The sequence below is a fragment of the Esox lucius genome, chromosome 14 (genome assembly GCF_011004845.1).
Source record: "Esox lucius isolate fEsoLuc1 chromosome 14, fEsoLuc1.pri, whole genome shotgun sequence".
Classification (NCBI taxonomy): Eukaryota; Metazoa; Chordata; class Actinopteri; order Esociformes; family Esocidae; genus Esox; species Esox lucius.
In genome coordinates this window covers 5,683,600-5,827,778 of record NC_047582.1, presented here as the reverse complement: position 1 = coordinate 5,827,778, position 144,179 = coordinate 5,683,600, and the positions used below count along the sequence as shown (strand labels likewise).

At 42.8% G+C, this 144,179-nt stretch overlaps 4 protein-coding genes across 5 annotated transcripts; 3 read left to right on the top strand and 1 right to left on the bottom strand.

Annotated features, from left to right (window-relative positions):
• Positions 1 to 2,088: 2,088 nt before the first annotated feature.
• Positions 2,089 to 17,446, top strand: urm1 (ubiquitin related modifier 1). Its single transcript, XM_010877352.5, has 5 exons — positions 2,089 to 2,292; positions 8,101 to 8,171; positions 13,191 to 13,272; positions 14,675 to 14,723; positions 16,621 to 17,446. Exons 1-5 carry the CDS (start codon positions 2,201 to 2,203, stop codon positions 16,687 to 16,689), a joined length of 363 nt encoding a protein of 120 aa, XP_010875654.3. The 5' UTR covers positions 2,089 to 2,200; the 3' UTR covers positions 16,690 to 17,446.
• A 12,375-nt stretch (positions 17,447 to 29,821) lies between these two features.
• Positions 29,822 to 43,260, top strand: cercam (cerebral endothelial cell adhesion molecule). The gene is made up of 12 exons (XM_010877353.5): positions 29,822 to 30,204; positions 30,799 to 30,909; positions 31,365 to 31,482; positions 31,962 to 32,096; positions 32,329 to 32,533; positions 32,702 to 32,821; positions 33,824 to 33,900; positions 34,043 to 34,149; positions 34,277 to 34,409; positions 35,488 to 35,615; positions 35,924 to 36,127; positions 41,719 to 43,260. Exons 1-12 carry the CDS (start codon positions 30,002 to 30,004, stop codon positions 41,948 to 41,950), a joined length of 1,773 nt encoding a protein of 590 aa, XP_010875655.2. The 5' UTR covers positions 29,822 to 30,001; the 3' UTR covers positions 41,951 to 43,260.
• Positions 43,261 to 46,844: 3,584 nt separating this feature from the next.
• sardh (sarcosine dehydrogenase) lies at positions 46,845 to 116,658 on the top strand. Of its 2 annotated transcripts, none has more exons than XM_010877356.4 (22): positions 46,845 to 46,985; positions 49,327 to 49,487; positions 49,754 to 49,931; positions 50,363 to 50,541; positions 51,843 to 52,022; positions 58,060 to 58,183; positions 58,328 to 58,428; positions 62,603 to 62,707; positions 64,103 to 64,232; positions 75,392 to 75,478; positions 82,823 to 82,913; positions 84,053 to 84,194; positions 86,506 to 86,589; positions 87,425 to 87,538; positions 88,122 to 88,260; positions 90,113 to 90,226; positions 98,869 to 99,016; positions 106,765 to 106,858; positions 110,236 to 110,398; positions 110,536 to 110,704; positions 111,570 to 111,705; positions 115,474 to 116,658. In XM_010877356.4, exons 2-22 carry the CDS (start codon positions 49,332 to 49,334, stop codon positions 115,633 to 115,635), a joined length of 2,796 nt encoding a protein of 931 aa, XP_010875658.2. In that variant the 5' UTR covers positions 46,845 to 46,985; positions 49,327 to 49,331; the 3' UTR covers positions 115,636 to 116,658. The 2 variants fall into 2 exon arrangements, with proteins under 2 accessions (XP_010875658.2, XP_010875659.2); XM_010877357.5 differs by lacking the exon at positions 46,845 to 46,985 and adding an exon at positions 47,222 to 47,436.
• Positions 116,659 to 116,747: 89 nt separating this feature from the next.
• On the bottom strand, positions 116,748 to 138,980 carry dbh (dopamine beta-hydroxylase (dopamine beta-monooxygenase)). Its single transcript, XM_010877354.5, has 12 exons — positions 138,304 to 138,980; positions 130,096 to 130,242; positions 128,011 to 128,268; positions 127,487 to 127,663; positions 124,149 to 124,251; positions 122,459 to 122,625; positions 121,375 to 121,518; positions 120,706 to 120,744; positions 120,252 to 120,311; positions 119,655 to 119,782; positions 119,018 to 119,177; positions 116,748 to 117,369 (listed from the first exon to the last, which is right to left on the bottom strand). Exons 1-12 carry the CDS (start codon positions 138,664 to 138,666, stop codon positions 117,256 to 117,258), a joined length of 1,860 nt encoding a protein of 619 aa, XP_010875656.3. The 5' UTR covers positions 138,667 to 138,980; the 3' UTR covers positions 116,748 to 117,255.
• Between the last annotated feature and the right edge of the window lie 5,199 nt (positions 138,981 to 144,179).

The window sequence follows — 144,179 nt, the reverse complement described above, 5'->3', positions numbered from 1 at the left end:
CAATTAGTGCTGACATGGCTGCTAAAATCCTAATTAGAACTAAAAAATGTGAACACATTACTCCAGTACTAGCCTCTTTACACTGGCTGCATGTTACGGTTAGGGCTGATTTGAAGGTTTTATTGTTAAACTATAATGCAATACATAGACTTGCTCCTACTTACCACGCTGAAATGATCCAGTCATACATAACATACCTACATGAACCTTAGATCCCAAGATGCAGGCCTTTTAATTGTACATATAATTTCTATACATACAGCCAGAGGCAGGGCCTTCTCTCATAGAGCTCCACTACTGTGGAAGGATCTTTCAACTACGGTTCGATGTGTAGACTCGGTGCAAACTTTCAAGTGTCTACTAAAGACTCATCTTTTCAGCAGGGTCTATGGTTACGGGCAGTCTGGCCCAGGGGTGGGAAGGTGACCAGTAGGCTTGATACTGTCCACTCTTGCTGTCTTGCCAGGTGGGCTCTCATCGCCACTGGGATGCCCTCCATCGAAATGCCATTTGGGGGCAGAGTCACTGGCTTGTTGTTGTCTCTCTGTTGCACACATCGTGCAATTGGGTTGAACTCTGCTGGCAATACTCTGCCCTCGTTTCAGGGTGGTTGCGGGTGGTGGGTGTCCCTTAGTTGATGCTTGGCAATGTGGGTGGATTTACTTTCTGCCTGCTGGGCCCTGTGTGGGGCCTTCCCCGGATAGGGCCACAGTGTTACTGGACCCCCCTGTTTCAGACCCAAGGTCTTACGATGCTATATTATTGTGCCAGGGGGAGTAGGGTCAGTTGTCCTTCTCCACTGTAAATCGTTGTAGATCTACAGAATGCACTTTCTAAATGTTCCCTGTCTCCTGCCCTGTTTAAACTTAGGAGAACAAGAAGTCTTGGCCCACACCTACGGAGACTCATTCCTATCCCTGTGCAAAGGCCACCTGTTTGTGTTACAGATCAAGACGATACTTAACAATCCTAGCTGCCCCCCCCCCCCCCGAATTCTAATTTAGCACACCTGATTCCAAAAAAGAAGAGGGTTATTGTCGCCTACATTGACCGTTATTTTATCAATGTCATTGACAAACGAAAAATGTACGTTAATTTGTGGCATGAAATTAAATTGATTTGGCAATGTCAAGTTTGTCTTCAGTCTCGCTCGCAATTGCTCAATTCTTATGACTATTCCAAGTAGTAAGATAGTAGGCCTAATTACTTGCTAATAAGCCATTAAACTTAATAAGAATCGTTAGTCAGTGTAAAGATGCTAAATGGTGTGCTAAATATTAAAACTTGGGGTTATGTTAATGCGTGACAAAATGATCTAATGTTGGGACGCAATTGTATTACGAGGTTGTATGTACCAATCGGTCCCAATACTGGTATAGCTTACTATATACTAAACAGTACGTATTTCACCATCATCCGCAAAGTACGTACAAGTAGTATGCGATTTGAGATTCATCGTCTGGATCATGACTTCAGCGTTGTCCCCGAACCAACTTCACTAGACGTAATTTAATGAAAATCACTTTGCTATCGTATATGTATGTCGATAAATACATCTTAAATCCTTTATCCAACTTGCTAGCTGGAGCCTTGCAAATTATCTTGCAAATACGATTAAAATTGTTCATTTTAGGCAACTCTTGTATACACCTTGAATAAAATAGTACTATTATTTTAATAACGGAGTGGTACAACGAGAAATACAAGCGCAGACAATGCGGAAGCGGATGTGCATGGAGCTCATTCCAACCCCAAACCAACCATTACTGCATTTGTTTAGCATAAACTCCATGCTTTATCCTCCATGACAGAGTAACCAAATTGAACAAGATGTATAGAAAATTCGATAGTAGGCTAGAAATGTCCCTACACACACCTCCTTCAATCAGCCTTTTTTTTTTTTAATAACAATGAACGTGTTAAATCAATATGAATTAGTTTTTATATCAAATTACTTTTAATTTGGGAGACAACCCTGTAGTTGTAATTGGGTTTATGATGCCTTTCTCCTTGCCTCTTTGGTTACATTTGAACAGGTAGCTAGAGAATGAGGAGGGAAGAGGAGACGAAATTCGTTTGGGAAAACCGTTCCACATCAACGCTAAAGATCTCCCTGATCACCCACTGGTTTCTGGGTCATGTAGGACAGAGCTGAGCATGTAAGGAATGAGGAACACAGCCATGGCTCCGGGGGAAGATAATGACAGCATCACTTCCGGTGCTCGTGCGTGGCTCCGACTCCGACGTCAGCAACAAGATGGCGGCGCCCATAGCACTACACCTGGAGTTTGGGTTTGTACGAATACGTTGAAATTATTTTGATGAGTATGTTCAAACTTTTCCAACACATTTGACAAGAGTAATCTGTGCTTAGTCGTGCTATTACTATAAAAAGCAGAAAATATGTTTAACCTATTTTTCAATCGCTAATTTGGCTGTTTTGCCACATGGTTTTGCCACTGTTTTGAAACAAATATGTCTGTTTAAGAAGGGTTAGTTATCTAGGTGAATGCTTTTACTAGTATATGATAATTTATTTAGGTATTTGGGACCACTGTTTTTTCCACGGTCTAATTTTTCCACAATAACAAATAATCGTTTCGTACACAACCATCTAACTGTGATCAACGTCCTTGTATAGGATTTGATATCTGACACACATTATCCAGAGGTAGTCTGACTGTGTACCGTTGTCAAAAGCAAATCAGTGGAGACAGAAGATGTCCAGCACTCAGATCACAGCATAAGAGAGATGCGAAGGGAAGACCTCGAGGTGGCTGTCGCAACCTGGCGTACAGTTTCAAGACAGAACTGAGTGCATCACATTCGACTGAATGCAGCGTTTGTTAAATTCAGCCACAGAAATAAATTATAAGTTTATAAAATGGCGCTTTATACTTTGTCAATCACTGCATTAAAACATTGCATATAGAACCTCTTTCATATAGATGATATTCTCTGTCTTGTAGGGTAGGGCTGAGTAAGTGGAGCTAGTGTTGGTGACTAAGGGTCTATAGTGCAAAAACTGTAGGGAACACTAAAAGGGGAAAAAGGCATACTGAGTCTGGACTGTTCGATGCATTCAGGACAGTGATGAATGGTTTCAGATGTTATAGGAAACGAGAAGATATAGCCCATGTGACTAAATGACAACTCAGTCTCGGGTGAGTGCTCCAGTATGCATGTATGATGCAGGAGCTTTAAACCAACGAATAGGCTAAATGCATGTCTCTGTCATAGGCTATAGGACAGGGATGAATGCTTCGAGATGGTACTATGCAGGCGATGAGAGGACAGCATTTGTTATAAGTCACTGACCACTGAGAGAGTGGTTCAGTGCTAGGCACGCGTCTCTCGATCACCCCGCACTGATAGATAGATTCTGGGCTGGAGTCCAGCTCAGCACCAGGGCATCTGAATGACAACGCTGCATTCTCCTGGCGATGTGAGGTCTCTTTATATGAACTCGGTCAGCACCTGCAGCCACGCACACACACACACACACAATCTTTGTAGCTCTCTCATATCTGTCCCTGTCTATATTGCTCTCCACTCTTCTAATCTCTGGTGCTCACTCAGTCTTTACACTTGACTCACTTTATCTCGATTATATTGAGGTATGTTTAACTGGGCATTACTCTCACAGGAAATGTTTTCATTCCAATATTAGCGAAACATACTCACATCCAGGGGTTCTATGCAGGGGCTGAAGTTAAGGTTAATGAGGCACACATCTCTTAACCCCCAGCAGTGATTTTGCTAGGTTTGCTGTAGTTTTTCATACAGAAAGGCATTTCAAATGTGGCTCACCTACTAACTCTGGAATTCTCTTTGCAGTACTGGCATGCTATAGGCCAAAGCTGTTTAGTTGGATAGAATTTCATCAAATTCAGTACTACTTACTGAGGTCAGTGAAATGCAGTTAGTCTCTCTGGTCCCTGACGCCGGCAGGCTAGTCAACGCTGGTTTATTAACTATGTGTATGGCCGGATGCGTTTGGACGCTTGCTATGCAGGGTGTAAAGGTGGATCAGTGTCTCCTGTTGCTACCCTCCTGCCGCAGAGATCTGCTCAGACCTCGTCTCGCCAGGGCATCGCGGTCTCTTTCTCAGGCCGGTTTTGGGAACACATTGATCTTTGACACGCCGGGAGACATGGAGTTGTGCTTTAGGAATAGGTGTATTTTCCTTTCAATTACTGCCCCAGGAAGTTCCCCATATGGATTCTCCAGCGGTATAGCCAAGGTATTCACAGTCTTACCTGGCGGGGTCCTGAAAATGTCTGGTCCACCCCATAATGAGTTGCACCCAGCTGATGTACGCTTTGTGTTCTAAGAGGGAAACTCACCTCACCACCAATGATGAACGCCCACCTCAGTGATGCCCGGTGACCAATCTGTGCCAGACTCTCAGATAGCTGTTTGAGGAGTGATATAGAGTATGCCATTTAGGGATGAGAGGGGACCTACTGTAGGATCCTAACACTCCTATTTCTATTAAGTCTCTTAGGATCCCTCATAGCTTCTATTCCCAAACTAACCCAGGAATAGACCTTGAGCCTTATAATGCAGCATTAAAGCCCTAGCTGGAATCTCTTCACTTCTATTAACATTTAAAACACATAGTTGTCCAAAATTATAATAAAGTGCTGCAAAGAAAGCAAATGCAGTACAAATTGCAATACTAAATATGCTATTAAGGCAAATAGAGGAGGCCAGAAAATGTACAAGTATTAAGTATAGTGTATGTTACAAGTTGGATAATTAGTTGTATGTGTACAAATGGCAATTCTAAATGTGCAATCGAGGCAAATGGAAGGAGTAAGGTAGCATGTGCAGAGATGGCACCTATGAAGTCCGGAGGTAGACATGTATCTGTAACAACTGAAAAATGCAAGTACGATGGCTTGTGCATTCTAAGGCAAGGTGGCATGGGCAACTGAAATGCAGGGATAGGAGCAGTTAGGTTCCCAAGGTAGACACGAGGTAATGAGACCTGCCCCAGTTAGGGAATACCTACTAGTTCCCTAAAGTATGTAGTTTTTGGGGGAGTGGAAATGACGACCAGCCCCTGTAGATGTGTATATATTACCAGTCTTGACCAACTCCTTGTCTATCAGTGCTAAAACTGTGCCTCCTTTAGTGATTTGGTCAGGGGTAGATTCATTCCACCAAATAAAATGCTTACATTGCAAAAACTTTTATTTAAGGTGTTCATATTTGGTCCCACACGGTTTTGTTAGGTTAGTTAATTCATAGAAAATTTATATTATGACATTTTCTGGTGGATTTGGTGGAAGTACGCATCCATGCATGCTTTTTGGGGTGATATAGATTATAACTCCTTGCACTTTAAAAGAGGATGGGTTTTCACGAGACGAAAAAGTTATCATCACCTATACTGATAGTTAGTGTATCATTGTCATTCACAAATGAAAGAAAAACTAACGTTGTTGTGCTTTCAAATGAAATAGCTTTGGCTGTGTAAAGTTTATCTTCAGTCTCACTAGTAATTGTTCAATTCTTATGGCTATTCCAAGTAGTAAGTTAGTAGATACTAGTAAGCCCTAGATACTAGTAAGCCTATTACTGGCTAATAAGCTGTTAAAACGGCCAGTGGTAAAAGCCATACAGTTCATAGACGCTATTTGTGGTGGGAGTAAACTTAATAAGAAACGTTAGTCAGTTTAAATATTTAAATATTCAAACTTGGTGGGAAGTTAATGTGTGACAAAATGATCTAATGCCAGGACGCAATATTATGACGAGGTATCTCCCTGCAGTCATTTATTTCTAATTTAACATGTTGAATGTAGTGTATCAACCCTGTTATATCTGTTGTTGGTTTGCATGTTAGCTAATGTAGGTAACTGGTTTCGAGAACCATGGAGTGTCTACTAATTGCTTAAACAATGCAGAATAGCTTAGTGGCGTAGTGTTTAATGACACAGCCTGTCACATGCGAGACCCTAGTTCGAATCCAACGAGGGCAAAAACATTCATTCCTTCTAATCGCGAGCTGACCAAACTAGGCTTGCCTGGTTCCCTTTCTTGTTTTATTACTGGTATACATCTACGTCTCAGTTCCAAGGTGTTACGCTGCTATATTATTGTGCTGGGGGATAGGAATGGACTACTAACTTTTTTTCAGTCTCCTCCAGTTTTAAATTTTAGGAGGAGATGAGGTCCTGGTCCACACCTGCGGATTACCTGGTTTGGGGGGCCCGTTGCTGTCCCTGTCCTTGTCCACCTGGTCATGCTTCTGACCTAGTATAAAATCAAATAGACTCTGGATTTAGCCCAGATAAATGTATTTATTATTCCAAATGGACTCTTAAGCCTGGGTCCTCTCTAGGTTTCTTCCTAAAATTCGACCTTCTTAGGTAGTTTTTCCTAGCCACTCAAATTCAAAAAAAAAAGTGACACCCCTTAACATTTCTTTAACTACTCAACTACTCACATTATAATTATAGATCATATTTTATAGAAATCAGTGACTACACACTTTTGATTTGATTGTTTATTTCAATGTGTTAAATATACAGTCTAGTGTTTATGCAATTTACATTTTATTTTATTTTTTACCTCAGATATACATAGGGGACCTACCATGCCTACACATCACTGTTTAGACATGCCTTTTATATCACTTATGTTTAGGGTGACCAGATGTCACATTTGTCCCGGGACAGTCCTGTATTTCAGTTGTTTACAGATGTCCCGACTTACTTAGAACAAATCATGTTTTGTCCCATATTTTCCCTTGGTCCTGTTTTTTGATTGGTCCGACCTACTGCCCAATCAAATGTTACAGGTTGTCATGATTTGCCACCACTGTCTGTTTTAAAGTTGTTTATACTTTACAGACTAAGATACAATCACATTTTAGTTCTCACGAGCTGCCAAGCCCAAGCTCTTGTGCGCAAGTAATCTCACCTCGCTGTAACAACCATCCATGAAGGCAATTTTATTTGTTAGAGTAAATTTTGCATTAAAGTGTACAGCTTTTTATGACAAACTCATTAAAGACAAGCAGACTGTGAGAAACATTGGCTCATGCGAAAAGTACCACAGGTCACCGGACTCCACACCCCACAAATAAATTAGCACAAGTGAGCAGGCATAATGTGTTCATGTTATCTGGAGTGTTGTTTCAGTCCAACTCATTAATTTGTCACGTATGCAATATTATGTTATAGTATAGCTTTTACTGTTGCAACAGTTCATCTTTGCCAGAGAGACGCATAGGCCTAATGTCTTGTTCTGATTGAAACGCTCTTTTGTTGCTTCAATACAAATACTTCAGTACAAACACAATAATAGACTGTATTTGTGTATTTGATAATACAACTTGATGTACAGTAAAATAGTAGGCCCTACTTTGTTTTGCATCGTGTATAGGTGGTGGGGTTGTGCTTATGCATGCGAGTGGGGGTGTGAGGGCAGCGACACCCTGATTGTTCTGTATTTCACCCTATTGAATCTGGTCACTCTACTTATATTTCTATTTGTTCTTTTGTTCTTGTGTTGTAGTTCCAAGTGGAGACTGAACCTACCTTACTAGTACATGTACTGTCACCCCCCTAGAACCTATCACTATTTGTCAGGTTCCTTGCGGCACCTTGGGTGTCCTTTTATCAGAGAAGATCTCTCCATCCCTTAAATATGCCTCTGAACATTGAGGGACGCACTGGGATCTATTGTGGCCTTAAGGCCTGTGGAAGCTTGTTGGCTAGCCAGGAACTGATATGCTTCCACACTTGCTTTCATGGGCTGATCTCAGCTGGGTTCCTAACGCCACACACTAGTTCACGGTGGGGGGTGGCCCATCTCTATGTTCTTCAGCCTGTCCATCTTGTTCTATACCATGTCTGCTCGCATTGTTCCTCGGCCTGTCCCTTGTCCCCCAGCCTATCCTCTCCTATTGGGATTAGCTCACCACTTCCGTTCGCTGCTAATGCCAGATTATGGTAATCTGATGCCACCCTGGTTGTCACTCTCTAGGATGACACCACGTTGACTCTGTCCATGCCCAGCTTTTGTAGTGACTGTGGGATACTTTTGACCAGCGATGGAATTGAAATGTTCTTTTCCATCCTATAGGGGAGGGGCCGAGCTACTGTTTGACGGTGTGAAGGAGCATCATGTGATCCTGCCCGACCAATCGGAACCCTGTGAGTACAACTTGTTAATAGCGTAATGTCCTTTTAAATGATTGCTTTAAAACAAAAGAGTCTTTATAACAGCCATAGATGTAATCCCTGAACATGTGATTCAGAGAGTTCAACTCTAACTGTAAGTCTTCATTTTATATGGTTGAAGACGCACTACGCCCGTGGATTTAAGGGTAATGGGATATAGGAGATTTCTTCCTTTGTCTGATCCTGCGAACATTTCCTTTTTTCTTCATCTTCCATGTCAGGGAAAGAAACAAAGCTGTCACGTGCATAGATGACTTCATTAGCTCTGTGTATCTCCTCATTCCCTTGTCTCCCCTAGCGGCAGTTGGTTGGTGCGGGGCGGGGGGGGGGGGGGTGGCTGGTCACTCTTACTCTACCCAGCAGGGCTCAATATCCAGGGACAAAACCCCGGCACAAATCATACCAAACACCTCTTTCATACCTCGTTCTCTGGCTTCCATCTCCCTCTGCCCCTGTCCCCTCCCTCCGCCGCTCTCTCCCTGACCTCTCCCAGCCCTCGTTCACACGCTCCCCTGGACAGCTGTTGAGCTGGTCGCAGTTACCCTGTTTCGGCCCGGCTGTCTGGTTGCCTTGGCCTCTCGCTTCGACCAAAACGCCCCCCCCCCCCCCCCCCCCCCCCCAACTCCTCTCTGAACTCTGTTGCAAATCGGGTATAAAACAGCCCCCCCCCCCCCCCCCAAAATAAAATCTCCCCCCTCTTATTCAAGGACCCAGCGACAATGGCATCGGACACCCCCTCCCCCCTCTCCGGCACCACCAACATCTGTGAGCCTCTCAAGGCCCAGGCCCATTCTTCCCCTAAGCGCTCCATTACGACACCTCATTCACGTGTAAATGCAGCCAGCAAAACTGTTGCCGGGGCCCTTTTATGCACCGCGCGGAGTCACTGAGGAGAGGGAAAGGAGCGGTAGGAGAAGGAACCGGGTCCTCGGGTCAGGAGGAAAAGCAATCCCCACCAGGTCTTCTCCGCTCCAAATCCTTTCCCCGGGTCCGGCTGGGGGACAGACGAGCGGCCCGTCTTTCGCTCTCGTCTTGGGCCATTCTTCGGAAAGTGCTAGGTCATCCACAGAGGCCTTCCATGGCCTCCTGCAGTGACGCCGCTTCTCCATGCACTCCTTCGGTTTGATGTCTCTCCTCGTCTGCACAGCGCCTCGCCGGTTGAAATGCTTTTCCTATTTTGTAAAGCACCTCTGAGATCTTTTTCACTCCTTTCAGTGTTAGTACAGCGCCCCAGAGAGATGTCATTTTAAATAAGACCGTGGAAAGTTTCACTTCCAGCGTCCTAGACATCAGACGCGGTCTCGCCTCTCTTAGTCTAACGCATTGACTCGGGATAACGGCGTCTGTTCGTTGGCTAAATGGTACTGAAACAGGAGTCATTCCTTTCACTCCCTAAAGAACTCTTAAGTTGGCCAGGTCTCTCGAAAGTGAATAATCTGTGTAACATTTGGTACGAGTTACCAGCTAACACTACAATGGACTTGTAGTGTTGGGGTATTTTAGTGAAGGCCAGAGGGGTGTCATTTTTGTGTTTTCTTTTTGTCTTACCTCCTTTTTGGTGCGTATGGTGTGCGTCAGAACGTATTGTTGTTTATTCCTTTGTTTGTTCGTACGAGTGACGAATGTGTTTGTCAATATGTACGCCTTTTAATGACCGTGCGAGCCTGTGTGCGATATTGGTCAGGGTCGGCGAGCGAATGTCCACTCCCCCCGTTTGAGTGCACAGCAGAAGGAACATGCGAGAGGGCGATAGGGGTTGTTCAGCTTGTTCTCACCTCCCCAAACAATAGGCTTGGTCTCCGTGGCAGTGGGGTCTCCACGACAACGTGGGAACAAAAGTTGACCAAAGCAGAGAATGTGAGCCAGGGATGACCTTGGTGCTCTGTCGCTGGACGTCAGCAGCCGTTTGTGTGTGTGTGTTCGGTGTGTGACTGCGTTTGTATGTTTTGTGTGTGTGTGTGTGTGTGTGTGTGTGTTGGGGCTACTCCCTGCTTCTCAGGGTTTGGGCCGGGTTTTATGCTGGCTGCTGAAACAATCCCTTTCTGATTCCTCACTATTTCCCCTTAACCCCTGTTAGTGATTGATGACCCCAGCACTGAATCTCTCTACCAAAGACCCCCATCCCCCACCTCACGCACACACACGTGCGCACATTCACACACACACACACACACACACACACACACACACACACACACACACGACAGAAAACATCTCCTCACACGTCTCCGGAAAGACGGATGGTTTCATCCCCTCCCACCCACAGATAACGACCATAATGACGATATTAACCACGGTAGAAGATCGGAGGGAGCATTTTGAGCCCGCCATTCAGACTCCCTCTCTCCTCCCGCCCACGCAGTGCTTTCCCACAATGCACCTGCACCGAGCCTGTGACGCACATTCCTCCCTCTCTCCCCGCCGTCGTCGCCACCTTCCATCCTCCGCCCATCCGCCCCACCCGCACTGCGCCTCACCCCCGGTCCCGGACGGGGGCAGAAGCGGGAGACACGGTCGATTTCACAAGCGGCGTAGAACGGGGAGGGAGGGTCTAACCGAAAACGGGCCAACGTTAAAGTGTTTTTTTTTTCTCACTCGGCCCCCGCCGAACGCTTTCAAACCGTTTTCCCTCTGCGTGCCCTAATGAACGCGCCCCGGGACAATGAAAGCCGACCCAAGACACAAAGAGATCCAGAGTACCGGGGAACCTTCATCTTCGACCCCCATCCGCCACCCTGACCTCTAAGTCTCTCTGAAGGGAAATCGACAGTCGTGGCGGGAGGGGGGGGGGGGGGCGGGGGGTGCGATAGACTTCAGCGATTTTTCGCAAGAGGGTCGAGCGTGTGCCTTCGTTCCACAAAGGAGAAATTATGAGAGCGGAGTGATTGGCTTCTGTTTTTAGAACTGTGCTGAGGTACCAAGTCAATATTCATTGCCTTTGCTCTGCACTGAGGCAAGCATTATTCTTCTTTATAGGTGCCGGGGAAAGAAAGAAAGAGAGAGAGAGAGAGAGAGAGAGAGAGAGAGAGACACAGAAAGCGAGGGGGGGGGTGGTGATGGGGGTAGAGAAGGGATTCAGCAAGGTAGGAAGGCCTGTCATTATATTCTTGAAGTGGTCTGACAGCCATCCAATTAACCTGGTACTGCCTCTGTGGAGTGAAGGGCCCCGCCCCCCTGCACACCCCCGAACAAATTTCCAAAACTCCAGTCAGTTCCTTCTGGCACCAGGACTGTCCAGTAGCGGGCGGAGAGCCTATGATGTTTTACACAGGCAGATTCCCACAGCCCCGGTACATAGTTTCAGCTTTATACTGGTACTGGTTGGTCCTGCGCTAGTGTAGTTTTGTGAGGCGCTTTCTGTAATGGTCAGAGCTGTGTCCGTTGATCGGCCCCTACTCTTCTCTTTTGGGCAGGGGAACAGAGCCAATGCCGGACCAAGGCTGCCGACCTGACCACTTTTCTGGTTTTTAACAGACCCAGCTCCATCAGTGACCGTCACCGCCTCCACCGGTCTCAAACTTTCATTCATTTTAACTTCCTGATTATTTCCATCTGTCCACCAGTTCCCAGTCTTCTGATCTGCAGATTATTCTTCCTTTTTCTTTTCTTTTCCTTGCGTTTGTTGTGGGTTGCTGAATCGCTTTTAGCTGTGAATTATGGCCTAGATTTGTTACTAGTAATAATATTCATGATCGACCAGTACAGTTATATGTTGTGTTTAGAAGTTTGAATGCCACATCAGTTGACACGACACGACAGTACTGAAAGCACTCCGGAAGTGAGCGTTGACCGCCTCGCATTCTGTCAAACTCCCTGCCGTAGATCATTCTTTTGGCTGCAATTGCAACATACTTTCCTGTTTTATATAACCCTTTTTCACTACCTTCTCTCCATCTAAACCTCCTTTCCTCTCATCCATGTCAGCGCCGGGTGAACTGGTTGGATCCGGTGAGAGAGGCGAATGATGGGATGGGAGGGGGTGTATGTATGTATGTATGTATGTATGTATGTATGTATGTATGGGGGTATGTGTGGGTGTGTGTGTGTGTGGGGGGGGGGGGGTGCGCACGTTTGTTTCCCTGTGATATGGGTAGCTGCAGTCCCAGTTACGCTCTCCTCTGCCATCGCGAGGCCTTCTGCATCCGTAGAGACGGCCATGATCTTGTATTAAATATGTTGTCGGAAGGAAGCACGTACATTCAGATATATACACGCACACAGCAATGACCCCTTAGTTCTCTGTGTGTGTGGGGTGGGGGCTCTCGTAACCCTGCTTTTGGGTACGTGTAACTCTCTACAGCATTATTAATGCAAGGTCCAATTTCCAGAGTTCAGGTCCATATAATATAAAACATCAATGTGAATTCCATATTTTGTGCTTTGCTCACTGTTCCTAATGTATTCCCAATCGCCACTTCATATTTGGTACTATTTTTAGTTTTTTTATTAGGATCTCGATTTGCTGCAGACGAAGCAATGGCTACTCTTCCAGGGGTCCAAAGATAAATCATATTAAGGGCCGATGTCTGGGACCCCGATGAAGCAGTTATTTCTCTATTTCAGTAGCAAGAAAACAATTCAAATCGACTGGAAAAATACACATTGAGGAATATCTCAATCTGGGAAAGCGTTGCTGTACGTTGATGAGGGCAGTGCTGCATGTGCACTTCCACCAAGGGAAGGGTTATTTGAACTGTGATCTTATCCTTTAAAAGCTTCTTTCTCAGCACCTCATTGTTTACCAGGAGATCTCGAACCAAATGTCCCCAAGATGAACGAGGGTGGCCGGGCCATCGGCCCATCCCCCTCGCCATCACACCCGTGCTCGCACACACACACACACACACACACACATCGTGATCTCTGGTGATCCGTGGTCCCTCTGTCGCGTCACATCGACCGGCTGGGAAGGGGGGCTGGAACCATGCACCTTGAACTCCGACCTCTGACCCCTGCCTCTGTCTGTCTGTGTGTGTATTTGTGTGTGTGTAGGGGACATGAAGCAGCTGCTGGTGTGGATCAGAGCGAACTTGCTGAAGGAACGTCCCGAGCTCTTTGTCCAGGGAGACACTGTGTGAGAATAACACACACACACACACACACACACACAGAAATAATTATTCAGTGTGATCAACTGTTTATAAATAATTTTGGATGAAACTCATATGTATATGTGTGGGTATGTATGTATTTATGTGTGTGTGTGTGTGTGTGTGTGTGTATATATGTGTGTGTGTGTGTGTATATATATGTGTGTGTGTGTGTATATATGTGTGTGTGTGTGTGTGTGTGTATATGTGTGTGTGTGTGTGTGTGTATGTATGTATGTATGTATGTATGTATGTATGTATGTATGTATGTGTGTGTGTGTGTGTGTGTGTGTGTGTGTGTGTGTGTGTGTGTGTGTGTGTGTGTGTGTGTATATATGTGTATGTATATATATGTGTGTGTGTGTGTGTGTGTGTGTGTGTGTATGTATATGTGTGTGTGTGCATATATATATATACACACATATGTGTGTGTGTGTGTGTGTGTGTATATATATATATATATGGTGCAGAGATGCAGACCCGTATTTACATTGCCTGAGGTGGTGTGTCTGATGGACCAGGCAGTCCTTAAATGACATCCGGACACTGTATTGTGGACTGGGCTCGTTGTTTGTCCCCACCTCGCCGTACAGGCTCATCGGTATGGCCCTGACTTTTATTGGTAATTTTATAGGGCCGTATTTATAGGGGCCACATAGGTAATGAAGCCGGGATATAGGAGAGAGGGAGACCGGCTCCTGCACCACCTATAAACTCCATAAATTAAATCCACTGTAGAGTGTGTGTGCGATCTCCTCTCAAATTGTTTCCTGAACCACGTTTCTTTTAAAAAGAAAGGGAAAAAAAACGACATCTTGAACAGCCGCATCGAATGAAGTGGAGGCTGTTTTAATCGGTTTGTTTTGAGGCGTACACAAGACTGTGTCGGAGGAGATTTAGGTCACGTTGTGCCGTATGGAAAGAGGAAGTGCCCTCGACAGGAAAACAGCCTATCAGGTCCCGGTCTACAGCTCTCTGACTCGGCGACGTCAGAGCTTACCGACCGCGGTGGAGTTGGCGACTTCATAGAGCAAAGCCAAAGCCTGCAGTTGTGGTTCACCTCGCTGTGTTTAGATACCATAGGTTGAATGAAAGGGGCTACACGAACCCCAAGAACACAAGATCTCTACAACGCATGGTCTCACACACATGCACCTGACCTGTCCCTTTCACATTCTCTTGTGTTTGGTTAAACAGATGCTTGCATGGGAATTTGTTATTGTGTAGAATGGTCTTGAGAATATATTTTCTTCTTTTGTTTTACTGCCAACATTTTTTATTTATGCTACCTTATTTAATTGTGTGTGTGTGTGTGTCTGAGATTATACATAACCTTTTTTTTTACGATGCAATCTCAACAAAAAAACGCCTTTTTCCTTGCAATAGGAGGCCTGGTATCTTGGTACTTATCAATGACGCCGACTGGGAATTAATGGTGAGTGTTGCTACAAAGACAATGTGTGTTGGGTGGGGGAGATGGGGTGGGGGGCTGCTAAAAAGCTTGTACACATCAGATCACTTATGGAGGATGTATCAGATTCTGAAAAAAAACTACATTTTCACCATTACTTTTTATTTCTTTTTGTTGCCAGTGAGCAGCCTTTTCATTCCATTTTTGTATGCTTTACAGAAGCAATTCCAAGCTCTGATATTTAACCAATTGTTTGACATATGTTCCTACATTTCTTCTTTACTCTAAATGTGTGTATTTTTATATATATATATCATATCTCAATGGCTAATGTGTATAAATATCTGTGTGTATTAAAGTCTATATACACAATACCACTCAAAAGACACACTTACCCATTCACATATTTGTGTGTGTGTGCGGGTGTGTGCATGTGCATGTGTGTATTTTTTTCCCCACATTGTAGAACAATAGTGAAGACATTATTCTACAATGAAATAAAACTATGAAATAACACATGGAATCATGTAGCAACCAAAGAAGTGCTAAACACATTTATTTTGAGATTCTTCAAAGTAGCCACCATTTGCCTTGACTGCGGCTTTGCACACTCTAGGCATTCTTTCAATCAGCTTAATGAAGTAGTCACCTGGAATGCTTTCCCAAAGGTTGTGATGGAGTTCCCACATATGCTGAGCAGTTGTTGGTTGCTTTTCCTTCACTCTGCAGTCCAACCCATCTCATATGGGCTGAGGTCGTGTGATTGTGGAGGCCAGGTCATCTGATGCTGCACCACCACTCCTTTGTCAAATAGCCCTTACACAGCCTTCAGATTTTGGGTCATTGTCCTTTTGAAAAGCAAATGATAGTCCCACTAAGCACAAACCAGAGGGAATGGCATATTGCTACAGAATTCTTTGGTAGCCGTGCTGTTTGAGACAGCCTTGAACTGTAAATAAATTACAGACACTGTCAACAGCAAAGCACCATCACACCTCTTCTATGCTTCTTGGTGGGCACCACACATGCAGAGGTCATCTATTCACCCTCTCTCTGTCTCACAAAGAAATGGTGGTTGAAACAAAAATCTCAAATTTGTTCCCATCAGAACGAAGGACCACCAGTCTGATATCTGTTTCCGTATCCTCTGCAGCAGATGTAACTTCCTTTTCTGTGGTGGTCTTCATGAGAGCCAGTTTCATCATAGTGTTTGGTGGTTTTTAAGACTGGACTTTAAGATTCTTGAAATGTTCCGGATTGACTGACCTGCCTTAAAGTAATGATGGACTGTTGTTTTTCTTGCCATAATATGGACCAATACAGTACAGACATAATGTTGTTCTTCTGTACACCCACCCAATCACATTACCAAAATAAATTCCTCAATTTCATTTTTACAAGGCAAATCTGTTAATTGACATGCATTCCAGGTGACTGCCTCAAGAAGCTGGTTGAGAGAAAGCAAAGAGTGCAAAGCTGTAATTTAGGCAAACGGGGGATACTTTGAATAATCAACAATATGAAATGTATTTGGATCACTTTTTTGGTTGCTACATGATTCCATGTGTTTTATTTCACAGATTTGATGTCTTCACTATTCAGTAAAACGAAAGAAATACCCTTGAATGAGTAGGTGTCCAAACGTGTGTGTGTGTGTGTATATGTGTGTGTGTGTGTGTGTGTGTGTGTGTGTGTGTGTGTATATGTGTATATATGTGTGTGTGTGTGTGTATACACATACATATATACACACATACATACATGTACACACACATACATACATATGTATACACACATACATACATATGTATACATACATATGTATGTGTACACATACATAAGTGTACACACTTAGATGGCATGATTTAAGCTTTACAACACACATATACGCACATGTTTATATTTGTCTTCCTTCCTGAAGGGTGAGTTGCGGTACGAGCTGCAGGACCAGGACAACGTAGTGTTCATTTCTACTCTGCATGGAGGTTAGAATGTAGACTTGCTACCGAGGTCTGCACCTGAGCCAACAGACAGTCTCTATATGGTTTCCACACACACACTCTCTATGTCCTCCACTCCCATTGTTCCACACCAGAAGTCACTGGACCTCTTGTCGTTGTCAACCAAATGGACTGAAAGAACTCTGGGATGCTAGGACTTATGTTCTCCAGGACCTTAGCCTGTGTCGATCTTGGATCCGTTTCGCTGTTTAGAACATGAATCATGAATGCAATTATAATGACAGGGTGGACCTTATGCTACATGAGCACTAGTTTTATTTATTTTTATATCATGGTGATGGTCCTTCAAATTTTGCCGAGTGGGGAGGTGTCATCTTCAGAGAGGTAGATCTGTTTATGTATCTACGGTGATGGCATTAGTATTGTTCAGGGAGAGGCAAATTAATATTTTTCTGCAGTTCTTCTCTTTTCAATTGTATTCAGGAGACAGTAGGACTTGAGCTGATAGTCTTAAGAATATGGTGTGCCAGTTTTTTTCTTTGCCTTGAACTCTGCATGTGATTGGTCAATAATCCAAATCATTTAACCTGTTTTTTGCTTTTTTCGCCCAAAAATTGCTTCAACTTAATTCATTCAGTTTATATTTTAATGTTTTGAAATTAAGACAAATCAGTCAAAAACGATTAATTTAGCTTGCTGAAATGATTGATGCCATGATGTAAGGATATAACATTAAAGAATGTATGTCATTGAATTAATAGTTCTGAATAAAAAAAATATTGTGTACTTTAACTGATTTATTACCGAGACAATCTCTATCCATTCTCTTTCAACATCTTTCTCTTTGCTTCAGTAAAGAATACATGTATGTTGGAATGGGTCACAATTTACAATGTGTACACATTCTGTTTACGTTGTTCTTTATGTTGTCTGTACGATGTTAACGCTACCTTTCTTTACCAGGTTCACTTCTCCGGGGATTTTAGTTATTTTCTTGAATAAATCCAATTATATATATATATATATGGTATGGAATTTTATGGTGTATTGTAAATGTACATTGTATGCCTACAATTATCACCTAACAGTGTTCTATCGTGATCAAAGCTAATCGATGTAGATTGAATATGGGATTGGAGTTATAGTCTGATTAGGCCTACATCGGGGTTTAAGGAATAGTTCTCCTTAGAGCATTCACCTAGAATATTCATAAGATCCACCTACAAGACCGCGGCGGGAGGTCGACCCTCGTCCCGCCTCACCCCCACCCCCTTCCAAGCTCCTAGCGACCGCAAACCCTCTTTTCGGGTGTGGGCTCGATTTGCTATGGGAAACCATCTGATAATGGTAGCTATAATGCCAATGCAAATTAGCTTTACGAGAGGGAGAAACGTGGTGTGCCAGTGTTTGAGGGTTGAACTGCAACTGTGTGTATGTGTGTGTGTACACAATGTGTGTAGCCCGTGTGGCGCGAGGGGAAGCCTCTTAGAGAGTGAGAAAGGGCTGAGAAAAGAACACACGGTTCCCCCCGCGGCGTGACCTGTCGAGAGGCCATGAGTCGGCTGGGCTCCACAAAACACTGTGGATAATTATCAAAGACAATTCTTACTGCTACTCAAAGACAGCAAAAAAAATACTTGTTTTAGCAGTATTAGCGCAACGTTTTACTGCGTGTATTTGCAGGTGATGTGTAGAATAGCAGCACATTAAAAATGCGTTTTAATCCAAATCTTTGTAATGGAATTTCATTCAGTGGAGAAAATAGACTAAAGGGCCCTTAAATTACCAAATACATTTTTACATTGTTTTGGTTGTTCAAAAATTCTTAATTGTAGACAATTCAAAATGATAGTCAAAGTAATCTGATTGTAGCCCACACACTATTTGGTGGATTATTCTAAATGTAATATGGCGACAAGTGTCTTTTTATTTCAGTGAAATATTTTTCTTTCGTAGGCCTGAATGTAAGATTACGTTCACATGAATATTTACTACACCGTGTCAACCTGCTTTTCACACCTTTACATTTGTTTATTGTACATAGTGTACTCATTACAAATAGCTACCTATTTTATTGTAATCTTGTGAATTAGTAAAACCGTATGCAGTGTGCTTATATAGGCCTACGTTTGCATGATGCTAAACAAAAACGACAAAATCTGGTCCGTACGTTTGATTGGTAAATACAAAAATATTGCTTTCCTTCACTTGTTATAGTCTTTCAAATTAAACGTCACAACAAAATAATAAAAACAGGTGGATGCTGGGCCATGGTGTTCCACATCCATCACCATTGAGGCAGGTGGGTCGGTGGGACGTTAGAGGATGCTTGTACCCTGCATTTATTAAAAAAGAAGGGTGGGGGTACGTTTGACCAGCAAGCAGCTGTTTTTCCCTTACCTATATCTTAGATTGATAGATGAACAAAACTTGATTTTAACGGCTAGAAGACACCTTTCTGTTAGGCTACACGAGCAAGCGTAATAATGCCGCTATTTTAAAGTTACCATTCAAAAATTACTGGCATTATTTCTCTAATAAAATAGCTTCCTTAAGGCTTTTTATTGTATTAGGCTAATTAATGATTAAAAAACGAACCGACTTCTCAAATCTGTTAAATGTAATTTCGGCTGTAATATCATAGCGCAGAGAAATAGGCCTACCAAAATTCCTAAATCCACACAGCTTAAATTTTTATTCCAGAGGGTTGGAGCTGGAGAAATACTATCAAGTTCACATATTAACGTATGTTACAAGGTCTGACAAATACTTTAAAGCTTTAGGTTACGTTGTTGTCCTAAAGCTTTGTGTTATATCTTGTGTTTTTCACAGAGACCTCAAAAATATTGAGTTAACATATACCAAACATACATTGTGTGAAGAAATAGTAAGGGCATGCTAACACCATTTTATTTTACACCTTCACCCATTCTGGATTTTAATGAAAATTTTAATACCTTGAACAGAATGTTTAAATTAAAAACCAACTGACCACCATTATAGGCCAAGCAGTGTCTCACGTGATTCAGGTGTCATACCACTAAATTCAGGCCAAGTGTTTTGCCCCCTAACGTCATAAACTGTCCCTAATACTAGCATTCTACTGCTCCGTCTACCCAAACTCTTGGAACCTTGTGTAGGGCTACGGCATATCCTTGGTTTTACAGTTGCGTAATCTATTTTGATGTATAGATTAGCCTAAGTCAGAATTGTTAGGTTTTAGATCTATTGTTATATTTTATAAATTGAAAATGTGTTTTACCAGAATTTCAAAAGACAAAAGCCTGTCCAGAAATAAATGCAAATTTATTTTGAAATTAGATGTAGCATAAAAAGGTCGATCCTCTTTTAAAGAGATAATTTAGGTTTACAAAACATCAGTTAGACAGTTCTGGAAAATAGTTACACAAACAGACTGTTGGCCTTTAAATATAAATCATGTTGGATTTTGCCATGATCAAAGATATAACTATACTTAAGAATATCAGTAGGCTTTCTCAAATATAATGGTTAAGACGAGACAAACTTGCAAATTAAGCGGGAATAAGGGTTTCTTCATTTGACTTAAACAGTGGTGATGTTTTGCCCATGGTGCGTGTAGTAGCCTAGACGCATAACTTTTATATTAAAATGCTTTTTCTGTTGGCCTAGCCCCTAAACCTTAGATCCATAAGATTCAAGACCTTAGGATAATAGTACAGCCCTCTCAAGTCCCTGTTCATTTAGATTATAACGTTTTTCCTTCTTTGAATAGGCTAATTTTACATATGCCACGAATCACTCCGAAGGCCTGCGTGGCTAGTCAAGTAACTGCATTGTACAAATGGCCTAACACACTCGATATATCAATGGCTCCAATCGATAGTTGCCATTTAAAACAAACCGATTTAATTAGATTTTCGACTAAGTGTAAACACCAATTGGTGGATCCAGCAGGTCTATACAAAACATACACCAAGAAATATAGATGAGGCAGTCATATTGGTTTTCTTCCCTTTATTATCCCAAGATCATCTCAAATGTACGTTTTTTTTTTTTATCGAATCAAATACATTTCAATCTGTTGAGAAAATAGTTGGTCATTCTTACCTGCACTGTAACATTTTTTTAATTATATTTTGTTTCTTGAATTTTCTTGATTTTTCGTTTGGAAGAAGCCAAGATGAATTTGAGTTTTCAGCAACAGATGTCCATGCACAATTCTTGGGGTTTTGTTTGATTTTGCTCAAGAATTGCGTTTGGACAATCAGTCGCTAACACTCTAAAATGGCCTCGAAAAACACATCCAGGCATTAATTCCTTTCAATACAAATGCATAGATTAATAAAAGGTCAATGTAATGCACCTGCTTCGACGTTAACATGCTTTGCTAAATGAATACATTAATTTATTAATAGAAAATAAGCAATCGTTCTAGAAAGACAACGAGATTGAAGAAGCGAAAAAGAGGGAAAAAGTTGCACTTGTGCATCTTTTTTTCCCACTCCTAGTGCTTCGTTCTAAGCTACAGTCACATGGACTTTGGTCCTTACATTTTTAACAATCCGAGCCAGAGATGAGCTTAACAAGAAGTTATCGATGTTCATTTTTAAAGATCCAAGAATAAATGGGTTACTGAATAGCCAAATTAGCAAATGTCTCGTTTCGATAAAAAAAATGTAAATGAAAAATACTTAAATGCACTTGCTGTTAAATCTTTCCTATTCATTCATATCCAATGGAAAAGCAGGCTATACCATTTAATGTTAGGCATATGTGTTGTTAGGCCTAAAGCTGTAACTACTAATATGTATTCCATCTTGTCACACTTAAAAGAAAACCTAAAATAGCCTACTTGAAGGTTGTTTTTCTGTTCTCGCAAATCTGAAGGAGATTAGTAAGAGGCAAAGTTAAACGCACTTTTTTTTAGCAATAGCGTATGTGGCAACTGATAGCTTCAGCATCATAGGGTATACGAAATATGCTAGTCTTCTTAATTAATCATATATAAGTCGTGCAAGTCCAGACTGTCTCCATACACGAAGAAAACGTTTTCGCCATCTCTGCACCTGTTAAGGGCGCACGCACATCCTCTTAGTTTCCACACAGTCAGGAAAAACGCAGAATCTTCATGGTCATCTTAAAATCAGAACTGATGAAAACAAACCGATTCCAATCTTAACACTATCGGACGTTTTCTTTAAAAAGCATCAACAATATGGGGATTTGAAGACTAGTAGTCTTTCTGTCCTCTGGCGATGCAGAGAAAAGGTGATGAAATCGAGAATACCGCTCACTCCTGCGCGTACTCTTCTCTGTTCCCACGACGTGCGCTGCCTGTATCCTTGTTCCAAACCCACTCCGCAAAGATGGAAACGCGTGCAGAGGAAGAAAGATGCTTTAAAGCAGGTTGCTGGTTGCACTGATCTCCCGCCTAAGCTCGCAGAAGGCTACCTCCGCAGCATTTGACTTGCTGGGACGGTCGGTTCTTATGGAATGCCACTGGCCATATAGCCTTGCTCCTCTCCTGGCGCTTTTCTCTTGCTGGCGTAACAATACGGTGTCGCCGCGACGGACGGCGCGAGGGAGTGGGGATGCTCTTCGCTTGGTACAGAATTTGAATAACACCACAGGGTGGATGATAAATGTCCATTGTGCTGTAGAAGTAATGAATCTCCACTGTCTTCTATGGGCACACACACAAGCCAGCAGCTGCGAGCGAGGGGACCAGCAAGCTCTTAAAGACACAACAGCCCTATTTTCTCCCCAAAAGTGATTACAATTCGTACACTGTTTATTCAGCGCCAAAACGCTCTTAACAACACTGCATGACGTTTGTTTGCACTGTGCTCTCTTTTTGTGAGAACACCAGTGCAACGCAGTAACCAGCCACTTAGAGATAAAGAAGTCATTTGAAAACATTTTGTATAATGTAGAAGGCCAATATTAAGAATGATCTAAGAATGGATGAAAGGTTGTCAACTAGTTGGATAACATTTTCGACATTCAAATGTCAGATGAACATGATAAGGTGATAAAGTCAAAGGTGATAAATGTTTAATAATAACTGCAACAACAAAACAGCAATATCACCCACCAAACGTACAAACGAACTAAACTATTAAAACGAATGTATTATTGATAATTAACAATCGTATTTTTATTGCATTGCGAAGAGGTTATATATTTCGTTTATTTCATTCAAAAGGAATTACACTTGTAAGATTAGTCTGTGTGGTGAATTAATCGAATGAAAAAATGTAATACTACACTTTTCAGGTAGGATTATTTAAAAAATGTTTACAACGACGCTGTTTTACATTGAGAAAATTATGTCACGAAAGTAATTTGTAAAATGTAGATAAGGCTGTCTGTAAACTAAGATATTCATGACATTTTGCATAAAGGCTATCTTATATTAATTTAACTCAAGCGCTCACATATTATTGGAAACCAACACAGCCAACCCTGATAGATAGGCCGATGCTCTTCCACCTGATCTACCTGAGCCATACACAGTGTGAATGTATCGATTGCAGTCCATCCCCATGTTTTAAACATCCACATAAGCCAGGGGCGCGTTCAAATTAACGCAGCCGTAAGGTACTCATAAATAAATATGTAATGTAGAACAAACATGCCTCTCCATCATAGGCTCTAATCATCATGGCATTTCTATCTACAGCGTTTGACAAGGTTTGCCCGATGAAGCAGCCCTGTTGTTTTTGTGCAGTATGTATGCTCAGTATGTGCTAGCAAAGGAACTCCAGCCAGTCCTCTCCAGAAGATCAATCAGTGGGTAGAGCCCGCCCCCAAGGCATGGGGGGTCCTCCTCCTTAAGTAAAACCCTTTTCCTTTTTATCTGTCTCAAGGAGGAGAGTTAACCTCTCGGCTCGATGGGCTCTCCTCACACACACTGACACACAAACACACACACACAGACACACACACTCCCACTGTTCCATTCATTGCTCATTTATTACATCTTGGGAGACTAAATCCTCTCTAGCGCCTTTTCAGTGTTCTGACTAAAAGGAAGGGACCATGCGAGGAGGAAGTAGGCTAACATAGCCTGGTCCCATTGACAAGTCAACACACACCTCTTAGACCTGGATACCTCAGGCTTTATTTATTACAACCCACTGGTCAGTTTTAGAGATTAGTCAGTGAACACATTTTGAATGTACTTAATTTCTCTTTACTAAGACGTTGACACGGTGGGTATAGGTTGTTGGTCAACTTTTCTTAATCCCCAAAATAAATGACTATATGTGGAATAAATTACTACTATCTATGGAATAAATTACTACCATATGTGGAATAAATGACTATTATATGTGGAAGAAGAGGATTGGAATGTAGACTGTCAACTGTTTTACATTATCCTGTTTAAAACCTCAATGTTGACACTGCTTGTTAACCTGCTCCCCTCTGCTTGGTCTCCAACAACCGGATGTTCCAGTTTAAAGAAGAAATGGTAGAAGAGCTCCTCTTCTACATTTGCTGATTGAACAATGCAGAAGAGAACCTCCCCAGAGGTTTTCCCTATCTCATCAAGATCAGTATTTTGCAAATAAAAGACATTGCTTTCAGTTCTTTTACGTTGGGTTATCACTGTGAAGTAGTTCCCTTAAAGTCACCATGCTGTGCTTTACTTTAATTCTTTAAATGAATTCACCACTTCATATCAAATACGTCACTGTATGTGTTCAATGTAAATCCCAAACATGTTTGTAATCATTTTATTTATTTAAGCCTACTTTAGCCTTTGAAAAGTTCAGTCTGATTGTGTGGGCTAAGATACCAATTAGTATTTTATTAAACAGAAACCTGATTGGCTGATATGATGATCTAGAGTCTTTACCTAAAGAGTCCTTGGTCTATTATAATCAAATAATCCTAGTGACATTCTGCGCTTCAAGAATTATGGTCAAACAGCTCATTACTGTATTTCAACCTAATTGTGTGGTAATATTATCCCAAGAATAGTAACTGATGATTCTTACTGGACTGGGCCTTCAAACACAGCCCACTGACAATCCTTTTTCATGGTGATTAAAATGTTATTTTAGTCAGAAAAAGAAATAGTGTTTCCCGGACACAGATTGAATCTGGTATTGGACTATAAAAGTATATTCAATGGAGAATCTTCCTTGAAGAAGAAGTCTTTCTGGGAAACCTGCTTAGTAAATAAGCTTGATTTCCAGATGATGGAATATGTGTCATGCTGAAGCTGCACAGGACAACACAGCAGAACGTGTTCTCTTATGTTAGTTGGTGGTTGTACACAGACACACTTGGGGAACATTGTTTCCTCAGTGCCACTGGGCTCCCCTATATTCTTTCTCCATTCATAAATAAATGTTTAACTCGCCCGCTAAAAGGAGCAGTAGGGGGAGGAGCCTAAATCCACAGGGTGTCCAATGAACTTGTCCCTGGGAGAGATGGACAGGAGAAAGGTTAAGAATGGAGCAAAGGAAACAGAGGGGTCCTCCAATAAGCTTGCTCTGAGCACCTAGTCTGCTGCTAGTACACTGTGCAGGGTAAAACTGCTCTGCTTTTCTCCTGAGCTGGTGGTTAGGTACACCGAAAAAAATTATATATTGGCTAGTCCCTTGGGGGTTCTAAACATTGAAACTGTGGGGGAACCCCTATTCCCTTCAAAGCGTTCTTCAAGGAACCAATCTGATCAGGGACTTTAGACCTGGGACACCAGGGGAATGCAATTAATGATGAGTAGAACAGAAAACCAGCACACAATATGCCACTAGAGCAATGTGCCTCTAGAGCAGTAAGCCGCCAGAGCAAGGTGTCACTAGGATAATGTGTTGGTACTATGTGTCACTAGAGTATTGTGTTTTGCTATGTTTTTCCAGGGTAATGTCTTTGTGCTATGTGTCACTAGGGTTATTTCTTTCTGCTCTATGTCGACAGTAATGTGTTATTGCTATGTTCTGTTGGACAACGGTAATGTGTTAATGCTACGTGCCATAGAGTTGATGTCTTATTTCTACGTGCCACTAGGGTAAAGTCTTATTCCTATGTGCTGCTAGGGTAATGTGTTAGAGCCGTGTGCTGCTAGGGTAATGTGTAAGTGCTATGTACAGTTAGGGTAATGTTAAAGTGCTATGTGCTGCTCGGTTAATATGTTATTGCTAGGTGCAACTAGGATAATATATTAAGTGCTTGTATGGTTTTGGTGACCTGCTCTTCAGGCCTTTTGGTCTCCATCACTCCCCTAACCCCAGTGCCACCCAATATCCGCCGCCCCCAAATCACGGCACCATCTAAACGTCAGTGGAAATTCTTTGACAGTGGCTGAGTAGTTGCCTGGCAACGGGAGGGAGTCAGAGAGAAGCAGCAGTGGACGTGGTATATGACCATAACCCCCTGGATTCAAACACCAACAATTAGAACCATCTCCCACTAACCACCTCCTACTAACCACCATTAGAACCACCTACCACTAACCACGTCCTACTAACTACCACCATTAGGACCACCTCCCACTAACCATCTCCTAATAACCACCACCATTAGACCCACCTCCCACTAATCACCTCCTATTATCCACCACCATAAGAACCACCTCTCACTAACCACCTCCTACTAACTATCACCATTAGAACCACCTCTTACTAAACACCACCATTAGAACCACTTCCCACTGACCACCTCCTACTAACCACCATTAGAACCACCTCCCAATAACCACCTCCTACTAACCACCATTAGAACCACCTCCCACTAACCACCTCCTACTAACTACCACCATTAGAACCACCTCCCACTAACCACATCCTACTAACTACCACCATTAGAACCACCTTCCACTAACCACATCCTACTAACTACCACCATTAGAACCACCTACCACTAACCACCACCATTAGAACCACCTCACACTGACCACCTCCTACTAACCACCATTAGAACCACCTCCTACTAACCACCACCATTAGAACCACCTCCTACTAACCACCTCCTGCTAACCACCATTAGAACCACCTCCCACTAACCACCATTAGAACCACCTCCCACTAACCACATCCTACTAACTACCACCATTAGAACCACCTCCTACTAACCACCACCATTAGAACCACCTCCCACTAACCACCTCCTACAAACCACAACCATTAGAACCACCTCCCACTAATCACCTCCTACTAACCACCACCATTAGAACCACCTCCTTCTAACTACCTCCTGCTAACCACCACCATTAGAACCATCTCCCACTAACCACCTCCTACTAACCACCACCATTAGAACCACTTCCCACTAACCACCTCCTACTAACCATCTACATTAGAACCACCTCCCACTAATCACCTCCTACTAATTACCACCATTAGAACCACCTCCCGCTGTAATTAACCAGCTCCAACCTGTCACCCATTCTAGCCATCTTAATCATCACCCACATCAAGCCATGAGTTTCGTCACTATAACATGATCTACCTTTAACTTACCCAAATCCAGACTATTTATTGTAACTGTATTGATTATTTAAAATGTTAATGTTTTTTTCTCATGTTTTGTCATGATATTGTAAGACTTCTCCTGTTGGTTAATAAAGTTACATGTGTCTGTGACATGCGTCCTTAGTTTTATGTGGTAAGATTATCAAATCTCTAAACAGAAATGTTTGTGTCCTTGTAAACTTCTTGCACAAAGTTTATAAGGACACTGCAATCTTTTTTTTAGAAGAATTTAACCAGTTATGTCTGAAGAAAAATAATGAAAATTGACAAATCCTTAGTTTTTTAAAGTGCTAATGTGTTTTATCTGATAGCATGCTGACAAAGTAAAAAAAATTAAAAAATGTAATTCTCAAATGTTGTAAGGCAATCTCCAGTTGCTTCATCCTTTGAATTAATAAAATGTACCCAGTGTATTCTTGAATATAATATTGATGCTAATGATAGTGGATGAACTCATGAAATCCACAGCATTGTTTTTCAAATTGCTCCAACATGTAACTCTATAGCCATATAATGTGTTTTGGGGCTATTAATGTGAATGATTTAGACGAAGAGACGAAGGATCAAACTTCTCCCAAAACACGGTCCAGGTGATGCAACAGTGTAAGTGGAAAATGCCAAAAACTGACATTTCTCTTAAGAGCTATCATTTTGATATCAAGTCCTTACATCCATAGCTCTGTCTGTGATTTTGAGAGTGGTTAAATGCATCTAGCGCCAATGTTCAGCTTTCAACTGCTGATTTTTGCTTTCCCTGAAATGCCACAACCGGCATCTCGCTTTCTAGTAAAATGTTGTCATTTTAATAACTGTACTTCTGTGCATCTGTGCAAATGCCTAACTAGCAATGTGACTTTACAAGTGGAGTTTTGAATAACTTATTTTCAGTGTTATTTATGCCATCACAATAGTGTAGAATTGATACGCAGGGAACAGTACATCCTCAAGCTGACTGAGAAGCGGCACGGCTCCACGTCCTAGCTCAAGTCATTTTTTACAAAAAGCAATTCTGTTTAAGTGCTTTGGTCAAACAACAGTATTGGCCACTTGGGATAAAAAACGTCAAGCTACTGCTCACCAGTCAATTTATCTATACTGCCACCCAAACATTCTCTCTTGCTACTTCCTTTCTCTGTGTGTGGGTGTGTGTGTGCATGTGCATGCGAGCGCTTGTGAGTGTGTCTTGGTTCTTACTCCTGGGTGTGGTAAAGGGGTTCTCCATTAACTCTTTAGTGAACTCCACTGTAGTCATGTTAAGTCTGTCTGTCTGTCTCTCAATGGACGAGAATTAGACAAGCTGTTGTTATATTGAGAGAGAGAGAGAGAAAGGAATAAGTATGGTGTTTGTGTTGTCCTCCAATACAACTGTCTTCTTGATACAACAAGCAAGCTGAGGGGTGGGGGTAGGGCACTTTCCCCCTCTCCTCACACACACACTGGTCTGCTTAAAGGCTGCTGAGTAAGAATGTAGGTGCCAACCGTAGGAGTGTGAGTGACAGTTATTGACCCAGCAAGCCCTGAGACGTCGGTGTGGGAACGCAGTTATTGATTATTGCCACGGCAATAAAGATTACTGAGGGAGGACTCTCAGAGTGTCACGACTGACCCCCCCCTGACCCCTGGAGGGATTGTGACTCTGGGAGGAAAAGAGAAAAAAGGACATTGGTGGTGGCAGACGATGCCCATTTCGAGTAAAAGAAGGGGGGCCCCTGCCAAGCAGACCCCCCACTATGTGTCACGTGTGTGTGTGTGTGTGTGTTGTGTGTGTTGCTTGCTGTGTGCGAGTAAGTGCAGAGACGGAGGTCCCTCCTCATCCATTCACTGGATCATTTGTTTCTCCATCCTGCTCGGATGTGAACCTGTTGCCCTGGGCCTCCTGTGTCCTCTCCACACCCTGCCACTCCAACACACAACTGACCCTTGATCCCTGACCTCTAACCCAATGGTGAAAAGTTACTGAACTCTCCCAGACCTACTACTGCAGAGGGTGCTGGGAAAGTGGCCCACGGGGTCATAGGGGTCAGGGGGTGTGACAGAATGTCATGAATAGAGGTCCCTTTGACCTTCTTGGTCTCCTGTCCAGAGAGCTGCCCCCCCCCCCCCCCACCACACCAACCCCTGCCCCTCCAAACACCCCCAGTGCTGTGGCCAACTCATTGGTTTAATCAAGGCCCTCCAAAATTCAGTTCAGATCACTGTCATCCTTATTCTTCTCTTCTTCTTCTCTGAACTGTGCACTGGCATTCGTTCTGCATGGGTTTTGATCTCTGACTCTGTTTTCTTACCCGATTATACCCTCTTTCAGATTCTCGATCTCTCTTCCTGGCCTTTCGAATAACTTCTTCATTGAATTACTTAGGTTGGAATGTTAACTCGATGCTTCCCTCTACAGGCAGTAGTTATGAATTGATAAAAACAAATAGCCTATATATTTGTTTATGTGTAAATATAATTTCGCCCTCATAGATAAGTGTGTGTAGTTTGGTTACGGGCATATTTTTTATTTAAATAAGTTGTATTAATTGACATATTGGAGAGCTTAAATGCACGAATCCCTATCATGCAAAATGTCTAATGAATACCGGCAGTAGGCTAACAATATCTGTACAAACCCGTTTAACCCCAGCATAATAGTTGGACTGGTGTGAAGTAGCTTTGCGCAAAAGGTTATATTGTAATACGTCGTTACAAAATGTTCACAGAACTTTAGTGCGGAAGTTCTAACACACGTAATTTAAAACCCTCTGCCGACGTAGCTGGACACGGAAAGAGACTCATCTTGAGGGGGGTTACAAACTTTGGGTTTTTTCCCCTAGTGCTGACGCGGATTGGGAGTTTGAGCTACTTAGCTCTAACCTGGACCGTGATCTCCACCATGTTTCTTTGGGTTTTATTTTTAGGGGCCTTTGTTTCTAAAACAGAATGCTACTTTTCTGAGGAAAAATATCCAGAAGAATCTAAAATGCAGCAGCCAACCGTTGTTATTGCTATCATTGCTCGGAACGCGGCGCATTCTTTACCGTACTACCTCGGAGCGTTGGAGAGACTGAAATATCCCAAAGACCGCATCTCCGTATGGTATGTGGCTGCGCGGTTTCACATATTGGTTCAGAAGTCCTTTTCTCAAACTCACGGGATATCAAACGTCAATCGTATTTTGATTAGATTAGGAATACCACCCCTTCTCTCCTCTCCAGATTCCACAATCCCTTTGGAACCTAACTCTGAATAGAAAAGCGCTTCTGCAGCTAATGAGCTATAGCCTACTATGTTTTCCAAGATTGTCTTGAACGCGGGACGAGCTTATGAAAGTTACATTATAGGCGACTGTTGCACTACATTATGCAATTAAATGATTTTTCATTATAATATCATACACTTCAGAGTAGCGTTTGCATGTTACTTTAAATTGCATAGAGAATGTATCCAACCGATTCCACACTTAATAACTGAACAGATGTTTTCTTCATTACATTGGTTTATAGGAAATTCCTTCTTACTGTTCATGATCAAATTTGAATTAAGGTTAACTAAGTGCCTGACTTTTCTTCATTGCGTGTGTAACGTGTCCACATTGGTTGATCTGATTTGCAGTGCAAGTCACACCTAGCTGCGGTGCGCAGGTTACGGGCGGCTCAGACATGCAGTGAGACTATGTTCCAATGTCCGCAGGGCTGCGACAGATCACAACGCTGACAACACTACGGCCGTACTGAGAGAATGGTTGACTGTCATGCAGAAGTTCTATCACTATGTGGAATGGAGGCCTATGGACTATCCCACGTATGTTCTGTTTCTCGTCGGAATGATCTTGTATTTCCAAGAAGTATGTTTGGGCGGGTCCTTGTGCGGATGTGTACGCGAGTGCGGACCCATAGTGCATGCTACATGAGTTTAGTTCAGCACTATGTTAACATACAATATATCATCCTCGAACGTCAAGGCGCCAAAGTCCTACAAACATCTAGTTATCATCACCCTCTGCTAGGTATACATAATATTACTAGTACAACCAGACTGCCAAAATTGTGTTTGCCACTGTAAAACCATGGGTGAAGAGAAGAGAGATGTTTGGTGATTGCAGGACACACAGAGACACCACTCTACTTTATCTGAGGAAGTCCTAATTTTTTCTCCAAGAACCTCCATGCCAAAGCCAAGGAGGAATGACATTGTCGCACGTGTGCTTGTTTGTGTGTTTGCACGCACAGTTTTGTGTGAACTCTATTTCTGTACAGATCCTATCCAGGAGAGTTGGGGCCTAAATACTGGAGCAACGGCAGATATGAATACTTGATGAAACTCAAACAAGCTGCTCTCAACTTCGCCAAGCAGCGCTGGGCTGACTATATTCTGGTACAGTCCAACATTTCTACTCTGTATTTGTCCTTTACCAAAAGTAGAAATCAAGGATTTTCAGGGTAGATTCCTTTTAAAGTCAAGCAATTCAGGAAAACTCAAATTCTCCGCCTTAATAATAATTTGTGACTACAAGTTCTCTGATACCTTACGACTCAGACACACACACACAAAGACACACACACACACAGACACACACACACACAAAGACACAGACACACACCCACACACTATTGCAAAGTTAGGGTTGGGGTCAATACCACATCAACAATTCCAGTCATGAAATATACTGAAATTCCAATTCATATATTTTCTGAATTGATTTGATTTCAAATGAAATTGACCCCAACTTGGATACACATGCACACACACACACCAACACACACAGACACAGACACACACACACCAACACACACAGACACACACACACAGTAACACAGAGACTGTATCTCATCTACTCTGTCAAACTCTTTCAGTATGCAGACACCGACAACATCTTGACCAACCCAGAGACCCTCAATCTGCTGATAGCAGAGAACAAGTCTGTGGTCGCCCCCATGCTGGACTCTCAAGGCGCCTACTCGAACTACTGGTGTGGCATCACTCCACAGGTAAATGGAAAGGGCACAATGTTGGTTGTCACACAAGGTCCAACCAAGGTTTGGCGTCCTGGTTTAACCCATCTCCCCCAAACGGGAGAGGTGCCGGAAGCTTCCACCGGCCAGACGTCGTGGTCACCTCTGGGCACGTGTCAGTGCTACATTACTAATGAAATGAAAAGCTCTACTATATTGCACTCAAGCTCTTTTTGAGTCAGAGTTGAATATGAGCGTCTGTTGTCAGGGTTACTACCGGCGTACGGCAGAGTATTTCCCCACGCGTCACCGCCACCGACTGGGCTGCTTCCCGGTGCCCATGGTCCACTCTACCTTCCTGCTGGACTTGAGGAAGGCGGGTATGAAAAAGCTGGCGTTCCACCCTCCTCACCGGGACTACTCGTGGCCCTACGATGACATCATCGTCTTCGCCTTTTCCTGCCGCGTCTCAGGTAGGGGCAGGCCGACCGTACAGCATGTACATGACAACACACACACACACACCCACACACAGACACACACGTCTAATAACATAGAACTGCAAACATCCATGACTGTTGAAATGGATGTGTTTAAAGCGCATCAACTGTTTGACACCGGACTGTACTGTGTTGTTCCAGAGATCCAGATGTACCTCTGCAACAAGGTCAGGTATGGATACCTGAACGTCCCAGCCAAGCCCCAGAACACCATTGAAGATGACAGCATCAACTTCAGCCATCTAATCCTGGAGGCACTGAGTGAGTAACTTCATTATTTCATAATGTTAGACATTTATGAAAGAAGAGGAATTTCTCATGGATCACATCTGGTGACCACAGATCTGTGGGAAAATACCGAACCAGTCCGAAATTATACTTGAAGGAATAAGTATCCTGCTGATATATAATATAAAATGTGGATAAATCTTATTTGCAAAGCGATGCAGTTGGGTCAGGACAGGTTCTTTCAACATTCATCTCTCTCCTCTGCCTGTCCTCCTCTCCCTATCCAGTTGGAGCTCTCGTTAGAGAGAACATGCATAGGCCAAATGAAACATTGTACCAAGTGGCTGTTTTCTGCACCACTGAGCTCAGGACACTATGTGCGCACGGGGGGATGTGTTCAGGTGGCCAGATAATGTTGCTTTTCCATGCTGAGGCACGGTAGCTAGACTGTCGGAAAGGAATTGTATTTTTCAAATAGAATGACAAATCATCTCAAGTAAAGTAAAATCCTGCTGATTTTCTAAATTCCTTTCAGAAGCTGTCACAGCTCTGAAGTTAAGTTAATATGATGGCCTACTGTCAGACCTCTCCAAATGCACTTTAGTAGTCCTACATACATATGTGTACAGGACAATCTATTAAAAAATCTGAACACAAAATAGTGGAAGACATGAGAGGACATTCTGGAGAAAGGCGTGTAGTTTCTTTTCACAACTCGCCCCTTTAAACAAAATTTCAGACCCTTGCAATTTTGACATTTTCCTGTCAAATTTGGGTCTAATACCTGTCCGACCCAATTTAAGTTTAAGATTTCCCCTCATCTCTGAAATACAATATTTCAGTACAGGTCAATTGAATGGGAAGTTTCATAGATGCACTACAGCTGGGATGTCAGTCTCGGAATCTGAAAGGTCTCAGAAGACCATTTGTGTGGTGTACATCAATGTGTAATATTTAGTTTGCTTATAGATTTGTAATAACTATATAATGCCTTTATATATGGGTAATAATAACAACACTGTGTTCTCATTGCAGTTGAAGGACCCCCCATGGCCCCCTCCAAATATGTCAGCCTTTTCCCCAAACAAAGGGACCTCATGGGCTTTGATGAGGTGAGAATCAGAGGCCATAGGGCGTACTGGAACAGAATAAGAACAAATAAGAAAAACCTGTTCAGAGGACGCTGCTGTTTGTCTGAGTCAGTGTGTTCTGAGGTAACCCCTGACATTTGACCCCACCGGTCCCACACTTTAGGTATATCTGATCAACTTGCGCCGTCGTCAGGACCGCCGGGACAGGATGCTGTACTCACTCAATGAGCTGGAGGTTGATGTTAAGGTGGTGGACGCCATAGACGGAGGGTAAGAGCTAGCATGGGAGTCCACGATCATACGACGTTTCACTAAACACCGCTGAATTCAGTGGGGATATCCAGGCTAGGTGTGGACGCCATGATGGGTGCGTAATCCAGGTGTGTGTGTTCTTAAGGGCTCTGAACAGCAGTGATATAAAGATCCTTGGAGTCGACATACTTCCTGGGTATTATGACCCGTTCTCTCGCCGCACGCTGACCAAAGGAGAAGTGGGATGCTTCCTCAGCCATTATTACATTTGGAAGGAGGTGAGGACACACACACACACACACACACATACCTGAATTTCATGCTAGAATGAGCTTTATCACCTTCTCCTCCTTTGTTTCTCTGTCCTCCCTGTCTCTCTCCTCTCTGTCTCTCTCTCCTCCCTCTCTCTCTCTCCTCCCTGTCTCTCTCTCTCTCCTCCCTGTCTCTCTCTCTCTCCTCCCTGTCTCTCTCTCCTCCCTGTCTCTCTCTCCTCTCTGTCTCTCTCACCTCCCTGTCTCTCTCTCCTCTCTGTCTCTCTCTCCTCCCTCTCTCTCTCCTCTCTGCCTCTCTCTCCTCCCTGTCTCTCTCTCCTCCCTGTCTCTCTCTCCTCCCTCTCTCTCCTCCCTGTCTCTCTCTCTCTCCTCCCTGTCTCTCTCTCTCTCCTCCCTGTCTCTCTCCTCTCTGTCTCTCTCCTCTCTGCCTCTCTCTCCTCCCTGTCTCTCTCTCCTCCCTGTCTCTCTCTCCTCCCTGTCTCTCTCTCCTCCCTCTCACTCTCTCCTCCCTGTCTCTCTCTCCTCCCTGTCTCTCTCTCCTCTCTGTCTCTCTCTCCTCCCTCTCTCTCTCTCCTCCCTCTCTCTCTCTCCTCCCTGTCTCTCTCTATCTCCTCCCTGTCTCTCTCTCCTCCCTGTCTCTCTCTCCTCTCTGCCTCTCTCTCCTCCCTGTCTCTCTCTCCTCCCTGTCTCTCTCTCCTCCCTGTCTCTCTCTATCTCCTCCCTCTCTCTCCTCCCTCTCTCTCCCCCGTCTCTCTCCTCTCTCTCTCTCTCCTCCCTCTCTCTCCTCCCTCTCTCTCCTCTCTGTCTCTCGCTCCTCTCTGTCTCTCTCTCCTCCCTCTCTCTCTCCTCTGTCTCTTTCTCCTCCCTGTCTCTCTCCTCTCTGTCTCTCGCTCCTCTCTGTCACTCTCTCCCCGTCTTTATCTTTCACTCCATCTCTCATTCCTGTCTCTCTCTCCTCCCTTTCTGACCCCCTCCTGGCTCTGACGGGAGATATGTGATCAGGTGTTGTTGTTTTTTACACTGAGGCGCAGTGGCTAGATTGTTTAAAATGAAGTGTTGTTTTCAAATGCACTCCCTGCCCCAGATCGTAGACCAGCAGATGGACAAGGCGCTGATCTTCGAGGACGATGTGCGCTTCCAGGCCAACTTCAAGCGGCGTGTGCTCCGTCTGATGGAGGAGGTGGAGTTGGTGGAGCTGGACTGGGACATCATGTTAGTTCATGCCACCACCGTTGCCATGAAGACAGGGTGGAGGGAGGAGGACCTAGCCCATCTCGGGGTTGTATGAGGAGGAGGAGAAGAGGGTGGAGGGGGAGAAAGGAGGAGGTGGTACAGAGCAGGAGGGTAGTTGGGTGGTCATCAAGTCACTGCAGGAGGTTCCTCTGCAGGAAGCGTCACGTCTGAATGAACACTGTAAACACGCTATACAACACGCTATTGAATCTTAGATATGATCTAATGAGGGAGTGCTATTGTTTCTTCCACGCGGTGTGAGCACGTTGTCCTCTCTTTGTCCCTAGTTACCTGGGCCGTAAGCAGGTGAAGCCAGGTGACGAGGTGGTGGTGGAGAATGTGAGGAACCTGGTAGTAGCAGACTACTCCTACTGGACCTTGTCCTACGCCATCTCTCTCCAGGGGGCCCAGAAGCTGCTCAACGCAGAGCCGCTCTCCAAGATGTTGCCTGTCGACGAGTTCCTCCCCATTATGTATGACAAGCATACCAAGTACGTACGACCATGCTCTTTTTCCTTCACATATTTTGGCCCATTTTCCTCCACTCCCAATTAGTTTTGTTAGTCATTCTCAAGTAATTTGAAATTAAATACACAAAGTGGAGCTGAAACCTGAAAAATTGTTACACCCAAGATAATACCTTAACCTCAGAGCAATGAAAGTATTACTTTAAATATGACTACTACATTGAAATGAAAAACCCAATGAAAGAAGAGTCCCAACTTTCTTTGATGAATATTGGTCACTCTTCTCAATGAGACAAATATCAGAGGCCAAAACTAGGGATGAGCTTCCTGAAAGCTTTAAATCACTTAGATTATCCTTCCTACATTGCCAACAGTGGATTTATAAGGATCACACTGCAAAGCTGTCAGGAAACACATGACATTGTTCCACTCAATACCGCAGTAGATCATGTGTTGCTTTCCCTGTTCCTTTCTCCACTCTGAACCTTCAAAGGGTTATAGCAACACATCCTAATTAGTCTGCTGTTGTCTTTGTGCATTCATTTTGACTGGATGTATATTAGAGGATCACTTTCATAACTGCTAGCCTATATCCTTGGCATATCTAGCATTTACCATCCAAGATGCCCAAGCCAGCTGATTGAAATAATTGACCACATTTCAAATGTATTTTCCCATTCTGAATCGCACACTCTTTTGAATTAGTCAAAAGTGTTAGTCTCTCAGTCTGACATGGTTACTTGTAGCAATCCAGATTCGTGTCAACTCTTGATCTCTCTCACTCTCTCTCTCTCTCTCTGGCTGCTAGACCAAGTTAATAGAGCCCAGATACTTTATTCTCAGCCAGTGGGAGTCCAGCATGAATCCAGAAGTCTGTTACAATGCCTTGAGATTCTGAAGAATGCCTGAGTGTTCTGTGTTCTGTTGAGAATGCATCTGTGTTCTGTTGAGAATGCCTTTTTTAGTGTTCTGTCATGTGTGGAAACCTGGCCAGCTGCCCTTTTCCTCTCCATATTATTTTCTTCCTTCAGTGGTTCAGATTCGATGTGCTTGACTGGTCCTGAAAAAAATGCACAAGAACCACATGGTGAATGAATCTGGGCATTCTGACTTAATGGTTCATTCTTTCCAAGAGTTGTCATTCCCACAGAAACCTGGCATTCTCAATACTTATGTTAGTATAATATTGTTTGAGCTGAATATTGAACATATTCTCACTTGCAAATCTCAAATTTTCAGTGTTATTTTGTCATCTTTGAGAAGTCACAATTAAAATGTTTATCCCTGTAGGATTTTATTTTATTAATGTTTAATGGAGCATGGCCCTATTCTTATGAATATTTACATGCTTTCAAGCTATGTTCACTGAAGACCAATTTAAAGAACTGACTAGTTTATATCTACTAATGCCATGGTTGCCAAATGGTTTTACTAGCGTTGACCATTTAATGTATTTGTTTCAAATTTAATTTGATCTGAACATTTCTGATACGTTTTCGATTACTCTCTGCAATGATTTACACACTAACTTCCCAAATTGCACTATGATAATTCGACTATTACAACTTTTAAAAGTAGTTTGAAAACCTGACTGAGGTTGCACTGAATGCACAGCATTCACATGAGATGATCCAGCCAGAGTTAAACTGACCTCAAATGAATGTGTGTGTGTGTGTGTGTGTGTCATGCATGAGATTTTTTGCGAACATATGTTTTTCAGTGGGGTCCTTGGAACGATCAAAGCATTTTCTGGCGATTTCAAAAGGGAGCTGGTTCTCATAAATGTAGTCTACAATCAATCTACACACTACGCCAAAATGACCAAGTGAAAAAAGGTTTTAGAAATGTGTTTACTGAATGAAGAATGGAAATATCTCATGTACTTAGAGTGCCTTCAGAATGATTTCAGACCCTTTTACTCAGTCAGGCCTTTATGGTAGAGTGGCTTGACAGAAGTCACTTCTGAATAAAAGGATTAAGACATGTCGTCAGAAGGTCTCTTGAGAGCATGAAGAATTATCTGGTCTGACGAGACCAAAATTAAACTATTAGGCCTGAATGCCAAGCACATTTGAGCAGCACTAAGTACCTTTCATCACCTGGATAAATCCATCTCTGCGGTCAAGAATTGTGTTGGGAGCATCATGCAATGAGGAGGCATTTCAGCAGCAGGCAATGGGAGACTGGTCATGATTGAGGGAAGGACGAAAGGAGGAAAATACAGAGTGGTCCTTAAAGAAACCCTGATCCAGAGTGCACAGTACCTTAGATGGGGCTGAGATGAATCTTTCAGCACAACAAAACCCGAAGAACACGGCCAAGAACACACTATAGTCTGTGAATGTCCTCAAGTGGCCCAGCCAAAGCTGGGACCCTTTTAAATATCTGTGGGAAGGCCTGAAGATTGCACCGACACTCTCCATTTAATGTGACAGATCTTGAGAGGCTCTACAGAGAAAAATAAGAGAAACTCCCAAATCCAGCTGTGCAAAGTTGGTGGAGACATGAACAAGATAACTCAAAGATGTGATAGCAGCCAAGAGCGCTTCTACAAATGACTGAATGAAGGGTTTCAATAGAAACATGTTCCAATATACACTCACCTAAAGGATTATTAGGAATACCTGTTCAATTTCTCATTAATGCAATTATCTAATCAACCAATCACATGGCAGTTGCTTCAATGCATTTAGGGGTGTGGTCCTGGTCAAGACAATCTCCTGAACTCCAAACTGAATGTCAGAATGGGAAAGAAAGGTGATTTAAGCAATTTTGAGCGTGGCATGGTTGTTGGTGCCAGGCGGGCCGGTCTGAGTATTTCACAATCTGCTCAGTTACTGGGATTTTCACGCACAACCATTTCTAGGGTTTACAAAGAATGGTGTGAAAAGGGAAAAACATCCAGTATGCGGCAGTCCTGTGGGCGACAATGCCTTGATGCTAGAGGTCAGAGGAGAATGGGCCGACTGATTCAAGCTGATAGAAGAGCAACTTTGACTGAAATAACCACTCGTTACAACCGAGGTATGCAGCAAAGCATTTGTGAAGCCACAACATGCACAACCTTGAGGCGGATGGGCTACAACAGCAGAAGACCCCACCGGGTACCACTCATCTCCACTACAAATAGGAAAAAGAGGCTACAATTTGCACGAGCTCACCAAAATTGGACAGTTGAAGACTGGAAGAATGTTGCCTGGTCTGATGAGTCTCGACTTCTGTTGAGACATTCAGATGGTAGAGTCAGAATTTGGCGTAAACAGAATGAGAACATGGATCCATCATGCCTTGTTACCACTGTGCAGGCTGGTGGTGGTGGTGTAATGGTTTGGAGGATGTTTTCTTGGCACACTTTAGGCCCCTTAGTGCCAATTGGGCATGGTTTAAATGCCACGGCCTACCTGAGCATTGTTTCTGACCATGTCCATCCCTTTATGACCACCATGTACCCATCCTCTGATGTCTACTTCCAGCAGGATAATGCACCATGTCACAAAGCTCAAATAATTTCAAATTGGTTTCTTGAACATGACAATGAGTTCACTGTACTTAAATGGCCCCCACAGTCACCAGATCTCAACCCAATAGAGCACCTTTGGGATGTGGTGGAACGGGAGCTTCGTGCCCTGGATGTGCATCCCACAAATCTCCATCAACTGCAAGATGCTATCCTATCAATATGGGCCAACATTTCTAAAAAATGCTTTCAGCACCTTGTTGAACCAATGCCATGTACAATTAAGGCAGTTCTGAAGGCGAAAGGGGGTCAAACACAGTATTAGTATGATGTTCCTAATAATCCTTTAGGTGAGTGTATATCAAATAAAACACAGAAATAAGATATTTCTGTGTTTTATTTTATATATAATGGAACATGTTTCTAAAAACATGCGAATGTATGTGTGTGTGTTTCTATATATGTGTGTTGGCCAACTGAAAAGTATGAACATGAAAAGTATGAGCATGTACAGCACTCAATACTTAGTTGGGGCTCCTTTTGCCTGAATTTCTGCAGCAATGCGGCGTGGCATGGAGTCGATCAGTCTGTGGCACTGCTCAGGTGTTATGAGAGCCCAGGTTGCTCTGATAGTGGCCTTCAGCTCTTCTGCATTGTTGGGTCTGGCGTATCGCATCTTCCTCTTCACAATACCCCATAGATTTTCTATAGTGTTAAGGTCAGGCGAGTTTTCTGGCCAATTAAGAACAGGGATACCATGGTCCTTAAACCAGGTATTGGTAGCTTTGGCACTGTGTGCAGGTGCCAAGTCCTGTTGGAAAATGAAATCTGCATCTCCATAATGTTGGTCAGCAGCAGGAAGCAGGAAGTGCTCAAAAACTTCCTGGTAGACAGCTGTGTTGACCTTGGACCTCAGAAAACACAGTGGACCAACACCTGCAGATGACATGGCACCCCGAACCATCACTGACTGTGGAAACTTTACACTGGACTTCAAGCAACGTGGTTTCTGTGCCTCACCTCTCTTCCTCCAGACTCTGGGACCTTGATTTCCAAAGGAACTTTGGACCAATCAGCAGCAGTCCAGTCCTTTTGGTCTTTAGCCCAGGCGAGATGCTTCTGATGCTGTGTCTTGTTCAAGAGTGGCTTGACACAAGGAATGCGACAGCTGAAACCCATGTCTTGCATACGTCTGTGTGTGGTGGTTCTTGAAGCACTGACTCCAGCTGCAGTCCACTCTGAATCTCCTCCACATTTTTGAATGGGTTTTGTTTCACAATCCTCTCCAGGGTGCGGTTATCCCTATTGCTTGTACAATTTTTTTCTACCACATGCACACCTTGTTTGGAAACAAAAGGAGACCACCAACAAGGAAAAGCACCTGACAGCCAGAGTAAAATATAGTGGTGGATCACTGATGCTTTGGTAATTTTTTGCTATTAGTTGTCTAGGGGCTCATGTTAAGATTGATGGCATAATTAATTCCACTTAGTACCAGGATATTTTAGCCCAAAACCTGATTTCGTGTACCAGAAGATTGAGTCTTAGCTATAGCTGCACCTTTCAACAAGATGATGACAAATACATACTACAAAATCAACACAGAAATGGTTGCAGGACAACAAAATCAATGTTTACAATGGCCATCAAAGTCCCCAAACTTAAATCCATTTGAAAGCCTTTTGTCTGAATTAAAGAGGGCACAATTGCAAATCTTTCAAGAATCCTAATGTGCTGCATTGAAGGAGTGGAAATCCCCCCAAAGGTGTATGCCCACCAAGACTTTACAGGAAGATGCTCAGTGCTGTTATTCACTCCAGTGGAGGCTTCATAAAACATTTGTTGTAGTTGTGCAAATCTTTTTTGGTTTTTCAGAAAAATGTCATACTACTTTGTTAAAATAAAAGTATATGGCTCCCCCAAAAACATGACTCATTGTTTGTGTTGTTTATTTTTTGCAGTAACCTTTGCTCAGCTTCATGAAGGGTGCCAATACTTCTTGAGTTGACTGTGTATGTGTGTGTTTGTAGGTTTATTGTCAGATACCATTCAATTTGTGAAACAATGCTTTATACTTTGATCATTCCAGACATCAAACTCTATAATATTGTCATCGTCCTCTGATCAATGACATTTGGTCTTCCCGTTCTCTCTGCAGTGAGGACTACAAGAAACACTTCCCTAACCGTAACCTACAGGCCTTCTCCACACACCCCCTACTGGTGCAGCCAGCCCACTATGCCGGGGACCCCATGTGGGTGAGCGACACCGAGACCTCCACCCTCTGGGATGATGACAACGTACGCACCGACTGGAGAGGTTCCCATAAAACACTGAAGGGGTCACCACAACCCGAGATGCTGCAGGCTACATATAAGGATGAGCTCTAGCTCCCATACAGGGGACAACTCTCTCTGTAGTGGACCGGCTTTGTCTTCACATTGTTCTAATTAAAACAGGGTTCAACAAACAGCGACAGACCGGGCCAGACTAGTACTGCTCAGCTCCATTAGGCCGAGTAGCGTGAGAACGGTGTAAAGTGTTGCTGCATCATTCTTACACTACTTGGCCAAGAGAAGAATTTAGGAAGATGAAGACATTTGCGATGTTCTTCAGTCCCATCATTTATCACAGTTCTTTTTTCCCCCAATTTGTACTTTTTGGGTTTGCTGGTAATCACTGGGAAAGACTGAATATACAATAGCTACATATGGTAGTGAAGCCATCTCAGGCTCCAGAGATTTGGCCTGCTCACAAGTGATTCCAGACCAATTTGAAGGTATCTGGGTTGGTTTGTGTATTAGTGGTGTATGTTAATGAGCATTTGATATGGCTGAAGGACGTTGTCATCGGCTGTCTCTCTGTGCACCACCTAAGGGGGTGACCTGGACTCACCTCATTGTAAACCTAGTCCCTGAGTGACGTCTGAAATACAGGAGGAAAACATTCTCCTCTTCTTCAGTATATTATGAGAACGGTCTTGGTTTATTTTTGCTATTACATTAGCTATATACTGCAATCACTAACATGGTAAGTATTCTGTAGCTACTAGCTAGCACTGGCAGTGATATTGGAGCAGTCTCTCTTTTTTGGACTGGCCTCGTGGCAGATTCTCTCACCAAACCAGACAGAAGCCAACAGACCAGGGTGAGGCCTGCTGATTTAGGTGTAGCTGATGGTGATTAGTGCTCTGACAATCAAGCTACAGTCTGACTGAACTCATAGGTATTGGTTGTTGGTGTTTCATGTTTTCAACTCCAGAATTCCATTATTTGTACAAATCTTATTTTCAGTTATTGTAATTTATTTCTAGCATTATATTGTGCTTTTTGAATCCACAATATTAAACCCAAGTGCAATGTCCTCAATGTAGTGTAATTTCCTTTCTAGGTACTCAATGTCTATGACTACATTGAAATAACTTTAAATCAAATGTTCTATATTTTGTTATGTTCAAAGGTGGCAAATTTGGCAGATTATTTTTTATCTGAAATGTTTAGAAAGGGATATGACAATGTAAATTGTTGATATTTTAAACTAAAAATAAAGTTTTTTTCATTGTTTATAGAGATATTTCGGGTTAAATGTCTGAAATGTAAATATCTGTTACATTATGTAGTGACATAAAATCACCAAAAGAGGGCATACATTGACTTCTTTTTTTGTCATCTGAGTTGTAGGCCTTATTAAACTGAAGAAGAGCAACATTGAATGGGAATATTTTACTCACATCCTACTTGGCCCATTATTAAAAATGTTTTACAACTAATTACAACCTCAAATTTATACAACATATGGTGTTCACAAATTTATCATCTTTAAACTACGCATAAATATAAAATATGGGTAATTTATAATTGGGGATACGTTGTTTGTGTTGACGATAACAGCAGATCTGTCCTCCCAATGTTTAGCCCCTGTTCGGCCTCTTTCTTTATCATTCTCTTTTTCCACCTTCTTCATCTCAGTATCTTTCTCACTGTCCCTCTACTGACTAGACTTTCCTGTTAAGGAATGTCTTCCTGAAATAGGCGAGTACATTCCTTCCCAGACATTCTTGAGACACACGACACACATGCAGGGTAAACTATATGTTCACCAGGGTTCACCGAACTGCACATGCAAGCATAGTAACCTCAGGACATTCTGTGCACAGCAAATGCTTCTGTGAACTCTGGCTCTTTCTGCAGTACCAAAAATAATATATTCAAACAATATATATAACATATATGATATATGCTTAAGTGAATCATTTTTAAAGAGCTGTTCTTTTGGTGGAATCCCAGATAGGAACATGATTGAATGTATAAATAAACAGCTCGGGACAAAATTAAGAGACCACTGTACTTTTTTCTTTCCTTTCCAAAAAAGTCAGAAAAGGGAGGTTTTGTGTGAGGAACAGAAGGGTTATATTAAGAGATCACTACAAATTGAACGCTTCTGTTCCTCACTCAAAACTTTCCTTTTCAACATTTTTGGAAAGGAAAGAAAAAGGTGCAGCGGTCTTAATTTTTTCCAGAGCTGTATGTGCGTTCCACGACACTTTGGATTGAACTTGGTCCACGCACACTCGTACACAGATGTGATGAAGATGTGTGTGTATGTTTTAGGTTTTACAATATTAACATGGACAAAAATGTGCCCAAACTGAGGTAAAATCAGAAAAAGGCAACTAATGGAGAAATGTTTCCTGCTGGTTATTCTTTTCCTAATTGATTAGTTTTTCTTTTCTGCTCCTTATAAGTTGAATGTGCAAAATTATTTTCGTCTTTTTCTACATTATTCCTGTCCCCATTTTGAAAAAGGTTTTGGGGGGCTTAAGTGGTAGGTTTAGGGCAAAGGTTACAATAACTATTAGGGTTAAGGTAAGGCATTACAGTTTACAGTTAGGTTTAGAATTAATAAAAATATAATGGCAATCAAGTTTAGTATCCCGATTTACATAAACTAGTTAACTAAACTTGTGTGTGTTCTATGTTGCATCCAGTTCAGATGCAACATAGAAGCCTTGCTTTTTACTATCTGGCTAGAGGCTGTCCTGACTGGAGAGAACTTGCTTCCAGAGGTGGGGACCTCACCAAGCTTGATGATTGGCTCTATGGGGGAAGGCAGTGGTCTATGAGGTCACAAAAAAGTGGGACAGCATAAGGCAACTGTCATGTGATCACTTCATAATGAGTCATAATGTTAATGTAGTGTAGGTTATCCAGTTACAGATTCAGTAGGTTGGGGATATAGGCATAATTAAGGCCATAAGTTTTATATTATATCTGAATGTTAAACTGTATTTTTATATATATGATATATATATTCTTCCTTAATTAGCACAACAGTTTTCAGCTGGGCTAACATAATTGCAAAAGGGTTTTTTGTAATGATTAACCTTTTAAAATGATAAACTTGATGGTTGCTGTTAATGGGCCTCTGTATGGCCATGTAGATATTCCATAAACAATCTGCCATTTCCTGCTACAATAATCATTTACAGCATTTCTGAAAATTTAATTTAATTTGAATTGACAAAAAATTGCTTTTCTTTTTGAAGACAAGGACATTTTTGAGTGATCCCAAAATGTTGAATGGTAGAATATATGAATACTGTATTATATACATTTTTGAAAATATTATACATTAAAAATATATATTTGATTTAAGCTGCAAATAAAGTTGAGCCATTTGGACTATTCAGACTCTGCCATGAAGAAACAAAATAATGATTGGATCATCTCTTGTGGTACTGTCTATCAAAGGCGAATGTCAAGCCCAGCAATAGCTTTAAAATCATTATATCCAGATGTGATTTGACCTGTACTGTTAGATGACCATGATCAGTCAATAGCAAAAAATATAAAATGTATGACACAGATAGGGAGGTTCACGATCCTTGAAGACGTGGACGTTGGGCAGCTTATGCAACCAGTTTATTTTTATATTTTATCAGCAAATGTTGATATCTATTGTGTGTGCTTACATGTGCTCCATGTTGTCGAAACCACTCACTTTCAAATTTCATGGCAAACTGAGGTGTGACAGCAATTCTACTTATAAATGATGCATGTCAAAACAATACATTACACATCCAGTCTAAAAAAGGATATGTTTAAAAACGAGAGGTAGAAAATAAATCCCAAGATGTATCTTTGCGAGTAAAAAGATAAGTAAAGTTGGGCCATATTCATTAATCAGATGGAACATCTCGGAACTGCAAGGAATATACGTTTCGGGGGGTTGCCATAAAAAATACTTTGGTGTTATCAAACAAAAACCTCAAATAGTATTTTGTTCCCTCAAAATAATTATTTTGGTCCCTCAAAACAGTATTTTCTTCTCTCAAAATAATATTTAAAAAAAAGTATTTTGAGGCTTCAAAATAGTTTTTATCTTCTTCATGCCACCTCTGGGGCTCCATAGCTGAACTTGAAAAGTCATTTGGTGGTTGTGCTGATTGGCCTTGTAGCACTAATTCAAGTTAATGCAAGATTCTTGACTTCTTTATTCACATTAATTTTGAAGGGCGTTTAGCAGTTGAGACGAATGCACTGATATAATAGCCTTGGGAGAGTAAAGGATACTTAGTATTGTGTTATCACTTATCAGAGTCAATGGGTTCCCCATTGTCCAGGAATTGTGTTGTTAAGATAGTCTGGCAGGAGCCAAATTATTTGGCGAGGGTGATGGATCAGGTTATGTAAACAGAAACTTTGTCTTGGATGATATAATAGCCTGCCAATATAATGCTTAATAACTTTCTAGACAAACATGAACAGCATGAGTGGTTGACACATCAAAGGTCAATATAGCCAAATATCACCAACATTCACAAAAAGGAGTGACTATTCAGGTCTATGATTTGTCCATTATTTACAATATTTTCTTTTCCCCCCCTTTCCAATTGGTTTTAAAAACCGCCATGATATGAAGTGGCTGACTGAATTCAACTCAAGCCAGACATCCAGATGTGTCCCTTCTCCTGCTTCTGCATGATTTGGTTTGGGCTTGGGGAATAGAAAGGGAATAGAGAATGAACAGCTGCCGCCCCAGTACTGCTAGAATGAAGATGGGTCAAAATCACGTCACCTGCAAATACCTTTAAATTAGTTAGATGTCACACGTTTCAATATATTGAAAATATAAAAACATAGATCTATATAAAACATATATCTGAACAGGTATTTTTGTATTTCTTTTTGTGGTTTTACATCTTTGTGATGACCGGTGTCATAAGTGGAAGTAAGTTTACTTGGACATATTTGCACAACTTTTCAGGTATGTCATTATTTTTAGTTGGATTTCGCCCTGGAGGTTGGGTGTTGGAGGAGCTTTGGGTGGAGTGTCGTCAGCTTTCTGAACTGCAGGAACCAGACAGACTGGATCAAACAAATTAAAGCGTTATTTTGTTCCTCGATTAAGTACAACAGCAAAAAGGTAAGTACATTCATTTCAGAATAACCACTGAAAGCTAATTGCACGATTAAGGAGGTGATTTATAATGTATTTAGACTGTTGCCTTGCCAAAGTTTTCAGCTGTTGTTTTACCTCGCTCCCCCAACAGTATGACAAATTCTCTTTCGTTTTTTGCCTCGTGTTGATAAATGTTTCATTACCCTGATAGCGGCAGATTAGCCCACGTTCTACTCCTCAAGTTCTGCGGCCAGGGGCAACTACATTTTGCACAACCGACGGCCATTTTCGAGCAAATTCCGTTATCCATCTAGGGGCTGTTTCTGGTGAAGTAGCTAGACACTTTCCCCTCTAATTACAAATTTGGGGACCAAATCTCACAACGGAAGCCCTAATTAAGCGTTTGTGTAGCTGTTGGGGAGCAACACGGGAACCAGATATCCTATTGCCTCTTTGTCTTCTGAAGAACTTGAAGGTTGGACCAGACATTTATAGAGAACGATCTCTGTATTGTTGAGCCAGATATGTGACAATTACATTATTCAACTTTTCGTTGCAACGCATTGTTTTTTGGTATGCAATATGGAGCTACATTTGCGTTTGAAAGTTGGTCATAATACTGGCAGTTGTCAGTCATGTCGTTTTCACAAAAGTGATGATTTAGTTAGAATCAGTTTATTTTTTTAATATAGTCCGGTAGGTTTGACACTTTGTCCAAATAAAACAAAAAATAACCACGTGTTAATGCCATTTGTTTATTTGATAAAATGCTCATTTTAAATCGATCATTGTCAAGGAAGCACAACTCGTTTCATGTCCCACATGCGGGAGGAATCAGCAGTTCTGTGACGTGAATAGGACACAGCAGTGTCTGCCTTACTAGTGATGGGCAGTTTGGCTCTTTTAAGTGAGCCAGCTCGTTCAGCTCAGCTCACCAAAAACAGCCGGCTCTTTTGGGCTCCTAAATGTCTGTTTAAATGTTTTTGTGTATTTTTTTCAAGTCGAAACAGTTTGCGATAGTTTGACTATGATTGGTGTTAAAACAATTCTAATTACACTATTAAATTAAATCATACACTATCTTAACCACAATGTATTTAAAGTGCATTGGTTTGTTATGAATAAGAATCCTAATAAACATTTGCGTTCAAAGTATAACTTTTTAATGTATATAAACAAAGTGCATATAAATCCAACAATTCAATTCAGTACAATCTGAGCAGCATAAATTGAATGCTTTTGGACCTGTGAGCTGTGTGACTGGGTGTCCCATAGAAACGATAGATGTTTTTGAGCGGCAAATTGGACATTAGGAAGCACTTGCATTGTATGGTAATTCTATGCATATTTTATTACATTCTACTGTATGCACAACATGAACTCATTCAGGCCTATTTATCTATAAGAATAAAATAGACTGTTGATTCATAACAAACCCATCTGTGAAAATGAGTGTCGGTGAGTGAGCTTTCCTCCATGGTTTTCGAAGGTGTGTAATTGGTTATGGAAGCATTTTGCCCAGCTGCTTTAGATAAGTGTCCAACAGCATGTACATATTATGTCCGTGATTGTAGGTGTTATTGGGCTCCTATGCTACTTGCTATCTCTATATTTGGACATGAGATATTGGTCAATGGCTGAAAGGTTTGTTGACATCCATCCTTACTGAAAAATATAATACTTCCTAAATGGTACCCTGTGCCATACTTACTGTAGACATTAAACTGAATGTTCTCTAAAGGAACCCTGGTCACTACATAGGGTATTGGGTTACATTGGTGGTTGCCTAGGGTGGTGCGTCACTTGTGTTTGGTCAAATAAAAATACCTCTTTATAAGTTCTTCATTACTTTATTGCTGATGATGAATGTGTTATATTTTTGTATAAATTGTGTTGCTGTTTAAAAAAATAAAAAAATAAATCAGTTACCTATACTGCTCAGCCAGCAGCAGCAGCTCTGGTCTTTGTGCTTGAAGCCCAGCAGTCAAAATGCAGATCTAGCCGATCCTAAGCACTTTCACCCAAGACTCAAGTATGCATTGCCTAACAATAGGATTTTCATAATGCAAGGTTCAGGAGGAGATTCAGATAAGTCTCGCCATGGGCTCCAATATGTTTGACAGGAATGTGTAAGTAATGAAGTTGCCAGTGATTTAGTGGCATTCAAAACATTTTGATGGTGTGAATACATTTGCAATAGTCTGGAAGCCAAAACATATTTTCATGAAAAAAGAGAACCCACCCCAAAAGACTTTGGCCGTCAAACCTTTGAGGGCCAAAATAAATTACTTGTGGGCAGTATTTAGCTTGAGGGCGGCGTTAGTAGACGTGTAGGTTTAGTTGTGTATCTACTGTCAACCTGCAGGGACCATGGCCTTCCTGGGGATAGCGGTGCGCAGGGTTGCCAACTGCCACCTGTCCCTCTCCCCTCTGTGCAGCTCTGCAACCAGGTCCCGCTGCTACAGCACCAGCCCCAGCCCAGAGCACACCACAGAAAAGAGTGTCCCCTACAAGAATGTTCTCAAGGTCTGTGAGGCTGGTTTTGTCACTTCATGGTTGTTTTCTCAAATCGCACACTAATTGCTTTGGGTCTGGCTGAAAATGATATGGAGTAGGTTTTTAATAAAACTTAATGGTATGCATTCTTTTGCAAGGCTTTTATTAACAGGAATTAGATGGTGACAGGGGCAGTGGGGAAAGGGCGGGGACAAAGAGTTGAAGGGCGGGGACACAGAGGTGAAGGGCGGGGACAGCAGCACCACCAATTTATTTTTCTAATAATGTCCTTGCAGGTGGAGGAGGGGGGCAGCGGGCCTACCAAGCCCTTACCCAAATCAGCCGGGGCTGTGGTGATTGGAGGGGGCAGCCTAGGATGCCAGACCGTCTACCACTTAGCCAAGATGGGCATGACCAACGTGGTGCTGCTGGAGAGAGACAGACTGACTGCCGGAACCACCTGGCACACAGCAGGTTGGCAGTGCCCACTAAAAGCAGTCGGGCTGTGGCTTGTGCCTTCGTTGATTCATTAATGGGTCGGGCTTTTGTTTTGTGAATGGATTCATGCTGTATATTTTGGAAGAGCACTGGGAATATTTTAGGTTTAGGGCTTTGTAAACCAGTCACGACAAGCCCTACATTTGCATATGATTTGCATATTTACTGCCTCATCCAGCCTGTTCTGAGCCTGAGAGCCTACATTATTAGGATTTTATAGCAGGGATTATTGGGTCAAAGGGAAAGCAATAAGCCCTGTTTGAAGGAGAAAGATAAAAGCACTTGGATTTTAATTGGGGGAAAACACATTTACATTAGTCTCGGTCTTTTGGTGGCTTTTTCCTCTCACTAAGAATTACTATTTCTGATGGCGTCTGTGTGTCTGTCTGTGTGTCTGTCTGTCCCAGGTCTGCTGTGGCAGCTTAGGCCCAGTGATGTGGAGGTAGAACTTCTGGCCCACACCAGGCAGGTGGTCAGCCACGATCTAGAGCAGGAGACGGGCCTAGAGACAGGCTGGATCCAGAACGGAGGACTCTTCATCGCATCCAACAAGCAGAGGCTGGATGAGTACAAACGCCTCATGTCGGTGTGTAAATCCAGGCCCCGGACATCATTAGACTGGCCTGGGTTCTTAGCTTGGACTTACAGAGGTGATGGACTCACTCCACAAGTAGAGGCTGGACAAGTACACATCGGCTCTGTAGGCTGCTGTATGAGCTGGTCCGGATGAGACTGGACTTAATGGAGTGGTCTAATTAACAGCTATAGGATAAACTGTGGTAGTGGCAATATGTACAGAGCCTACTTTCCCAGAGTGCACTGTACAGTACCTCTGACTGTCTGTCTACTGTAGGACAACAGGAAATGGAGACTTGAAGCCACATGCAATTTAATTGGTCCCTTGATTACTAAATAACAGGTGTCCATCAGTGAAATGCTTCCTGGGCCTTTTCCAATAAATCTGAGTTAGAAACGAAGAGGAAGATGGGGGAACTAAATAGGGGGCGGCCCATCAGGAAGTCCCAGATTCAGTCACAGTGTGTGATGTTCAGTCCTGGGGTCCTGAGCTTAGTTATGAACTTGGGAGAGTATTATGGTGTCACATGCTTAGCTGTAGTCAATGAACAGCGTTCTCATTCTGTAGGTATTTCTCTTGTCGAGGGCAGTAGATTTAACGTCATCTGTGGCTTTTGGGGCTGTATGTGTATTTAAGTTGGTCCAGAGTGTTTGATACCTGGGTTTATTCAAGGCATGACCAGCCTTTCAAAAAATTCCATGTCAACGCTATTGGACGATAATCATTTAGACATTGTCCAGACTGGAACATGTACCATGGCGAGACCTGGAAACCTGTTTGTAATAAGCTCTGTGGCATTGGGAATGTTAACCTGTTAATAGGAAAAGGAAGACCTGTTAATAAGCTCTTTGGCATTGGGAATGTGGGTGGGAGAAGAAATGCGCTAAGCAGTCCCTTTCAGTGTCCAAAGGCTAAACCTGAATTAGCTGAGGCAATTTACATTTTGCATGACAATACGAGAGGATTTTGTCCAATGTCACAAACATTCACCCACAAGGAAAAAAGTTTGATGCGGTCTGGCTTTATTGAGACTTGTGTAGAACTGACTGAGAAAATTCAGGATAACAGGAATTACACAGGAACAAAGGTCCTAGTTGAGAGTTTGATTATTAGACATCTGGAATTCACACTCTACATATTAGGCTTGGGCAGGTGAAAACCAGGGTTTTTGGAAATTGTATTTTTAATACCATTGTGGCAAAATGTAGCAGAAAGACTTCACGTGTGGTGGAGGTTTCATTCAAAATGGAAGGCTACAGCTGTCCCACGATGATGATGTCATTAGCATTTCTCATTTCTCTCTTCATTAGTTGGGGAAGGTCTATGGTATCGAGTCCCATGTCCTTTCCCCCGCTGAGACCAAAGACTTGTACCCCCTGATGAACGTAGACGACCTCTACGGCACTCTGTATGTCCCCAAGGACGGCACCATGGACCCTGCTGGTACCTGTACCACCCTGTCCCGGGCCGCTGCCGCCAGGGGAGCCACGGTAAGGAGAACACACAGGCAAACAGAAATGCACCCATACATATTATCAATCGGTTCTGGGCTTCCACCCTTCAGGAAAGTTAAGGCAAGGTCTCTCTGTCTCTCTCTAAATAGCATAGTGTCGTTCTGAGCAGTGAAACTCTTATGTCATGGCATACTACATCTACACAGTAGCATGAATTAAAATATAAAGCAAAACATAAAAAAATATATATACATAACAATGTAAACTAGCAGCAATTCCAAAGAGTGTAGAAAATATATATACTGACAATATGAAATAAATATTATGAATAAAAGTCTAATAATGCCTATGAAAGGTACATTAAAATATGCTAATGTCTATAAAGTCATCAGAGCATTTGAAGTGTTCATGTGATCAATATGATCATAGATCAATGTTGCTGGTTGAGAAGTCTTATGGCCTGGGGGAAAAACTGTTTGTGTGACTGAAAGTACATACCCCCATTCTCCAGTAATGTCTACCAGATGGCAGCAGTGTGTGCAGACCATAGCCTGGATGGATGTAGTCTTTTATGATGTTCCCTGCTTTCCTAAGACATTGTGTGTGTTAGATGCCTTGCACGGAGGGGAAATGGCGACCGATGATGTGCTCCGCTGACTTCATCACACTCTGGAGGGCCTCCTCAGGGAGTATTGGCATTTTTGGGAAGTTTTTACTGTGGAGTCTGCTTGCCTGGACCAGGTGAGGTCATCTTTGATGAACACATCGAGGAGCTTTAAGTTGGAGACTTTCCACTTCAGCTCCATTGATGCCACATCCTGAAGTCCACAATCATCTCCTTAGTCTTGCAGATGTTTAGAGAGAGGTTGTTGTCCTGGCACCATGTAGCCAGGTTCTTTACCTTCTCTTTATGCGGTCTCATCGTTGTTGGAGATGAGACCCAGGATGGTGGTGTCATCCGCAAATTTAAGGATGACGTTGGAGCTGTGGGTGGCCATGCAATTATGCGTGAACAGGGAGTACAGGAGGGCGAAGCCCTGTGGGGCGCTGGTGCTCAGAGACAGAGACAGTGTAGAGACCGTGAGGTTGTCCATTCTCACCACCTGGGGTCTGCATGTACGGAGGTCCAGGATCCACTAGCAACGGGAGGTTAAGTCCCAGGGTCCTGAGCTTGGGAACAATCTTGGAAGGCACCATAGTATTGAATGCTGAGCTGTTGTCTTCGAATAGCATCCTCACGCATGTGTGTCGTCAGAGCGATGGCATCTTCCGTAGATCTATTGGGGTAGTATGCAAAATGAATGGGGTCCAAGGTGTCAGGAAGGGTGGAGCAGATGCGGGTTCTGACCAGCCACTCGAAGCACTTCATGATGGTGGAGGTCAGTGCTACAGGGTGGTAGTTGTTCGGACAGGTAATGGAAGGTTTCTTTGGTACAGGGACAATAGTGGTCTGTTTGAAGCAGGTGGGGACTGCGGGCTGATTCAGGGAGAGGTTCAATATGGAGGTGATAACCTCTGTTAGCTGGTCGGCCCACCCCCTGAGGAGACATCTGGCCTTGGTGACCTCCGTAGGTTCACTCCTTGGAAAACTCTCCTCACGTCAGCCGTGGTTAGGGACAGACTGTCTTGGTCCTCAGCGAGCCTTCCAGAAGGAGTGGTGTTGGTCGCCTCAAAACGTGCATAGAAAGTGTTGAGCTCATCGGGTAGAGAGGCGGCAGGCTGGGCAACATTGCTGTTTCTCCCTAGTCTGTGATGTGTCACAGTCCACATCACAGGTGTTTCGAGTCCGAGTTGTGGTTGTTAGACTCCTATGTATCCATGTAGTTTCTTTTTCCATCCCTGATAGCCTTCTGTAGGTCATATCTGGACCTCCTCAAAGCCTCCAGGTCCCCAGAGCTATAGGCAGAGGACTGTGCTCTGAGCTTAGCACAGACATTACCATTAACCCAAGGCTTTTGGTTGGGGAAAGTCCTGACATTGACCCTCGGGACAACATGGTGTCAAGCACTTGGAGATGTATGCTGAGACAGAGCCTGTGTATTCACCAACGTCCCCATCGGTTACATCACTGAACATCTTGGAGATGTATGCTGAGACAGAGTCTGTGTATTCACCAACGTCCCCATCGGTTACATAACCCACAATCTGGTAGATGTATGCTGAGACAGAGTCTGTGTATTCACCAACGTCCCCATCGGTTACATAACCCACAATCTGGTAGATGTATGCTGAGACAGAGTCTGTGTATTCACCAACGTCCCCATCGGTTACATAACCCACAATCTGGTAGATGTATGCTGAGACAGAGCCTGTGTATTCACCTACGTCCCCATCGGTTACATCACTGAACATCTTGGAGATGTATGCTGAGACAGTGTCTGTGTATTCACCAACGTCCCCATCGGTTACATCACTGAACATCTTGGAGATGTATGCTGAGACAGAGTCTGTGTATTCACCAACGTCCCCATCGGTTACATCACTGAACATCTTGGAGATGTATGCTGAGACAGAGTCTGTGTATTCACCAACGTCCCCATCGGTTACATCACTGAACATCTTGGAGATGTATGCTGAGACAGAGTCTGTGTATTCACCAACGTCCCCATCGGTTACATCACTGAACATCTGCCAAACTGTTGTTTCAATGCAGTTCTGGAGAGTGGTAATGGATCCCTCATTCCAGCGTTGAACTGCCTGAAAAAGCAGCTTGTCCTGTTTTACACGTTGTCTGTAGGTTGGGAGGAGAAGAATGGAGGTGTGGTTCACCTCACCAAAGAGGGAGGGGTTTGTAGCTGTTGTGTATTTGTGAATAACAATGGTCAAGTGTCTGATCCCCACAGGAAGGCAAGTTAATGTGCTGGTGGTATTTCAGCAAAACTTTCCTCATATTTGCCCTATTGAAGTCGTATAACAACAATAAAAGCTGCTTCTTCTAGTCCGTTAATTTTTCCATATAGGTCCTCCAGCGCGCATGTTTTATGCGCCTGCAGGGGTATGTAGACTGCAGTGATTATAGCGGAGATGAATTCCCACGGAAGGTAGAAGGGCCGTACCTTTATAGTTAGGAGCTCCAGGTCTGTTCCAATTGCAAAGGGGCACACACTCACACTCACACGCACGATTTGGCCCTGCCTGCAACTTTACAATACATCACCCACAGTCAAAGGAATTTCCTACTGCAGACCAGAGTTCAGATGCTGCTGCTAAGACACATGTATATGAAGATATATAAGGTTTTGTAAGCATTAAATTGCCTTACAGTTATTCCCAAAAGCTTATTTATTTGTTCCTACTTGTGTAATGTTGTAATCTAAACATGGTAATGTTTTATTGAAACTGGTGCTCAGTAGCACCTTAATAACCAGTAGATTGGGCAATTAACCCAGCAGCTCTAAAAGGATACGTTTTTTTTCTCAGGAAAATAATTCTGTCCAGGTTATCTGTGTTTTGTAGTTAGGTCAGCTATTTGTGCTATCAGAGTCCAGTCCAATGTCCTACATTCTAAATCCAGCTCTTGGTGACACTAGCAAATATTAGACAGTAAAACCTTTAGACAAATCCCTGTTTAGAGCTGTTTCTATGTCTGGCCCCATTAGTAATTAACAAATAGTATATAAACCAAGGCATGGGTGAAAGTGGTATATGGCTAATATAACACACTTAAGAGTTGTTCATTGAGGCTTTGCATTTTTTTGTGCCTGGAGACAGCCCTTAGCCAAGGGATAACGGCAAAGTACCACAAAAGAGAAGCCTTATTACAACACTATTAGTTCAGTAAAATGATATAATGATCGAGTGCCACTAAATCTGTCAATTTACATGGAATTAATTTTTTTACCCAAGAAACAATAAGATAATGCCTCTATTGTTTATGGAAAATTATCAGTTTGTTGCATCTCTAATTTTCAACTGCAGTCATTATTTGTCCTATATGCACCCACTTTCCCATTCTGCATTGCTATAGCATTTCCACACGTCCTGTAAGGTTGGCTACAGTAACATCTGGGTTGAACTTCTTGACTATATAATATACAGTGAGGGGAAAAAGTATTTGATCCCCTGCTGATCTTGTACGTCTTGTACAAAGAAATTATCAGTCTATCATTTTAGTGGTAGGTTTATTTGAACAGTGGGAGACAGAATATCACCAAAGAAATCCAGAAAAACACTACAACATTTTTATAAATAGGTTTGCATTTTAATGAGTTAAGTAAGTATTTGATCCCCTCTTGATGGAAGAAAGGAAACACGTGAATGAAACAAGATCAAGGTTTTATCACCCTTAACCACAGCTCTATTATTCTAGACAGTTCATCAGATAGTTCCTCTGGTCATTTCTATTCTTTTTTGCTTAAAGCCAGCAAATAATAGGGAACAACATCAACACTTAGTAAATGTCAATTCTTGCACAAGCCTTTATCTATGGGTGACATTAAGCTCTTCACAAAGGTTAATAAAAGATGACTCATGTAAGCACAATTCTCTAGTTAATATTGATCAATGCATACTATATTACAAAATTTACCCAACAATAGTCACCAAGAAAACAATTGGTAACACACTACGCCATTAAGGACTGAAATCCTGCAGCGCCTGCAAGGTCCCCCTGCTCAGGAAAGCTCATGTACAGGCCCGTCTTTAGTTTGCCAATGAACATCTGAATGATTCAGAGGAGAACTGTGTGAAAGTGGTCAGATGAGATCAAAATCGCGCTCTTTGGCATCATCTCAACTCGCCGTGTTTGGAGGAGGAGGAATGCTGCCTATGACCCCAAGAACACCATCCCCACCGTCAAAGATGGAGGTGGAAACATTATACTTTGGGGGGGAGTTTCTGCTAAGGGGACAGGACAACTTCACCGCATCAAAGGGACAATGGATGGGGCCATGTACCGTCAAATTTTGGGTGACAACCTCCTTCCCTCAGCCAGGGCATTGAAAATGGGTTGTGTATGGGTATTCCAGCATGACAATGACCCAAAACACACAGCAAAGGCAACAAAGGATTGGCACACGAAGAAGCACATTAAGGTCCTGGACTGCCCTAGACCTAAATTCCATAGAAAATCTGTGGAGGGAGCTGAAGGTTTGAGTTGCCAAACATCTGTGTCGAAACCTTAATGATTTGGAGAAGATCTGCAAAGAGGAGTGGGACAAAATCCCTCCTGAGATGTGTGCAAACCTGGTGGCCAACTACAAGATTTAAAAGGAATCGTGATTCATCAGACCAGGCCACCTTCTTCCATTGCTCCGTGGTCCAGTTCTGATGCTCATGTCCCCATTGTAGGCGCTTTTGGCATTGGACTAGGGTCAGCATGGTCCCCTTGACTGGTCTGCAGCTATGCAGCCCCATAGGCAACAAACTGTGATGTACTGTGCTGTTCTGACACCTTTCTATCAGTACCAGCATTAACCTTTTTAGCAGTATGAGCTACAGTAGCTCACCTGTTGGACCGGAACACACAGGCCAGTCTTCGCTCCCCATGTGCATCAGTGAGTCTTGGCCGCCCATGACCCTGTTGCCTGTTCACCGCTTTTCTTTCCTTGGACCACTTTTGATAGGTACTGACCCCTGCAGACTGGGAACACCCCACAAGGGCTGCAGTTTTGATACAGCACAAAGGTACTGACCCCACAAGGGCCCAGTCGTCTAGCCGTCCCAATTTGACACTTACACGTGCCTGTTTTTCCTGCTTCTAACACATCAACTTTGAGGACAGAATGTTCACTTGCTGCCTAATATATCCCACCCACTGACAGGTGCCGTGATAACCAGATTATCTGTGTTATTCACTTCACCTGTCAGTGGTCTTAATGTAATGGCTGATCAGTGTATGTACATGAGATATTTCAGTGTATTTTCCGGAAATTGGCACTCATTTCCCAAAAATGTATTTTGCTTTGTCATTATGAGGTATTGGGTGTAATTCAAATATTTTAAACCATTGTAAATGTCTATAACAACAAAATGTGGAGGAAATGAAGGGGTCTCAATACTTTCCAGAGGCATTGTAAATGGATTCATATGAAGTTATGTATTTCCAGCCTTGTCTCTGGCACTTTCCTGTCAGGTGATCGAGAACTGTCCAGTGACTGGGATTCAGGTCAGCACAGATGACCTGGGAGTAAAGAGGGTCAAGGCAGTGGAGACCGCCCACGGAATCATCCAGACCCCAGTGGTTGTAAACTGTGCAGGTTTGTCAGTCACACTAGGTGATTCTCAATCTTTTATTGTTAGTGTACCCTGAATCTAATTTGGCTAGGTCCAGAGAACCCACAAAGTACCCTGTCATTTGCATTTGACCATTTTAAAAGTCAAAAACTCTCTCTCTCTCTCAGGAGTATGGGCCACTAAGCTGGGTAAGATGGCAGGAGTCAAGGTGCCTCTTGTCGCAATGCATCATGCCTACGTAGTGACCGAGAGGATTGAGGGCATTCAGGTACGTCCATGAGCTCATCGTCATACACCCTGTTTTTAACAAGAGTATGAAGGGCATCCAGGCAGTTTCTGTCCGGACCTAACCATATACTGTAATTCTCTAAAATGTATTAGTAGTTATTGAGTTATAGTCAAAACTGAACACAACTGTGGTAGTCAGTATGAACTGACCTCTTATCTTCGTCACATTGTCCAGTTTACTCATGGGTGTAATACAGCCAACTATAGGCCCAGCTGAAGCTCCAGTCCTCACGCTGGACACCATCTGGTCTTATTGAAACTCAGGACGTCATACCATTCTCACTTTAAAAAGGACTTTAAACCTAAATTGAACCACATGGCATAACCCCATGCCTTATACCTTAGAAATATTCATTCCTCACATTTTTACCATATAGCCATTTACTCAGAGTTATAGGTTTCCTGTCTTCCACCGCCAAGTCTTCCCACCAGGGGGCACTGTGACACTGCAGGCTCCTTGCTTGCCTGCCATCCTCCACCCTGTGTATAGCACTATGCCATAACAGTCCATGAAGAACAGCCTGTGTCTGGGCCCATCGCTATACATGAACCTTGTTCTGGGGTCTGTGTGTGTGTGGCCTGAGGATGAGCTGTGCACTAAAAAGCCAGTCTCCTTCTGCCTAATGCAACGTTGAAGCAGATGCTGCTAAAACCTGTACAGACACACACACCGTGCCTCACCTTAAAGAAGTGACTTACTACCAGTATAGGACGTCTCGTGTCAAATACTTTTTTCTCTATTATTGAATATGGAAAAGGTTTGGTTCTCGATATATATTGCGATATGAAAAAATACAGGATGTCTTCAGAAAGAGCTTTGGCTATCAACCTAACAGTATGTATCCTTCATTCTTCCCCAGCCCCATCCTCTACAATTAAAATGTATGAATCTAATGAAAATGTTTATATTTCAGAACAGGTTGCTAGGTAATAAAATGTAACAGTAATAGTATAGCAATAGCAACCGTAGTAAAATAGAATGTGCAATTGGACGCAAGATGCAGTCTGTGGCCAAAGCACTGCAATCTGGTCCACTTGTTCAGGTGCAGCCTTCACCATGTTTGCGGCATTGTCTGTTGTTGTACAGACTAGATTACTTTCATCTAGGCCCTCAGCTAAAGCTTCTCTCATCCCTGTAGCGATGTTCTCACTTGTATGATCCTCTGGGAAAATGCAGTTTGCAAACAGTGACTTTTCAGGTGGAAGTCCTCATTAATAAAGTGTACGGTCAGACTTATGTAGGGCTCCGTTGTCCGGCTGGACCACAAGTCTGTTGTTGCTGTATAATATTTCACTTGTGACAGCTCTGTTTCAACTTTTCTCTTACAGCTTTGGGATGGCAACTTGAGAAAAATTGTTGCGTGATGGCATTACATACCGCTTGTCAAGCGACTGGATAATGTTTTTAAACCGTCTTTAAAATATTATTATTATTATTATTATTAATAAACTGTGTATCCAATAACCCATACATTTGAGTAAATTACCTTATATCAGACAGATATAATGATAGTTTTCCATTTGAAGAAAAATATATATATTGTAGACTGCACGTTCTGCAATGTGACTATTGTGGATGCGTACATCGCAATGTCAATGTTGAAACGATATATCGCGCAGCCCTATATCACGTAAAAAAATATGGTGTTGTTTTTTTACTGAACAATCTATGAGACACATCAGAGTTCATTCACAAAAAGTGCAAACATATTTAATCATAGCAAATGTGTTAATGATTTCAGTTTTGGGGCTTTTTTAAGTGCAATTCTTAAGCATTGATGTGTCTTACATGCTGGAACAGAAACTATTCAAATAAGTAGTGAAACCACTCAATAATTTGTCAAATTTGTTCAATCAAAAATCCATTGTAGGCCAGATGCTGGTTGAGTGGTTAACTCTCTTGTGACCTTTACCTTGTTGTAAAGGGCAGATCTCTTATAGTTTTATCAGATAAACTCTTCCTTGAGCCTAATTTCTGCTCCTTTTACGGTCTTCCAGCTACTCCTGTCCTTTGACAAAAAGTAATAAAATATTCAAGGAATAATTATTATAATCAAGCAATATGTTTATATGCTGTCTCCAAGTTTTCATCTACTTTATTTTTCTGCATTGAGAAATTAAAATCAATTACATTTAGATTTTGTCACCAGCATACATTCATGATCATGTAATTACAAAGACAAATGCAAAACAGAAAACCTTAAGAGTCATAATTATTCAGCCCTGTATCCTAAATACGTTCCGAAAATGTAAAGATGTAAAAATGTGCTTAACAAATCATAGTCAGATCAGTATAATATTTTTTTGAAAGAACATTAAAAAACATTTAAATAACATTTTAAAGATTAACTTAAAGTACATGAAAAAACATGTGAGGAGCAAACCAAAGCAAAGTTTCGAAACAGGGGCACTGTTAATGCTGACATTTAGTGCTACTCCTCTTTTTCTTTCTTAATATCCAACTCTCCTACCCTCTCTTCCAGATTTTCTAAATCTCTTTCGAATTCAGTTAACTGTTCGGGGGCCAACTCTCCTACCCTCTCTTCCAGATTTTCGAAATCTCTTTCGAATTCAGTTAACTGTTCGGGGGCCAACTCTCCTACCCTCTCTTTCAGATTTTCGAAATCTCTTTCGAATTCAGTTAACTGTTCGGCGGTTCCCTGAACAGTGATAATTCCAGTAGAGTACACATTGATAGTGCCATGGTCTTTGGTTTTTAGTTGATAACCATTCACAAGCTGTTTACATTCTATATTCAAAGAATAACGGTCTTTTATCCCCACAATCCACGCCACACGATTGCCAGTATAGAAAATGAGGTTGCACCGAACACCCCTTTGAGTGGTGTCATAGTATAGAGACTCTTGGTTGCGTCGCAGAAACCTGTGTTTGTCTTCTCCATCTGGAATGGGGAGGGACTCCATTTTGGCTTTAGCTGCCTCAGCCATTTCTATGCACAGCTACTCCCAAGAAAATAGAAAGGAACACTTGACTCTACTGCTACCTATAACAAAGATAAAGATAAAAAGTCAGGTCATTTGTACTGATTGTATAACAAAGTCCTTGTTGAGGTGTTTATAGGTTAGTGTGGATGTCTATAATTGTTACTTACTTGCAGTGTTTCTACTCTTTAATTAGCCAACGAAGATAGGTGTTCAGGTCAGTGTTGAAGCCTTTTCCTATTTCTTTAAGGAGCCAACCTCTGTGTACAGGTCAATAGCACTCTTCTCTTTTCTATGTGGGATCTTCTTCGTAGCAGAGGCAACTGAGAAAATCTGTGCCAAAGAAGTGCCTTCTGATATTTATTGATGTCACTCCCGTAAAAATGTAGGGGTTGTCCTTTCTGACATACGGCATGCCTAAATTAAAACACCCTGGTGGAACTGGATTTACTACAATATTTCGCTGTGTAATTGTTGTTGGTATCGATGAAAGAAACTGTTTCACTTTCTTTTCTATTTAGGAACAAAATGCTATTGGTTTCGTCTGAAGGCGGGAAGAAGGTGACTAACACCGAACTGCACGTCACTACTCTCTGTCACAGGAAACACTGCGATTGTCCTACACTGTAACAGTGGGCAGCCCGCTCTGTGTTATGAGGGTCAGAGCCGCCCTCGCGTACTGGGGGAAAACTGTTCGAGCTTCCAATTTTCTTTCATTACATTCACCACACTTCACACACTGTGCCTGGTTATGGGGAAAGGACTGTTCATGTGTTTTCACTACTTCAGCTTAGTTTCACTGCTTTAGTTAATGACAAAGACACCCGCTTGGTCAATACACTTGACATGGCCACCACCTTCAGCATGCAGGGAGCTCCCACCCCACTCCATGTTTGGCGTGTTAGATTCATGGGGTGCTGTTTTGTGCTCTATCTGCTGAGCAGAACATGCGTAACCCTAGGAAAAACAGAAGTATACTGAACAACCCAGCGGGTGCCTACAGAAGGAGAAAAGCAGGAAGCTTTTTTCTCTCTGATCTGCTGAGATCATTAATGGGGGGCGGGGCTAGCCCCTGGTACACCCAAGGCCCTGGGTATCTAACCTCTCGTGTCTTACTGTCCAGCTCTAAGCAGTACATATATACTGTAAAAAGTTGGGTTATCATGTGGTGTGTTGGGATAAAACCAAAGCATCTCCCGGCTCCCCTTCTAGAACATGCCCAATGTGAGGGACCATGATGCATCTGTCTACCTCCGTCTCCAAGGCGATGCCCTCTCTGTGGGTGGTTACGAACCAAACCCAGTCTTCTGGGACAAGGTAATGCATTTGACATTGTGTGTGTTTGACTTCAGGGTGTTTGTGTGCTTGTGTTTGGAATCTGATGTGTGTGTTTGTTTCTGTTTTGTGTGTGCCTGCTTGCATGTGTTTTGAGTTTTTCCTTTTGTGTGTTGGTCTGCCCCCATGTGTTTGTGTTGTATCCTTTCATTTTACATTCCTCACAGTCACTGTTCTCTGTGTAATGAACACTTAGACCGGAGTGGTGTGGGCCCAATTGCGGAAGTGCAACAGTAGATTTATTTTACAGTTGTAGGCAAGAGCAAGAACGGTAAAGACGGGCAGGTAGTTTCGGTAACCAGGAGATCAGTCCTCGAAGGCGAAGGCACAGGCTGGAATAGACAGAGGGGAGAAAACCAGAAGCAGGCAGGCAGGTCAGGAAGCCGAGTGATCAGTCCGCGGAGGCAACAGTACAGGCAGGGAGAGACGGTAAGAGAATCCAGGGTCAGGCAGGTAGGTCGGAATTCCGGGTGATCAGTCCGCGAGGGCAACAACACAGGCAGGGTTAGGCGGGAGGAGAATCCACGGGGCAGGTAGACGGGTCAGGACGCAGGTTTCTGGAATAACGAGATAGGACGGGAACAGGAAGGAAGAGAACAACAGGCTGGGAGTCAAAAAGGCAAATACCGCGATTTGTACAAAGGCTTGGCAGGTCCACTACGAACAATACCTCACACTGGAGTGGAGGCAGAGCACAGGCTAAATAGAGGGATAAACAGGGCACAGGTGTTCTGTATTCTGGTGATTGGGACCTGGAGTGTTGGGTGCGTTCATGCGTGTTGGAAAGTGAAAGTGGAACGGTGGCAGGTGAGGAGCGTGGCGGAGAGGAGCTAGATCCGGAATGACGCGAGGACCTCACCCTCTGGTTTCGGTTGATTGTTGTATTAGTCCACCAGCTTAATGAGATGATTCAGCAAGACACACCCACCTTTTCTGTGCACCTTCTATAAAAACAGTAGTAATGAGAGAAAATTAAGATTATGACAAGAGGCAATCTATTTGGCTGTGATTGTATAATTTTCCTCCAAATACATAGTGGTTTTGTGATCCTATTTCCAGTTATTTGAATGGACTGATAAAAGACAATGTACTTTTTTCATTGCTCTTCCTCATTTTTACCAAGATGTCTGATAACTCTTTAGGGCACTGTAGAATAATAATAATCTCTCTTTTCTGTTTTGTTCAGTGTGTTGGTGCGTTACCATAATTGTTCCATCAATAATGGGAGATTGGAATATGCAAAAAAACTTCATTACTCTTGTATTACTTGAATATATTTGTGTGTGTGTGGGACTGGACATAGAAGCAGCACATGTTTTACAGTTATGTGTCTTTTAATTTTTGTTTCTGATGCCTTTAGTTGTCTTTATATTTCAGGTTTCTGATGCTTTTGCCTTCAGCCTGTTTGACCTAGACTGGGATGTTTTCATACAGCACATAGAGGGGGCCATCAACAGAGTCCCTGCTCTGGAGCAGACTGGCATCAAATCCACTGTCTGTGGGCCTGGTAAGTATGTGATCTGCAAATTGTGAATATACTGTTCAAAGGTGTGATTATACTTCTTAACCTAATGCCAAACTAGCCTTTCATGAAGTGTGGGAGCAAACAGAAGGTCCTGACTTGTTAGTATTCTCTGTATTTTCAATTTAGTATACTTGTGAGGACTCACTGGTAATACACTAGAAGCATGCAAGCTCAGATTCCCACTCCCTCACAGGTTTTTACTAAAAGCTTAACATGTTCAAACACTCTGTAGACGAAACCAACCAACAATATGCCACACACACATTATTTTTCACACGATTACAAAAACAGAGGCAACCAACACTCTTATTTAATATAATGTAATAAGCCCCATCCTTTTCTATCTGGTTTTATCCGCAGCCTATGGGGATAGAATTGCTTCTAAATTATTGCAAATGTGCCAACCACAGTTAACAAATGTATATTACAATGTGTAAACAGAAAATAAAATGTTCAAATAAATTTAACATCCACAAAATAATGTCCCATGATCTGCAAATACATAACACAATACGCAAATACATTTCACTACCCATAAACAAACTCCTTTCTACTTTTTCCTCAAAGCATGGATTTGAATATATGAAAAAATATTTGCAATAATCACACCTTTGAACATGTTCAAACACTCCGTAGACAAAACCAACCAATAATATGTCACACACACATTATTTCACACACGATTACAAAAACATTCAGTGAATATACTGTTCAAAGGTGTGATTATTGCAAATCATTTTTCATATATTCAAATCCATGCTTTGAGGTACAAGTAGAAAAGAGTTTGTTTATGGGTAGTGAAATATATTTGCGGATTGTGTTACATATTTGTGGATTGGTTCTTATTTCTTTATAAAAATGTTGTTACAAACATGTTATATACTACATAAAAATCTACAATTGCACAAATTTCCACGTTGTGGAAAGTGTTTCCTATTTACAGATCATGATGTATTTGTTTGTAGAATTTGTGCAATTGTAGATTTTTATGTAGTATATAACATCACAAAACTTGAATCAAATTGTTACAAACGAATTGGAACCAATCCACAAATATAATGTGATCCACAAACAGTGAATTTACTGTACAAAGATGTGAGGGATTATTGCAGATAATTTTTCATATATTCAAATCTATGCTTTGAGGTAAAAGTAGAAGGAAGTTTATTTATGGGTAGTGAAATGTATTTGTGTATTATTTGCAGATCATGAGACATTAGTTTGTGGATGTTGCATTCATTTGTAAATTGTATTTTCTGTTTACTCATTGTAATATACATTTGTAAATTGTGGTCTGCACATTTGCAATAATTTTGAAGCATCATTTCTATCTCCACAGGTGCCCTCTACAGAATGATTTATGTTTCTTTGTCCTAAACATACGCCTCTCTGTCATCTTGAACTATGGTCAGTAAGGGCCCAACCAGGCAGGCAGCACTGTTAGATCTTTTGGCCCTACCTGTCAGAGAGGTGAGGGTTTCCATGGCCAAGGCCCGTTATTTGGTGGAAGCTATGCAGGTCCAGGGAAAACAGGCACTCAGTTCCTGGGTATGAGAGCTGACAGGTGTGAAACGCTGCGTGACCTTCTGTGGTAGAAGGAGACTTACGGCTGACAGGCTGCCAGTTCGCACAAGACCCGTCGGGTCCTATAATGTCCACTATATGTAGAACGTAAAAATAATTTTGGTCCATATATATATAGATGGGGAGATTTTAACAATGGCTAATGAGTTATGTTATTTTAATTGTAATTCAGTATACCATAGTGTTACAAAATACCAATTTGTACCTTGTCAAGCTAGTCAACACAATTACTAGTGTAATAATAATGAAGACAAGAAAAAAAAGTAGGCATATGACACATTTGTTGTGGCAGGTAGCTATATAGTTTGCTGCCTGTCCAGAGCTCTGTGTCATCCCTAAAAGGATGGTTAGCCTGTTATCACAAATATATTGTAAACATTAAAGTAAAGGTCTTAAATTCTGGGAAATGTTATATATCAGCTCTGTCTCAATGTTCTGCTGTGGTGCAGTGATTGACCAGCCTTTCATCTACAGGAATCCAAATGTTCCTATTTCTACCTTTCTTAATTTTCATAGGTTTTGATCAGTTCAGTTTCCCTTGGCATATGGTTGATTTAGGATCAGATAGAACTGCATTTTGCATCGTGCTTTTGTTTCCAAAAGGGTAATTCATTCTGACTGTGTCGTAATTGTTTAATCTGATTGGATGTTCTGGTACTGAGCCTTCAGTGAGTAATAGAACATGTTTAAGAACGGTTGTTTTGCCCATATTTGGACATATTAATTTGTTTTCTTTTTAACACTATTGACAGATAAAGGAAATATAATTTAATGAGTGACACTGAAAGATTATACAGACATAATCAATTATCTACAAACATGTATTTTAATAGTGCCAAAAAAGTAAGTACATCCCTAGCTTCAAGTGCTGGTTTTGGCCACTTTGGCTGAAATAATTTCTTCTAGCAGTTTCTTGGAGTCTTCAGTCTCCAAAATGGACTGGGAGGAATTGTTGCCCACTCTTCTTTGCAGTACTGCTTCAACTGTCATGTTTGAGGGCTTTTTTTTTTGCTTGCAGGGCACGCTTCAAGTCGCCCCTCAACATCTTGATAGGATTAAGATCCAGGCTTTGTCTACCCATTCCATAACCCTCCATTTCTTCTTTTTGAGCCATACAATCATAGCTTTTCTTGTGTGTCTTGAATCATTGTCCTGTTGAAAAGTCCAGGTTCAGTTCATCTTCACCTTTTTGACAGATGGACTCACATTCTTCTAAGAATTCTCTGATATAATATCAAATCCATGGTTGACTCAGTGATGGCAAGTTGGCTGGGACCTGAGGAGGCAAAGCAGCTCCAAACCATAATGCCACTGCCTTTATGCTTTACGGTTAGCAAAACATTCTTCTGTTACAAGGCAGAGTTTTGGTTTTTTTGTGCCAATTATTGGGTCTGGCAAGGCAGCCAAAAAACTCCCTGTTTGACTCATCTCTTCAGTGTACATTGTTGCAGTAGTTTTAAACTTAACCAGGTGTTGTCTAGCAATTTGACAGTGGCAAACATCAATCATGTGTTGTTATTCTTTTTTGAGGGCAGAGGATTTTTCCTGACCTCCCATGTAGGCCAAGTTTGTGCATTCTCTTTTTGACATTGATTGTGGCAAGAGAGGCCTGTAAATCCCTTGACGTTTTCCTGTGTTTCTTAGAAACATTTGTACGGGTGCGTAGGTTTCATTATACTTGAGTGGGACATGTCCCCCCCCACACACACACTTGTTGTCCCCTCCACTTTTTTTCACAACTCTTATTATAAGAAAAGCTCAGACACTAGAACGTTGCAGTGGCAGTACGGTAAGCAATTGCATAATTCGAATCAGACTGGCTTTAGGACCACACGCAGGCACTTTGCTTGTGGTACAGTAGTAGCTGGATAAATCTGGATACGGTAGTAGAGTGGAGGCTACGGTTGCAATTAGCAACTGCGATCTCTGGCTCATTAAGGTTTGGTAACCTGGCTGACATTACCTCTAGCTAATTACCTCCCGTAACGTATGAATGGGGTAGATATTTATCTTTTCAGATTGTTTTTCTAAAACAGGTTAGGTGTACTTAGGCTAACGTTATATATGACTGATATTGATAGTTGCAAAATATATATTAGCTTGCCAGCTAACGTTATTTCGCTAGCTAGCAAGCAGTCTACATTACACTAAGTTCACCTCACTCACAGCTAGCACCGTATGACACCAGCCAAGAAAAGACTGAAGTTAGACAAATGTGTGTTTTTTTTATGCAAAGGCTGAGTGGTACAGCTAGCTACATGTGAGACATTAGTATATATAGCTAACTAACTAGCTTAATAGTTGATCTCTTAAAAGGTTGGCTAACATTGTAGTTCCCTACATAAGGAGCTGCATTTGACATTTCAACCTAATGTTGGTCTTATAGATCCAACATTGCCACCTGGTTCTGCAAGCGTCAATGTAGCTCCAGTTGTTCATGTCATTTTATGTCCTGCGTCTTAGCAGGATCAGATGGTGACTTTGAGAAGGTCCTTGTCATAGCAGGATCAGGCAGCCAGGGAGAAAAGTGAAACTGTGGAGCTGAGGTGAAATGTTGTCTTTAAAGGTGGATAACTTAAATAAAATTAGTTATGTTATGTGTAGCCCATATGTTGAGTCAACCAGTGTAGTCATGCAAGAGAGTGTTGTGGTTGAGGTTGTGAAATTCAAGTACAGTACAGGTAAAATGTACGTGAAGATCACATATCAGCCACACACATTGAAATATAGAGGTCTTTAGTAGCTCTTCACTAAGAGCACACATCATAGACAATATGTTAACTAAGTAGGGCATCAGAAATCTCTATTCGGAAGGCCTCAGTTTCTAATCTTGATGGAAGGATCGACCCTACCAAGTTGCTCCCTAATGGTTTTTCTAATAATTTCCACCTGTTTTGGTGCACCTGATTCAAATTAAATGATGATATATGTTAGGGATGCCCACAGATATTCAAATATTTGAATATCTGAAATGTATTTAGTATTCAAGTGTATTCAGTTTTGCCAACAATTATTATTTATTTTTGCCGGACCGCGTAAGCGGAGCCAGCCAAGAAGAGCGAATACGAAATACGTAGGCGAAGTGAAGTATGCATTATTAAATATTCCATAGATGAAAACTTTGTTGGCTAAAACTGTTAGTATCTACATTATAGTAAGCCTGAAATAAAACAGTTTACGGTTATATTTCGACTGTTTCTGTTGGAGTTTCGAAGTGCGCATCTGTGTATGCGTTTTGGGTCAGGATAGACAAACACATTTGCTGGCTTAACATTCAGTAGTTACGTTATTGTAAGCCTTAACTGAAACTGTGTGCAGTTATATTGTGACTGTTTCTGGCATGGAAAAGTTAATCTTCAGTCTCGCTAGCAACTGCTCAATTCTTATGATTATTCCAGTAAGTAAGTAGATACTAGTAAGCCTATTACTGGCTAATAAGCTGTTAAAACGGCCAGTGGCAAAAGCAATAAAGTTCATAGATGCTATGGTGGAGGTAAACGTAGTAAGAAACTTTAGTCATTTTAACACAATCCTCAATGGAGTCTAGGGACTGCTGAAACGTTTAATGCCGTGACAGTGGTTAAAGACAGTGCCTCTAATGTGGACAACCTATGTTAGAATCTGTTGAGGGCAACGACATTCATTAATAATTTCTGGTAGATTCCACGATTCTCTCGTCATTTCACTTAATGAAAAGGTTAGTTATCCTCACCTTTATTGATATTTATTTAATCAATGTCATTTACGAATGAAAGAAAAATGTACTTTGTTTTGCCATGAAAGAAAAATATTACGTTCTTATGCCATGAAATGAAATAGCTTTGGCAGACTCGCGCGAAATTGCTCAATTCTTATGACTATTCCACTAAGTTAGTAGATACAGAAAGCTTATTTCTAGCTAATACGCTGTTAAAATGGCCAGTGACAAACGCCATACGCAATTTCTTAGTAAGAAACGTTAGTCAGTTTAACTGTATCAATGTCATTCACGAATGACCAATTAACTATTAAAAGAGGACAAGAGGCTATACTGACACCCGGCAAATGTACAGCTCTGTGGTGTAGTGGTTAATGACACAGCCTTTCACATGGGTGACCCGGGTTCCAATCTTGAGATGGCCACACTTTCTGTTGCGGGCCGGCTGAACTAGGCTTGACTGGTTTATTTTTTTTCTACGTACTATTAAAATTCCTATCTCAATTATTTACATATGATGAGATACCATGATATTTAAACAATATTTGAACGTCAGAAGTTTGCCAGTTAACATCTAAATGATTCCGAGGGGAACTGGGTGAAAGTGTTGTGGTCAGATGAGACCAAAATCAAGCTCTTTGGCATCAACTCAACTCGCTGTGTTTGGAGGAGGAGGAATGCTGCCTTATGACCCCAAAAACACCATCCCCACCGTCAAACATGGAGGTGGAAACATTATGCTTTGGGCATGTTTTTCTGCTAAGGGGACAGGACAATTACACTGCATCAAAGGGATGATGGACTGGGCCATGTACTGTCAAATCTTGGGTTAGAAACTCCTTCCCTTCCCCAGGGCATTGAAAATGGGTCGTGGATGGGTATTCCAGCATGACAATGACCCAAAACACACAGCCAAGGCAACAAAGGAGTGGCTCAAGAAGAAGCACATTAAGGTCCTGGACTGGCCTAGCCAATCTCCAGACCTTAATCCCATAAAAATTTTTTGGAGGAAGCTGAAGGTTCAAGATGCCAAACATCAGCTTCAAAACCTTAATGACTTGGAGAAAATCTGTAAAGAGGAGTGGGACAAAATCCCTCCTGAGATGTGTGCAAACCTGGTGGCCAACTACAAGAAATGTCTGACCTCTGTGATTGCCAACAAGGGTTTTGCCACCAAGTACTAAGTCATGTTTTGCAGAGGGGTCAAATACTTATTTCACTCATTAAAATGCAAATCAATTTATTACATTTTTGACATGTGTTTTTCTGGATTTAAAAAAAAATAAAAAAATCCAACAACTGTTGTCACCTTCTCACCAAGCTGCTTGGTAATGGTCTTGTAGACAATACTTATTTCACTCATTACAATTCTAATCCATTTATAACATTTCTGGCAGTGATCCTCCTGTTCCTCCTCGCACAAAGGGGCAGATACAGGTCCTGCTGCTGGGTTGATGCCCTTCTATGGCTCTGTCCATATCTCCTTGTGTAACAGCCCGTCTCCTGGTATCTCCTCCATGCTCTTGAGACTGTACTGGGAGACACAGCAAAGCAAACCTTCTTGCGACGGCCTGTATGGATGTTCCATCCTGGAGGAGCTGGACTACCTATGCAACCTGAATGGACTGCAGGTATCGCCTCATGCTACCAGTAGTGACAAGGAAATTAGCAAAACGGAAAACTAGAGAAGAATCTGTCATGTAGGATAAGAAGAGGGCAAGTGTCTGTGGCCACCACCTGCAGAACTATTCCCCTTTTCAGGGTTTTCTTAGTTTTGCCTCCAGTGCACCGGTTGTCATTTCCGTTTGAACCAAAACAGGTGACATTGATTCACAATAACTTATGCTTCCTGACTGGACAGATTGATGTCCCTGGTGTTTAATTGACTTGGTGTTAATCTGTGATGATTACGTGTTCCCTTAATTTTTTTGAGCAGTGTATTTGGTCTTCTTGTTCTGTAGCTGAGTTTTGCATGTCTACCACACTTTTCTCACACAAACAGCCATTGAGCCAATATTAGAACGACACCCACTCCTTTGTGCGTTATGTAGTAGCGCTCGTGTTGTGTCGGTAGTTTTTGAAAACATGTATTTTGGTTAACTGAATGCTATTTGAATAATAACACACTTTGGATAGTAAAATCATGTCCAGTGCACATCACTAGTAGATGTACTGTAGGGGTGTACTTACCATTTATAAATAAGTAAATTAAATTTTTATTGGATAAATCGTGTTAAAGTAAAAAATATTTGTTTAGTTGGGTTACCTTTATAAATTAATATGGTTGGAGTTTACCTGAAATCTACGTGTCCAAATGTTTTTTAAGACAACTTTCCACAGGATGTACTTTTTCACATGACTGCCACCTTCTGTTGTTCTGTAGAAGAGAGACCGCCAGCAGTCCAGTTTTTCCCATAGGGCATTCATGTTAAACAGGGCTCTGGTCATAAATAGAGTTTGCTAATGAAAAAAATATGGCCTTCTGGGATTCGGCCTCCGATTTGACATTATAACTGGACCACATCTATGAGGCTCTTAGCCCTGGGGTTGTAGTAGCTACCGTTTGGTTTAGGCTGTGTGATCTGTTTCCTCATAGTGTGCCTGCTAGTCTGGCTGCTATCAATCTGATAATAGCCTCTGGTCTTCCTGCGTTTGGGTTCAATAAGTTACGGCTAAAAGCATCCTCGTCATTATGCTCACTCTGTCACACTGGCATGATGTTAGCATGTGTACTTACACAATCACAGTGATGCACAGATGCTCGTTCGTTCCCCTGTCATAATTTTTGGTTGTTCTTTACTTTAGTGGTGACTTAATGCCAGATAGGCACTTCTACATCTCCCTGGAGAACATTGCGTATGTGAGCCTAGTGGAGACCCGGAGGTTACAACTAGCTTATGTTTGTGTTGCTGAGGGCTCCTGAGCAAAGTTTGCCCTTTACTTTCTTTCATCAGACCGTGGAGCTGTGTGTGGGAAGGTCACTGATTGGCCGTGAGGTACCTCTGTTTAAGGAGCTGTGCTGTTCTGTGAGAATGCCTGCTTATTGTAGAGGGGGAAAAGAGAAGGGTTGCCGCTTGGTCACTGACTCGCAGAACAGCTGTGCATCCTGGAGCTCAGATACTGAGCTGACTCTCCTGTTCTCATCCTCCTAGATCTATCCACTGCCTTCAACACTGTGAACCATCAGATCCTCCTCCCCACCCTCTCATGGCGTGTCAGTTCTCAAGTTCTGTTATGTCATCTCTATTCCTCTGCTTACTCCACTCTGTTACGGGTGAAGCTTGTATACTAGAAAAAATACAGGGAGGGACGAATTAGTGCTCACTCTCATGCGCCACCTTGTGGGTGGTGAGGTGCCTACCAGCTCAATTGTGTTTGTTAGCCAAGAAATGCACTCTCCTCCCAACACGTGCTGGTGAATACTTTCTGGTTGAGTGAGCCGTGTAAAAAGACAGAATGTCTTGGTGAGATTAATTGTTGCATTTGAGGACAAATGTCTCAATCTTTTACACTCCAAACCTACTGGCAAGTTGTTGCAATGAGGCAAGGCCATTGCAACAACAGCGGAAACTGGTAGGGTAGAAAAATGGGGTAAAATAAATAAAAAAGACAAGGAGAGCATTGCGGTTCTTTGATGCTCAAGTAATTCTCCCTCATGTGGAATGATGGCGTAGGTCTCCCATCTGCCATCCCTTTATTTTCTTAAGATTCTCTCTCTCACTCTTTTCATTTCAGTGTTTCAAATATATATATATAATTTTTCTCATATGGTTGGGTCTAGTTTGCTGCTGTCCTGGGGCTCCGTGGAGTCTGTTTGGGTTTGAGAACAGAACCTCAAGAAAAGCTGGCCTAGGATGCTGTTCTCAAAGTTAATCTCTCTAGTTGAGTGCTTTGTTATGAAAGGTTTGAGCATTTCCTTACTGTGAAGTTTTATTTAGTTTTATGGAGTATTTTAAGAACTGGAGTATTTTAAGCCGGATCCCAACAGAATTCGATGCAGATGTTGGCCCTCCCAGGTTGGGGACTGAAGCAACAGACAATCTGCATACAGTGGACATTTGATTTTGGTGAGGCTGGGCACTGCAGACTTCTGTGGGGGAAGATACTGCAGAGTTTTTGTTAAAAAAGCAGACTCCTCGACACCTCCATACTGCAGCAGCACATGAGTGGCCCTGGCTGCAGGACCATTACAAGCCACGTGGATACATGCACTTCCTTAATCGTCCATATGCAAAATGTTTGCATTGTAATACAAGAATGTTTCATTTAACAGGAATCCAAAAAATAAAGAATTTCAATTGCAATTCCTTTCAACTGAAGCCAGACCAGCTTCTGTGGTGAAAGGGTGAATTCGTGCTCTGTCTCCCTGTCTGTCTTTACCATCGGCATCACTAGGAGAAATGATCATCTGTCCTCAAACTTGTAGACAAAATGTAACAGATGGTGTCAAGCCAAAGCTTGTGGTTATTTCCTGGTTTCAAAAATTATATGCAATTTGCATAAAGGGGAATAATTATGAATATCTACAAATTGTCTTAGTTCATAAATGACTTGACAATTGTTGGACCGTATCTATGCCCACAACTCTCTCTCTCAGGGCTGCAGCGCCAGAGGGTTACATTGCTCTCCCCACGCTAAATCTATTTGATAGGTCAAATAACGATTATCTACTTAAAGTAACAAATGTTCTTTCACAGCAAAACTAATCCCTGTAGAAGCCCTGTGGATTTTGATACGTACCATATCCATTATTTGTTTTGACTGTCAGTAGTGGGTTTTAAAGTTCACCTTAAATAACATCTCCAAAGACTTGTGCAGTAACTCTGCAGTAACATTGGCTTGTGCAGTAACTCTGCAGTAACATTGGCTTGTGTAGTAACTCTGGAGTAACATTGGCTTGTGCAGTAACTCTGCAGTAACATTGGCTTGTGCAGTAACTCTGCAGTAACATTGGCTTGTGCAGTAACTCTGGAGTAACATTGGCTTGTGCAGTAACTCTGGAGTAACATTGGCTTGTGTAGTAACTGTGCAGTAACATTGGCTTGTGCAGAAATTTTGCAGTAACATTGGCTTGTGCAGTAACTCTGGAGTAACATTGGACTGTGCAGTAACTCTGGAGTAACATTGGATTGTGCAGTAACTCTGGAGTAACATTGGCTTGTGCAGTAACTCTGCAGTAACATTGGCTTGTGCAGTAACTCTGGTGTAACATTGGCTTGTGCAATAACTCTGGAGTTGCATTGGCTTGTGCAGTAACTCTGGAGTTGCATTGGCTTGTGCAGTAACTCTGGAGTAACATTGGCTTGTGCAGTAACTCTGGTGTAACATTGGCTTGAGCTGTAACTCTGGAGTAACATTGGCTTGTGCAGTAACTCTGGTGTAACATTGGCTTGAGCTGTAACTCTAGAGTAACATTGGCTTGTGCAGTAACTCTGGAGTAACATCGGCTTGTGCAGTAACTCTGGAGTAACATTGGCTTGTGTAATAACTCTGGAGTAACATTGGCTTGTGTAGTAACTCTGGACAAAGTCAAAGTGTCTTTGAAAATCTTCATTCATTGTTATTCCCCTTTAATCCCTTATGGTTCTACTGTCAGTCTCTGTCTCTTATACTGTCTGTCTTCTCTTTCCCTCCATTGATTATGTCAGATGATGTGGGAATACCAAGGTCATAGCAGAGCATAGCGTCGACTCAACCTCATGTAATTAGATTATAAATATCTCCAGCATCGTAAATGATCGGACTAGAGACTTTATTCAATGTCGGTGGATGGACATACAAATCTCTACAAAGCATCTTGTAATTTTTCAGGATGGATTGCCTGGTCCTTATTAAACCACTGTTTTCCCCCTCCCCCCAGAATCATTTACAGCGGACCACAAGCCCCTGATGGGTGAGGCTCCGGAGGTCAGGGGATTCTTCCTGGGCTGCGGCTTCAACAGTGCCGGTGAGTTCACCTAACGTATGCACACATACATGCTGCAGTTCAGGAACCGGTCTGTGAAGACAGGATGTCGGCGTGGAGGTGATAAGGGAGGTCCGGGTCATGGAGGTCCAGGTCATGGAGGTGTTAAGGGAGGTCCGGGTCATGGAGGTGATAAGGGAGGTCCGGGTCATGGAGGTGTTAAGGGAGGTCCGGGTCATGGGGGTGTTAAGGGAGGTCCAGATCATGGATGTGATTAGGGAGGTCCAGGTCACGGTGGTGTTAAGGGAGGTCCGGGTCATGGAGGTGATAAGGGAGGTTCGGGTCATGGGGGTGTTAAGGGAGGTCCGGGTCATGGATGTGCAGCGTACCAGGGTGCTCAGCAAGAAGCCGTCCGCTGGACCAGCGGAACGATTGCACTGTGGAGGCGAGTCGGGCTCACCGCTCTGTCAAGTGTTCTCATTTATTCCCAATGTCTTTATAAAGCGTAGAAATAACTGAGGATATCGCTTAAGGAAATGTGACCACCTTATGTTTGCCACCACACACCAACTTCACCTACACACCTTTACGTTTACCTGCAAGGACCTTAAACGCGTGCATTCGCACAGGAACATGTACTGTACACACGCACGCATACATGCACGCACACACTAAATTATGCCCAGTGGATGGCAATAAGCTCAGTACCACATCGACAACCCAACTGGGGTGAATAATATAACGCTCTCCTCAAGCTACCCAGTTCAGAGATCCAGAGACACAGACACACACACATGTAACCAGGGACCATAGGAGTTACTCAGAGTCACACTCTGACCCAATTTACGGTCGACGGGGTCTCTCTGGCCACACTTCTGCTGACACTCCTGTTTTCACAGACCCTTATCACCAGGGCAACGCACCGTTCCTGCTGGCTTTAAATCCTCCTGCATTGTCACAAACATAGAGGTGTCCTGCTTGAGTGACTGCCGACCCGTAGCACTTCTCTCTGCTGTTGTGAGAATGTTTGTGCGTCTCCTGGGGTACCGTCTGAAAGCCGTCACAGTGGAGGCAGTGGTTGACTTCAGGGATCACCCCCAACATTGAGGGCTCAGCTGTTAATTCCTTGAGATCATCAAATCCTAGAATCCTAGAGGACAAAATTACAGTGATCACCAACAGGTTGCGTCAGTGGGAAATATCACACCTGTTCTGTCTTTATGTAACATTTGTAAAGTTCAACCCATCCAGACTCATCGTTGACCCATTTCTGACATGACTCCCACTGTTCCAGAAATGAACGGAACCCCCCAGTGGAATTCTTTTCTCCTCCATCCCATGGCATGTATACCACCTCAACATGGGCTTGATTCCAGCTCTTCTGTCTATTCCACCTCCTCGCCATTATCCAATAAGATTACCAAAACACATCTTAGAAAAAAGGAGGAACTGGTTAAGGGAAGCGGAAAAAATGTTGTGGTTTAATGGTCCTATTCAGTGAGTCTGTCTTGTGATATTGTAATTGTATGCCAGCCCAAAAACTCACAAGATATATATATTTTTTAGCAATAAGTTACAGTGTGTCCACTAGGGCGCTAGAATGATTAATGATAATATGAGATGGGAGAGGGGGAAAAGTTTAGGGCCAAGGTGATGTTCACACCATCGACGATGGCTGTCTGTCATTGTGGATTGTATCGTAAGGCTGTGACCCTCCTCATTCTGACCATGGCTTTGTGTCAGTCTGGCTGTTATGTCCAGAGGTAGTCAGATGTTCAAAACCCCCCTGTTATCTCTCACTGCTAAAGAGAAGGGAGGGTCAGGGACCGCGTTGTGAAGGATCTAGTGAACCCAGAGGCAGACCCTAGAACCATGGTGTATGGTGGTTATGGAACTATGTCCTCCAGTGACGGTCCCGGGACCCATTTCTGTAATGCTGGGTCAATCCTGCACCCCTTATTTTGTCCCCCTTCTCCCCCATCTGGAGCACCCACCAGCTGTCTGCCTGATCCGACAGTGGCCAGGTCACTTGCTGATCTCTGAGGGCCCTGAGGGCAAGACCGTTTGGTAATAACGGGACCACAAGCAATTGAGGTAGAACGTGAATTAATCAGGCGTGAAGTGCTCCGGTCACTTCCTGTCCCAGCCAGCCGTTGTACCGTTCAGAACCTTCTCTAGATTATTTAACATGACAACCTAACCAGCGGATGAGAGAGAGAAGACTTTTCAGTTCCCTTTTAAATACTGTGATTTTCTTTTGATGGATGAATCAGAGTTCAGATTGAGTTCCACCTCACCTCTCCTGTTCTTTATCTCCAATGATTTGTAATGACAATGCATTGCGAAAGGGTGTTTTGATTCCTATTCCCTATCTTCCTGTCAGTCTCTATCCGGTCAAGGCCGATGATGGACAGGAGATAAAAGGAAGATAACAGTCAGAAGGGTAGACCAACTACTAATCTCAATTGGCCCTCATCCAAAAGTCTCTCGTAGTCTCAGACTCAATCAGGATTGGGACCAGAAAGAAAACGTTCTCTCTTTGCTGTGAGTCAAATGTCCCCTAGTATTCTGATATTTGGAAGATGCTTACACCTGCAAAATGTATTTGTCTGAAAAACAAATCGGAACCTTGCAGCTCGTTCTCCTATGCATCCCATTCAGTTTTGACAGATTCTCTTGGTTTACACGTAGAATGTTTTACGATATATTAGTAGGCAGACAAACTGACAATATTGCACTTTCATTTGTCACAGTTCTGGTGAACATGCTTCTGAACTCTCCTCTCACACACACACACACCTCTCAACTGAGAGAATGTTTGCACAGAATTTCGAAAGGACCTGTTGCAGGCTCCTTGATTGTGCTTTGCCTGAATATTCAGGAGTTTCCGTGGACTGTCTTGTGTTAGGTCCGTTCAGAAGCCGGACTGGCTTCGAGGAGCGCATCAATATGCGGTTGCACGGCCAGCACGTTTCTTCCCAGCCACACCTCCTCTTCTCTCATCACTTCACCCGTCCTCCGCTGTCGTCCCTGAGGGCTGGGCCTGCCTCAGTTGGGGGGTATTGAAGAAGGGGGGGTGATGGAGCTCTCCCCTGACTGCCTGTCTGTTAGGCTCGTCTTGTCTGTCTGATGATGCTGTAGCTAACAAGACTAGAATGCTGGAGAGAATAACAATAAATGTCACCCCGGATATCCCAGAGTGCTTTGGTGTCCCCCCCGTCCATCTCTTCCTCCCCTTCGGTGGGACACGTGCTGGGGGGAAATCCAGGCTCAACACACTTTCGTGTGCTCCCTCACTCTTCCTTTCTCTTCTCCACCTACATCGGTGTGCTAACTTTTTCCATGTATGTCTCCCTCTCCCTTTGTTCTCACTCTTCCTTTCTCTGTCTCTCTTTGTATGTCTCAATTCTCTCTCTCGGTCACTCTTTCTCTGTCTCTCTCTATGTGTCTCTCTCTCTGTGTCTGTCTGTCTGATGTACCTCCATTCCCTCGTGTCTGACATTCACATACGGTTCTGTGATTCAAAGGAGAACAGCCTCCCCCTTCCTTCCTCTCACTCTCTGTTCTACAGAGGCAGGTTTTGGGGGCCAGTATGACTCAGTCACTGTTTACCGTGCTGGCACCCTGCGTCGGGCCAAGCCATCCACAAATGACTACAAACAACAAAGCTGCAAGTTTTGCCTTTAGTCCAGCTCCTTTGTTCCCATGATGTTTGATGTTATTTGTCAGCAACCACATCAGCAGTCATAACCTAACCTTTAAACTGACTTCCTGGGGAATAAAAGGAATTTCAGGGGCAGGGCCGTCACAAACACTCTCTCTGAAACTTTTCTAAGCACTAACCAGTCCAGAGGACTATCTGACACATACCATTCCAACTGTCTTAAATTACCTTGACTAGTGATTGTTGATTTCAATGTGGTGTGACCTGTAATTACTTAAAATATGCAAGTAGTGGAGTAGTTATTCCTCCAGTTATTCCTCCAGTAGTCATGTCCCTAAGTATGTTTGAAAGCAGCCTTTCTGTGTGGGCATACCACAGCAACAGCGTGTATCGTGGTACTAAAAATATATTTATGACTGGTATACAGTAAACACACTGATGCCCTGGGGTCCAGCATATAATAGTCTCGGCACTGCCCAGAGTGGACGGAAGAGAATGTGAGCAGATTTAAGCTGTCGGAAATTCCATCCGTGGCTCACAGGATGTGTCCTTGAGCACCACTTTGGGCGGTCAGTGTCCAATTTCCTGCTGAGAATGGCTCTATGTTCACAGGGCAGAAACCGCAGCTCCATGTCGGTTATCTGTTTTGTTAAAAGCCTCATTTAATAAATAGCACATTTACCTTTGTGATTGTGTGGGCTACCTTTGCTTTTGATGTATGGTTGAAGAACACAAATCTGAAGACTGGTGATAAAGTAAACAGAATATGGCATTTGTATTTTTTTTATGTTGTACTCTTAGTAATTGGAGCATTACAGATGGACGCTGCTATAACATTTTGCAAACCCACTCTGCACTCATGCCAAGTTATGCTAACTTTTCTCCACTCACATACTTTGATGGACAGGTGGATGCCAGACAGGACTGCCTTGTCTCTAAGCAGTCTAGCAACGAATCCTGGTAGATTAGTGCTTAAGTTCAATCGGGGTGGTGAAAATGCATTAACCGTCAGTGCATGTGCTCCGGTGAAAACGTCCTGTTGGAGCCAGTAGTAACAGGCTGAACCATGTGGCAAGATGTGCTTTGGGGGAAACACTTTGATCTTTGAGTCTTCCAAGCTTGCTGTGAATTTGTTGTGATGAACCATAATTCTATGACACGGGCTGAGGAACTTTTTTGTTCTATGACAGTTCCAGGTTGTCGGGAGATATACAGTACCACGTTAGCTGCTATGTTTTGAGGACATTTGCCCATGTCCAGTATCCTCCACCCCCTACCCCCACCTCCTGTGGTCTTGTTTGGGTCTGGAGGAGGTCCCAGATCTGTCAGACAGGGGCAAGTGATGTTTTCAGTGGGATGTGGCGGGCTGGGCAATGGCGTGACACCCTTGTAGTTAATTAGCCAGGCTGTGTTGCGGGGCCCATTTTAATTAGTGTCTCTGAGTGTCTGTTTCATCTGTCTCATCTGTCTGCTAACGAGCAAAACGTCCTTCAGATAGACCACTGGCCAGGCCAGCTAGACCACAGAGTTGCTGCCATTGCATGCATACACCCCATACACACACAGCTCTCAGGCTGGCACCACTTTTTTTGTCCATTTTAAATTGTAAGCACTCTCTCCTCTCTCAGATTCTTTTTTTCTCTATTTTCTTTTCTTTCTTTTAGTCTCTTTATTCTTTTCTCTCACTCTCCCTCTCTTTCCTTGAACCACATCTTGAAATAGACGCCATAAAGAGGTCAATGGAATTTGACCAAAATAATGGAAATACATGAGGGAAACATTTTCTGGGGGAAAGTTAATTTCTAATCCCCTCTGTGCCCCCCAGCAAAATTTGCCAATTTTGTGTATTTGATGTTAAGGCATATGTTTCTTTTATGGATATCATCCCCAAAACACTTTATCTGGATAGTATTCAGACCCCTTTGACTTCTCCATATTTTGTTAATTTTTAATTGATAAAATATGCATTTCCAATCAATCTAATCACCCATAATGACAACACAAAATATTTATTGTTTATTTTATATTTGGGCCAATTTATTTCATTTTCTCTACGGGGATGGGAGAACCTGGCAGAAGGATTACCTTATACAGCAATCTTTCAAGCTGGCTTTTGTTAGAGAGGCTAGAGGGAAATTACTCCTGGGTAAAAGGAGGTAAAAAGGAGGAAAAAGATAATCTGATGAGACCAATATCTAACTAGAAGGCCTGAATGCCAAATGTAACGTCTGGTGAAAATGTGGTACCACTTATCCCCTGGCTAATACTGTCCCTAAGATGAAGCATGGTAGTGGGACCATCATGCTATGGGGATGCTTTTCAGCAGTGGGACTGAGAGACTGGTCAGGATTGGGGAAGGATGAGTGGGCCAAAATACAGAGAAATCCTTGAAGAAAACCTGATCCAGGACATACAGAACCTTAGCCTGGAGAATGAATCTTTCAGGAAAAAAATAACCCTAAGAAGACAGTCAAGACAATGGTGGTGTGACTTCAGGACAAGTCTGTGAATGTCCTTGAGTGGCCCAGCCAAAACCCAGACTTGAACCCAATTAAACACCTGTGAGGAGACCAAAAGTTCATTAACGCTCCCCATCCAGTCTGACTGAAATTGAAAAGATCGTCAAGAAAGAATATGGAGAAACTCCATGTGGGCAAAGCTGGTAGAGACATACCCAGAAATACTCTGATCTGATATCACTGCCAGAGGTGTTTATACAAAGTGAATAAAGGGTCCAAACACTTGCATGAAATGTACCTAGCATTTGTTTTTGCTTTGTCATTATGGGGTACTGTATGTAGATTGATGGGAAATTAAGTGTATAGTACAACAAAATGTGGAGAAAGTGAAGGGGTGTAAATACTTTCTGGGGGCCATGTATGACCATGACACTAATCAGCTGCTTCTGAGCTAACATGCTTAATTCTACCATGGATTTATATATACTGTACCAGCTTACAAAAGCACAAGGTAGTATTTAGCACTCACTTCTGAACATGAAAATGATAGCTTGTAAATCTTCTGCTGCGAAAACGGCAAAATACATAGAAATTGGACTTGATAAACCACATTGTTGGCTGGTTCTAATGAACAACTTGTTTCAGATTTGATTTATATCTGCTGTTTTTGATCAGATTTTTGGACTGCGCCCATCTTTTCTTCCCCAAGGTCTGCGGTTCGCCCTACGTCTTTACCTCATCTTCTCTTTTCTCTCTCTTCCTCCTCCCTGTTGTCATGTCCTGTATCTGTTGTGAGGGATCTTCTCCTGTCACCTGGCCGTGATGTGACATTTCTATGATGTATGTGATATGACTTTAGTACAAAAGATGTCCTGTATTTTACACGAGTGATGTACAGAGCTTTCCCTCCCCTCAGAGAGGTGTGTGTGGTGTGTGTGTGTGTGTGTGTGTGTGTGGGGTCTGTCTGTCTTCGGAGCCTTGTGAAAGAAATATGAGCATATCTCTCATCTTCAGAGGATGCGGAGACTTGGCCTCTATTGGTTGACCTGTCATTATATATTGCTTGTTTTTTGCTCTTGAAGCACTTTGCGATTCTATGAAAAGGGCTATAGAAGTTCAATAAATTATTATTATTATCATCTGTCTAGCTGTCTTATGTGTAAGGCGGGGGATGAAGCTGTGTGGGGATTATATTTGTGTGGGGATTATTCTTGTATGGGGATGAAGGCGCATGCGTCGGTGTGTCATACTGGTGTGTTGCAGGTATGATGTTGGGAGGAGGCTGTGGCCGAGAGTTGGCCCATTGGATCATCCATGGACGTCCTGAAAAGGACATGTACGGCTATGACATCAGGTATGGACACAGAAAACAAATGTACCATTCCCCAGCAGCATGGATGGCCATCACATCTAAATGTTTGAACACATTACAAAGGAAGTGCTGAAATCTGTCTTTTGAATTGCTTATGTTTTGATAGTGACTTTATAGTGAATGGTGTTTTTCGTTCTCCAAATCAGTTTAAATGGCTATTGCCCAGGCCGTTTGCCATGGTGCCTTTGCAAATTGGGCATCTTTTGAAGTTCAAGTGGCTGTGGCCTCTGCACACACGCAAATACAACACACATGCTAACACACCCAAATACAGTGCAACACACATGCTAACACACCCAAATACAGTACAACACACATGCTAACACGCCTAAATACAGTATAACACACGTTAACACACCCAAATACAGTACAACAAACATGCTAACACGCCCAAATACAGTACAACACACGTTAACACACCCAAATACAGTACAACACACTTGTTAACACGCCCAAATACAGTACCACACACGTTAACACACCCAAATACTGTACAACACACATGCTAACATGCCCAAATACAGTAAAACACACGTTAACACACCCAAATCCAGTACAACACATGTTAACACACCCAAATACAGTACGATACACACATGTTAACACACCCAAATACAGTAAAACACACATGCTAACACACCCAAATACAGTACAACACACATGCTAACACGCCTAAATACAGTACAACAAACATGCTAACACGCCCAAATACAGTACAACACACGTTAACACACCCAAATACAGTACAACACACTTGTTAACACGCCCAAATACAGTACCACACACGTTAACACACCCAAATACTGTACAACACACATGCTAACATGCCCAAATACAGTAAAACACACGTTAACACACCCAAATCCAGTACAACACATGTTAACACACCCAAATACAGTACGATACACACATGTTAACACACCCAAATACAGTAAAACACACATGCTAACACACCCAAATACAGTACAACACACATGTTAACACACCCAAATACAGTACAACACACATGCTAACACACCCAAATACAGTAAAACACACTTGCTAACACACCCAAATACAGTAAAACACACATGCTAACACACCCAAATACAGTACAAAACAACCTTTGGTCTCTCCCCTAGGCGGTTCCACCAGTCCCTCACAGACAATAGCAGGTGGATCAGGGAGCGGAGCCATGAGTCTTATGCTAAGAACTACTCGGTTGTGTTCCCCTTTGATGAGCCCTTGGCCTCCCGTAACATGAGGACCGACCCCTTCCACAAGGTAGCACCTGTCTGGTCATTGGCTCTGTGTTTTTTCTGTGAGGTACCAAAGTATTTTTCTGGCTGAGACACTAGCCTATGTGTCACACAAAAAATATTGTATTGCTGGACAAACAGGTTTAATTCACCTGGGTGTTTATAAAGGAAAGCATTTCCACAGGAGAGAGCAGAGGACTGGCGGGGAGACAAGAGGGAATAGAGAAAAGAAAGAGAAGATGGGAAGAGAGGGTTTTTATTCCATTAGCCTCTAACCTCACGGTGTGATTGGCTGATTGACAGAGTAAAGAGATGACATTTAAAGGATACAAAACCTAAGTGCCTCCTCTCTCTTATATGGTGACATACATCAATACCAAATGGTAGAAGTATGGTTTCCATACCCCTAGCCATGTCGTTTTGAAGGAGGTGACACTTTATGAAACCATTAGAATAATGACAGCTGCACCCTTTAACTGAAACGTACGTGTTTGTGCGAGCATGCGTGTGTGCATGTCGCACTTCTTGCCAAGCTACGGTTTAAAGATAATACTGTAGTGTTTGAGGGTTTCCAAAAATACCACTTACTGACACCCTGTCCCACCTCTCCTCTAGCCAGGTTTCTGTGGTGAGCAGTTCATCCTGCTCAATAAAAGCCTCATGAATTATAGCTAGCTAGCAATAAAGCTGTTAGTCGTTCATCTATGACCAGGTGTCTCTTCTAAGATGACTCCTAATTGAAACACTTATCCTTAAATTTGTTTTAAGACTTATGAAAACAAATACAGATTATCTTTGTGTGTGAGTGTCCATGTTTGTGTGAGTGCAAATGTTGAGTTATAAATATATGGTATGCACAAAAACGGAAAACACGCACACATTCCATCAACATGCACAGGAATCATTACTCTGGAACACCATCAGAAAGCACCCCGAGTTTAAAACCACTTCATCTCACTGCAAAAAACAGTGGTTTTGTCTGCTGTTCTGGCCGGCTGTTTATCCATTTGAGGAATTAAGGTGTATTATGGGATCAAATCAGTGCTGCCCTCCGCTAGATGGGTTCTCCACTCACACTGATGGAAAGGCTCCATTAGCATGGCAATCAAAACAGCCTCTATTATTTTAGGAACTATATAATTATAGTACAGCAGAATAATTATCATTCTAAAAGCAGGGAAATAATAGTGTTTTCTGGTTGCGAACACAGCAGCCCCTGTGACGCAGGCTTTGCCAAACTCTCATCTCTTCTCCTGCCCAAATGAGCCTTCAGGATCTCATATTGAGGAGGATCGCCTAGCAACCAGGGTTCTAACCATTCTAGGCGCCTGGAAAGAACGAAACGCTATTCTGAGACTCTGAGGAGGAGGAGAGAGTAAGGAGAAGGAGGAGAGTGTGGAAAGGGAGCGAGAGTAGAGAGAAAGAAGGATTAATACTTTATTATGACAAACATTTGCAAGTATATTGATGCTGCAAAAATGTTATCTATTTGTGGTATGCAGCAAACAATGGAAAATAACGGGTAATTGTGTAGGCCAGTGGTATGCAAATCTGTCCCTGATTCAGGGGTTGCAAATCAGACTGGAACTGGCTTTGAGGGCCAAATTTGAATACCACTGGTGTAGGCTAAGGGTTGGCCTATCCACCAACCTGCAAACACTATAAAAAAAGACTTTCTCAACTGTCTCAACATCGATACAAATTTGAGAGGTTGAAATTACACTACTTTTATGTTGGAACCCATTAGTCATTAATTCTAGTATTTATTCTGATGATTGTGTGATGATAATGACAAAAGTGGCACAACGCTTAATAGTAACTGTACCGTGCAAGTAAAGATGACATTAAGATAATGTGGGTTATTTCATTAAAATAAAATAATGCTATTTGCATAACTGGTTTATATGGGGGGGCTGTAGGTAGTGTTCAGAAGTCAGTCAGCTTCCGGAGTGTTGCTGGTTTGCAACCTGGGTCTAATGGGATAACTGGTAGGAAGTGGGCTGGCCGACAGCTTTATAACTAGAAATTCCATATTGTCGGAACTTGAAGGTATCAAATCCAAGATGCACTTTGCCAAAGTTTTGTAAGCACCTCTCCAGAAGCCATTATGTGTGTATGTACGGTGTGTCTTTTGAAGGGGTTGGGCCAAATGCAAGTCAAGATTTGGTTAGGTCTGTGTGCAACTGACCACTGAAGTAATAATTATCTTAATCTGTGGGACCATAGGTTTCTAGGGGCCTGTATGCTAATGCAAGTTATGTGACTGTAGGTGCTGGATGGTATCAGGGTGTGAAGGCTAATTGTAATGCTAACAGTTTTGTGACGTGTCTCTTTAGGTCCTGACGGAGCAGGGCTGCTTTTTTCAGGAGAGACACGGCTGGGAGCGACCAGGATGGTTCAGCCAGGACGGTCCGGTTCCGGTAAGAAAATGCACCTAAATCCTGCTCTTGTCTGTCTGAGCAAGCCACTTAACCGGTAGCAAATATATCAAAGACACCAGTCTCAATTAATAATTACATTTGACATTTCAGTCATTTTATCAAACGCGAATTACCCTGAGTGACTTCCAGGTGGTGCATTCATCTTCAGATAGCTAGTTGAAACAACCACCCCGAGAATATCTTTTCACCTGCTCCTGCAGCTTTACTCAGTGAAGGAAGCATATCATTGTGAACGATTGAAGCGCTAGCAGACAATACAAACATTCTTTCACAATCCTGTCAGTGCCGAGGCTATAACAAGGGGCTGTAGGAACAGGCATCTTTATGAACTCTGATCCCTTTAAGTAGGATGTTTAAAATGCGAAGCACACACAGTGATGGGTAAACACAAATAATGCACAACAGATACCGGATCCGTCCCCAGTATGTGTCGGAAACTGGGACAAATCTGAGGTGCCGGATTCTGTTCGGGCAGGATCCGTCTCAAATTAAGCACTGACGCTTACTATCTGATCAGTTACTTGCTGAATATCAGGGCTGTACTTAAATTAGGGCAGGAGGTGAAAGTATAAAAAGCATATTTACTGGATGTATTCAAATGAGATGACAACATGTCAGGTCTTCCAGCAAAGTCAAAACCAAGTTTTTCTGAATCAAGCCAGATGATTTTCGGATAATGCTCTACAGACATAACAATGATTGATTTTTCATGCTTTGGTGATACTAATTACACCTTTTCTGCTTGCTTAGGGTGTTGAGTTAAGAATCTTAGATTTCAGAATTCTGACCCAATGTTTGGGTTTGGTGGTTGTAGGTTCTGGACTACGACTGGTACGGGGCCTATGACATCAGCCGGAACCAGAACTACAAATACAACAAGCTGCTTGGCGAGGAGTACACCTTTGACTACCCCCCACATCATCACCTGGTCAGCTTCTGTTGGGACTCTCCACACAGTAAAATCAGATGATTGGCCTTCATCTTGTTCCTTCTAGGTTGATTTTGTGCTGCTATTTGCTTTCCTGGGATCTTGGCTGGGCTACGATAAATCAGTTTGTAACAAAGTTGCTGTAAAAACGGCCCCTGTCCGTATCCCTTAAGGACTTCACATTTCCAGCTTCAGGGTTAGGTTTAGGGGATAACTTAGAATTGAGGAAAAGGGCTGCTTATTTGATCGCATCATGGTGCAGGTCCTAAAATAACAGCGTTGTGTGATGCCTAAACAGCCTCCAGTGTCAGTGCAGACTTGTAGTTTAGTTTTTGGCGTCCTTGACTATGCTGACAGTCCGGCATTGTGTGCCTCCAGATTGCAGGCGAAGCAGCTAGCGAGGTACTGTTGCTCTGGGTCAGAGGTCGTGGGCTGCATAGCCACATGTCGGAGGACGTTGTTTCTGTACCCATAGTTGTCTAGATATTTGTGCATTTCAGTTGTTAGAAATGTACTGTAATTTTTTAATTCAAGTATTTAAAGCATGTGTATGTGTGTGTGTGTGTGTGTGTTTATGTGTCAGATCAAGAACGAGTGTCTGACGTGCAGACATGGCGTCACAGTTTTTAACATGTCCTACTTTGGAAAGTTCTACCTCACCGGGCCAGATGCCAAGAAAGCTGCAGATTGGCTATTCTCCGCAGATGTCAGAAAAGTACCAGGTGGAGTCTTCATGCATGACTTCTGCAGAATGTTTGCATACACAAACGTGCACACACCCACGTACAAACTCACACTCACACACACAACAGGCTGGCCCCTGAATTATGCAGCCCACAATGCCCAGTTTGAGTGGAGAGACAGGACAATTTGATCCATGAATGATCCATGAATTAGCGCAGAGATATGTATTAACTGCCTTACATTAGCTAACGTCTTTTGGTCAGTGTTTTCTGGCCATAACAGCAAAATACAAAATGTAGACCATCTAGGTATCCAGGTATTTTTTTAATATGCAGTCCCTTAAAACTATACTTTCCAAACAAAACAACACTTAATATATAGACTAACAAAGTTACGTTACAGTCTGCAATACATCAAACAAACCTACAGATGCGTTCCAGTGAATCAAAATATCCTTACACCAAGCAAAGTCTGACTAGTGCATCCATAGATGCAAGACATAAAGATTCATCAGGCAATATCCATATTATTATGATAATTTAGTTTTGTTTAGAAAAATGTGCATGTCCTTGTTTTTGTTGTTGTAACTTTCAAAAATTAACTTTTACATGAATGCCATCCTTGTCAAAATGTTGATAATTTGTTCACACCCCTAAACAATATATGTGACTTTTATGCATTTTGTTGTTACAAGTTTGCCACTTATGAAATTGGTTGAAGGAATATTGTTGAGACTCAAGTTGACTAAAGTACAAATTCCACATCGCAATGCTCTCTCTAGACTAGCGCAGATTATTTTTGCCTCAGTGTCTGGGTAAACACAAAATTACTAAAATAAATATTGATTTGTAAGTAATACACATTATTGTAAAATCACAAACAAATTACCCCATCAAATTAACAGTTAAAATGTTCAACTTAAAAAAATCTGTGTAAATCAGGTTGCTATGGCAATGCAAGGGGTGCTGCAACTCTGCAAGCAGGGAGATGTGAAGAGAGCAGACAGCTGCTTTGCATCATGGTTGTGAAAAATATTTGCAAGTAGTTGAACACATTCATGACTACTTTCTATGCTCACAGAAATTACAATGTTTCTCTGAGTTGCTTTTTCTAAGCCTAATATTAGTCATGTTATAACTAGTAGTGTTGGCAATACAACAAGCGTTTCAAATAATCTGACTGTAAATACATCAGTAAATATGTGATGGCAGGTATTCAGGGCAAAACAGATACTAGTGTGTATTTGCAAATTCCTATGTGACACTACTAGCAGAGCAGATAAAAAAGAACTAATCACTTAGTGCATACACATTTCTTTTGTCTTACTTTGCACCTTCCCAACATTTTCTATGAATAGTTTCCTTATTACTGTTACTGTTATGTTACTGTTTTCCTTTTCTGCAGAGTATTTTTTAAATTTCTTTTGTCAACAAATTGGGCAAAAAGTACAGTAAATGTTGCATTCATGTTGAGTCAACAGTGTACCAGTTTGATTCGGTCTTGTGAGGTAAACACTTGTCCTCACCGCAGCTACAAATCACATAGTCAGCTCCTAGTAATCGATTAGTCAAACACATTTAACAACATACAGCTCTGGAAAAAATTAAGAGACCGCTGCACCTTTTTCTTTCCTTTCCAAAAGAGTTGAAAAATAAAGTTTTGAGTGAGGAACAGAAGGGTTCAATTCGCAGTGGTCTCTTAATTTTAACCCTTCTGTTCCTCACTCAAAACTTTACTTTTTTACTTTTTTGGAAAGGAAAGAAAAAGGTACAGTGCTTTCTTATTCTTTTCCGGAGCTGTATGTCCCAAAATATTTTGCAGGACTTCTTACATCAATTTCTATAATGTGCCGTCCCACGTGAAGGCACTGACACACTCCTTGTGTTGTAGGGTCCACTGTGTACACCTGCATGCTGAACCAGAGAGGAGGATCTGAGGCTGATCTCACTGTCAGCAGACTAGAGGCTGGTGCCTCCAACCTGCCCCTCACACCGGAGTCTAACGGTAGGAGGAGAGCAGGGTTGTGTGTACTGTTATCTTCTGTATTCAACAGGGACAATGCCACTTCATCAGCCTTTCAGTGACTATGCCGGTTTTAACAAAATTACAAGTTTTTATCTGGAATCCTTTTGTGTCTGGATTGAGAGGTTATTTGGTGTGACATTCACATTCTTTTACCAGTGATTTACTTTACTCTAACTGAACCTCCATTATTATTATACATACACCAAAGAGCCAAAAGGTTATGACCACTCACAGATGAAACAAATAACGTTAACAAGGGCACATGTCAAGGTCTGGGTAGATTTGATGGTAAGCGAACAATCAGTTCTCATAGTCAACATGTTGGAGCAGGAGTAATGACCTGAGCGACTTTGACAAGGACTGTTATGGGGTGCTCCCGGACAGACGTGGTGAGTACCTACCAACAGTGGTCTGAGGAGGGACAAACCACCATCTGGCGACATGGTGTTGGATATCCAAGGCTCATTGATGCATGAGGGCAACAAAGTCTGTCCTGTCTGCTCCAAACTGACAGAAGGTCTACCAGGTACAAGTCACAAAACATTTTAATGATGAGAGGAATGTGCCACAACACAGTGCATCGCACCCTGATTTGAATGGGGCTGTGTAGCTGCAGACCAGTCAGAGTGCCCATGATGACATGATCACCATTGAAATCATGTGCAATGAGCACACAAGCATCGGAACTGGATCTCGGAGCAGTGGAAGAAGGTCATCTTGTCTGATGAGTCCCGCTTTCATTTCTATCACGTGGATGGCCATGTACGTGTACGCCGTTTACCTGGGGAAGAAGACGACAAGCCTGCTCTGGGCAATGTTCTGCTGGGAAACCCTGGGTCCAGTTATTCATGTGGACATTTGACACATGCCACCTACCTAAACATAGTTACAGACCAGATACACCCCTTCATGGCGATGGTATTCTCTGATGGCAGAGGCCTCTTTCAGCAGGATAATATGCACTGTGCACACTGTCTGGGAATGGTTTGAGGAATATGACAAGTTCAAGGTGTTGCCCTGGCCTCAATTCCTCAGATTTCAATCCAATTGAGCATATGTGGGATGTGCTGGACCGACAAGTCTGATCCAAGGTGGCTCCACCTCGCAACTTACAGAATCTGCTGCTAGAGTTTATGCCTTGGTTCGGCACTGTTTTGGCAGCAAGCGGCAGACCAACAGCATATTAGGCAGGTGGTCATAATGTTTTGGCTCATCAGTGTATATACAGTACCAGTCAAATGTTTTGACACACCCACTCATTCAGAGACATCAAGACTATTGATTGAAAGCGTGGTCTGCCTTACCTTTGTTCTGTCACCGTCTTGAGACACCTAAAACCTTAATTTAGGCATTCTGTGCATGTGGGCATGTTAGTTTGTACATGCATGTGTGCATGCGTCCATGTGTCAAACCTTCAGCTACACTGTGGTAACTGTCAGCTTTGTTGTGGTAATGATGAGGTTGTGAGTGATTTGATTGCATGCAATATCATTTGAGCCTGATTTGGGAAAAGTGTATTGTAGATAGTTTTCCTGTGAATTTATTTCATTATAATTTAGAGGAAGCAGGAACATTTTGGTGGTGGACAACTATCTACAGTAGCAGACTCTTTAGCCCTTTATTCAAGTAACACTTTAATGCCTTTGCCAACAGAGCTTTTTTCAGTGCTTAAGTTCCGCTGTGTTTGTTCTGACTTCAAGCCTATACACTCACGAGATTAGGCAAGCACCTTTGGTAGTGTCATGAATTTCTGTTAACAATTATAATTATCATGGAACACAAGCAGTCTGCACGTTAGGCAGCTCATTTAAATTCTTATTAAATATAAGTAAGCCTTATTTCTTAAGTGTTTTTGGGAACGTTTTTACAAGTTCCGGCTTTTCTTATGTGATCAACTGACCAAGTTCAGGGCACACCAACCAGATAGCACTAGAACCACCTACTCTAACCCCAAACAATTCTTAAATTTAATTCTGAACATAAACAGGTTGGCCCCAAACACAATCCATTAGTCTTAGTCTAAACAGTAACAACAACTCAAATAGTAACAAAATAAACAGCATCAAGGCAAGGCAACTCAAAACCTTCCTTTAGAGGTGTAATGGTACGCTGAATTCATGGTTCAGTACGTAATGGTATGCTAAATTCATGGTTCAGTACGTAATGGTATGCTAAATTCATGGTTCAGTACGTAATGGTATGCTAAATTCATGGTTCAGTACGTAATGGTATGCTAAATTCATGGTTCAGTACGTAATGGTATGCTAAATTCACGGTTCGGTGCATACCAGAAATGTTAAGTCACAGTTCTATACGATTTCGGTACAGTGGAAAAATATATGCAAAACATAACATTTCTTAAAATGTATTATCAAGTTATACATTTTGCCCATTGCCACTGTAGTTAAAGATGCACTAGTTAAAAAACAATTACAGCATTTTGCAAATACTCACCGGTGAGAAAGCGGTTCTGCACCAATGCCTTATAATACAATAATATGAAAAATAGAATTACCTTTTCTTAAATAAGCGCTAACTCAGACTTCATTCACCTGATTCAAATTGAAGACATAATGATAGGTTGATTACATCACTCAAGTGTGTAAGTGGTTGTGCAACATTTAAAACAGGTGTGTGAGTGCTTGGGGCAAAAACAAAAACGTGCACCCCTTTGGGTCCCGAGGACCAGGATTGGGAAACGCTGCTCTAGCTGACGTTTTACATTTCTTACAGTAAGCAAATTTTGCTCATGCGCTAGGCTACTTCAGCTAAGTTCCGTCTCTGGGGAAAACTCTGAGTTTCTAATATTAGACTATATTAATTCGGAACACAACATGTACCGAACCGAATGTCCTGTACCGAATGATACGTGTACCATTAAATCTTTGAGGGGGGGAAATAAAAAACTCAATATGCAAATATGCATTGTTTTCAGACCTCAAAACATTCATATTCATTTTTCAACTTAGGAAGAGTTCAGAAATCAATATTTGGTGGAATAACACTGATTTTTAATCACAGCTCTCATTCGTCTTTGCATGCTCTCCACCAGTCTGTCCTATTGCTGTTGGGTGACTTTATGCCACTCCTGGCACAAAAATGCTAGTAGCTCGGCTTTGTTTGATGGCTTGTGTCCATCCATCTTCCTCTTGATCAAATTCCAGAGGTTTTCAATGGGATTCAGGTCTTGTGATTGGGCTGGCCATGACAGGGTCTTGATCTGGTGGTCCTCCATCCACACCTTGGTTAGTATGGCTGTGTGGCATGGAGCATTGTCCTGCTGGAAAAACCAATTCTCAGAGGTGGGGAACATTGTCAGATTAGAAGGAAGCAGGTCTTCTTCCAGGATAACCTTGTACTTGGCTTGATTCATGCATCCTTCACAAAGACAAATCTGCCCGATGCCAGTCTTGCTGAAGCATCCCCAGATCATCACTGATCCTCCACCAAATTTCAAAGTGAGTGCGAGACGCTGGCTTGTAGGCCTCTCCAGGTCTCTGTCTAACAATTAGACGAACAGGTGTTGGGCAAAGCTGAAATTTAGACTCATCAGAGAAGATGACCTTACTCCATTCCTTGACAGTCCAATCCTTATGGTCTTTTGCAGACTACAGCCTGGCTCTTCTTTACATCTCATTGATGAAGGGCTTTTTTCTAGCTTTACACAACTTCAGGCCTGCGCCTAGGAGCCTGTTTTGAACCATTCTCGCCGTGCACTTCACCTCAGCTGCTGTTTGCCATTTTTTTTGCAGGTCACTTGATATCATCCTACTGTTGTTGAGTGACATTTGAATTAGTTGACGGTCATCTCGGTCAGTGAACAGTCGTTTTCGCCCTCTGCCAGTCTGTAGCTTTGTTGTCCCCAATGTCTGTTGCTTGACCTTGTTCTTATGAACTGCCATCTTTGAAATTATTAGGATGGAAGCAACCCGACGCTCACTGTATCCCTCTGCCAGTAAAGACAGAATTTAACTATTATTTTCCTCACTAAAAGCTTTTCCTTTCAAATCTTATATCTGCACCCACAGTCATTGGAGGAAACTAAACTGTTAGCAACAGCGACCCAGAATGCCTATACTACACTGCTCAAAAAAATTAAGGAAACATGTAAAAATCGGGTCTCAATGAAGGAAATATATTAAAGATCAAAATTGCTGTTCATGGTGTTATTTGTTGAAAACCAAATGACGTAACAACAGTCAATGGAAACCAAAATCACCAACTGACTCGGGTGGATTCAAAATCAAAGTAAACAATTTAAATCACAAGTTGTTCCAACTTGCAGGAATTTCATCACGGCAACTCATAATGTGACTCAGTAGTATGTATGACCCCCACGTGCCTGTATGCACTCCCAACAACGTCTGGAGACGGCAGGTGGTGTCCTGGGGGATTTCCTCCCAGACCTGGATCAAGGCATCAGTGAGCCCTTGGACAGTCTGTGGCTCTGCTTTGTGGCGTCAGATGCCCTGATACATAACATCCCAGAGGTTCTTGATTGGATTCAGGTTTGGGGAACGTAAGGGCCAGTCAATGGCATCAATGCTTTCATCCTGGAACTGCCTACACACTCTGGCCACATGAGGCCTGGCATTGTCCTGCACCTGGAGGAATCCAGGGCCCACTGCACCAGTTTAAGGTCTGATGATGGGTCTGAGGATTTCATCCCGATACCTAACAGCTGTCAGGGTACCATTGGCTAGCACATGGAAGTCTGTGCGACCCTCTAAGGATATGCCTCTCCAAACCATCACTGACCCACCGCCAAACCAGTCATGCTGGATAATGTTGCAGGCAGCATAACGTTCACCATGGCATTCCCAGACTCTTTCCCATCTGTCACATTGCTCATTGTGAACCTGCTCTAATCTGTGAAGCAAACAGGGCGCCAATGGCGGACCTCCCAATTCTGGTGTTCTCTGGCGAATGCCAATCGAGCTGCACAGTGCTGGGCTGTGAGCACATGTCCTACTAGATAACGTCAGGCTCTCATGCCACCTTCATGGAGTCTGTTTCTGACAGTTTGGTCACCACACCAGCACACTTGTAGCTTCCATTTTTTAGGGCTCTGGCAGTGCTCCTCCTGTTCCTCCTTGCACAAAGGAGCAGATACCGGTCCTGCTGGTGGATTGATGCCCTTCTTCTCCTCGTGTAAAGGCCCGTCTCCTGGTATCTGCATGCTCTTCAGACTGTACTGGGACACACAGCAAACCTTCTTGCGAAGGTATATATGGATGTGCCATCCTGAAGGAACTGGACTACCTGTGCAAACTTAATGAGCTGCCGGTACCGCCTCATGCTACTAGTAGTGACAAGGACACAAAATGCAAAACTAGAGAAGAATCAGTCAGGAAGGATAAGCAGAGAGCAATTGTCTCAAATGCACAACCATTCCCTTTGTGGGGGTTGTCTTGCTGTTGCCTCTCCAGTGCACCTGTTGTCACTTTCATTTGGATCAAAACAGTTGACATGCTTCCGAACTAGACAGATTGATATAAGTTTAATTGACTTGGTGTTATACTGTGTATTTACTCAAGCGAAGCTAAATGGACATAGCATAAGGCTTAGTTAGTTCAAATATGGAAAAGGCTGCATTCAATACATAAGGCAAGGACATGAGAAGGTGTAAAGCAATTCTCAGAGGACTATGTAAAAATCTACTGAAGGACAAATCAGTCATTATAAGCTCATCCACATTAGTGACCTGAAACTTTTCCTCAGACTATTTTCAGGGTTGAACTCAGTACGTTGCCTCTAGTCAGAGTACCTTGAAGTGCACCGCTAAGTCATGTTTGTAAGAATGCTTGGGGTGTGATCAGAATGACGCGTGGAATATATTTGATGGATTTTTTTTCTCACCTGGAATCGATGAGTACAGGCTTTTTTTTTGCTACCTTGAAGTTTTGCTACCTTGCCTAATCTTATTCCGCTAGTATTATGAACACAGAAAATGCAACGCAGGGAAGTATTATCAGTGCAAAATGGTCCGGAATGTTATTCACTGCTTTGTAAACAAGCTGCTTGTTCTCCAGTCAACTTAAATAAGAGTCAAAAGAAAACAAATGGAAATCTGAACATCTCTGAAGGGATGTTTGGAGGGCATTGATTTTTTAGTTTCTTTCTGTAATGTGGAAGATGTTGGGGGGACGTGTGAGTATGCGCATGCATGTGCGTGTGTGTGTGTGTCTGAACTGTCAGTCGACAGAGCTCAAGCCTCTAACTCTCTGTCCTGAAATATTAAAACGGTTGTTATGCTACAGTAACTGAGTGCAGCTAAGGCAGAAAAATAAGCGAACTGAGACAGGAAGTGTGTGTGTGTGTGTAGTTCAGTAAAGTGCCTGTCTGGCCTTTTGTCTGTCTGCCTGTCCCTCTGTGTATGTCTTCTATGCTTTTATGTTTAATGTATGAAATATTCTCTTGAAATTTCAATTCTGAGGAGCTTTTCTTGGTTTGTTTTTACATTGCCTAATCAGAAAGATATAAAGTTAAAGTCTGGACTTTGAGTCAACTATTCTGATGTAGACTTTCTCAATGGTTTTGTCTTGCTTTAGAGACGTAGAAATAGTTTTCCTGGCTGATATGAATCGACAACAGTTTTCCGGAGGTGTTCAGGAGTTTGTTTTGATCCCGACATGATGTGGACTTTGGAACCTGTGTGCTGACAACTTCTATCTAATGGCAAAAGAGGTCTTCAACCCTCACCTCCGGCAACCCAGGCGTTTCTCTGTTTTCTTGGGCCTGAACCAGCACACCTGATGATTAGCTGACAAGTCTAATCAGGTGTCTAGCTCTGGAATATAATTGAATACATGGAACAGCTGGTGGTCTCTGAGGTGAGGGTTGAACACCTCTGAGACAAAATTACTAAATTGGCTAAGGTTTAATAATCAGACTTGATTTGGGCCAACAAGGTATTCAGACACCTGGCTACAATAATCCCTTCCATTGGATTGTGTGAGTGTATATATACAGTATCTCACAAAAGTGAGTACACCCCTCACATTTTTGCAAATATTTGATTATATCTTTTCATGTGACAACACTGAAGAAATTACACTTTGCTACAATGTTAAGTAGTGAGTGTACAGCTTGTATAACAGTGTACATTTGCTGTCCCCTCAAAATAACTCAACACACAGCCATTAATGTCTAAACTGCTGGCAACAAAAGGTACACCCCTAAGTGAAAATTTCCAAATTGGGGCCAATTAGCCATTTTCCCTCCCCGGTGTCATGTGTCTCGTTAGTATTACAAGGTCTCAGGTGTGAATGGGGAGCAGGTGCGTTAAATTTGGTGTCATCGCTCTCTCACTCCCTCATACTGGTCACTGGAAGTTCAACATGGCACCTCATGCCAAAGAACTCTCTGAGGATCTGAAAAAAAGAATTGTTACTCTACATAAAGATGGCCTAGGCTATAAGAAGATTGCCAAGACCCTGAAACTGAGCTGCAGCACGGTGGCAAAGACCATACAGCGGTTAAACAGGGCAGGTTACACTCAGAACAGGCCTTGCCATGGTCGACCAAAGAAGTTGAGTGCACATGCTCAGTGTCATATCCAGAGGTTGTCTTTGGGAAATAGATGTATGAGTGCTGCCAGCATTGCTGCCAAGGTTGAAGGGGTGGGGGGTCAGCCTGTCAGTGCTCAGACCATACGCGGCACACTGCATCAAATTGGTCTGCATGGCTGTCGTCCCAGAAGGAAGCCTCTTCTAAAGATGATACACAAGAAAGCCCGCAAACAGTTTGCTGAAGATAAGCAGACTAATGACGTGGATTACTGGAACCGTGCCCTGTGGTCTGATGAGACCAAGATAAACTTCTGTGGTTCAGATGGAGTACAAAGTGTGTCTTGCCTACAATCAAGCATGGTGGTGGGAGTGTCATGGTCTGGGGCTGCCTGAGTACTGCCGGCACTGGGGAGCTACTGTTCATTGAGGGAACCATGAATGCCAACATGTACTGTGACATACTGAAGCAGAGCAAGATCCCCTCCCTTCGGAGACTGGGCCGCAGGGCAGTATTCCAACATGATAACGACCCCAAACACACCTCCAAGACGATCACTGCCTTGCTAAAGAAGCTGAGGGTAAAGGTGATGGACTGGCCAAGCATGTCTCCAGACCTAAACCCTATTGAGCATCTGTGGGGCATCCACAAACGGAAGGTGGAGGAACGCAATGTCTCTAATGTCCACCAGCTCCGTGATGTCATCATGTTGGAGTGGAAGAGGACTCCAGTGGCAACCTGTGAAGCTCTGGTGAACTCCATGCCCAAGAGGGTTAAGGCAGTGCTGGAAAAAAATGATGGCCACACAAGATATTTGACAATTTGGGACATTTTCACTTAGGGGTGTACTCACTTTTGTTGCCAGCGGTTTAGACATTAATGACTGTATGTTGTGTTATTGAGGGGACAGCAAATGTACACTGTTATATAAGCTGTACACTCACTACTTTGCAATGTAGCAAAGTGTCATTTCCTCAGTGCTGTCACATGAAAATATATAATCAAATACTATAATCAAATACAAACATGTGAGGGGTGTACTCACTTTTGTGATATACTGTATTTCTATAGCTCTATAACTGTATATATTTCCCATCATCTCTGTCTTCCAGGTGATGCGTACTACTTGGCCATTGGTGGCGGTGTGGCTGAACACAACTGGAACCACATCCGGACGGTTCTGCAGGATGAGAGTTTCAACTGCCAGCTGACGGACCACTCTGAAGACATGGGCATGATCAGCATTCAGGGTCCCAAAAGGTGAGTCTCAGCCCCTCACTGACTCTGCCCAATAACCACCCAGGGTCCCAAGAGGTGAGTCTCAGCACCTCACTGACACTGCCCAATAACCACCCAGGGTCCCAAGAGGTGAGTCTCAGCCCCTCACTGACTCTGCCCAATAACCACCCAGGGTCCCAAGGGGTGAGGCCCCCTAATGGTGGCTGCAGGAACGGAGGTTCTGGACGGCCCTAACGATGAGATTAACTCCCTCTGAACACTCTCATGAGTTCAATGACATGTCCTCTTCAGTGCCCTCAGCAGGGTGATGTGCCGTCCCTTCAGGTTCTTGGAACAAAAATACAGCATATATATTTGGCTGTCCCTTCCCGCTCCAAACATTTTTGGTTGTCGCCTCTGGTTGAGTGTCCCTGAGACTGTCCCTAAACCCTGAGGTGACACCTGCGGTACAATGTGTCCTGGCAACAGAACGACATGGTCCCTTGTGTCTCCTTGATTCTGGTCACGCAGATGGGGTCAAATGTACCGGACTGGAAGCTGAGAGTGTACACAGTCTCTTACTGTCTGTCAGTCAGTCTTTTTCATTCAGTCTCTCTCTCTCTATCACGCTCTGTTCCTCGCCGTGTGTCTCATTGTCTTGGTTGATGCGTGATGTGATAATGTCTGTCTGCATGTCTCCCATCCTGAGCACGAGGGCCTTCAGCCTCACCTCTCCTCAGACATTCCAGCTCGCCTCTGATGCGCATCTCACTATTTCCCCCATCTTTTCTCTCCCTCGCCCTCTCCACACCAACCCGTCTCTCTCTCCATTTTTCTCACACACGCTTCCCTCGCTCCCATCTGCCTTGTGAACTGGAAAAGCAGCTTGATAAATTGAGGTTAAAGGTGGTGGGTGATGTTAACCATGACAGGGAGCTGTGAATCAGGAGAAAGAGGAGACTGCAGAGGAGTTCACCAGGTATCACCTGGGGGGGGGGGGGGGGGGGGGGGTAGGTGTGAGTTGCTATGCGCCAGGAAAAAAATATTTTGTACTTTTGCCCACTGACAAAGAACTGATCAGTCTATAATTTTAATGGTAGGTTTATTTGAAGAGTAAGAGACAGAATAACAACAAAAAGGTCCAGAAAAAGGCATGTCAAAAATGTAATAAATTGATATGCATTTTAATGAGTGAAATAAGTATTCAACCCCTCTGCAAAAAAATACTTAGTACTTGGTGGCAAAACCCTTGTTGGCAATTACAGAGGTCAGAGGTTTCTTGTAGTTGGCCACCAAGTTTGCACAAATCTCAGGAGGGATTTTGTGACCTTAATGTGCTTCTTCTTGAGCCACTCCTTTGTTGCCTTGGCCATGTGTTTTGAGTCATTGTCATGCTGGAATACCTATTCACGACCCATTTTCAATGCCCTGGCTGAGGGAAGATTTGACGGTACATGGCCCCGTCCATTGTCCCTTTGATGCAGTGAAGTTGTCATGTCCCCTTAGCAGAAAAACACCCCCAAAGCATAATGTTTCCACCTCCATGTTTGATGGTGGGGATGGTGTTCTTGGGGTCATAGGCAGCATTACTCCTCCAAACATGGCGAGTTGAGTTGATGCCAAAGAGCTTGATTTTGGTCTCATCTGACCACAACACTTTCACCCAGTTCTTCTCTGAATCATTCAGATGTTCATTGGCAAACTTCAGACGGGCCTGTACATGTGCTTTCTTGAGCAGGGGGACTTTGTGGGCGCTGCAGGATTTCAGTCCTTCACGGCGTAGTGTATTACCTATTGTTTACTTGGTGACTATGGTCCCAGCTGCCGTGAGATCATTGACAAGATCCTCCCATGTAGTTCTGGGCTGATTCCTCACCGTAATAATGATCATTACAACTCCGTGAGGTGAGATCTTGCATGGGGCCCCAGACCGAGGGAGATTGACAGTTCTTTTGTGTTTCTTCCATTTGCGAGTAATCGCACCACTGTTGTCATCTTCTCACCAAGCTGCTTGGCGATGGTCTTGTAGCCCATTCCAGCCTTGTGTAGGTCTGCAATCTTGTCCCTGACATCCTTGGACAGCTCTGTGGTCATGGCCATGGTGGAGAGTTTGGAATCTGATTGATTGATTGCTTTTGTGGACAGGTGTCTTTTATACAGGTAACAAGTTGAGATTAGGAGCGCTCCCTTTAAGTGTGTGCTCCTAATCTCAACTCGTTACCTGTATAAAAGACACCTGGGATCCAGAAATCTTTCTGATTGAAAGGGGATCAAATACGTATTTCACTTATTTAAATGCAAATCAATTTATAACATTTATAACAATTTATAATGTGTTTTTTTGGACTTTTTTGTTGTTATTCTGTCTCTCACTGTTCAAATAAACCTACCATTAAAATTATAGACTGATAATTTCTTTGTCAGTGGGTAAACGTACAAAATCAGCAGGGGATCAAATATTATTTTCCCTCACTGTACTACTGCCATTCAAAGGAACTGTCCATGTAGACACAGCCAATGGAAAGAGCTTTTAAGTTACCTCTGTGTCTGTCTCTCTCTCATCCCATTCTTTTCATTTCCCCATTCAGCATAGAAAGGCAGGCCAATGGCTTTACTCTGTGACCTCTATCTCTTTCTGAGAAGGTCTGTGACTCCAAGCTCAGTAGGAGTGCCCCGTGACGCATCAACGATCTGCACCCAGGAATGAGCCTCCCTGTGTGACGTGAATCTCTTTTTCAGAAGGTCACTGACAGCAACCCCTGTAATGGGATGAGTCATACAGCACTTCAGCGATGGAGTTAGAGTAAAACACTGAACGGTAGCAACGTCTTCGTGGTCTGACTTGGAGCCATGGAGCTGAGGAGCCTCTGATAATCAAACTTATGCAATCACTTGAATTTGAATTGCAACTTTGTTTTCTGTCCTGCTCTGCAGAAATGTAATCAACCCTAGAGTTTCATATGAGTTGAAGCTGTAAAGAAAAACCACCCTCGGAGATTAGCGTGTGTGTGCGTGCGCGTGTTCACAAATGTAGGTGCAGTAGCTTATCAAGCAGTTGTTAAAAAAAACGTACATGATTCGCCAAATATTTACGGAACCGTAAAATTACCCAGGTTAACGAAGACCCTGCATGTTGCATGTCTGCAGTTTGAGACAAGGATCTCAGTTCTTCTTAGTCCGCAGCGCCACCAATACATCCAGCAATCACACAGTCACATGGTATGCGTGCTGTGGGTTACAGGCATATTGAAAACGATTTCCTACTCATTCTGTTCATTTGAATACACAGTTTCTGAGGGACTCAAATATTAATATTTCAGCACACCTACAATCCTTATATTATGTAGTTAACTGAGAACACAGCAAATTACCTGGGGAATTGTTAGACTGGAAAGGGTATGAATGAGCCAGTTGGAAGATTAGAAGACTGCGATTGCCTGAGGGCCTAAACGTGTCCACGATCCAGTCGGGCAAAGACAGCCACCTAGTCCAGGCCCCAATACTTGTCAGCTTTTCTGGTTACAAAGGAATTGACTGTGAACCTGCTGGGGGCCTTTTCGTCATGGCTTTCTCTGTCCTACCCTCGTTCTCAGCCTCTGTCTGCACAGAGTAATTAACTTCAGCTAGGAGAAAGTAGATGGATGTCCCCTAGTCTACAGTCCTGCTCAGTTTTCCCTCTCCCTTCCTCTTCTCAATTCCCCCTGAAATATGAATGAAATGTTGTCACCACACATTTGCAACTCAAATTAGTCCCTGCGGCAGAGTTTCTCACTAGCAAAAAGGAGGATATTGGAAAGAGGCTGCATTAGTCACTCTGTTAATGTGTGAGGATAGAGAGAAAAAGAACAATGGAGACCAACCTAGGGGGACTCACCGATGGAGACCAACCTAGGGGGACCCACCGATGGAGACCAACCTAGGGGGACCCACCGATGGAGACCAACCTAGGGGGACTCATCGATGGAGACCAACCTAGGGGGACCCACCGATGGAGACCAACCTAGGGGGACCCACCGATGGAGACCAACCTAGGGGGACTCACCGATGGAGACCAACCAATGGAGACCAACCTAGGGGGACTCACCGATGGAAAGGAAGGGAGAATAAAGGGAGCAGTGAGAAATAGAGGACCAGAGGGAGAGACCAAGGGACGTGGAGAGACAGAGATAGGCTGGTTTAAAGAGAGAAGAACTGAGAGGAAAATACATTACATACACAGGGTTAATGTGCGAGAGGAGAGAGAGAAGGAGTTAATGTGACAGAGAAAACAGCTGCTGGTTATTTCTCTGGAGCCTGCCTGTATCTCAGTATAGTGATGTGCAGACGGGGCCCACAGTCTTAAGGGCCCCATCTTGACAGTCAGCGTCGGCTCTCTGTCACACTTTCTAGATCACATATACAGATTTGGAGCAAAATGCTTCTGTAAAAATAGTTTGACTATTGTAATCAGTGTAATCTAGATGTAGGCACGCTAAATTATTGCCACGTAACATTGCAATCGGAGTGTTGCAGAGACACAAATTAGGAGTTTGGTTAGACAGCCAGCTGTTTGCGCGCCTTGTCTCCGTTTGTTAGTCTGTGTGTCTGTCTGCATGCCTGTGTGCATGTACATCTATGCAATTGGGTTGCTGCCTTTGTGTGTGTATGGGTGTATTCATGTGCCTGCGGAATCTACCCCAGGAGCAAGGCGCACTTGGAAAGAAGTGATTTCATTACAGCAGATCTGTGATCCTGAGCTAACTGCCTCAGTAAATGGGTAGTCTGAGCAACTAATTGGCTGTTCCACTGCCTACACTGTGTAACAATGCTCTCTCTCTGTCTCTCTCTCTCACACTCACACTCACACACACACACACACACACACTGTTTATAATTAGACTGCATGCTGGCCTCTACAGTTCAATGAGCATAATGTATCAGATGGAAAGAATGGATAGAGGCTGTTCATCAAATATCAGGAGCTTGCTGTTGTTCCACGCACACACGCACGCACGCACACAAATCAATATCACTCCCACATGCACATACAACCGAATCCCTTCCACAGTAACCCGTCACAAATCCTCATGCCTTGGAAATAGCCTGACACCTACCTTCAGCCAGCACAAACTATATTTGTATCATTCTGCCTCCACAGATTCCAACTGTGTTTGTACGGGTATATCTTTGAACATGTAGCAGTGGAGCCATACACATATTTTGGGAATATGTGGAGAAGCGGCCACCTCCATTTGCCGAATCTCCCTCTCGGCACCTCACAAGGATTCTGTTCAGTTGACTTCCGTTGCTCTGTGGCGCATTGTATCGTTATGACTGAAAATGTAGTACCATTTCGAATTTTCTTATCTTTACCGATAATTACCTAAACCCAAATAACTAACTTTAAATCTGAAAATAACCCCTAATGCCTCACACTACACTTTATACTAACCCTAACCTACAGTTGTGCTAAAGTTTGCATACCCTTGGAGAATTGGTTACATATGTACCATTTGTTTAAAAAAACAAACAAACATGAGTGAGCAGGCAAAACAGCTTTTGTTTCTTATGGGATTCACATTAAACTGTAGGTCATTACAGAATGGCCCAATCATAAAACAAAACATGGGAACAAAGAAAAAACTTAACTGGTCCCTGTTCAAAAGTCTGCACACCCTTAGGTCTTAATACAGTTTATTCGTCTTGGCAAAATGCCTCCAGGTCATGCGAAGTCTTTAATCGTTTTGCATGAACTGCACGTTTGAGATCTCCCCAGAGTGGCTTGATGATATCAAGGTCAGGAGACTGTGATGGCCACTCCAGAACCTTCACCTTTTTCTGCTGTAAACACTGGAGGGTCAACTTGGTTCTGTGCTTAGGGTCATTGTTGTGCTGGAAAGTCCAAGACTGTCCCATGCACAGCTTTCGTGCAGAAGAAAGCAAATTGTCTGCCAGTATTTTCTGATAACATGCTATATTCATTTTGCCCAATATGCGCGTCTCAACTTAATAATGAGTGTATACTCTTGTCACAAAACACAGCTATTCTAGGCCATAAAAGTGATGTTGCTAGCAATTGGGAAGACCATGTTTCCTGATGGAAATTAAGCGGTGATTAAGTGGCAATGCATAAAACACACACCACACGTGATGTTATCTTCCTCACCTAATCGTCCTTGTTCTTCAGATTCCATGACAAAAGCTAATAGGCTAGCGAGGTACTGCTCCACGTCACAGGCAGCCTGGCTGTGCGGAGAAGATAGTGTAGTTTATGATTTTGAACCGTCTGTAATGCTTGAATCTACTTTGCGGATTCAGATAAAGCGTTGTGAATGTGTGTGTGTTTTGAGAGGATGAGTTGCCCCATGCCTGGTGATAATGACTCCTACGCAGCTTGGTTAATGAGGAAGCCCAGACATTTGCTGAGAATGCTGTCCCCTCAATGACCTCCCCTTTTCAAAATGCTTGACAGGTTAGGACAATATGGCGGACGCTTATTATGCCGGAGGGCAGAGGAGGCATATTGGAGAGAAGGAATGACAGGGAAGGAATTGTTGCCTATGAGCTCATCGTCTGGCCTGTTTTGGCCCAATATTTCTTAACAGAAGCAGCAGATTCCATTGACAGTTTTTTTTTTTTTATTGTCATTGGTATCCTAGCTGTGCTCCTGTTTGTGCTGTCAGGGTAACTCATTTTGGTGACTGTCACACCATTGTCATGTTTGGCATGCTGACCCCAAAAAAAAAAAGTTTTACACTGAAATGTCTTATCTAAATTGGAAAATGTATATGCACATTGCATGTAATTAATGTCAAATTTCTTAGTATATTATTTGTAGTTACATAAATAATAGACATATTGAATACATTTAAAATAACGTAAGTTGTGACAGTAAAAAAGTGCATAAATTTAGATCATTTTAAATATTAGATTTTAGTAAACCTAGATGTTAATAAAATGCTGAAGTTAACATGTCAGCTATCTTTTTGTAGTGAGGTTTTTGTAGTAGTTTGTTTTTTGTAATTATTTTTACTGTTGGAGCATTAACACATTGGGGACAAGGCTACAAGGCTGTCTCCAGAAACCACAGCCACAACCGTCCCTGACACCTGGAGGGAAATGAAAGTGTATGGGCGGTGTACGCAGATTAACCAGCAGGGCAATACGGAATGCTCAACTTACTAGCTTTAGCGAGGCAGTGGAATGTTCCACATACACAAATTATCAAAAGTTTAAAAACAAAATCAAGAAGAACAATAAAGAAAGAAGGCCACAATGGGAAATCATGGTATGTACACCAGTTTGAATTAAAATGTATTATGTTGACGATGCCAAATGGAGTACAGTGTCTACCACTGGGTGTTTACTGGCCCTTCTAGAAGCAGTCAGACAGACAACCCAACCGGCCAAACCTAAACACCAGACGTGAAATATTCATGCTGACGTTTTACCGGTTTTTGTTTTTTCCGTCTACACAATCGTGAGTGTCTCTTGTGCCACTTTGAATGAGTGCTCTCTTCATCACCTCGGGAAAACTCTTTACAAGGATGTTATGGAGTCGCATCCAGTTAAATTAACATCAGAATACAACTTGAGACATCAGTGTTAGCTTTAATATTTAGGCCTGTCTGACATTGTCAGGTTGACTTCTAGGTTCAACCGGCTGATGTTAATGGTGATTGACGGATTTACTGTCCATTTGCCGTTGTTCGTGTTGGCCAATTCTGGCTTAAGCAGGTTCTAATTGACAGATGATGCTGGTTGATTGACAGCTGTTTGGCTGACGGAGGGTTATATCTGTCTGTCCACAGTCGAGAGGTGCTTCAGGAGATTCTGGAAACTGACCTGAGTAACGGAGCCTTCCCCTTCTCAACACACAAAGTCTGTAGTGCTGCCGGACACAAGGTAACAGGAGCTGGTAGTCTGTCTTCTTGCCCGTCTGCCTGCATTTCTTTCTGTTTGCCAACCTGGCTGGTTACGTCAGTCTTTTAGTTTTACTAATTTCTGCCCTTACTTAAACATTTATTGTGACATTTTAAGCATGTTAAGATATGTTTCAAAGATTCATGTAGATAGATTTAAATGGATAGCAAACTATTTTATTATTATTAGATATATATATTATTATATTTTTTATTCCATACCATATAATAAATAGCTGACATGGTACACAGAAAACAGGGACACATTTTGGCCAACATTGACAACTATCAACTGAAATTATACTAAACTGTACATCGTTCATACATACACACACACATCTTTGCCCCCATTAGATGTATAATTCAGTATGGTACAAATGACTGTGCTTCAAACAGTGCTGTCAGGTACAATGAAAATGAATTATTAAATTTGAATGTCAGTGTCATGGCACGTTCTTGATTTTGAAGATGATTGGTTGCGTCTGAGCTAATGAAGGGTTCCAGTAATTTTATTTACATTTATTTTCTTAATAACAAAGGTTTAATTGGAATTCATAACACTGAGGCACTAAAATGTTCAAGGGGGTGTAGACTATTTATAGTTACTATAACTAGGGTGTTGAAGTTTAAGCTGAGATTATCTCTTGAGGAACTGTGATGTTTGGTCATGGCGCCTGGACTTAAAAAAAATAAAAATAAATGCTGCTTTATATTCCACTATCAGATCTCAGGTCTGACAGAATGTATGCAGAACATCTATAAATCTGTACAACCTGGTTCCTGGAGAGCTACCGTACTGCAGAAAACCTACTGCAGGGTAGATCTCTAGGAACAGGGTTGTAGGTGCTGTTGTGGCGCCCCTCTGATTGGGGACAGAAGCACAGTATAATCTGCAAACAGTGAACATTTGATAGGAGTTCGGTTCAGTATGGTGATACGGGTTTCTGGAGACTATTCTAGTGCCCTTGACAATTTATTGATATCAATTATGCGAACAGTGGTGCTTAAATTTCAAAATGTTGGCCATTTTAACTGACACACTGTGTGTAAAATTTATCGGATGTCGTCGTTCCCTTGCCACTTGTCATTAATTTGTACAGCAGGCCCTCATGCAAAATTTAGTCAGAAGCTTTCTTCAAATCAACAAAGCGTGAAAAAACCTTGCTTTTGTTTTTTGCCAGTTAGATGAGTGTATACATGGTGTGTTGTGCCATGTATTGTAGTGTATTGTTGTCAGAAGCCATTTTGACATTTGCTGACGATAGTGTCTACACTAAGGAAATGTTGGTGTCTGCTGTTGGTAATACTGCAAAGAATTTTTCAGAGATTGCCGTTTAACCATCCATCCATCCATCTTCTTCCGCTTATCCGGGGCCGGGTCGCGGGGGCAGCAGTCTAAGCAGAGATGCCCAGACTTCCCTCTCACCGAGGCGTTCCCAGGCCAGCTGGGAGACATAGTCCCTCCAGCGTGTCCTAGGTCTTCCCCGGCGTCTCCTCCCGGTGGGACGGGTCCGAAACAGATGCCCAAGCCACCTCAGCTGACCCCTCTCGATGTGGAGGAGCAGCGGCTCTACTCTGAGCTCCTCCCGGGTGACCGAGCTTCTCACCCTATCTCTAAGGGATCGGAGAAAGCTCATTTCGGCCGCCTGTATCCGGGATCTTGTCCTTTCGGTCATGACCCAAAGCTCATGACCGTAGGTGAGAGTAGGAACGTAGATTGACCGGTAAATCGAGAGCTTCGCCTTGCGGCTCAGCTCTTTCTTCACCACGACAGACCGATACATCGACTGCATTACTGCAGAAGCTGCACCGATCCGTCTGTCAATCTCCCGTTCCATCCTTCCCTCACTCGTGAACAGGACCCCTAGATACTTAAACTCCTCCACTTGAGGCAGGCACTCTCCACCATCCTGAAGTGAGCAAGCCACCCTTTTCCGACTGAGGACCATGGCCGTTTAACCAGATCTTTGAAAAATAACGTTTACATTGGTAAATGTTATTCAAAACTGCAAGTTTGAATTCGCTAGCTGTAATTAATCTGGGTTATTTTATTAACATGAATTACCAGAGACTAAATGGATGAGGCCAGTCTCGAGCCGAGTGGCATTGCTCTATTTCCAACTAAGCCTGTGGCTCTGCGTTGCTAATATATTGTGTTTTTGATTTAGCCAAATTACGTAATATTTTCCGGCAGATCCTCCTTGTTTTTGGCTTCTGCCTGCCTTTACCAATGCCTCATCCTAGTCCTCAATAGGTCTCATTGTCTCAGTGCTGTGCTAAAAATCCCATTCTTATTTTGCGGGTGCCTTTACCTCCTTGCCCCAAATCATTTGTTACACAGGTTTACAGTTTGCCAGGTTGTATGGGCGTGTCTGTATCAGTGTGTGCCTCTACGTACGCATGCACATGTTTTTGTTTTTACATGGGAGGATCGTGGCCTAGTTCTCTAAGGATCCCCAGAGTTTCCTGCTGTGTGTGGGGGGTGGGAGAATGTGGCCTGTGTGAGGCTTATGTCGGCCAGATGGTCGGGCTGACAAGGACTCCTCTGAGGCCTCCTCAGCTCTCCTGGCTGAAAGTTGTCACATCTCCTCAGCTTCTCTCTGTCTCTGTCCTTCTCTGTCTCACCCTGTTCACTCCCTCCTTCTCGCTTTCTCTCTTCTTTCAGTGTCTCTGTCCCTTGTCCCTCCTTCTTCTTTTTGTCTTTGTCGCTCGTTCTCTCTCTGTCTCTGTCTTTACCAAATCTATTCCCATTTTTTTCTATTCCCATCCACTGGCACTTTTTCCCTTCCCTTTCTTTTGTTCCTGATTCTCTCTCAACTCTTTCCTCGCCACTCCCTGTGGGGATGACAACACGTGTTCTTCATTAGAATGTCCCTCACCCAACCGTACCCACCATGTCCTTGAGGATATGTGTGTGTGTGTGTGTGTGTGTGTGTGTGGGTGGTAAGCAGAGGGACGGAGAGCATCTGGATTTGCTGGCCCGTTCATTAGAAAGGTCCCTGCTCCATCCCATGCATCAAAACAGCGACAAGACCAGTCGTAGCTGACCGCCTGCTCCCAAGGACAACTCCCACTCAATTCCTCTATTCATCCCATTAAGTCTCTATTACTTTGAGTTCTTGCCACACAAAGAGAAGTCTGATGAAATAGCTGGGAAGTGAGAGCGATTACCTTTCATCGGGAGCCAAGTCATGTCACATTTCAATCATTAGCACATCATTCATACGTGCCGTTTAGCAGATGCTTGCACTGAGAGCAGCTTAGTAACGCCTGCGCACATTTCACATAGCGCTGGTCCTAGGAACATGTTTACTTCATAAATTTATTGACATGCTTGCCCAATTCTCCCCACCCCTGTAGGTGCGAGCCATGCGCTTATCTTTTGTGGGCGAGCTGGGCTGGGAGCTGCACATCCCCAAGGACTCCTGTCTGCCAGTCTACCGGGCTGTCATGGCTGCCGGCGCCAAGCACGGCATCATCAATGCCGGATACCGAGCCATCGACTCCCTCAGCATAGAGAAAGGTGAGGGCAGTCACGGTTAGGCATGTGGTCAAGGTTGGGCCTGAGTTAGGGTTTTGGTTAAGGTTAGGGTTGATTTAATATCAGATATATTTTAACATTTTATGGCCCCTTCCCCTTGTCCCACCCGTCATCTCTAGGCTACAGACACTGGCACGCTGACCTGCGCCCCGATGACACGCCTCTGGAGGCGGGATTAGCGTTTACCTGTAAATTGAAGAGCACGGTTCCCTTCCTGGGTCGGGCCTCTCTGGAGAAGCAGAAGGCAGACGGACTACACAGACGCATCGTCTGTTTCACCATCGAAGAGTGAGTGGTCACAGTCACCATGCCAACTGTTACCTCCAGGGCATGACATTTAGATGACATTTTAGTCATTTAGTAGAAGCTCTCATCCAGAGCGACGTACAGTAGTGACTGCATACATTTTCTTTACTGCACCAACTTGGCACATGTCCAGTGTTTTTACCAGCTTTTTTCCATCCAGTTTTTTTTTTTTTTTTTTTGCAGGGATGTTTTTATGACTCAAAGCGGTTCCTCTTCTTTTTAAGGTGAAATGGCCATGGCTTTAACCACCTCCGTAGAAAGGAAAATCACAATCAGATTTTATAGATTATGCCTATCAGTCTTTCCTGCTGTGTGGAACTAAATATGAATGACAAATGCATTTTGTGATGTTTCCAGTGATTCACTGAGACAACCGTGATTTCACAGGAAGGAACTCCGCCGGAGGTGGACAGACGTTAAACAACGCAATATAGTTTTTTTATGTTTTAGTGAAATATATTTATCTTTGCTGAAAAAGCTGTGGGTTGCATTTGAATCCATGCTGTAGCGGTGCATGTGCAGGGGGGGTCGCGTCCCCTGGGTCGCGTGCTATTGCTTTCTAAGTTGATTCACAGACTCTGACTGGCTTACCTCTTGAATATGGTAGGGGGCTCCCGAATTGCTCAGCGTTCTAAGGAACTTACTTTATCATTACAGTAATCACTGGAATCCTGCAGGGGACGAGGCAAATCGTTGGAAGGGAAGGATGTCGGACAGGGTTCCCTTGTCTCGTTGCCTTCCAGCGACTCCTTGTGGCTAATTTGAGGCCTGCAAGCTCTATGGTGGTCTGTGTGATCTAACTTAAACTTGACAATTTCCTTTGTTTTTCTGTTGTTCCTAATAACAGGAAAGTCCCGATGTTCGGTCTGGAGGCAATCTACCGGAACGGCATCCCTGTAGGCCATCTGCGGCGCTCCGACTATGGATTCTATATCGACAAGCAGATTGGATATGGATACATCCGAAACCCTGACGGGGGAGTGGTCAGTAATGTATTTGTAAACATTTAAGTCATTTACCAGACTTTCTGATCCAGGGTGACCTAATGTTTGTGGTGGATCTTGGCCTACTCAAGGTGAGCAGCTGTTGTTGGGAAATCAAAACTGCATCTCCTTTGGCCAGCTTGCGATGCACATAACTTGGTTGTGTTCCTCCCACAGACACGATCTTGAGGCCGATATTATTCGGTTTTAGAGAGAGAATCCCCTCCACGGGCACACAGAAAATAGGAATAATCAAGGGAGTCTTTGTCAGTTTTGCCCAGATAGGGTAAACTTAACTAGAATTGCTTATGAGGACTTTGCGAGCAGTTTTGAAGTTTTGGAAATGTAATAATTATTTATTTCTTCCGGACAACTTGCCCGGCAGCCAATCATTTATCCAGCTTTTTTTTTCAGCTAATGGAAGCCCTCCTGCACATATACTTGCTAAACAAGTTTACTTTTTTATGAGTTTACTCAAACAGATGTAGTCTCACTCACCACCAGAAGTAGAAGGAATATTAACAGGCTTTTTTACTCTTGTATGGGAGGATTTGTATAATAATTGGTGTTCTCGCCTGCATGGTCTTTGAACAATTGGCAGGCAAGAAAACAATCTGCTCGTTTCCAGCTCTTAAAAAACGCTTCAGTGCGGCTCCACACTCCCTCTGGCCAGGACGCTATGACTCTTCTAACAGCCCACTCTGTGTGTGTGTGTTTGTGTGTGTGGATCTGTAGCTAATTCTCTTTCTGCTATTATTAATCATGAGTCATCTTTTGTCTTTAGCTTCATCACCTCAGTCTGCGCACGCACGTGTGCACACACTCACTCCACAGCGTAAAGCTCTTGAGATTCAACTCTGTAAAGGCAATCATCTAAAGTAGCTGTTATTTTACTCCTCTTGTGATGGAGCAGATTTGCATATACAAACCCAATACAAAGCCCATTTACCATGCATTTGTGTTCACCCTCAGCAATTTACAATTAGTGTGCTCATCTTCGTCTATCTACGTGAGGTAGCGCTACAATTTTCAATCACTGCGGACATTAACAAGATATTTGTTGTAGCTTTGCGGGTATCACCCGGTGCCACCCCCATCAACTGGATGACCGTTACCTTGTTTACTGTACTGCTGCAGTTACTGCGGGTTGAAAGGGCTGTGTTGAGGAGTGAGACACCACATCTTCAGGTGCCCAGCTGTCACAGAGGATCTATTTCCTTGTCACTCATCATTAGGTACATCTCCTCCAATCACATCAGCCCTGTGTAGTGTGGTGGCGCCGGATTAGAGTGTCGGAGTGCAGAACACATTCACATAGCCCCAGCGCAACACACAAACACACCAACCTGCACGCATCAACACAGCTCTGGTGCAGGTTTACACCGCTCATTCGCTGGTGCACACATTCACACAGGCTCTGGCCGCGCACCACCCATGCTGCAGTCTGGACCAGCCCGAGTCAGAAGCAGCTCATCGCATGGCTCAGAACCTCCTTGACCCAACTCTCCACTGTATGAAAGGAATCGTTAATGCACGTACTCAATGAAAGTTTGTCAGATGTCAGATGATCCTACGACAGTTTAATGTGTACCGGTCGGAGATCTTCATTGACAATAACCATTTGTTCTTAGCCTGTGTGCTCATGCACAACCTGGGCTATTTGCATTTCCAAACGCCCCCAATTGCCAATATATGGTCTAAATCATCCCTTTAAGTCTGTGGGGAATATACAATCAAATTCAACAACACAACCCAAAATATCTTTCTGAGATGAAGTCCATGGTGTAACATACTGAGCCTTGCTGTTGTTTGCTTGACCCGTAAAAATCTAAACACTGCTAAAGAGGACAATTAGGACAAGTGTCCTTATCGTTCTTCAAATGAGGATGGCATCCTATCCACAACAGTTCTCATGTAGCCTAGAATGAAGGAGTCACGCGTTCGACCCACTGCTTTGCCACCACATTCAACAGCATTAGATACGGGGAGCAGGGAAAAGAGGGAGGGAGAGGAAGAGCGAGAATGGAAGGGAAAGAGCTGGGGGCTTGGCTGGGCTGGGGTCTAATGCTAGGTCATCGGACTTTCGCTGCTGCTGGGCCTGCCTCCATCCTAGCTCATTTGTAGAGTTATAATTAGCCAGGACAGAGCAGAGGCACAGTGCTGCAAGGTAGGGAAGACGATGAAAATCCTAATTGGGCTGGAATATTCTTGGCATTGAGACATAAATGACCTGGCTTAAATGGTTTCCAACTTCTTTTTATTAAATTAATGTTTCTAACCTTTTGTTAAATGTTATGTTTCATTTCTGTTGTCAGCAAGACTGCTGGAAAATATAGTGTTTAAAGAAGTGGGCACATTGATGTAACATTCAATGTTTTGTGGGATCTGACCTACTGTTCTGAAGAAGTCAAATGTTTGTGTAGAAGTATGGAATGTCATTGGACATTTAGAAAAATGCATATAAAACAATCTATTGCAGCTTTTCACAATTTATTTGTGATGTTTTGGAAAGTGGGCTAAGTAGAGAATGAGCTAATTATGGGGAAATGGCACTAGAAACAGTGCTTGCAGCTTTAATTAGGAGTTCAGAAGTGGAACTTTTGAAACCCTTTTTAATTTGTTCAGGTTCATTATGTTCTTGATGCATTTTGGTCCTTTTTGCTAATTCCTGCAAACTAAAATGATCCCAAAAGGTCCAAAGTCACATGATCGTAAAGGCCCAAGGGCTAACACCTCTCATGCAATGTCATGCCAATCGGCCTCATGGTGGTGCTGTAAGAAGCCTCTAAAGTGGCCAACTTTGGAAGCTTATCATACTCACTCTGTGTTACCTATAATCTTGTAAATCTGTGCATAAGTTCCACTGCTCACATTGAAAATGTTTGCCATTTTGCCCCATTGGCTTTGGTATGACTGAATTTGTGACAGCTACTGTGACAGCTACTCCTATAGTACCAAAAGACCAATATATACTGGAATTGATATCTAGAATTCAAAATGCAACATTTGGTGCATCAATTTGGAAATGTGGTGCACCTGTTCTGCCGAATGCAAACAATTTCACAATAAAGCCATTATTGGCTGAAAGCTGAACCCTTCCTGATGTCCACCAAATCCAAATTTGGTTTTATTGGTGGATCTATAGTCCTCGTTTTTGCCATAGTGTACGCATGTGCTTCGCCAGGCTATAGAATGGATTGCAACTTTGAAGGGAGCATTAGCTTTCTCTTCCTTTCCTAGTTGATCAGAGCACGATGATTGCTACCAGGATGTTTAGAATGTTCAATACCTGGTCAGTTGAATGTGATTTGGAAATTCACCTACAAGTGGATGTGCTGAATATTTTGAGATAGTAGAATAGTGGTTAGTTTTTATGTAGTTGTAGTTAGCTCTCTGGCTTGACATAGATAGTTATTTTATTTGTGAGTACTTGGAATGTTGAGTAGATAATCAAATGTATCTTGCCAACTCACATGTGAAACCGTTTTTAAACTAACCTGTGTTTTATGCACTTCCGGTTGTACCGCTGGTTGTGCAATGAAAAGCATTGCACCAGTTGAAAAAATGGAACACATACGGTACAAACACATATGAGTTGAGTCCCGCATAGCAAACATACTTCATTGACAGTTATTCCACCACAGAATTCCAACGCAATGCATTATATTTAAGTATTTTGTGGCATGACACTGGTTGCAGGTTAAATTATTTGTATTTTATATTTATTTCTCTCCCTCCTTCATGAATCTCTATCTCTTCCCCCCTCAGGTGAGTACTGACTTTATAAAGAGTGGGAAGTTCACTCTGGAGAGGATGGGCGTGGTTTACGAGGCCAAGGCCCACCTTAAGTCACCCTTTGACCCCTCCAACAACCGTGTGAAAGGCATCTACCCCAACGAGCAACACAACTTTTGCCAAGCCAGCGTGTAATGTATATAGAGGTGGGATTGGGATTGAATGATCTATATTACATGTAGCTAAATGTCCCTAATCTCCCCCAGCCAATACCACTATTGAAGTCAGGCCTGGGTTCAAACACTGTACGTTTGTTCTTAGTCGTTGGGGTTTGCGTTTTTTTCTAGTCTTTGCGATTCAGTTGCAACAGGCCTACCCAATCAAACTGAATAAGAAATGTCAAATAAGAATTGTATTTTGTGTACCCAGGTCTATGTGCAGGCTTCATGTTTACTGTCTGTCTGGCTCTTAGCTTGAGAATAGTAGCTATTAGGTCAATATTAAAGGCGTAGGCGTGGATTTTCTCCATGAAAATAACTTTAAAAGATTGTCTGATTTTAGGTGTCCACGTGTACTTTGAAGGAAGTCACCCTGAAGTTTGTGCAATTGCTAACTACCTGTAGCACAATAAGTATTTGGGAACAGCTAGAATATATGTATTGGCTCGTGAAATGTCCTCCAACTTCCTACATACGGGGCGCAGAGATGTGAAATTGGTATCAACACTTATCTAGCTCTGGGCAAGTAGGTAAAGGGATTTTGTGCCAAAATGCCAAACTATCCCTTTTATGGGATATAACTACATGAACATCTCATGTCTTGTCACACCTGACCATCATATTGTTCTGACAGGAGACAAGGCTTCAAGCTTGGGAACTCATTGTCTGTAAGTCACCTCTGTGATTAAAGTTAAATGATTAACAAAGATGTATAATGATCCCTGTCATGTTTATTTTGGGTTGGAGAGATTTTTGTAAAAATATTTGATTTAATTATTTAAACTGAAAATTTAAATTAATTAATTTGTTGTACAGCTATATACATTTTGTTTTGGTCATGTCTCTGGTGCTGCTGTGGCATGATATATCCTGTCTTCAATCTAGCCATTCCTGTGTTGGAATTAGTGTTTGTACACTATGCTAATGTCAGAACAGATACCCAATATACTCAGTCAACAGCAATGAATAAAAGATAATTACTGTGAAAAAACAGAACAGATTAACTTTGTGGCTGTAAATTCATCAATACATTTCATTGATTCTTTTACATTTATAATCCATAAACACCCCTGGCAAAGACTACATTTGATTTGTATTAGATGCATTGTCTTCTGTGATTTGTAAAATGAACATACTTGTAAATAATACAATCAATGTTTCAGATGAAGACTTCCCGCTTGTCAATTATAAACTATGTTGTCATCCATCCTCTTCCAACTTCAGTGTGATCTAAGCTTTTCATCTACATGGCCTGGGCAAACATCCTTGATCCAGATTAAGTCCAATCCTGCTCTCATTGAAAAAAAAATGTTGAACAGTGTCGCACCCAAATTCTAAATGACACGTGGCGTCTCCTGACATACATTTAACAATCCAACAACACCTCAGTAACATATAACAACAATGGACTACTGTTTTATTGGGTAAATGTTATAATGGAAATAATGACTGGCAACTGTAGTGCTTCCTGGGTTGCATTGATGTCACTGGAGCGACAGGTTGCGAAGGCCCAATCAGATTGGTTTGTTGTGGAGTATGTCAGCCGAGGGAGATGACGCTGCTATGAACCCGGGGGTAGGGTCTCTCCCAGGGAGGGTCAGAGCACAGTGGGTTCACTGTTCTGTGTAGGCAGTTTACCCCCCTCACACGGGTATCGGGGTCTCTGGAGCTGTGATGTCACTACTGGAAGCTCCTGCTTCTCCCAGTCACCCTAGTGAAGACAGGATCCCAGTCATGCAAGGTAAATGAATGACGATGTGTGTAAACCCACGGCTGTGTCGCCTCCAGCTCCACTAATACACTAAAACCTGACAAATAGGTCGTGTTTTCTTGGCTGGTCCTAACGAGGGAAACTGCAGTTTTAGGGGTTGGGTTTAGGGTTTTCGGGCCCCCCCCGGACCCCCCCAATACAGTGAAACTGCAAATTTTAGAGTGACCTTTTATTGTGGCCAGCCTAAGGCACACCTGTGCAATAATCAGGCTGTCTAATCAACATCTTGATATGCCACACCTGTGAGGTGGCTGGATTAACTCTGCAAAGGAGAAGTGCTCACTAACACAGATTTAGACAGATTTGTGAACAATATTTGAGAGAAATCGGCCTTTTGTGTACATAGAGAAAGTCTTAGGTCTTTGAGTTAAGCTCTTGATAAATGGGGGCAAAAACAAAAGTGTTGCATTTATATAATTATTGTAATTTGGTTCAGTGTATCTCTGCATGACGCCAGAGAAGCATCATAAATAATGGGGAAACCGGACACCACAATTAAGTTTGTCTCTCGTCAATATATTTTAGATAGCGAGTAGAAAAGACAAGGGAAAACATGCAGAAAACATCTGCCCTGCCATTAGTAGTCGTCGGACTCTGTCACTGCCCGCTCGCTGGAAATTAGCATGAAGTTGAACATATCTCAACTGTCACTGTCACTGGGAGATTTTGTCTCCAAGAGTCGCTGTCGCCGTGATTCGCTGGCTCTCATTGGAAATGAATGAGAGTGCCTCTTTTTAGCTCTACCAAGCGGACAGTGCGCACGCACCTTAAATCCCAGAACATAGCTATGGATAACCTCAAAATGGATGACCTCAAAGCTATGGAATACCTTGGACTCTAGTGCGATGTCTTAAAACATACATTTCAGAAATTATTATGAAGTTAAAGTTAAAAATTGGTTTGCATTTTTAGAAACAAATTAGTTTAGAAATGAAGTTGTGCAAGCCACTTATTAGATTATGGCAATTCCGCTTATGTATTGAAACTTCTGGATTCAGTTTATCATGAAGCTCTGTGCTTTATTACTGGTGCAAACATTTTGATCTTTGTCTTCTATACATTTTGATTGGCTGGGTCTCCCTGACTTCTAGAAAGGACAGACAATGGCTGATGTTTGAATATCGGGCTGCCTTGCAGAAACTTCCTATCGCCACAAAAATGAATTGGAAAAAACAACAGTTATCAGACACACTCACACTCTGATTTTAGTAAAATTGCTTTTCCCTACAAACTCATACAGTGCCTTTCAGAGTAAACACTAGAAACATTGGTGCCTATGTTCGTTCAAACGTGGGTTCAGTCTTTCTCTGCCCCAGCTGAAATCAGCCAGACACGCAAAACACACACAGTTGGTCAGACCCAGACCAGTGAAGAATGATTCACAACTGGAAACGAAGGGGAAGAAAGGGTTCTGCTGGAGATGTTAAAAAAACAAATAACATAGTGCAATCTATAGTATGTATATCCCCTGTGTGATTTACTGGTGGCGTTGTGCACTGCCATGAATTTATCAGTTGCTTATACACGCTCAGTTCAGAGAGCATGTATGAACAGCATGTATCCATGCGTGTGCGTGTGCAGTACTCACAGGGAAAAGCCTAGCTGAGGACTGGTTACAAGCCATGGAGATGGGAGCTGTGCTGTAGAGGGAGTCAAGCACCTCCCCGCTGAAGGAGTCCCAGGAAAGGGAGGAGAACTGGTCTGTCACACTGGTCTGACCACAGCTACACGCATCGCCACCCTGGAACCTGTGAAGGGGAGCAAGTACGGGGGGGGGGTGTCGGCGGAATGACAGGGCAGTGACGACGTAGCTCCCTCATCAGCAGAGCTTTGTTGTAAACATGTCATTAGCAAATTCAGGAGGACCAGGTTAATATGAGTCTTATTATGGATCAGCTTGACATTCATTGTAAGTGTTTGTGCTTGTTTTAAATAGGCCATGTAATGGTCTGACGTGTTAGTGGATTGAATCTGAGGAACAAGAGAGCTGTTTGACGTGGAGGAGATTAATTGTTCAAGGCAGGTTGTTTCTCTAATGGTAGCTGAGTTAGCAAAACTGAAATGAAGATGCTGTGTGTGTGTTTGGTTTAAGGTGTCAGCTACAGTAGCTCTTCTCAATAAAGAAGATGCGTGTTACCGGCAAATTAAACTGTCCTGTGCATGTGTAACCTGTTAATGAAGTGCCTGTCTGTCTGTCTGCCTGCAGGTGCCTTCATCAATATTACCTATTGATAAAGTTGAAATATTTCTGCAGGTATCCCGGGTCCACGTTGCTCTTGCAGAGCTCTAGTTGAGTGCGGGGGTAATAGTGGATATAGTTTACGCACATCTCCTCCATGATCCCAAAACCTCCCTGCAGAGAGAAAGATGGGAGAGAGAGAGAGAAGAGTGGGAGATAGGAGAGCGAAGGCATAGAGTGTGACAGAAGTGAGGAGGAAGGAAAATGTTTAAAGGTACTCTCTTATTTTACCCATACTTATTACCCTTGCTCAGGTGTGTGTGTGGCAGTTTGTGCACGCAACAACAGATAGTAGCACACTGCAGCTGTCCAATGGCCTCAACATCACAGAAGTTTCCCCATCATCCTGCCCAGAGCCTGTTGCCCTCTGTGCTGGACCCCAGATTAGAGTGGGCAGCGGAGCCTCTCAGACCCCCGTGGTTGGACGATGTACCAACATTAAACCAAGAAACTGGTTTGCAAGTAGATACAGCATGTTTGTGTGATGTGTATACATGTTTGTTTTTGCACTCTTCAAACATACGTGTATTGTCAGATATATTGGGTGACTGCATGCATGGCTGCTCCTGCTGTTTAAACTCACCACTGTAGGCTGGCTTCTGTCCTCAGTGTTGTATGTACACTTTGTCAGGAGGACGTCACCCTGCGAGGGAGACACATTTTTCAGCAATATCTATACTTGTGGGGACTCAACGATATTCCCATTCAAGAATTATATTTTTGGACTGGCGAAAGGTAAAAAGAAATTGTGAGGATTTCTGCATGCAAAAAATGTATTACCACTCAAAACCTCTAAACGAAACCTTGAAACCCTAAATGTAAATGTAACCTATGTTCTTAAACCTAACGTTAACTTGTTAACCCAAACAAACCCAAATATATACCCTATAAACCTAACCTTAACTATAATACTAACCTTAACCTTTGGGTCCTTTTGATGTATGAGGACAGGCGAAATGACTGGGCAACAGTGACTGGGCACCAACAGTAACTCACAAGAGACAGTTGTGACAGTAGAGAGCAACTAACATACTTACAGGCAGCACCGTCACCATCCTCCTCAGCATTCGAATTATCTGGAGGAGAAAACAACAGACGCGTCCATTACAATCCCTGTCAAAACACGCTGAATCACAAAGGGATGTCTCGCTTTCATGTCATTCAAAGTGCTCTCATCTAGTTACGAGATATGAGCTGAATACAGGGGAGAGTGGTGATTCAAATGCCAAGACACGCTCCCACTTGGTGCCAGTCATGTTTTAAGATGTCTCGAGACAGCCCCGGGGAGCGCGAGAGCCCATCTCATTTCAATTGTTTTTAGTACTTCCCTCACCAACAACGATGTAGGTATTGCTTGTTGTGGGGGTCTGGGTCAATGGATCCCAGGATTTTCACTATTTTCTAGGGGGGTCACATTATTCTACACCCCTGCTCACAGATGCCAGACAGATAGTTAGCCCTTTTTGACACCCTACTTTACCGGACCAGCTAGAGACAGAGACACAGCCGTGTGCAAGCATTCCAATTATGAAATATTATGTGTGTCTGAAGTGCTGTGCGTGCATTTATTTGTGTGTGTGTTTTAGATCTAACTATATTCATGGGGACCAAATGTCTCAATGAGTATAGTAAAACCAGAAATAATTTGACTCATGGGGACCTTTTCCGGTAATTTCAGCATATGAACCCTAACCCACATGCGTCACCTGGTAGTGTGTGCTGAAATGCTTGTCCTCCTGAACCACCTCCACCTCTCTTCCAGCCCTCACCAGGACTGTCCTAACCCCTCGCCCAGCCAGGTGAGTGTGGAGCTGGGATGCGAAGATGTTGATCCCCCCTGGAGGTAAGGCCTGGATAGAAGACATTAGAAGGAAATGTACAGTTCTATTTCAGTAAATAGGATATCTAGTATCATTAAGAGATTTAAAGACAATAGACACAAGGGATCCTAGTGTACAGGGGATATAAAGTCTACACACCCCTGTGAACATGCCAGGTTTTTGTGATGTAAAAGAATGAGAATCATGTCAGAACTTTTTCCACTTTTAATGTGACCTATAATGTGAACAATTCATTTGAAAAACAAACAAACAAAAACAAAACACAGGTGCATTCCCATTTTGTCTCATTCTTTTACATCACAAGAACCTGGCATTTTAAGGGGTGTGTAGACTTTTTATATCCACTGTATATGCATCTGAAAATTACAATGCATTACAAACAACATTGATTTAATATACCTTTTTAGGGGGGGTTACAGACAGGCTGTTATTGAAAGCTCTGGGGTTTTTCCTGCCCACATGATCTGACCATGAAAACACATCTAGCAAGCTTAGTCTCTGATGAATATTGGATATTATCCAAAGAGATAATTATATATAGGGAGTGTGATATATGGCCAATACAGTATATCATGGGTAATTGTTGTTCTTAGGTACAAAGCACCCCATGCCTGCATGCAGCACTTATATATGGTATTGTACCATAAACCCCCAAGATACCTCATTATTATAATAAAATAATGTGATGTTAGACAGTCTCATTCCACAGCTTTCAGCCGGTTTGTTATAGCAATTAAGCAACACAGGTGCATTCCCTTGTTACATATTGCTTAATTATAAACCGGTTACGAACTCAATTAACAGTAAAAAGTGTTCTTTGTCATTTCAGTGGTATCTGCTATACCAGAGCTTTCAGCCAAACAGTAACTGGGACCCCAACTACCCGGTTTATAATTATAACTTTTAATCTCCAGTCAAACCAATCATGTTTAGAACTGTGGCTACTAACAGTTTGGGTACACTTGGAGGTGCAGTATCCTGTGAGCTGGAAGCTCTGCTCTCTGGGCGGTATGGCCATCACCGGAGTGTAGACCAGCCCCAGCTCCATGATGCCAGCGTCATAACGCCTCAGAGTGGGCGTGTAGTACAGACGCACACCTGAGTTGTCCTTACGACCTGCAAGGCCACAGGTACACGTCAGAAAGGGGAGTCTGGGAGAAGTCGTGATGGAGGAAAGGGGGAAAGGGGAGGTAAAGGGAGAGTTAGGGAGAAGGGGGGGGGGCTGGTTGAGTAGGGGAGCCTGTTAGATGAGGTCATGCATTGCTAGGAGGCGTGAAGGGTTTTGGAGGTATGGCACCGTGGGAGTACGGATGGGGTAAAAGATGAAGGATGGGTTTGGGAAGAAAGGGTGGGGGAGTAGACGATGGAAACTGAAGAGGGGTGAGATCAAGTAGGATGTGGAATAGAATGCATAATACAGACATAAAAGGCCTAGTTTGGGGCAGACTATTTTACTACAGACTCATGAGGGCCAAATTATGACACATTTTCCTTTTTTCATTCCCTCTCTTTAATCGGGTGGGGTTTACTTTTTCTATTTCCACTGTTCTAAGCATGACCACGTAGACCAATTTCCACAAGTGTATTGAGTCGTGAGGGACAAAGTATGCAGTTTCCTTATCAAACTATAATCAGCAGTACTAACAGAGTTTAGGGCCAGTAGTTGACTTAACAGTGGAATAGTGTATAACTTTTGACTGAATGGGTCGCATACTGTTTAACTAATGACTTAGGGCTGGAATACTGCACAACTGATGACTTATGGGTGGAATACTATATAACTGATGACTAAGGGGTGGAATACTATATAACTGATGACTAAGGGGTGGAATACTATATAACTGATGACTAAGGGGTAGAATACTATATAACTGATGACTAAGGGGTAGAATACTATATAACTGATGACTAAGGGGTAGAATACTATATAACTGATGACTAAGGGGTGGAATACTATATAACTGATGACAAAGGGGTGGAATACTATATAACTGATGACTAAGGGGTAGAATACTATATAACAGATGACTAAGGGGTGGAATACTATATAACTGATGACTAAGGGGTGGAATACTATATAACTGATGACTAAGGGGTAGAATACTATATAACTGATGACTAAGGGGTGGAATACTATATAACTGATGACAAAGGGGTAGAATACTATATAACTGATGACTAAGGGGTAGAATACTATATAACTGATGACTAAGGGGTGGAATACTATATAACTGATGACTAAGGGGTAGAATACTATATAACTGATGACTAAGGGGTAGAATACTATATAACTGATGACTAAGGGGTAGAATACTATATAACTGATGACTAAGGGGTAGAATACTATATAACTGATGACAAAGGGGTAGAATACTATATAACTGATGACTAAGGGGTAGAATACTATATAACTGATGACAAAGGGGTAGAATACTATATAACTGATGACTAAGGGGTAGAATACTATATAACTGATGACTAAGGGGTAGAATACTATATAACTGATGACTAAGGGGTAGAATACTATATAACTGATGACTAAGGGGTAGAATACTATATAACTGATGACAAAGGGGTAGAATACTATATAACTGATGATGTACAGGTGGAATAGTCTTTAACTGTGTGATGTGTTGTACCTGAGATAAGGAGAGGGTTGTGGTAGTGAACCTCCAGACGTAAAAACCTGGAGGATCCTGGTCCACCTAGAGGCAAACCTGCATCAGAGGGGTAGTAGAAGGACTACGCACGCACACACAGACACACAGACACACACACACAGACACGCACACAGACACACAGACACGCACACAGACACACATGCATGCACACACGCACAAACAGACACAGACACACACAGACACACACACACAGACACACAGACACACAGACACAGACACACACACACAGACACACACACAGACACACAGACACACAGACACGCACACAGACACACATGCATGCACACAGACACACATGCATGCACACAGACACACATGCATGCACACACGCACAAACAGACACAGACACACACAGACACACACACACAGACACACAGACACAGACACAGACACACACACACAGACACGCACACAGATACACAGACACGCACACAGACACACATGCATGCACACACGCACAAACAGACACAGACACGCACACACAGACACGCACGCACAGACACACACAGACACAGACGCCCGTACGCACGCACAGACACACACACAGACAGTTGCATTATTTTATCACTGGACATGTGACTCAGCCAAAGGATAAATAAATAGCTACAGCCAATGCAGAAAGAAAATGGCTTGTCCTATTGATCCAGAGATGCAAAACCGCTTCCGATGTTTGTCTACATATGGTGTAGCAGGTTGCTATTTTTCATTATAAATCTTGCTCTGTGGACAAGGCAGAAATTGTGATTAGTTTCCTCAACGGTGAACAGGGAGCTTGCATTTCAAACAGGTTGGTGCTCTGCCAGGACATTTGGCCCAAGTTAGTGCTTTCCCAGAACATTTGACCCAGGCTAATGCTCTGCCAGGACTTTTGACCTTTACATTTCAGTCATTTAGCTGACATGCTTATCCAGAGCAACTTACAGTAGTAAGTGCATACACATCCTCCTTGGTCCCTGATGGGAATCAAACCCAACCTCTGGCATTGCAAGCACTATGGTCCACAAACTGAGCTACGTGGGACCCAACAGCTGGACCTGAGACAGGACCTTTGACATAGGTTATCACTTGTCCTTATTCTATATATTAATGCTTTCCCTAACCTTATCCTCAACCGTTATCTTAATTTTTTTTTAGTTCTATTCAAATCCAGTTATTTTCCGTCCCCTTGCCTGGCAGCATCTGTAACATTATTTTACATAACCACTCGTTCTTCTCTTCCACAAACACCCATCTGTCTCTATCTTCCCCCTCTTTCTCTTTTCTTCCTACCTCTTCCTTAGCCTGTTTTCTAGTTCCTTTTCTCTTAGATGTGTGGGGGAACAGAACATGCTCTGAAACTGAAAAGGCCTGCGTGTTTCCCAGCTAATCTAATCTCTCCAGCTCTGTTTCTTTTCTTGGCACCCAGCTGAGCACGGGGTTTGTGTTTTTGTTTCCCTGTCTGGAAATCCAATGGAAGGGCTCGATGGCTTTGGCGCTGTGACACCAGTATTCTGGTGCCGGAGTGATCCTTATCCACCAGGACGCCACTTCCACTGCCTCGCACATCCTTGCTCTTAATCGTCAACTTCCTGAACATGTGCACATGTACGCAAGCACGCTGTCTCTCTCACACAGACACAAGCACGCTGTCTCTCTCACACAGCCACAAGCACGCTGTCTCTCTCACACAGACACAAGCACGCTGTCTCTCTCACACAGACACAAGCACGCTGTCTCTCTCACACAGCCACAAGCACGCTGTCTCTCTCACACAGACACAAGCACGCTGTCTCTCTCACACAGACACAAGCACGCTGTCTCTCTCACACAGCCACAAGTGCGCTGTCTCTCTCACACAGCCACAAGCACGCTGTCTCTCTCACACAGCCACAAGCGCGCTGTCTCTCTCACACAGCCACAAGCACGCTGTCTCTCTCACACAGCCACAAGCACGCTGTCTCTCTCACACAGCCACAAGCGCGCTGTCTCTCTCACACAGCCACAAGCGCGCTGTCTCTCTCACACAGCCACAAGCACGCTGTCTCTCTCACACAGACACAAGCACGCTGTCTCTCTCACACAGCCACAAGCGCGCTGTCTCTCTCACACAGCCACAAGCGCGCTGTCTCTCTCACACAGACACAAGCACGCTGTCTCTCTCACACAACCACAAGCACGCTGTCTCTCTCACACAGCCACAAGCACGCTGTCTCTCTCACACAGCCACAAGCACGCTGTCTCTCTCACACAGCCACAAGCACGCTGTCTCTCTCACACAGCCACAAGCGCGCTCTCTCTCACACAGCCACAAGCGCGCTGTCTCTCTCACACAGACACAAGCGCGCTGTCTCTCTCACACAGACACAAGCACGCTGTCTCTCTCACACAGCCACAAGCACGCTGTCTCTCTCACACAGCCACAAGCGCGCTGTCTCTCTCACACAGACACAAGCACGCTGTCTCTCTCACACAGCCACAAGCACGCTGTCTCTCTCACACAGACACAAGCGCGCTGTCTCTCTCACACAGACACAAGCACGCTGTCTCTCTCACACAGATACAAGCACGCTGTCTCTCTCACACAGCCACAAGCACCGGTGCACACATCTGACATACAAACACAACACGCACACACACACACACAAACACAACACACACACACACACACACACAACACACACACACACACACAACACACACACACACGTACAACCAGTGTTCATCAGTGTCTCCAGAGAATGCTAGTCTTTCTGCTCATCAAAACATGTTTCTACTCTTGGGATTGCCCAAGATACTCAGGCCTGTCCCAGGTGGCATCCTCCAGGGCTTTCACACCTCTCAGTTTCTGTTCCACCCGGATTCCTAGTCTCTCATAGGAAATGACACATTCTTTCAGCTGATCTTGACAAACCCCAAGGTTGGTTGACCATCTGAAGTATTGAGCAGGAGGATTTTACTGTGTCAGCCAATTATAGCCTCTAACTACCTTAGTGCTGAAACCATTTAGCTGAATCAGACTATGTAATCACGTCCATACGCTGTTATTAGGAGTATTTATTGGGAAGTGGAACGCTTCTGACCTTTATGTATGATATACCTGGGATCAAATAATGTTTATCTTTCAAATACTGTGAACATTTCATTAGATCTGGAGTGACGTATGGTTGATAATTACTTTTTAATATTAATTATAATGTAATTAAGGCTTGGACAAGCAAATTTAAAGTGCTTGAAAGTGAATTCTCTTTAAACCTAGGGACCGTGTGCGTGCATGCGTGCGTTTGTGTGTCTGAGTGAGATAGACTCCTTGAAGTTACCTCAGCTCCCATGGCCCAGGCCGCCAGGACGTGGCGACAGTAGTTGAGGCTCGCCGGCTTCATCTTGGAGTCACATGGTCCACTGTACTGAGGCACTACGGCCATCTCAGGAGAACACTCAAACACCTCCATGTGATGAACAATGGCCTCGTTACCAGGAGTCACCACCGACTCATACTGCAGGAGGACGAGGAGGAGGGCGTAGAAGGGAGGAAGGAGACAAGGAGGAGAATGCACTGATAATGACTCGCGTGTATGCAACTACTTCCTCAGGCCATTTTCAATTCAACCCCTATCAAAAATACAGGGGGAACATTGCACGAAGTCAGGGATGAGACACTGCCATATTGATCATACTTATTCAATTTTCTCAGATCTATTAACATGCCTACGGGCCGGAGGGGATACAGGTTGATGTAGGAATGGGCTTGACTCATCCATCCACACAAACAGAATCACAAGAGCAATCATTCTAATTCCACGGTCCCATCGTTGTAACAGAATAGCTTCAGAGATTTACCCACCATCACTATATGGTTTTTGGGTACGTTGGCTGGTAGTTGGTAGATGTGGCACCAGTATGTGGTCTCCTGGGTGGGGATGATGACATTGGGGGCCAGGACATCCAGAGTTTGGACATCTGGGGGCAGGGAAGGGGAAGGGGAGTCGGGGCGCAGCAAGAGGGCTCTCTGCACCCCCGTCTCGATCTGGGAAAGGTTGAGCTGCTCGAGCGAACGGATTGGCCGGTCTAACACTCCGTAGATCAGGTGGACTGTGCCCTCCTGCCAATCACAAAGCTTGAAGGTTAGTCTCTACACGATGCTCTCCTTAAGCCTTTTCAGACACTCGTTCTATCTCTCTCCTTTTCTCTCTTTCTCTGTCTCTCTCTTCCTGTCTTCCCCATCTCTTTTCTTCACTCGCCCTTTCCCATCTGTCAACTAATCTTGCTGCAACCCGTCCTCTTGGTCTCTGCTAAATCATCTCCCGTTTCGTCTCCTGATTCTGCCTCTTCGACTCTTCTCCCTCTTCAAATTCTATGACTCTCACTGTCCCCCTTCCTCTTGGCTGGGACGACCTTACCCTTGTGCTCCGTGGTGAAGTGACTCACTGCAAGATCACAGAAAAGGGCTTTAGGCAACGTAACTTCCAGATGACCAATCATATTTCCATTTCCTACTCGCCATGTTCCTCTTCTGCTGTTAGGCCGCATTCTGTCACTCTAATTGTCAAATGTCTGCCCCCAACCATGGCTACTCTTCTCCACTTTCTGCTTCCGCCATGATTCTCCAGCTCTTTCCCCTCCTTCCTGCCTCACCAGAGACCATTTTGTTAACCTTCTTTCATTCTTTACTTCCCTCGTCAACTCATCCCTGTGACCCCCTAGACTTCCAGGAGGCAAGTCTTCCCCAGTCCTTTACAACTCTCTCGTTATCTCAGAACAACCTACTCCAGTCGGTGTTGAGGCAGCTTACTCAACTGAGACTGTCCAAACAGAGCAGCTTTTCCCCTGGGGGAAGGCCTCCCTGCTCCAAGGTGTCCCGGTTCAGAAACCGAGCATGACCCTGGACATCACCCTGTCATTTTGTGCCAATATCAAAGCGGTAACTCGCTCCTGCAGGTTTATTCTCCACAACATCTGTAGAATACAACCTGTCCTGACACAGGTAGCCGAGCAGGTTCTAATACAAATCCAATTGTATTTGGCACAAACTAACTGTGAAGTGTTTACCTATGGACCCTGTTTTCTACAATGCAGAGATTAAAAGTGACAGGAATAGACAGTAACTGTGTACAAGACATTAAAGAACACAGAATATGTACACAGTGAATAACAAGTACCTGTAACAAATGACAGTCCAAGTACTTGTCATCTCCCTTCTAGACAACTGGAACTCTCTGTTGACTGGGCTACCAGTCAATGCCATCAAAACCATCCAAAGTATTCGGTATACCACTGTTTGCTTTGTCCTCAACCTTCTCCCCGTCATCTTAAATTACGCCATCAGCGATGAATAACTGCTAAAAATAATTTGCTGAGAATACTTTATTTTGGGCAAATTATACAGTTGTAATATGTCGTCCCATTTGTGATACAGTTGTAATATGTCGTCCCATTTGTGATACAGTTGTAATATGTCGTCCCATTTGTGAGACAGAGGTAATATGTCGTCCCATTTGTGAGACAGTTGTAATATGTCGTCCCATTTGTGAGACAGTTGTAATATGTCGTCCCATTTGTGATACAGTTGTAATATGTCGTCCCATTTGTGAGACAGTTTTAATATGTCGTCCCATTTGTGAGACAGTTGTAATATGTCGTCCCATTTGTGAGACAGTTGTAATATGTCGTCCCATTTGTGAGACAGTTGTAATATGTCGTCCCATTTGTGAGACAGTTGTAATATGTCGTCCCATTTGGCTGCCTAACAATAAGTGTGATAGTTGCAAGTCACTGTGGGTAAGAGTGTCTGCAAAATGACCAACATCCAGCCACTTTTTCTGTCACTGAGGCCACAGCTGCTTTTGTTCCCTTACCACCTGGCATCTACCACTTCTCTGTCTCTCTCACTTTTTGTCCTCTTTTCTCTCCCTTTATTTCTCTGTCTTGCCTCTATGATGTAGTCTCGTGGGTCACAGGTGCTGAAGGGCCTTTTAAACAGCAGAGAGAACCCCTCAGGTGTCTGCCGGGCTTCAATCAGCTGGTAGTCCTGCTGGCTGTCCAGACTTACACGGCCTTCATTGTCACTCCATGCGTCCTGAAAGCACACACACACACAGAGAGAGACATTCACACACAATTGTGGGCATCTGCTTATATTTGTGTATGTGAAACAGCCATTCATAAATCAACAGTAACTTCAATTGTGAAAGAGTTACACTGTGGAAACATCTCATAGCCAAGTATTTCCAGGAACATCTGTTAGATTATTCTGTAAACTTGGAACATTATGGGATGGGGATGCAGAATTATGATCAGTCCAGGTGAGCGTGTTCCCGGGAGGTAATGGGAACAGCTGAATCCTTCTCCTCCAATCAGGATGGCACCATGCAACACGCTCTGAAAATGTTTTTTTTCTCTTCCATGTATGATGACCACGACTGGGGCGAGATGAAAACTCCAACCCACTCAGAGAAACCAGAAAAGGACCCAGGCAAGCCTAGTTCATCCAGCCGCCATTAGAAGGGAGGATTGATGTTGTCGTTGTTGGATTCAAATCGGGATCTCATGTGACCGACTATACATGTACTGAGTCGGTACAGTGTCTCCATATTAGATCATTTTGTCACGCAATAACATCATGCCAAGTTTGAACATTTCGCTAGACACCATTAAGCATTGTGTTCAACAAACTAACGTTTCTTATTAAGTTTACTTCCACCATAAATAGCATCTATGAACTGTATGGCTTTTACCACTGGCTGTTTTAATAGCTTATTAGCCAGTAATAGGCTTACTAGTATCTACTAACTTACTACTTGGAATAGTCATAAGAATTGAGCAATTGCTAGCGAGACTGAAGATGAACTTTACACTGCCAAATTCATTTCATGGCACAAAAACATTTGTTTTTCTTTCTTTCATTCATAAATTACATAGTTCTTTTATCAATCAATATAGGTGACTGACTTTTTCGTCAGGCGAAAATAATTTTGTGTTGTGCTATTTCATTTTGTGGCACAACCACCTTTGTTTTTTTTTCATTTGTGAATTACATTGATACAATAAAAATCAATATAGGTGACAAAAACTTTTTCATCAAGTGAAAAGACGAGAGAATCATGGAAATCCCTCCAGTTTTACTGTTCCAGATGTTGTGATCCCAAAAGGCCTGCATGGATGTGTACTGTACTTCAAAATAACCGTAAATGTTTTATTTTAGGCGTACTATAATGTAATTAGTAGAGGTTGTTGCCAGCAACGTTTTTTTCGCCTGAACAAATCCAAATGCATTGTTTGTTTTGACTGCGGCGAGGCTCGAACACAGGTACCTTACATGGCAGTTCACATCTCTAACCACTATTTTATTTAACAAGGGGTAGTCATTCAGTCACTCACAGAGACATTTGCTCGTCTTGGGCGGCTCCGCATACGCGGTCTGGCAAAATGGCTAAAATACATCTGAAATAAATCTCTTCAAACTCACTCTGCAGCAGTAAATGTGCACCGGAGGCAGCTGCTTAGACTGGTGGACCCCCCTGCTTCTGGCAAATCTTTTGTATTTCAAATATACTAGATTTCTGTCTCTGTATATGTCAGTTGATATAGCATGGCACTTGGAGCGCCAGGGTTGTGGATTTATATTCCCACAGGGTAGAAAAATTTATGCACTCACTACTTTTGCTCTGGAAATGAGTGCTAAATTCCATAAATGTTAATGTATTTTTTACCATATGGGAAGGAAGCCAAACATTTAGTAAAAGCTTGAAATTAACAGGGGATTCTTCATGTGTCAGAGTTAGTTAGTCTCACTTTTAGAGCAGTTCCGCTGTACTGTTGTGACCGGAGTGGTCCCTGGCTTTTAACAGGCCTTCTTAGTTCTCACTCACCTTCTCTTCCCTCATACTTAACTCTCATATCACCCGTCCCTGTTGGATCTTCTTCCAGGGCTCTTCAACATTAGTTTGAAAAGAAAGCACTGTAAGCAGGAACTAAGCCAGCAGAGGCAGGCATGCGGCAAGGCATTAGAACCTTACAAAAAGACAGACAGATAGAAAAACAGGCTGGCAGAGAAACAGGCAGACAGAGGCAGGCTGACACAGAAACAGGCTAACAGAGTCAGGCAGATTAAAGACAGGATAGGCAGTTAGACCGACTGGCAAAAAACAGGCAGAAGCAGGTAGACAGAAAAACAGGTTGGCAGAGAAACAGGCAGAGAGGCAATAAAGTCTCTAACAGAAAGCATACAAAGCATATTTGCAGTTTGAAAAAGACTGTATAAATGTAGCCCTCCAATTAGAATTTGGTTTAAATTATTTGACTGTGTCATATCTCCAATTCTTTTATATGGCAGTGAAATATGTGCACCCCCTATGTTATTTAAATTGTAAATATATGCACAAAAGCCCTACAGAAATATTATACATGGCATTTTGTAAAACATATTCTTGTTGATCACATGAATGCCTCTAACCTAGTTTGTAGGGCAGAACTTGGGAGTGTGTTGAATTCCCCAAACATACTGTGATCCGGAATATTATTGTCACAAGACATGTTTAAATGAACACAGCAACCCAGATAGTGACCCTTTACAGTAGTTGGCCCTGAAGAGATTAAAAACAGCACAATGCGTTGTAAGCAGCGCTTGATATTAACTTTTTTGCTCACCTCCCACTGTGGCTAGTGGTTTTCCAAAATTACTGGCCACTCAGCATTTTCAATAGCCGCCATTTTGTTGTTGGGGAATTACGTTTTATTTGATAAAATTTGATTATGGTGTGCTACATCTTAGTTCACTGGTTCTGTCACTATTAGGCAAAGGTGGTACCCCACTCTACCGGACACCCCTCTGTGAAATACTTTATATAATGTGGCTAAAACCTTGAAAAAGACAACTATTATAGTGTTAAATCTGCCCTGTTGTCCATGTCCACTTGTGCAGCTAATGCACGCTACAATGTCCTCCCTAATATCAACCAAAATATGCAAGCAATATACAGTGGGGAGAACAAGTATTTGATACACTGCCAATTTTATTACACTGCCGATTAATTATAAAGCTGATGGGTGATTTTCATATTTATTTTTAAATAACATGTTAATAGTTCTAGGTTATGTTAAGAATATATACAGTGGGGTGAAGAAGTACATTCTATGATTTTTAAGTAATTAATTTGCATTTTAAAGTATTTGATCACCTACCAACCAGTAAGAATTCCGGCTCTCACAGACATGTTAGTTTCTCTTTAAGAAGCCCTCCTGTTCTCCACTCATTACCTGTATTAACTGCACCTGTTTGAACTCATTACCTGTATAAAAGACACCTGTCCACACACTCAATCAAACAGACTCCAACCTTTCCATAATGGCCAAGACCAGAGAGCTGTGTAAGGACATCAGGGATAAAATTGTAGACCTGCACAAGGCTGGGATGGGCTACAGGACAATAGGCAAGCCGCTTGGTGAGAAGGCAACAAATGTTGCCGCAATTATTCGAAAATGGAAGAAGTTCAAGATGACGGTCAATCTCCCTCGGTCTGGGGCTCCATGCAAGGTCTCACCTTGTGGGGCATCAATGATCATGAGGAAGGTGAGGGATCAGCCCAGAACTACACAGCAGGACGTGGTCAATGACCTGAAGAGAGCTGGGACCACAGTCTCAAAGAAAACTATTAGTAACACATTACGCCGTCATGGATTAAAATCCTGCAGCGCACGTAAGATCCCCCTGCTCAAGCCAGCGCATGTCCAAGCCCGTCTGAAGTTTGCCAATGACTATCTGGATGATCCAGAGGAGGAATGGGAGAAGGTCATGTGGTCTGATGAGACAAAATTACAGCTTTTTGGTCTAAACTCCACTCGCCGTGTTTGGAGGAAGAAGAAAGATGAGTACAACCCCAAGAACACCATCCCTAACATGAAGCATGGAGGTGGAAACTTCATTCTTTGGGGAAGCTTTTCTGCAAAGGGGAAAGAACAACTGCACCGTATTGAGGGGAGGATGGATGGGGCCATGTATCGTGAGATCTTGGTCAACAACCTCCTTCCCTCAGTAAGAGCATTGAAGATGGGCTGGGTCGTGGCTGGGTCTTCCAGCATGACAATGACCCGAAACACACAGCCAGGGCAACTAAGGAGTGGCTCCGTAAGAAGCATCTCAAGGTCCTGGAGTGGCCTTGCCAGTCTCCAGACCTGAACCCAATAGAAAATCTTTGGAGGGAGCTGAAAGTCCATATTGCCAAGCGACAGGAGAAGGTCTGGAGAAGGTCTGTATGGAGGAGTGGGCCAAAATCCCTGCTGCAGTGTGTGCAAACCTGGTCAAGAACTACAGGAAATGTATGATCTCTGTAATTGCAAACAAAGGTTTCTGTACCAAATATTAAGTTCTGCTTTTCTGATGTATGAAATACTTATGTCATGCAATAAAATGCAAATTAATTACTTCAAAATCATACAATGACTTCTCCATGCTTTGTAAGTGGGAAAACCTGCTAAATCGGCAGTGTATCAAGTGTTATGCTATGTTCTTGTTAATATTGACTTGTAATAAAAAACGAAACAGAGCTGTATATATTATAGCCTTGTCAAGTAATTTTTTCTCCATCCTTGCCTTGACGACACGTCGTTTATCTTGCTCGACTTCCATCAGCTGTACTAGGCTCTACTGCTGTCGCTTGTCCAGGGTCTTCACATTCATATGTTTATATTTTTAGTAACTTTGTTAGATCAGTACATAATCTATTAGTACTGATGAGTGAAAATGTCTGGCTACCAATTAGCAAACTGGGATGTTAATTATATATTTTGTACTCTATATATTGCATATATAGCCTGTGGTTTTTGGTGATTAGTACATACCTTAGGCTGATGGTCTTTTCACCAGTCATCTTCGTCTATCTCGCGATCTATCTTTAAAAACAAATCTGTAATTTTAGGCTACTATAAGTCACCTTAAAACAAATTACATTTAGTTTGAGGTTATTAAGTTTTAATTGAATATTTTGACATGCTTGAGTGTAAAAGAAAACTGGGATCCCAGTGTTTTCCCGACATTACTCATCTCTTTGATGTCTGGACCGGTGTGGTTCTGTATGCAAGGTTGCCAGATTTCATTGACCGTATACTGTATTCTGCCAAAGACTCAGGAAAAAATCGACCCGCACAAGCCCATTAAAAATACCCCAATTTATTTGGAAACTCACCCCACCTGGCAACACTCTATGGGAAAAGTTTCCTCCTACGGTCTTTTTAGGTGCGATGTTTCGTTTTCTATATGAGCGCAAAATCATGTTTTATCATGCCAACACATAGAGGCGGTGCGAGATTTTGGGAAGGCTGTTGCCTTTGAGCTTTGAAAGCTGGGAAAACCCTGTGTATAGATATATAGAATGCCACCCGCCAAAGTGGCTAGTAAGAGTGACTGCGTTACATGCCACAGCCGAATTTGTCAGGTGGGCGGGTGCCAATGTCAAGCCCTGGTTGTAAGTATCAAATAATTAGATGAAAAATGAAGATATTAAAAATGCACATACACAGAGACTATAGCCTGGCAATAGAGACAGGACACTACAACAAAAACATGGAGAATATATCTGGCAGGATTGTGTCCTGGTCAGTCATTATAAAAGATATTCAATAGCCCTCTAAATCTCTGACATGTTGATCATTTGTTTTCTTTTTTGTGTACAATTTTCATTTCAATCATTCATCTTTTTAATAATGTATTAATACTGATGACTGAAAATGTCTGGCTACCAATTAGCAACCATGCATTTGTGCCAATAAAGCACCAACTGACATCCATTGACAGAGGGGCAGGCTGACAAAGACAGACAGGCAGACCACGGACGACTCCTGACGGACAGTGAGAATGAAAAGGGTTGTACAGAATTATGTATGTGTGGTGCCTTGTGGTGGATTTGCATTGACCACCAGATGCCAAGTACAGTGCCACACAGACCGTGAGAGAGTTGGAGGAGAGAGGTGGAAAGATAACGAGAGGGAGGAAGAGTGTCTCGGCTGGGATGATGCACTGTTTTGACTTTTCTGCTCACAAAATACTTTTTAAAATAGGAGGGAGGGGAGAGGGATACAGAAAGGGGAAGAGAGGGAGTGGAGAGGGATACAGAAAGGGGAAGAGAGGGAGTGGAGAGGGATACAGAAAGGGGAAGAGAGGGAGTGGAGAGGGATACAGAAAGGGGAAGAGAGGGAGGGGAGAGGGATACAGAAAAGGGAAGAGAGGGAGGGGAGAATGTAATGAAGGTGGTGAGAAGGGAGCGAGGGCAAAGAGCAACTGAGGCAGTCAGGTTGAGAAAAAGAGCCCAGCCAGCCAGACAAAACTGTAACTGCAGAGAGGATGAATTTGGTTGAAGTTGGTTGAAGGGGGGATGAAGTGTGGGGTAAAAGAAGGGATGAAGGAAAGGATGAAGTGTGGAGTAAAAGAAGGGATGAAGTGTGGAGTGAAGGGAGGGATGAAGTGTGGAGTGAAGGGAGGGATGAAGTGTGGAGTGAAGGGAGGGATGAAGTGTGGAGTGAAGGGAGGGATGAAGTGTGGAGTGAAGGGAGGGATGAACTGTGGAGTGAAGGGAGGGATGAAGTGTGGAGTGAAGGGAGGGATGAAGTGTGGAGTGAAGGGAGGGATGAAGTGTGGAGTGAAGGGAGGGATGAACTGTGGAGTGAAGGGAGGGATGAACTGTGGAGTGAAGGGAGGGATGAAGTGTGGAGTGAAGGGAGGGATGATGTGTGGAGTGAAGGGAGGGCGTTGGGTGAGCTTGCTCTTTATCAGGCTTCCATCATGGACATCGTGCTCATATTAAACCCGGCTCCTCGGACAGATAGAAGGTTTGGGAAAAGAGCGTCCCCCCGCCCCCACAGGCAGAGATATTGCAATAAAAACACTCCAACGGAAAGTGAGAGACGCGATTTTGAGAGCAATGCAACATTTAGCTGATATGAAATGTTTATACTGTGGAAGGCATATAATCCCCTATTGTGGTAAATTGTTGATGAGACAACATGAATTGCTAGCTTTTGGATGTTCACGTGTTTTTTCTAGGTTGTTTCCCAACCGAGGGGAGCGGACATCATTTGGATCACTGACACTTCATATGGGGAGATTGAGATAAAACGTTTAAAAATCATGTTAAAACCACAAATAAATGTGATCCATTCGGCTTGAAACACTGTATATGCCAGAGGAGGGCACGACCCTGATGACTTCATACAATCTTCTAAAGTTGAGGAGTCAAATAAATGTAACTTTGTTTAGGGATTCAAATATCAATTGATCAAATCAAAGTAAAATATTTATAATTATATTGAAGTTTCAAATAACTTATTATAACATAAAATTTCGGTATCAAAATAAAGTTTTTTGTTAGTAGTAATATAAATAGTAAAGTTAGTAATAGTAGTAAGGGACCCTGGGTAATGAAGTCTGGGAAGAAATTATCTGAGTATCTGTAGTAACGTGTTATAAAATGATATTCTTAAATGTGAAAAATGTAATCTTCATGTTTGAAATGCCACAAATTCAATACCCTTATTTATTCACCAGTTTAGGTAAAACTAAAGTTGAAACATTTTGTGGTGCTTTACCATCAACAGAACAGCCTCCTCCATAAAGCAACACAACGGGTACCAGCAACAGTCAGGCAGATTGGCGTTTTCCTTATTTTAGATTATTCTGAGTGCAGCTGTGCCTTGAGGGCAGATGCAAATGGCATTGGTTAAATATAGGCAAGCAATCCCAGTTGGTTTGGGATGGGTATTGTGCTTCCTTTCATCCAGCTAATCAGCTGTTGTTCTGCCCTTGAGAGAGAGCTGTAGACTGAACAGGATTGAGAAAGTAAAACCTATAGCCCTTACCTCATCTAGCCCATGCAGGAATCAAACCCAGAACCTTTTCAAACAGTAAGCTAACCTAACATAATAGGAAGATAACTGATAATAAGCAACTTGCTCTTTTATATGAGCAGAACACATTCATATTGACAGCAACAGAGCAGGTACCAGCTTCAACAGGCTCTTCTTCACCCTAATGTATGTCTGTTTCCCAAATGGTACCGTAATCCCTGCGCAACACATGACCAGAATCCTGTTCAAACGTAGTGTACCATAGGAAGTAGGACGCAGCCACCCAGGACTAGTCTCTTCTCACCCCAAAGTAGGACTGATGCCCGTCATCCCAGAGTACTGCCAGGTCTGCGTTGGTGAGCTCCCCGCGGTCGGACATGCCCAGGACCAGACCGTGTTTCATCTCACTGCATCGCACTTCCAGGTACAGCTCCTGGAGAGCGTAGGAGACGTTCCAGGACAGCTGGAGGTGTCCGCGTGGATCGAGAGGCATGTGGTATGGAAGCGACAGGGGGCTGGATGGTGGGCTGGACGGTGAGCCTCCCCTGGCAGGGCTGACGGGATCAACCTTGTAGGAGGCTACCAGGATCACCACCAGGGTGGCTAATACGGTCAGGTACATCAGAGTCACGTCCTGCAGCCTCAGGTCCTTGTTTAGGATGCGCATACCTCCGTTTGGACGTTTAGCTGGCCACTAGGAAATTGACTCAGTCAACAGTTTTGATTATCGTTTGCCTGTATTCAAAACACTTCCTCTTCTTTGCCAGCAACCGTACCTTTTATACTGGAACAACGCTGTCTTCTCTCACCTCATCAACAGGTGCTAGGAGGTGTCTGACCCTAAGGTTGCTAAGCCTGTTTGGGGAGTTATCCACTTCTTTCACAGTATCCTGCCATCTCTGTTCTGTATATTAGTGTCTTTTTCCCCCGATTTACCAAACACCAGGCTTCTGCACTTTTGTTTTCTTCTTCTGTGCTGGTCTTTCTCTTTCTGTGCCTCGTCTCAACCCTCTCTAGTCTTTAAAAGGCCCTCCCATGTGACCACTAACTCTTTATCTGGCCTAATGATGTTATGTTTGTTGACCAAAATTCAATTGTTTTTCTTTAAGCCCTCGGGTCAAGCACGATTCTCGACATCTGCCAGTCCCTAATTGATTCTAATAGACCATGGACATTATCAATGGCAATGCAGTCGGACTAAATGAGTTTTATTGCCTATTTAATCTCCCCTGGTTTTGGCCTTTTGGGTCGACAGCAGACGTTTGATGCTGAACCTCTGACCTGCTATGTTTGATGATTTGAAGACATACTGTATATAGGCAATTGGAGAGGCAACTTGCCTGACGACTCAAACTGAAATGTTCTGCTTCTCCATCATTCGCTGCAGTCTTAGAATATGTTATTGAAGTTGTTTGCGGTTATAACTAAATGTGGTTATGGTTATTAGGGATTGGATTTTTTTCTTTCTAACTTCTACCCCCGAACATCCACCTGCACATCCAACCATCAAAATAGTCAGAACACCGAGAGAGATCAGAGCCCAGGTGATGCTTGGCCAGTATGCCTCAGCCTGCAGATGAAGCCACCAACACAGTCAAGGCTCAAACCATGGTGGACAGCAAGAGTGGCTGAGACCCCTGTGTCACCTGGTAGCCCCGGGCCAAACCTTACATTAAAGCCTTGACTGTGCAGCTATCCGACTGTCTGCCAAGTCAAATACAGGTTTTTTTGGTAGTATTATAATTTGTTGTGACAGGAAATTAAGCCTCTATTTCTGCATGCCAGACGTGAGAAGTTGACATGTTGCTGTTGTAGTCTTCAGAGCAAACATAAATTGCAACATATACCAGGGCATGTCACTGTCTAATCAACAACCAACAGCTCTGACAGAAAAAGTCTGTTCTAATGGAAACAGGTCATTACTGTGTACACTTATCACTTAAACCCCCTCTCAAAATGGACCCCAACCATTCACACCCATCCCTCCAGGGTTGAACAAACAACAATAAGAACGCTGTCAATTTTGTTCCTCTCCAATTGTCTCAATCATGAAACATGGACACCTTTCTGTTTACTGAAAAGGTTAGCTCAGCCCCTGTGGCCATATGGGTTTGAAAAAGGTAGGCAGGATAAGAATTGATCTGATGCTGGTTTTGGCCAGGGAGACACACACACACACACCAAACCAGAGAGGCATCATGGGTAATTTAATGACTTGAGCCCCTGAGGCCAGGGGTCTGCTGGGATTGATGCCCTCACACTTTGGGATGTGACCACGCACTAGGCAATAACACACACAATGCTTTATTGCTGCTAGTGGCCTACCCCAACACGGACCTGGCTGACACTGTTGACATTGTCCCACCGTCAAGTGATATCGGATATCATTTTATCTTAGTCCTTCAAAATGAAATTCTATGCTTTAGAGTTTATCTCTGTATTTCATGCCATTCCACTGTTCCTGTTTTCCTGGGGTATAAATATAAGTTATGAGGATATAAAAAATACATATAAACAGTTGATAATCCCACTAAGCACAGTTGGAGCGATAATCAAAAAGTTTCAGAGGTCTGAAACTCTCCCCTTCCAACAAATCTGAACAATTATAGAAAGATGATGCATTTGAATATTTCCTTCGCACACAGTGAGGAAGATGATGGGGGAGGCATAAAAATCAAACAATCACAGTTACAGAACCGCACAGTCTACTGGAATCTTGGAGTTCCCCTCATGTGTTGTAGTCAAATAAGATAAATAATTATGGGCATGTTTGGCGACAAAAAGAGACTGCACCTGATACCCACAGTAAAATATGGTGATGGATCATTGATGCTTTAGGGCATTTTCGTTACTAGTGGTCAAGGGCTTGTTAAAATCGATGGCATAAACAATTCCATTAAGTACCAGGATATTTTTTGGCCCAACACCTGGTTGCCTCTGCCATGAGATTTAAAATTGGTTGTGGATGCATATATAACAAAACAAACAATCAAAATCAACACTGATTTAATTCTCTGTACTTAAATCCAAATGAATCTCTATTGCGCACTTGTGCAGTTGGGCTGTACGCTGCTAGCAATACTCGGCCCTCATTCAGGGGGGTTGCGGTTGGTGGGTGTCCCTTTGGTTGATGCCTGGCAATGTGGTTGGATTGATTTCCTGCCTTGTCCACCTGGTCATACTTCTGACCTACTCTAAAATCAAATATACTCTGGATTTAGCCCAGAGAAATGTATTTATTATTCCAATTGGACTCTTAATATCTCACCCGGCACAGCCAGAAGAGGACTGGTCACCCCTCTGAGCCTGGGTCCTCTCTAGATTTCTTCCTAAAATTCGACCTTCTTAGGGAGTTTTTCCTAGCCACTGAAATTCAACACTACTGTTGTTTGCTCCTTGGGGTTTAAGGCCGGGTGTCTCTGTAAAGCACTTTGTGACAACTGCTGTTGTAAAAAGCGCTTTATAAATAAATTTTGATTGATTGATTGATTGATTGATGAAAACCTGTGGTCTGAATTGAAGAGAGCAGTCCACAAGCAAAAACCTAACCCAGTCAAGGACCTTGAGATGTGCTGCATGAAGGAGTGATCCAACATCCAAGTGGTCCAAGATCCTTCCAATATCCAAGGTTTAAGATCCCTTCAAAATTAAATGAACATCAGATTGATCAGAAATACAGTGTAGACATTGTTAATGTTGGAAATGACTATTATAGGTGGAAATGGAATATCTACAGAGGCCCATTATCAGCAACCATTCTTGTGTTCTAGTGGCACATTGTTTTTGGGCGAATCTACGTTTATAATTTTAAAAGGCTAATTGATCATTAGAAAACCCTTAAGCTATTCTGTTAGCACATCTGATAACTATTGATTGAAGAAGGAATAAAACTGGCCTTCTAGAGACTAGTTGAGTGTCTGGAGAATCAGTAATTCTGTGTTCGATGACAGGCTCAAAATGTCCAGAAACAAATAACTTTATTTTCAAACTCATCAGTTTATTCTTGTTCTGAGAAATTAAGGCTATGCCATGCAAGAAATTGTCAAGAAACTGAAGATCTCAGACATCTCTTTGTACTACTCCCTTCACAGAACAGCGGAACCTGTCTAAAACCAGAATCAAAAGAGAAGTGGGAGACCCCAATGCACAACTGAGCATGAGGACATATACAATAGTGTCTAGTTTAAGAAACAGATGCCTCACAGGTCCTCAACAAGAAGCTTCATTAAATAGTACCTGCAAAACACCAGTCTCAAGGTTAACAGTGAAGAGGCGACTCCGGAATGCTGGCCTTCTTGGCAGAGTTGCAAAGAAAAAGCCATATCTCTGACTAATAAAAAGAAAAGATTAAGATGGTCAAAACTACAGACACTGGACAGAGGAAGATTGGGGGAAAAAAGTGTTAAGTGTGTTATGGATAGACAAATCTAAGTTTGAGGAGTTCGGACCACAAAGAAAGAACATTTGTGAGACACCAACTAAATGAAAAGATGCTAGAGGAGTGCTTTACGTCATCTGTCAAGCATGGTTGGAAGCAATGTGATGGTTTGGGGTGCTTTGGTGGTGGTATAGTGGGAGACTTGCTAAGGGCAAAAGGGATCTTGAAGAAAGCTATCACTCCATTTATCAACACCGTGCCACACCCTGTCGACAGTGCTTGATTGGAGCCAATTTCCTCCAACAACAGGACAATGACCCCAAAGTACAGCTCCAAACTATACAAGAACTATTTAGGGAAGAAGCAGTCATCTTGTATTCTGTTTATAATGGAGTGGCCAGCACAGTCACTGGATCTCAGCCCTGTTGAGCTGTTGTGGGAGCAGCTTGACCGCATGGTACGTAAGTGCCATCAAGCCAATACAACTAGTGGGAGGTGCTTCAGGAAGCACAAGTGAAATCTCTTCAGATTACTACAAATTGACAACTAGAATGCCAAAGGTCTGCAAGGCTGTAATGCTGCAAATGGAGGATTATTTGGCAAAAGTTTGAAGGACCCAATTATTATTTCAGTTCAAAATCTTTATTTCTAACCTTGTCAGTTACTATATTTGCTATTCAAACTTATTTAATATATGTTTTCATGGAAATGTCTAAGTGACCCCAAAGTTTTGAACAGTAGTATGTCTTTCAGAAATGTTTTGTGTTTGGTGTTTGAGAAATGATGGTGTTGAAATGAAAGTACATGTCTCCTCCTTATATTTAACCCCAAAACATGACTCGTAGTTTGTATTGTTTATTTGTTGCATTCACGTTTGCAAATTTTTATGAGGGCTGCCAATTCTTCTTGAGCTGACTGTAGTTATCGTAAAATAAATGCACAAAGTCACTCAGTCTGGGTAGGACCATCTGAAAAATGGGATAGTAGAAGAAAAGACGAAAGAGAGGGAGAAACAAAGACTGGGAGGGACAGTGAGTTACACTGGGCCTAGATGGCCTTAAGGCCTTCTATGACATTATCAAGCCTGGACAAGACAGTCATTTTTCTGCTCAGACAGAAGGACAAGACAGGATTGGAGAGTAATCAGAATAACCTACCATTGCTTTGTACATTCCTTTTTGACCTATAAACCCTACAGGCCCTAGTCAAATTTAATGCACTAATGCACCTTTACATAGGGATTGATAAACATTATTACCAAAGAGTGGCCCTGCATTGGAGTGGCCTTTCTGTTTGCGTCTGTGCAGGAGGGCTGTCTCATAGCAGCATGGAACAAAACAAACCAATCTCTGTTCTGTCTCTTTTCATCTATAAATAATACAGAGTTTTGTTCGTAATACACAGCCGGAGTTCGGCCTCCCCCAATATTTGGAAGTTGAATAATGCAATACAAAGAAAAAGAGTCCCGGGTTCTAACAGGAATTACACTCCAATTTTGACTTATATGCAAATGTATTGGAGGCATTACACTCTACCAACAGCTTTTCCCAAGTCTTGTCCCAAATCACTTTGTTGTTTGACTACTCTAACTAGTAAGATGTCCATGAAATTGTGTTTCAGCACTAACCAACCAGACCCTGTTGTCAAGCAAGGCCAAGCATCCGCAGTACAGACCTATTGCAGTAAAAAATAATTGGTCTTGTTCACAGGTTGACATGTTATGTATCTAGACCTCCATTATCCCCATGCCTAATATATGTGATCTACCATCTCATCAGTACACGCAGCCAGAACCGAGCTGT

Coding starts and splice junctions, on each gene's coding strand:
- urm1 (XM_010877352.5), top strand. CDS start 2,201: ATGACAGCATCACTTCCGGTGCTCGTGCGTGGCTCCGACTCCGACGTC. Junction 13,273..14,674: donor TTTGTCCAGGGAGACACTGT/GTGAGAATAACA, acceptor TCCTTGCAATAG/GAGGCCTGGTATCTTGGTAC. Junction 14,724..16,620: donor ACGCCGACTGGGAATTAATG/GTGAGTGTTGCT, acceptor TCCTTCCTGAAG/GGTGAGTTGCGGTACGAGCT.
- sardh (XM_010877356.4), top strand. CDS start 49,332: ATGGCCTTCCTGGGGATAGCGGTGCGCAGGGTTGCCAACTGCCACCTG. Junction 49,932..50,362: donor AACCACCTGGCACACAGCAG/GTTGGCAGTGCC, acceptor TGTCTGTCCCAG/GTCTGCTGTGGCAGCTTAGG. Junction 58,429..62,602: donor AGAGGATTGAGGGCATTCAG/GTACGTCCATGA, acceptor CTCCCCTTCTAG/AACATGCCCAATGTGAGGGA.
- cercam (XM_010877353.5), top strand. CDS start 30,002: ATGTTTCTTTGGGTTTTATTTTTAGGGGCCTTTGTTTCTAAAACAGAA. Junction 30,205..30,798: donor AAAGACCGCATCTCCGTATG/GTATGTGGCTGC, acceptor CAATGTCCGCAG/GGCTGCGACAGATCACAACG. Junction 35,616..35,923: donor GAGCTGGACTGGGACATCAT/GTTAGTTCATGC, acceptor CTTTGTCCCTAG/TTACCTGGGCCGTAAGCAGG.
- dbh (XM_010877354.5), bottom strand. CDS start 138,666: ATGCGCATCCTAAACAAGGACCTGAGGCTGCAGGACGTGACTCTGATG. Junction 124,252..127,486: donor CCTGGGCCATGGGAGCTGAG/GTAACTTCAAGG, acceptor GTGCGTGCGTAG/TCCTTCTACTACCCCTCTGA. Junction 121,519..122,458: donor CCTCCAAGTGTACCCAAACT/GTTAGTAGCCAC, acceptor TCTTCTATCCAG/GCCTTACCTCCAGGGGGGAT.